At 51.6% G+C, this 110,834-nt stretch overlaps 4 protein-coding genes across 11 annotated transcripts; 2 read left to right on the top strand and 2 right to left on the bottom strand.

The window, feature by feature from the left end:
- The first annotated feature begins 14,709 nt into the window (after nt 1-14,709).
- On the top strand, nt 14,710-20,137 carry LOC122923981. Its single transcript, XM_044274902.1, has 2 exons — nt 14,710-16,667; nt 19,794-20,137. The coding sequence occupies exons 1-2, from the start codon at nt 15,290-15,292 to the stop codon at nt 19,796-19,798; spliced, it is 1,383 nt and encodes a 460-aa protein (XP_044130837.1). The 5' UTR covers nt 14,710-15,289; the 3' UTR covers nt 19,799-20,137.
- A 16,032-nt stretch (nt 20,138-36,169) lies between these two features.
- ARHGEF1 (Rho guanine nucleotide exchange factor 1) lies at nt 36,170-107,253 on the top strand. 7 transcript variants are annotated; one of them, XM_044274892.1, is made up of 33 exons: nt 36,170-36,301; nt 58,857-58,902; nt 60,608-60,679; nt 61,957-62,070; nt 65,080-65,178; nt 67,214-67,256; nt 69,724-69,829; nt 70,436-70,576; nt 75,321-75,350; nt 75,697-75,799; nt 76,125-76,203; nt 79,580-79,615; nt 80,350-80,514; nt 80,648-80,753; nt 81,492-81,503; nt 83,317-83,493; nt 84,337-84,515; nt 85,254-85,397; nt 85,477-85,559; nt 87,079-87,204; nt 87,653-87,767; nt 88,088-88,188; nt 89,105-89,182; nt 90,228-90,303; nt 91,709-91,876; nt 92,545-92,632; nt 93,537-93,644; nt 94,180-94,241; nt 95,023-95,160; nt 97,770-97,964; nt 98,170-98,294; nt 98,566-98,645; nt 104,546-107,253. In XM_044274892.1, the coding sequence occupies exons 2-32, from the start codon at nt 58,885-58,887 to the stop codon at nt 98,638-98,640; spliced, it is 3,162 nt and encodes a 1,053-aa protein (XP_044130827.1). In that variant the 5' UTR covers nt 36,170-36,301; nt 58,857-58,884; the 3' UTR covers nt 98,641-98,645; nt 104,546-107,253. The 7 variants fall into 7 exon arrangements, with proteins under 7 accessions (XP_044130827.1, XP_044130828.1, XP_044130831.1 ...); XM_044274893.1 differs by lacking the exon at nt 81,492-81,503; XM_044274896.1 differs by lacking the exon at nt 79,580-79,615 and having other exon boundaries at nt 36,171-36,301.
- On the bottom strand, nt 100,502-102,824 carry LOC122923980. 2 transcript variants are annotated; one of them, XM_044274901.1, is made up of 2 exons: nt 101,348-102,824; nt 100,502-101,313 (listed from the first exon to the last, which is right to left on the bottom strand). In XM_044274901.1, exons 1-2 carry the CDS (start codon nt 102,001-102,003, stop codon nt 100,914-100,916), a joined length of 1,056 nt encoding a protein of 351 aa, XP_044130836.1. In that variant the 5' UTR covers nt 102,004-102,824; the 3' UTR covers nt 100,502-100,913. The 2 variants fall into 2 exon arrangements, with proteins under 2 accessions (XP_044130836.1, XP_044130835.1); XM_044274900.1 differs by having other exon boundaries at nt 100,502-101,381; nt 101,416-102,824.
- Nucleotides 107,254-109,580: 2,327 nt separating the features above from the next.
- LOC122923978 (ETS domain-containing transcription factor ERF-like) lies at nt 109,581-110,372 on the bottom strand (the record flags this gene model as incomplete). The annotated part of the gene is given in 3 exon segments (XM_044274891.1): nt 109,581-110,152; nt 110,155-110,199; nt 110,202-110,372. Coding segments are annotated over 3 exon segments (542 nt in total), but the record flags the coding sequence as incomplete, so codon positions are not given.
- Between the last annotated feature and the right edge of the window lie 462 nt (nt 110,373-110,834).

Here is a 110,834-nt window from a genome sequence, read left to right as displayed (position 1 = left end):
TACAGATACACAGCCACCACTAGAGGGAGCTCACTACATACAGATTATATAGTCCACCACTAGAGGGAGCTCACTACATACAGAGTATACAGTCACCACTAGATGGAGCCACTATATACGATTATACGTCCACCACTAGAGGGAGCTCACTACATAAAGATTATACACCACTAGAGGGAGCTCACTACATACAGATCTATACAGCCACCACTATGGGAAACTCACTACATACAGATTATACAGCCACTACTAGAGGGAGCTCACGACATACAGATTATACAGCCACCCACTATGATGGAGCTCACTACATACAGATTATACAGCCCCCACTAGAGGGAGCTCACTACTTACAGATTATACAGCCACCACTAGAGGGAGCTCACTACATACAGATTATACAGCCACCACTAGAGGGAGCTCACTACATACAGATTATACAGCCACCACTAGAGGGAGCTCACTACATACAGATTATACAGCCACCACTAGGGGAGCTCACTACATACAGATTATACAGCCACCACTAGAGGGAGCTACTACATACAGATTATACAGCCACCACTAGAGGGAGCTCACTACATACAGATTATACAGCCACCACTAGAGGGAGCTCACTACATACAGATTATACAGCCACCACTAGAGAGCGGAGTCACTACATACAGATTATACAGCCCACTAGAGGGAGCTCACTACATACAGATTATACAGCCACCACTAGAGGAGCTCACTACATACAGATTATACAGCCACCACTAGAGGAGCTCACTACATACAGATTATACAGCCACCACTAGAGGAGCTACTACATAGATTATACAGCCACACTAGAGGGAGCTCACTATATACAGATTATACAGCCACCACTAGAGGAGAGCTACTATATACAGAGATTTTTTTTCTATACATCCACCCACTAGAGGGACTCAGGAGATTACTACATACAGATATATACTGACACCACAGAGGGAGCTAGAAGATACTAATAAAGAAGATACAACACCACTAGAGGGAGCAAAGCAGATTACTTATATAAGATAGAATACAGCCATCCACAGAGGGAGCTCAGACGATTACTATATACAGATAATACCAGCACCACTAGAGGGGAGCTCAGAAGATTTTACTATATACAGATTATACAGCCACCACTAGAGGGAGATCAGGAGATACAAATTACAGAATATACAGACACCACTAAGGGAGCTCAGGAAAATTACGCACAGATATATCAGCCACCACAGAGGGAGCTCGGAGATTACTACATACAGTATATATTCAGCCACCACTAGAGGGAGCTCAGAAGATTACTCAATTACAGATATATACACCGCCACTAGAGGGAGCTCAGGAGATTACTACATACAGATATATACAGCCACCACAAGAGGGAGTCCAGGAGATTGCTACATACAGACATTTAGCCAACACTAGATGGAGCTCAGGAGATTACAACTACATGCAGGTATATACAGCCACTACTAGACGGCACCCAGGAGATTAATATATACAGATATACACATTTAACACTAGAGGGAGCTCACTATGTACATTTTATGCAGCCACCACTAGAGGGAGCTCTCACTGCGTACAGATTATACAGCCACCACTAGAGGGAGCTCACTACATACAGATTATACAACCACCACTAGAGTGAGCTCACTACATACAGATTATACAGCCACCACTAGAGGGAGCTCACTTCATACAGATTATACAGTCACCACTAGAGGGAGCTCACTATATACAGATTATACAGTCACCACTAGAGGGAGCTCACTACATAAAGATTATACAACCACTAGAGGGAGCTCACTACATACAGATTTTATTACAAGACCCGGAGGCTCATATTGCTATTCTCCTTCTTTACTCTGACCAATAGCAGCAAAGAACAAATAAAAATATTGACACATGTCATCAGCCCCTCCCCATAGTCTCTCTATAACAGGCCACACCGCCTGCAAATCCCCCTCTTTCTTTGCTGCTGACCGCAGAGATAAGTATTGAGAATTTTCTGTCATTATGACTCACATGTATTTATAGTGATACTGTTTGGCTTTGGTTTATCTTGTTTTGGTTTTTTCCCCCCTTTTTGGGGCGATTTGGGGCCATTTATTGCTATATTTATTGCTATATTTATTGCTGTATATATATATATATGTGCTTTGGGTTTCTGTTTGTGAACTTGGGTTTTTCCCTTGTTTCCTCCTCGCCTGCGGGCTTTTAGGAGGTTACTCTGCGCTCCCTTTTAGTTGCGCTCCGTTTATACCCCCGCGCTTACTGCGCCCCTCGGTACCCTTCTTCTGCTCCTCCTCCTTTTCTGGCGGGTCTTTTTTCCCGCCGCTTACCTCAGCGCGGCTGCGGCGTCTCCCTCGGCTCTTCCTGGCGGGCGCGCCCGAGATCTCGCGAGATCTCGGGCACTTCCGCTTCCGCTTTGTGACGTCATCGCTATCGGAGCTCCGGCCGCATTGCTGCGTCCTCGGTCTTTCTTGCAGGTTTTTGCCTTAGCGATTTCTATCCCTCTACTGGTCTTGGGGCAAATCCCCTCTGCCAGCCTTTCCCATCTAGTGTCCCCTATCATTAATACTGCAGTTAGCTTATATATTTTTGCCAAGCATTAATAGTGCCATCATGCCTAAGAATGTGCATGCTGCCCAGGGCCCTGCAGAGGAGGATCTTCCTCTAATGAATTAACCCCTTCAGGGGAAGATGGTCATGCCCCGATCCCTGGCGGTCATGATACGGATTTTCAGGCGTCCATATCTAGCGCCATTGCTGCAGCCATGGGATCTATGACTTCAGTCATCTCCCAGACTATTGCCCAGGCCCTTGCAGCCCATCCAGTTACCTCTCAAACCCCGCAGCCCGTCATGGTGTCCCCACCCACCGGGCCAGTGATTTCTGCCTCCAGAAAAAGGAATAGTATGGGTGATGATGTTTCCACCAATGTTGGCGCGCTTGGTCCGCGCAAGAGAGCCCGTACGCGTCGGGCAGAACGCACGCGGAACTGGAAAAGTGCTAGAGCACTGCAGGAAACGGATACCGATTCTGAGATCGGTTCTGAGGAGGAGGCTTTAGATGACGCCTTTGAGGAGGCAGAGGAGGACCCATCAGGGGTCATGGAAGATAACCCCTTACCCGGGTGCAGCTCCAGGTTTTCGGCAGCAGATGTGTCCTTGACAGACCCATCAGGGGAACCGCTCTTTGATCCGGATTCCCTACACCACCCTCGGTCTGCGGAGTGGTTGCCGTTGGAGCACGTCTCCAAATATTTGGAGGCCCGCGTGCGTTGCCCCCTCTCCAAAGAGGCGCGCAACAAGCTTAGGGCAGAATGCCCCAGACCCATAATCCCGAACAGGGTTTGCGAGACTCCAGTGGTAGACCCCAAAATGACCCAATTCCTCGCCAAATCTGGGTGGAATCCGAGAAAGGGTCTGGAGTCAGCCCTGCGTGCGTGTCAGGACAAGCTCCTGGACATATTTGGCCCACTGGCAAAGATTTTCGACTTGGCCGAGGTTGCCAAGGTCGAGGGTAAGCTGGTAGACCCTCTAGAGCTGCGCGAGTGGGTGCAGCGCGCGATTTGCGTAGCAGGAAACGTTAACACGTCCCTGGCTATTGAACGGCGCAAGGCCATACTTTTCAAGGTTGAGCCTAAACTCTCCAACTTGGCGCTTACCGAAGCCGGTAAGGAGGCACAGGGCCTGCTGTTTGGCGAGTCCTTTATTAAAGACTTAGGTCGGTTCGTCGGTGCGTTTACAGCACTCGATAAGGCCCAAACTTCATTGAAGCGGGTGTTTCACGGTAGGGTCTCTACCAGGGCCGGCAGTTTCAGGGGCCGTCTGTCCGGCCGTGCCCATTTTCAGTCCCGTGCTACGGGCAGAGGCTCCTTCTCCCAGAGACCTGCGTTCCAGGAGCAGAGGCGAGAGTCGTCATCCTTTTTCCCTTCCCGGGGAGGATCCTGGAGGCCTAGAGGATACAGAGGAAACCCTGGTTCCAGACGACCTTATGGTAAGACCGATGCCTCATTTCAATTCTTTGCCTGTTTGTGTAGGGGGCAGACTCCGGCTCTTTTCTCGAGCTTGGTCGCGCATCACCTCGGACCGATGGATTCTCTCCACGGTCAGGGGTTTCCACATAGAGCTGACATCTTCTCATCTGTCCATTCCGCCCCCACGCCCGGCAGTGCTGTCGGTAGAGAGCCGCATACTTGTGGACTCAGAGCTATCGGATCTCTCCCGCAAAGGGGCCATAGAGCCGGCTCCGGCATCCACTGGCGCGGTAATCAGCAACATTTTCTTGGTGGCGAAAAAAGGGGGCCAGCTACGGCCCGTCATCAATTTACGCGCTCTCAACGCGTTCGTCAGGTACCGCCATTTCAAGATGGAGGGCATCCATCTCCTTCGGGACCTACTTCAAGTGGGCGATTGGAGGGTCAAGTTGGACCTGAAGGACGCTTATCTTACCGTCCCTGTCGAGGACGCGTCCAGGGACCTTCTATGTTTCCTTTGGAAGGACAGGGTTTGGCGATTTACGTGCCTCCCTTTCGGCCTTTCTTCAGCTCCGTGGTGCTTCACCAAGCTGATGCGCCCTGCTATGGCCTGGCTGCGCAGTCGGGGAGTTCGCCTCATCGTCTATCTGGACGACATCCTGATCATGGCACAGGATCATGCGGTGTTGCTGACTCATCTTCGCTGGACTATGGATCTCCTGTTGGAGCTGGGTTTCCTTCTCAATCAGGAGAAGTCCTGTCTCATCCCGGCTCGCGAGATGGAGTTCCTGGGGTTTCTGGTGGATTCCACGGCGGGGACTCTCAGCCTACCACCGTCCAAGGTTCGGTCCATTCGGAAGGAATTGTGCAGGGCCGAGTCGTCCTCCCAGATCCCGTTGCGTCAACTGGCCAGGATCATAGGGCTTCTAGCGTCATCTATCCAGGCGGTCTTCCCAGCCCCACTACATTACCGGGCCCTCCAGCGTCTGAAGATTTCCCACCTCCGGAAAGGAGCTTCCTATGCGGATTGGATTTCCCTGGACGAGGAAACCAAGGAGGAGTTGTCCTGGTGGATCCACAATTTACAGGCTTGGAACGGCAAAGCCATTTTCGGTCATCGTCCGGACTTCGTGGTGGATTCGGATGCCAGCCTGTCGGGCTGGGGAGCTCACTGCGAGGGGATCTCGACCGGAGGCGGCTGGTCAGCGGACGAAGCAGGATTCCATATCAATGCGCTGGAACTGTTGGCAGGTTCGTTCGCAATCAGGAGTTTCACGAGAGACACGGCCAAGGCCTGCATTCAACTTCGCATGGACAACGTGTCGGCAGTGCGTTACATCAATGGCATGGGCGGTACACGTTCCACCATCCTATCTCGGTTAGCGAAGGATTTCTGGGACTACTGTCTGGACAAGGAGTTGATTGTCTTGGCGGAATATCTTCCGGGCGTCCAGAACATTCGGGCAGATTGGAGTTCTCGATATCTCTCCGACTCCAGCGATTGGCAGTTAGATCCAGCGGTGTTCCGGTCCTTAACGTCTTTTTGGGGGCATTGCTGTATCGACCTGTTTGCCTCCCGCTTGAACACGCAGCTGCCACGTTTCTACAGTTGGCGCCCGGACCCAGAGGCCGAAGCTGTGGACGCGTTCCTGCAGGATTGGTCGCGGGGTCGGCTCTACGCATTCCCCCCCTTCCAACTGATTCCCAGGACCCTGATTCAGGTACGCCGTCATTCAGCGGATCTGGTTCTGCTGGTCCCGTTTTGGACTTCCCAGTCGTGGTTTCCTCACCTTCTGGAGATGATGATAGAGACCCCGTACCTGCTCCCGACTTCTCAGACTCTCCTCCGAGGTCCGAATCACCAGCTGCATCCTCTTCTCCTGGACGGATCTCTGCGCCTGTTGGCGTGTCGAATTTCAGGGGACCCTGGGAGGTCCCGGGAGTTTCGGGAACAGCTAGAGTCCTTTTGGAGAACGCCTGGGCCCCAGGGACCAGAAGATCTTACAGATCTGCCTGGGGATCTTGGGATCGCTGGTGCGTGGCTAGGAACTTGGATCCCGTTTCGGCACCTGTGACGGAGATCTTGCACTTCCTGTCCTCTCTTTTCGACCAGGGCAAGGCCTATCGCACGATCAGCCTTTTCAGGTCGGCCATTTCTGCGTCCCACCAGGGGTTTGATGGTACTCCTGCGGGGCAACATCCTTTGGTATGCCGTCTATTGCGCGGCTCTCGGATGTCTCGGCCTCCTAGGCCCAGATTTTCGGCTACTTGGGACGTGTCTTGTGTCCTTTCCTTTCTATCTTCTTGGCCTCAGAATTCAGACCTGTCCTTGAGGCAACTGTCGGCGAAGCTCGTCACTCTTTTCTGTCTAATTTCCTGCAAGCGGGTGTCCGACGTCCGGGCTTTGGATTATGATGCCCGCTCGTATACTCCGGAGGGGGTCTCCTTTGACATCTCTAGGAGGACCAAGTCTCACATACGCTCAGTCGCTTATCCGGCTTTCCCGGCCTCACCTTCTCTCTGTCCGGTGGAATGCCTCAAGGAGTATGAAGCTCGAACTTCCCTTCATCGTTCACGGGAGTTTCCTCATCTTTTCCTCTCTACCATTCGTCCTTTCGCCCCGGTGTCCACTCCCACGCTGGCTAGGTGGATGAAGTGGATCATGGAATTGGCGGGCGTGGACACTTCCATTTTTTCGGCACATTCCGCTAGGGGGGCATCCGCTACCTCTTTGGCGGTGTCTGGCGCCAGGTTGGAGGACATTTTGAAACTGGCGGACTGGTCCAGAGTGTCCACATTCAGAGAATTTTACTTCCGTCCAGGTCCTCACGTTTTCTCGTCAATCATTGAAAATTTGTCTTAACTTTGAACTCGCAATATGAGCCTCCGGGTCTTGTAATAAAATCAGGTGATTTTCCTATTTCATGACGTAAAGTCATGATTTTATTAAAGACACGGAGGCGAGTATTGCCCACCCTACGTTTTCCCTCCCTATGTGAGTTTAATATTGGAATGATTTTGATTGTATGTCATTTGCATATTGATGTAACTCTATGAGTTTTTTCCTGAGTAGGTTTGTCGCAACCATTTGTTTGTGCGTACCATGCACCAATTTGCTTCTATCATGGTTCTGTTTTCGCCTTTTTTCAGGTTGAGATCGGTCAGTTCCGTGGTGTCCTTTGTTCTACGTCCTGGTTCGGAGGGTCGGCAGTTCGGTTCCAGCCGGTCATGTGACGTGGACTGCTTCAGGAGGTTCTTCGAGGTTGTTCCTGGTGTTCCTGTTCGCTTCCGGATGGATGGCGTTTTTGTTTCCCAGGCTGTTCCGGTTCCTGGTTGGCGGTTCGGTTGGACTGTTCGGTTTACAAAGAAAGAGGAGGATTTGCAGGCGGTGTGGCCTGTTATAGAGAGACTATGGGGAGGGGCTGATGACATGTGTCAATATTTTTATTTGTTCTTTGCTGCTATTGGTCAGAGTAAAGAAGGAGAATAGCAATACTCGCCTCCGTGTCTTTAATAAAATCATGACTTTACGTCATGAAATAGGAAAATCACCTGATTATACAGCCACCACTAGGGGAAGCTCACTACATACAGATTTTATTACAAGACCCGGAGGCGAGTATTGCTATTCTCCTTCTTTACTCTGACCAATAGCAGCAAAGAACAAATAAAAATATTGACACATGTCATCAGCCCCTCCCCATAGTCTCTCTATAACAGGCCACACCGCCTGCAAATCCTCCTCTTTCTTTGCTGCTGACCGCAGAGATAAGTATTGAGAATTTTCTGTCATTATGACTCACATGTATTTATAGTGATACTGTTTGGCTTTGGTTTATCTTGTTTTGGTTTTTTCCCCCCTTTTTGGGGCGATTTGGGGCCATTTATTGCTATATTTATTGCTATATTTATTGCTGTATATATATATATATGTGCTTTGGGTTTCTGTTTGTGAACTTGGGTTTTTCCCTTGTTTCCTCCTCGCCTGCGGGCTTTTAGGAGGTTACTCTGCGCTCCCTTTTAGTTGCGCTCCGTTTATACCCCCGCGCTTACTGCGCCCCTCGGTACCCTTCTTCTGCTCCTCCTCCTTTTCTGGCGGGTCTTTTTTCCCGCCGCTTACCTCAGCGCGGCTGCGGCGTCTCCCTCGGCTCTTCCTGGCGGGCGCGCCCGAGATCTCGCGAGATCTCGGGCACTTCCGCTTCCGCTTTGTGACGTCATCGCTATCGGAGCTCCGGCCGCATTGCTGCGTCCTCGGTCTTTCTTGCAGGTTTTTGCCTTAGCGATTTCTATCCCTCTACTGGTCTTGGGGCAAATCCCCTCTGCCAGCCTTTCCCATCTAGTGTCCCCTATCATTAATATTGCAGTTAGCTTATATATTTTTGCCAAGCATTAATAGTGCCATCATGCCTAAGAATGTGCATGCTGCCCAGGGCCCTGCAGAGGAGGATCTTCCTCTAATGGAATTAACCCCTTCAGGGGAAGATGGTCATGCCCCGATCCCTGGCGGTCATGATACGGATTTTCAGGCGTCCATATCTAGCGCCATTGCTGCAGCCATGGGATCTATGACTTCAGTCATCTCCCAGACTATTGCCCAGGCCCTTGCAGCCCATCCAGTTACCTCTCAAACCCCGCAGCCCGTCATGGTGTCCCCACCCACCGGGCCAGTGATTTCTGCCTCCAGAAAAAGGAATAGTATGGGTGATGATGTTTCCACCAATGTTGGCGCGCTTGGTCCGCGCAAGAGAGCCCGTACGCGTCGGGCAGAACGCACGCGGAACTGGAAAAGTGCTAGAGCACTGCAGGAAACGGATACCGATTCTGAGATCGGTTCTGAGGAGGAGGCTTTAGATGACGCCTTTGAGGAGGCAGAGGAGGACCCATCAGGGGTCATGGAAGATAACCCCTTACCCGGGTGCAGCTCCAGGTTTTCGGCAGCAGATGTGTCCTTGACAGACCCATCAGGGGAACCGCTCTTTGATCCGGATTCCCTACACCACCCTCGGTCTGCGGAGTGGTTGCCGTTGGAGCACGTCTCCAAATATTTGGAGGCCCGCGTGCGTTGCCCCCTCTCCAAAGAGGCGCGCAACAAGCTTAGGGCAGAATGCCCCAGACCCATAATCCCGAACAGGGTTTGCGAGACTCCAGTGGTAGACCCCAAAATGACCCAATTCCTCGCCAAATCTGGGTGGAATCCGAGAAAGGGTCTGGAGTCAGCCCTGCGTGCGTGTCAGGACAAGCTCCTGGACATATTTGGCCCACTGGCAAAGATTTTCGACTTGGCCGAGGTTGCCAAGGTCGAGGGTAAGCTGGTAGACCCTCTAGAGCTGCGCGAGTGGGTGCAGCGCGCGATTTGCGTAGCAGGAAACGTTAACACGTCCCTGGCTATTGAACGGCGCAAGGCCATACTTTTCAAGGTTGAGCCTAAACTCTCCAACTTGGCGCTTACCGAAGCCGGTAAGGAGGCACAGGGCCTGCTGTTTGGCGAGTCCTTTATTAAAGACTTAGGTCGGTTCGTCGGTGCGTTTACAGCACTCGATAAGGCCCAAACTTCATTGAAGCGGGTGTTTCACGGTAGGGTCTCTACCAGGGCCGGCAGTTTCAGGGGCCGTCTGTCCGGCCGTGCCCATTTTCAGTCCCGTGCTACGGGCAGAGGCTCCTTCTCCCAGAGACCTGCGTTCCAGGAGCAGAGGCGAGAGTCGTCATCCTTTTTCCCTTCCCGGGGAGGATCCTGGAGGCCTAGAGGATACAGAGGAAACCCTGGTTCCAGACGACCTTATGGTAAGACCGATGCCTCATTTCAATTCTTTGCCTGTTTGTGTAGGGGGCAGACTCCGGCTCTTTTCTCGAGCTTGGTCGCGCATCACCTCGGACCGATGGATTCTCTCCACGGTCAGGGGTTTCCACATAGAGCTGACATCTTCTCATCTGTCCATTCCGCCCCCACGCCCGGCAGTGCTGTCGGTAGAGAGCCGCATACTTGTGGACTCAGAGCTATCGGATCTCTCCCGCAAAGGGGCCATAGAGCCGGCTCCGGCATCCACTGGCGCGGTGATCAGCAACATTTTCTTGGTGGCGAAAAAAGGGGGCCAGCTACGGCCCGTCATCAATTTACGCGCTCTCAACGCGTTCGTCAGGTACCGCCATTTCAAGATGGAGGGCATCCATCTCCTTCGGGACCTACTTCAAGTGGGCGATTGGATGGTCAAGTTGGACCTGAAGGACGCTTATCTTACCGTCCCTGTCGAGGACGCGTCCAGGGACCTTCTATGTTTCCTTTGGAAGGACAGGGTTTGGCGATTTACGTGCCTCCCTTTCGGCCTTTCTTCAGCTCCGTGGTGCTTCACCAAGCTGATGCGCCCTGCTATGGCCTGGCTGCGCAGTCGGGGAGTTCGCCTCATCGTCTATCTGGACGACATCCTGATCATGGCACAGGATCATGCGGTGTTGCTGACTCATCTTCGCTGGACTATGGATCTCCTGTTGGAGCTGGGTTTCCTTCTCAATCAGGAGAAGTCCTGTCTCATCCCGGCTCGCGAGATGGAGTTCCTGGGGTTTCTGGTGGATTCCACGGCGGGGACTCTCAGCCTACCACCGTCCAAGGTTCGGTCCATTCGGAAGGAATTGTGCAGGGCCGAGTCGTCCTCCCAGATCCCGTTGCGTCAACTGGCCAGGATCATAGGGCTTCTAGCGTCATCTATCCAGGCGGTCTTCCCAGCCCCACTACATTACCGGGCCCTCCAGCGTCTGAAGATTTCCCACCTCCGGAAAGGAGCTTCCTATGCGGATTGGATTTCCCTGGACGAGGAAACCAAGGAGGAGTTGTCCTGGTGGATCCACAATTTACAGGCTTGGAACGGCAAAGCCATTTTCGGTCATCGTCCGGACTTCGTGGTGGATTCGGATGCCAGCCTGTCGGGCTGGGGAGCTCACTGCGAGGGGATCTCGACCGGAGGCGGCTGGTCAGCGGACGAAGCAGGATTCCATATCAATGCGCTGGAACTGTTGGCAGGTTCGTTCGCAATCAGGAGTTTCACGAGAGACACGGCCAAGGCCTGCATTCAACTTCGCATGGACAACGTGTCGGCAGTGCGTTACATCAATGGCATGGGCGGTACACGTTCCACCATCCTATCTCGGTTAGCGAAGGATTTCTGGGACTACTGTCTGGACAAGGAGTTGATTGTCTTGGCGGAATATCTTCCGGGCGTCCAGAACATTCGGGCAGATTGGAGTTCTCGATATCTCTCCGACTCCAGCGATTGGCAGTTAGATCCAGCGGTGTTCCGGTCCTTAACGTCTTTTTGGGGGCATTGCTGTATCGACCTGTTTGCCTCCCGCTTGAACACGCAGCTGCCACGTTTCTACAGTTGGCGCCCGGACCCAGAGGCCGAAGCTGTGGACGCGTTCCTGCAGGATTGGTCGCGGGGTCGGCTCTACGCATTCCCCCCCTTCCAACTGATTCCCAGGACCCTGATTCAGGTACGCCGTCATTCAGCGGATCTGGTTCTGCTGGTCCCGTTTTGGACTTCCCAGTCGTGGTTTCCTCACCTTCTGGAGATGATGATAGAGACCCCGTACCTGCTCCCGACTTCTCAGACTCTCCTCCGAGGTCCGAATCACCAGCTGCATCCTCTTCTCCTGGACGGATCTCTGCGCCTGTTGGCGTGTCGAATTTCAGGGGACCCTGGGAGGTCCCGGGAGTTTCGGGAACAGCTAGAGTCCTTTTGGAGAACGCCTGGGCCCCAGGGACCAGAAGATCTTACAGATCTGCCTGGGGATCTTGGGATCGCTGGTGCGTGGCTAGGAACTTGGATCCCGTTTCGGCACCTGTGACGGAGATCTTGCACTTCCTGTCCTCTCTTTTCGACCAGGGCAAGGCCTATCGCACGATCAGCCTTTTCAGGTCGGCCATTTCTGCGTCCCACCAGGGGTTTGATGGTACTCCTGCGGGGCAACATCCTTTGGTATGCCGTCTATTGCGCGGCTCTCGGATGTCTCGGCCTCCTAGGCCCAGATTTTCGGCTACTTGGGACGTGTCTTGTGTCCTTTCCTTTCTATCTTCTTGGCCTCAGAATTCAGACCTGTCCTTGAGGCAACTGTCGGCGAAGCTCGTCACTCTTTTCTGTCTAATTTCCTGCAAGCGGGTGTCCGACGTCCGGGCTTTGGATTATGATGCCCGCTCGTATACTCCGGAGGGGGTCTCCTTTGACATCTCTAGGAGGACCAAGTCTCACATACGCTCAGTCGCTTATCCGGCTTTCCCGGCCTCACCTTCTCTCTGTCCGGTGGAATGCCTCAAGGAGTATGAAGCTCGAACTTCCCTTCATCGTTCACGGGAGTTTCCTCATCTTTTCCTCTCTACCATTCGTCCTTTCGCCCCGGTGTCCACTCCCACGCTGGCTAGGTGGATGAAGTGGATCATGGAATTGGCGGGCGTGGACACTTCCATTTTTTCGGCACATTCCGCTAGGGGGGCATCCGCTACCTCTTTGGCGGTGTCTGGCGCCAGGTTGGAGGACATTTTGAAACTGGCGGACTGGTCCAGAGTGTCCACATTCAGAGAATTTTACTTCCGTCCAGGTCCTCACGTTTTCTCGTCAATCATTGAAAATTTGTCTTAACTTTGAACTCGCAATATGAGCCTCCGGGTCTTGTAATAAAATCAGGTGATTTTCCTATTTCATGACGTAAAGTCATGATTTTATTAAAGACACGGAGGCGAGTATTGCCCACCCTACGTTTTCCCTCCCTATGTGAGTTTAATATTGGAATGATTTTGATTGTATGTCATTTGCATATTGATGTAACTCTATGAGTTTTTTCCTGAGTAGGTTTGTCGCAACCATTTGTTTGTGCGTACCATGCACCAATTTGCTTCTATCATGGTTCTGTTTTCGCCTTTTTTCAGGTTGAGATCGGTCAGTTCCGTGGTGTCCTTTGTTCTACGTCCTGGTTCGGAGGGTCGGCAGTTCGGTTCCAGCCGGTCATGTGACGTGGACTGCTTCAGGAGGTTCTTCGAGGTTGTTCCTGGTGTTCCTGTTCGCTTCCGGATGGATGGCGTTTTTGTTTCCCAGGCTGTTCCGGTTCCTGGTTGGCGGTTCGGTTGGACTGTTCGGTTTTACAAAGAAAGAGGAGGATTTGCAGGCGGTGTGGCCTGTTATAGAGAGACTATGGGGAGGGGCTGATGACATGTGTCAATATTTTTATTTGTTCTTTGCTGCTATTGGTCAGAGTAAAGAAGGAGAATAGCAATACTCGCCTCCGTGTCTTTAATAAAATCATGACTTTACGTCATGAAATAGGAAAATCACCTGATTATACAGCCACTACTAGAGGGAGCTCACTACATACAGATTATACAGCCACCACTAGAGGGAGCTCACTACTTACAGATTATACAGCCACCACTAGAGGGAGCTCACTACATACAGATTATACAGCCACCACTAGAGGGAGCTCACTACATACAGATTATACAGCCACCACTAGAGGGAGCTCACTACATACAGATTATACAGCCACCACTAGAGGGAGCTGACTGCATACAGATTATACAGCCACCAGTAGAGGGATCTCACTATATACAGATTACACAGTCACCACTAGAGGGAGCTCACTACATAAAGATTATACAACCACTAGAGGGAGCTCACTACATACAGATTATACTGCCACCACTAGAGGGAGCTCACTACATACAGATTATACAGCCACCACTAGAGGGAGCTCACTACATACAGATTATACAGCCACCACTAGAGGGAGCTCACTACATACAGATTATGCAGCCACCACTAGATGGAGCTCACTACATACAGATTATACAGTCACCACTAGAGGGAGCTCACTACATACAGATTATACAGTCACCACTAGAGGGAGCTCACTACATACAGATTATACAGTCACCACTAGAGGGAGCTCACTACATACAGATTATACAGCCACCACTAGAGGGAGCTCACTACATACAGATTATACAGTCACCACTAGAGGGAGCTCACTACATACAGAATATACAGCCACCACTAGAGGGAGCTCACTACATACTGATTATACAGCCACCATTAGAGGGCGCTCACTACATACAGATTATACAGTCACCACTAGATGGAGCTCACTACGTACAGATTATACAGTCACCACTAGAGGGAGCTCACTACATACAGATTATACAGCCACCACTAGAGGGAGCGCACTACATACAGATCATACAGTCACCACTAGAGGGAGCTCACTACATACAGATTATACAGCCACCACTAGAGGGCGCTCACTACATACAGATTATACAGCCACCACTAGGGCGAGCGCACTACATACAGATCATACAGTCACCACTAGAGGGAGCTCACTACATACAGATCATACAGTCACCACTAGAGGGAGCTCACTACATACAGATCATACAGTCACCACTAGAGGGAGCTCACTACATACAGATCATACAGTCACCACTAGAGGGAGCTCACTACATACAGATCATACAGTCACCACTAGAGGGAGCTCACTACATACAGATCATACAGTTACCACTAGAGGAAGCTCACTACATACAGATTTTATTACAAGACCCGGAGGCGAGTATTGCTATTCTCCTTCTTTACTCTGACCAATAGCAGCAAAGAAAAACTTGAACATGTGACCAAACCCCTCCCATAGTCCTAGTATAATAGGTCACTCCTCCATCAGAACCTCCTCTTTCTTTGCTGCTGACCGCAGAGATAAGTACATTCAAGGCATTACTGTGACTATACTGTGTGACTATACTGTGTTTGGGTATATTTATATATACTTATATTGATATAGGCTGTTTGTGGGTTTTTAACCAGCGTTTAGGGGAGCCTGCTGGCTTTATTGTGGTTGATTTTTTCCTCTACAGGTTGCCCATAAGCTCTGGGGGATTTATTCTGCCCCTCCTTAGGGTTTATATGTATTTCCTGGCTCCCCTGTACTCCTGTACCGTGTACTTACTGCTTCTTCCCCCGCCTGTTTCTAGTCTCTAGAGCGGGGGATTTCCATAGCTGCGCTTGGCGCGGCTTCTCCTTTGATCTTTCTCCTGTCGGGGGATTTCCCGCCTCCGGCTCTCTGCTTCTGAGCGCTTCCGGCTATGTGCGCTCAGGACCTCATTCCCAGCGTTTCCTGCTCCCTCACAGGTTGTATCTTCAGCGCTGTGTCCTTTTTCCATCTTGGCTTGGGGCAAATCCTCCTGCCAGTCACCATCTCTCCCTAGGGGCATCCCTCATATATTTATATTCACTTATTAAGAAGTTGGGGCAATACTAAGGCCAGAAGATGCCTAGGTCCCACAATAGTGATCAGGGCTCAGCAGAGGAGGAATTCCCTCTGGCTGACTTAACCCCTTCAGTGCACACGGATCAGGACAGACTGCAGACAGAGCAATCACAGGCTTTTCAGATGTCTGTCTCTAATGCTATTGCAGCAGCTATGGGATCCATGACATCTGTCATATCCCAGTCCATTGCACAGGCCCTAGCTACCCATCCGGCTAATATGCCGCAACCCGCTACGGTTTCTAAACCGGCCGGGCCTGGGCCGCATGCCTCCAGAACAACCTTGACTGGTGATGATGTTGCCACCAATGTTGGCGCGCTTGGTTCGCGCAAGAGAGCCTGTCCGCGTCAGGCAGAACGCACGCGAGAATGGAAATGGGCTACAGCACAACAGGATTGGGCTACCGACTCTGAGGTCGGTTCTGAGGAGGAGGCTATAGATGACGCCTTTGATGAGGCAGAGCAGGATCCCTCCGGGGTCATGGAATCTAACCCCCTACCCGGGTGTAGTACTCACAGATCGTCTGCAGACGCACTACCTACAGATTTGGTGGACCCCTCTGGGGACCTGTTATTTAACCCTGACTCGCTCCATCACCCGCGATCCGCGGAATGGCTACCTTTGGACCATGTGTCCAAATATTTGGAGGCGCGGGTGCGATGCCCTCTATCCAGAGAGGCCCGCAATAAGCTCAGGGCGGAATGCCCCAGACCGATTATCCCCAACAAGGTCTGCGATACCCCGTCTGTGGATCCGAAAATGATCCAATTCCTTTCTAAAGCGGGTTGGAACCCGCGTAAGGGCCTGGAGTCAGCCCTACGCTCCTGCCGGGACAAACTCCTGGACATATTTGGCCCTCTAGCCAAGATTTTTGATCTGGCAGAGTCAGCTAAGGCTGAGGGCGGTCAGGTAGACCCAGTAGAATTGCGCGAGTGGGTGCAGCACGCCATTTGCATTGGGGGTAACGTGAATACGTCCCTATCCATGGAACGGCGTAAGGCCATTCTGTTCAAAATTGAACCGAAACTCTCGAATCTGGCACTGACAGAGACAGGAAAGGAGGCTCAAGGCCTACTATTTGGAGAGTCCTTCATCAAGGACCTAGGCCGCTATGTCGGCGCTTTCACCGCCCTCGATAAAGCCCAGAGCTCAATGAAGAGGGTTTTCCAGGGTAGGGTCTCTACCAGGGCCGGCAGTTTCAGGGGCCGTCTGTCCGGCCGAGCCCAGTACCAGTCCCGTGGTTCGGGTCGAGGCTCCTTCTCACAGAGACCGGCTTTCCAGGAGCACAGGCGGGATCCAGCTCCTTTCTTCCCATCCAGAGGAAATCCTTGGAGATCCAGAGGGTATAGAGGACAACCCGGTTCCAGACGCCCCTATGGTAAGAACGCTGCCCCATTTCAATTCTTCAAATGCTTGTGTAGGGGGCAGACGACGTCTCTTTTCTCATGCCTGGTCCCGCATCACCTCAGACCAATGGGTCCTTTCCACGGTCAGGGGTTTTCACATAGAACTCACGTCTTTCCCTCTGTCCTTTTCTCTCCCACACCCGGTGGTGTTGTCAGCAGAGAACCGCGTTCTGGTGGACTCAGAGTTGTCGGACCTGGTCCGCAAGGGGGCCATAGAGCCAGCCCCGGGACCCCCTTACGGGGTAATCAGCAACATCTTTCTGGTTGCAAAGAAGGGGGGTCGAATGAGACCCGTCATCAATTTACGCGCTCTCAACGCGTTTGTCGTTTACCGCCATTTCAAAATGGAGGGGATCCACTTACTGCGAGATTTACTGCAGATGGGCGATTGGATGGTCAAATTGGACCTAAAAGACGCTTATCTTACGGTCCCGGTAGAGGACGCGTCCAGAGATCTCCTCTGTTTCTCTTAGCAGGACAGCGTTTGGCGTTTTACGTGCCTCCCATTCGGCCTCTCGTCAGCTCCATGGTGTTTCACCAAACTGATGCGCCCAGCTATGGCCTGGCTTCGCGGTCGGGGTGTTCGCCTCATCGTTTATCTGGACGATATCCTGATCATGGCTCAGGACCGGTCGGTGTTACTAGATCACCTTCGCTGGACCATGGACCTGCTCTCAGATCTGGGGTTCCTGCTCAACCGGGAGAAGTCCTGTCTCTCTCCGTCCCGAAGGATGGAGTTCTTCGGGTTCATGGTGGATTCCACAGTGGGGACCCTCAGCTTACCATCGGCCAAGATTCGGTCAATTGGGAAGGAATTGCTCAGAGCCAGGTCGTCTCCCCGAATCCAGCTACGTCAACTGGCGAGGATAATAGGCCTACTTGCCTCCTCTATCCAGGCGGTGTTCCCAGCCCCGCTTCATTACCGGGCCCTCCAACGCCTGAAAATATCTCATTTGCGGACGGGAGCTTCCTATGCGGATTGGATTCCCTTGGACGAGGAAACCAGGGAGGAGCTGTCCTGGTGGATCCTCAACTTGCACACCTGGAACGGCAAGGCGATTTTTGGTCAGCGCCCCGATTTCGTGGTGGACTCGGACGCCAGCCTGTCAGGCTGGGGGGCTCACTGCGAGGGCATCACGACGGGCGGCTGGTCAGACATAGAGACTGGGTTCCACATCAATGCGTTGGAACTGTTGGCGGGCTCTTTCGCTATCAAGAGCTTCACGAGGGACACGGCCAGATCCTGCATTCAATTGCGTATGGACAACGTGTCAGCTGTACGTTACATCAACGGCATGGGTGGAACTCGGTCCACCATTTTGTCACGTTTGGCGAAGGACTTCTGGGATTATTGCCTATCTGAGGAATTGGTGGTTTTGGCGGAATACCTTCCGGGGGTTCTGAACATCCACGCGGACTGGAGTTCTCGTCATCTATCGGATTCCAGCGACTGGCAGTTAGATCCGGCGGTATTCCACTCCTTGACGTCGATTTGGGGTCCTTTCTGCATCGACCTGTTTGCCTCGCGCCTGAACACGCAACTACCACGTTTTTACAGCTGGCCCCCGGATCCGGAAGCCGAGGCCGTGGATGCGTTTCTCCAGGATTGGTCCAGGGGGATCCTCTACGCGTTCCCGCCGTTCCAACGGATTCCACGGGCCTTGATTCAGGTACGCCGGAGTGTCGCGGACCTGACCCTGCTGGTCCCGTTCTGGAGCTCCCAGTCGTGGTTTCCCCACCTGCTGGAGATGATGACAGAGATCCCTCGCCTTCTCCCGACGTCGCTGACTCTCCTCCGCGGCCCTCACCACCAACCGCATCCTCTGCTCCTAGACGGGACTCTGCGCCTGCTGGCGTGTCGGATTTCAGGGGACCCTGGGAGGTCCCGGGAGTTTCAGGTACTACTAAAGTCCTTCTGGAGAACGCATGGGCCCCAGGAACCAGAAGATCTTATAGATCAGCCTGGGGGTCTTGGGCTGACTGGTGCTTGGCTAGGGACTTGGATCCCATTTCGGCACCTGTGACGGAGATTTTACACTTCCTGTCTTCCCTCTTCGACCAGGGCAAGGCGTATCGCACCATCGGCCTGTTCAGATCCGCCATCTCGGCATCGCATCAAGGCTTTGACGGTACTCCTGCGGGTCAACACCCGTTGGTCTGCCGGCTGATGCGCGGCTCGCATATGTCTCGGCCACCAAGACCAAGGTTCACCACCACGTGGGACGTGTCTTGTGTTTTTTCCTTTTTGTCTGCTTGGCCTCAGAATTCTGAACTCTCCATTCGGCAGTTGTCTGCGAAGCTGGTCACGCTTCTCTGCCTGATTTCCTGCAAGCGGGTGTCCGATGTCAGGGCTCTGGACCATGATGCCCGCTCGTATACCCCGGAGGGGGTCACGTTTGACATTTCTAGGGGGACTAAGACCCACATACGCTCGGTCTCCTATCCGGTTTTTCCTGCTTCGCCTTCGCTTTGTCCGGTGGCGTGCCTTAAGGTATATGAAGCTCGCACTTCACCTTATAGATCCAGACAGCTTCCGCAGCTCTTCCTTTCTACGGTTCGGCCTTTTGCTCCGGTGACAACTCCCACGTTGGCAAGGTGGATGAAGTGGATCATGGAGTTGGCTGGCGTGGACGTCTCTCTGTTTTCGGCACATTCCGCCAGAGGGGCATCTGCTACTTCGCTGGCGGTGTCTGGGGCCAGACTTGAGGACATTTTGAAGTTGGCAGATTGGTCCAGTGTCTCCACGTTTAGGGAGTTTTATTTTAGGCCAAGTCCTCATGTGTTTTCTTCCATCATTGATAACGTGTCTGAGACTTTGAACTTGCAATATGAGCCTCCGGGTCTTGTAATAAAATCAGATGATTTTCCTATTTCATGACGTAAAGTCATGATTTTATTAAAGACACGGAGGCGAGTATTGCCCTCCCTATTTTCCCTCCCTATGTAAGTATTTATGTTACGTTTTATTATGGATTGCTTTGTTTTGAGCATTAGGTTTTAACTCTGAGTTTTTCCTGAGTAGGTTTTGCGCAACCATTTAGTTTGGATACTATGTATCAATTCGTCTCCTATCACTCTCTGTTTTTTCCATTTTTTAGGTTGAGACTGACGTGTTGGGCAGTCGTCGTGGTTCTGCATGATGGTTTGGAGGGTCGGCAGTTTTGGTTCCAGCCGATCGTTGTGGTGGAAGAGACGAGAATTACTTATCAAGCTGTCGTTCCGGTTTGGTTCCTGATTCGTTTCCGGATGACTGGCGGTTCCTTCCCAGGAGGTCGGATGTTCGGTTTCCAGTTTTGTTGGGACTGTTTGGACTCTGGTTACAAAGAAAGAGGAGGTTCTGATGGAGGAGTGACCTATTATACTAGGACTATGGGAGGGGTTTGGTCACATGTTCAAGTTTTTCTTTGCTGCTATTGGTCAGAGTAAAGAAGGAGAATAGCAATACTCGCCTCCGTGTCTTTAATAAAATCATGACTTTACGTCATGAAATAGGAAAATCATCTGATTATACAGTCACCACTAGAGGGAGCTCACTACATACAGATCATACAGTCACCACTAGAGGGAGCTCACTACATACAGATCATACAGTCACCGCTAGAGGGAGCTCACTACATACAGATTATACAGCCACCACTAGAGGAAGCTCACTACATACAGATTATACAGTCACCACTAGAGGGAGCTCACTACATACAGATTATACAGTCACCACTAGAGGGAGCTCACTACATACAGGTAATACAGTCACCACTAGAGGGAGCTCACTACATACAGATTATACAGCCACCACTAGAGGAAGCTCACTACATACAGATTATACAGTCACCACTAGAGGGAGCTCACTACATACAGATTATACAGTCACCACTAGAGGGAGCTCACTACATACAGATTATACAGTCACCACTAGAGGGAGCTCACTACATACAGATTATACAGCCACCACTAGAGGGAGCTCACTACATACAGATTATACAGCCACCACTAGAGGGAGCTCACTACATACAGATTATACAGCCACCACTAGAGGGAGCTCACTATATACAGATTATACAGCCACCACTAGAGGGAGCGCACTACATACAGATTATACAGTCACCACTAGAGGGAGCTCACTGCATACAGATTATACAGTCACCACTAGAGGGAGCTCACTACATACAATCTGTACAGCCACCACTAGAGGGAGCTCACTACATACAGATTATACAGTCACCACTAGAGGGAGCTCACTATATACAGATTATACAGCCACCACTAGAGGGAGCGCACTACATACAGATCATACAGTCACCACTAGAGGGAGCTCACTACATACAGATTATACAGCCACCACTAGAGGGAGCTCACTACATACAGATTATACAGTCACCACTAGAGGGAGCTCACTACATACAGATTATACAGCCACCACTAGAGGGAGCTCACTACATACAGATTATACAGCCACCACTAGAGGGAGCTCACTACATACAGATTATACAGTCACCACTAGAGGGAGCGCACTACATACAGATCATACAGTCACCACTAGAGGGAGCTCACTACATACAGATTATACAGCCACCACTAGAGGGAGCTCACTACATACAGATTATACAGCCACCACTAGAGGGAGCTCACTACATACAGATTATACAGTCACCACTAGAGGGAGCTCACTACATACAGATTATACAGTCACCACTAGATGGAGCTCACTACTTAAGATTTAATATCACGTTGAAGTTATACATTTCTGCTGTTTTCGGAGGATTTTTTCCGGTATCTGTACATATGACAGATGAGAAGTTTTTCGTTGCCAGCTATGAATAGTCGTGTCACTTTGTGCTTCTCCCCCAAGAGTTATCCTGGGGGGGGGGGGGGGATGGGGGATATCTGCTGTATTGTCAGTCCCAGTCTCGTTCTCTTTCCCAATTCCCATTTCACCGCTGCAAACTGGGACAAAACCTTTCAGAGCAGAAAACAGAATTTGGTGGACTGTTGCTCTGCTCCCACCTGTCTCCCCTCTGTTATCTTCCTGCACCCCCTCTGCCATCCCCTTGCACTCCAAGTCTGCTTCTCCTCTGCACCCCAGCTTTTCTGCGCCCCTTTCTCTGCCGTCCCCCCTGAGCCCCCCACTCTCAGCGGCCGCTGGTCCTGCCCTCATTTCCTTCTTCTGTTTCCAGGCTCCGGGGGTCCCCAGGGGAATCCACAAATAGCCCCTTTTATCTTCAGAGCCTGTGACTGAACACGAGGAACACCAGAAACCGGCTGAAAGAACCCCCTGTGGTCAAAGTCTGGACTCTGGGGTCCCAGTGCCTCTGCCAGGGCCCCTCTTGCCATATCTAATGCTGGCTTGTGGTGGACAGGCCTTTGGGCCCCTCAGACGCTGTGGCCCTGGTGCTGCTGTCACCTCTGCACCCCTTAAAGGCCCTAACACCCCCTAGAATATAGTCATCTATCAGGGGCCCTAAAACCACCTTGAATATAGTCATCCATCAGGGGCCCTAACACCACCTTGAATATAGTCATCCATCAGGGGCCCTAACACCCCCAGTAAGCAGTCATCCATCAGGGGCCCTAGCAGCCCCAGCACACTCATGTACACAGCACAGGAACAGCGCTGGAGTCCGGAGCGCAGCGCCCTGCATGTGAGGAGGCGGTGGGGGGCGCTGTTGGGTCTAAGCTTCTTATGAGAAGGACCAGTGCAGGGCGCCCCCTACAGGACCAGTGGTAGTAGCTGCCTCTATGGCCCCTTGCCTGTATTGTGCTGCGCTGTGTCTTTGACTCCAGAGTACTGGCGGCCCCGGGTGTGGCCCCTTTTACCGCCCCAGGCTGGGTGCCACCCATCTAGGTGTTTTCAGGAGTTCCATTACTTTTGGCAGCAGGAAAATCCTGCAGACCGTCCAGTGAGAAAACGGACAGAACACCATCAAGTGTGAACAGGGCTGACAACCCCTGTGTGCAATGTGATGGTGGTCACTGGTTGTCACAGCTTTCCAGGGTACAGATATACCCGAACAGAAGGTTTATAAATTTGACAGAAGTGGGTGACTCAGGACAGCCCAGCCCAGAACTGGCACCGTAATCAGAGGGTCAGCAGAACGTCTGTGCCAGGCGACCGTCCGACAAGTCACGTGTCAGGCGCCCCCTCCCCCGCTCTGTGCGAGTTTCCCTGAGTTTTTGGGCCGTGTTCTGAAACATTAATTTTACCCATTTTGGAAGCCGGATCAGAGGAAGGGCGTAACCGGCTCCATCGCTGCTGGGCCCAGCTGGCAGGAGAAGGGCATGTTGACTTCATTCGGACATCATCAGATGTCAGGATCAGGACTCGCCACTGGGTCGCCTTAAAGGGCACCTGCACCAGAAAAGACCACATAACCCAGAGGGGTCACCTGCCGCTCCCAGACCCCCGGATATAATAATAATAATGGACTCCTCATTCTGGACACATATATTCCCCCTCTGGCCCCAGATGGTGACCCCACAACCTCTGTGCCCCCACATTGATCACCTGTAATGGTTCCGCCACAGAAAGCCTGACAGTAACATTTACCGCCGGTCCGGGCAAGGAGTAGGGTTGCCAGCTTTCCCAACAAAAAATACTGACCAAGTTAAGCCACACCCCAAAGTGGGTGTGGCTGTGGGGCGTGGCCTTAACACCGATTGTTAGGTCGCTATCATACTGTGGCTCCCAATAATATTAATGCCCCCATTAGTGCCGCCCAGAATTAATAATGCCCTCAGAATTAATAATGCCCCCATTAGTGCCCCCAGTAATAGTTATGCCCCCATTAGTGCCCCCAGTATTAGTAATGCCCCAATTAGTGTCCCCAGTAAGAGTAATGGGACCCATTAGCGCCCCCCCAGGATTAATACTGTCCACATTAGTGCCCACCAGTAATATTAATGCCCCCATTAGTGCCCCCCAGTAAAAATAATGCCCCCATTAGTGCACCTCAGAATGAATGCCCCCATTAGTTCCCCTAGTAATAGTAATGCCCCCATTAGCGCAGCCCAGAATTAATAATGCCCCCATTAGTGCCCCCAGTAATAGTAATGCCCCCATTAGTGCCCCCCAGGATTAATACTGTCCACATTAGTGCCCCCAGTAATATTAATGCCCCCATTAGTGTCCCCAGTAAGAGTAATGGGCCCATTAGTGCCCCCAGTAAGAGTAATGGGCTCATTAGTGCCCCCAGTAAAAAATAATGCCCCCATTAGTGCCCCCCAGAATCAATGCCCCCCATTAGTGCCCCCAGGAAGAATAATGCCCCCATTAGTGTCCCCCCAGGAAGAATGATGCCCCCATTAGTGTCCCCCCAGGAAGAATAATGCCCCCAATTAGTACCCCCCACAAGAATAATGCCCCTGATTTGTACCCCCAGTTAGAATAATGCCCTCATTACTGCCCCTGTTGAATTAATGCCCCCATTAGTGCCCCCAGTTAGATTAATGCCCCCATTAGTGCCCCCAGCTAGACTAATGCCATTAGTGCCCCTTCTCTGTTTCTGCAACAAAAAAAACTAAAAACACTCACCTCCACAGAAAAAAACTACCTGCATCGGCAGGGCCACTAAAATACCAGCCTTGCCGGTGAGTTACCAGCCGGGTGGCCACCCTAGCAAGGACACTGTACTGGTGCTATCATTTATAGAGAACATGTCCTGCCAACCAATTCTTCTTTAAAGGGTTTGTCTTATCTGGAAAGTTATGGCATTTGCACCAGACTTGGCATATATGTCTTTGAGGTGCTGGTCCTCCAGCTGGGTCCTCCACAGTGAGAGCTGCTCCATCTGGTCACTCTCTTCACTGTGTAATTTAGGGGGCACTAATATGGTATGCCAACTGGTCACTCTGGAGGACCCAACTGGTCCATGTACCTACTGAAGTGAGTGGCACAGTGCAATGCTTCCCTCCTCCTGTGGGGGTGCTGCAAGGAATCAGAGCACTTACTGGGAGGTTCCTGCAGAAATGTGTCTGTTGGGGGTTGTTCTAGCAGCTGCAAACCCCATTCAGAATCAGAAATGTCTGCCTTGTGTTCACCCTGAGCCCTCCTCCTCCTGAAGAAAACCTCTGCCAATGCTCCAGGATGCTCTGTGTACTCTGCTTGCACCGCATACTGTCTCTGTGTCCCTGACGTGCACCAGTCACCCTTCAAACCCATCTATATCAGTGTTCCTCAACTCCAGTCCTCAGCAGTGATGGTCAGTTTGCAGTGTTCACCAGCGAAACACATGCGGGCTGCCATCTTTAGTAAGGTAGACTCACCCGTCCAGCGATGCACAGGTGAGCCCTTACCTGTGCCGGGAGCCGGTCTGACATCAAACGCAGTCACCGGGAGCAGGCAGTTCCGAGAACAGCCGCCGGGGGCCTTCATCGGGCTGTTCTCTGAACTGCCTGCTCCCGGTGACCGCATTTGATTTCAGACCGGCTCCCGACACAGGTAAGGGCTCACCTGTGCATCGCCGGACGGGTGAGTCTATCTTACTAAAGATGGCAGCTAGCGAACACTGCGAACTGACCATCACTGGTCCTCAGGGCCACTGTCACGGCCACGGTTATGGTCGTGACTCCTCAACCGCATGCGGTTGCCTGCGGTTTGGTTTTGGTGCTCAATCACAGGTGAGGGCCGCTGGTGTGTGGCCTCACTTGTGGTTGCCGCGGGCAACTAGTTGTATGGTGTTGGTTTCAGCAGAGCAGCCTGAGCGGTGCTGGGCATCTTGCTGCATGGCATGCGGTTGCACCTAACAACCTTCATGTTGGGTGTTGTGTTTGTTTGTCTGGTGTGCACGAGGTTTATGTAGGTGTGCACTGTGACACTTCCCTTCACTTGTGGCTGCCCGTGGCAACGTTTGGTATTGTGTACATGTGTTGTGTACATGTGGTGGCAGTGTTTCGGCCTTCGGGCTGACTCCCAGGACATGGTTGCCACCCATGTCGTTGCCTGCGGCAACAGCCACAGTGTGATCTTGGTTTGGACACTTCCCCTTTAAGTGGTGTTTTCCCTTCCCTGGTGTTGGAAGGGTTAACTCCCTTTCTGTGTGTGTGAGACACTGGGTGTGTCTGTGTGGGTGTGGCCTCTTAGGCCTATAAAGCCTCAGTGTTTGGCATGTGTCAGTGGGTTGCTTCAGCCATGCTTAGCTGGAGCAGCCTCCTGTGTATATCATCTGCCAGTGGGGGCCACCCTTGTGGTCATAGGTTTATCTGTGAAGTTTATGTCTTGATGTTCAGTTGATGTTTTCCTTTGTCTCTGTTTATTGCAACTACGGATGTCCTGGTTACTTGTGCGGTGTCCTCTAGTTGTTCTGTGGACATTAGTAGTGCATGCATGGGTTCCAGTCAGCGTGGCTGTGACAGGTACGTGTGGAACTAGTAGTTCACCTGTCATATCTGTATGTTGTATGTGTTTCCCCATTCCTTGTAGCTTGGCCAGTGAGACCCCTGTTCCTCCGTATCCAGAAGGAACAGGCCGTCTTACCTTGACTCCTAGTTCAGGGACCGGTCGGAGGGTGAGTTAGGGATCCGAGGTTCCTGAGCATGGGCCCTCCTACCTTCAAGGTCGGCCCATGCAGCTAGGAGTTAGGGTCAGGTTAGGGACGCTTTAGGAGGTGACCTGCTCCCTAATCCTGTCGTCCTGGCCGAGCAGCCTAACATCTTCTGGCATCGCACGGCTGAGGGTTTTCGCCATCCTCAGCCGTGACAGCCACCTGCCGGTCATGATTTGAGAATATCCCACAGAATGAAGACCTGTGCTAAGTTCTGATGCATGGACACTAATTATATCACCTGCACAATACTAAGGAAATCCTGAAAACATGACGGCGGTGGGCCCCGAGGACTGGAGCTGAGGACCACTGGTCTACAGGGTTGTATCATACATGAGGCAAGGGGAGACCTTTCTCTGACAGCAGAGGGCAGCATCCTGTGTGTGTCCTCTAGACTCTTCTGCCTCTTCCAAACAGCTCTGTCCTACTACAGAATCCTCTGTCTCCTCCAGCAGACTTCTCTGTCTCCTCCAGACCCCTCTGTCCTCCAGCAGACTTCTCTGTCTCCTCAATCTCCTCCACGCCCCTCTGTCCCTCTCCAGACCTCTCTGTCTCCTCCAGACTCCTCCTGACCCCTCTGTCCTCCTGCAGACCCCTCTGTCCTCCTGCAGACCTGTCTCCTCTATGCTTCTCTGTCTCCTCCAGACACCTCTGTCTCCTCCAGACCTCTCTATCTCCTCCTGACCCCTCTGTCCTCCTGCAGACCCCTCTGTCCTCCTGCAGACCTGTCTCCTCTATGCTTCTCTGTCTCCTCCAGACACCTCTGTCTCCTCCAGACCTCTCTATCTCCTCCTGACCCCTCTGTCCTCCTGCAGACCCCTCTGTCCTCCTGCAGACCTGTCTCCTCTATGCTTCTCTGTCTCCTCCAGACACCTCTGTCTCCTCCAGACCTCTCTATCTCCTCCAGACTCCTCCTGACCCCTCTGCCCTCCTGCAGACCCCTCTGTCTCTTCCTGACCTTCCTGGCTCCCCTGCCTCTTCCAACCAGCTCTCTATTTGTCTAATGTGTATGGGCCCCAAAACATTACAAGTGCTATAGGCCTGTTATTCTCTTACATGGCAGGAGGCCTTTGACATCCCTGACGCTACAGCAATGATCACAAGTGTCACGGTTGCCCTCACAAAACTACTAACAGCAGTGCTCGCCATAATACCCCAGTAACAGCCACAGGGGCCCTAGGAACAGTCACACTGGGAGCCACAATGCTCCAAAGTGAGTGCCTGCTGCCCCCATAGTGCCCCAGTATCTAAGTGCCCTCCATAGTGCCCCAGTATATCTAAATACCCCCACATAAGGCCCCAGTACATATAAGTGCTCCCACAAAGTGCACTTGTATATATAAGTGCCCCCATAGTGCCCCAGTATATATGTGTTCCTTCATAGTGCCCCAGTATATATGTGTTCCCTCATAGTGCCCCAGTATATATGTGTTCCCTCATAGTGCCCCAGTATATGTGTGTTCCCTCATAGTGCCCCAGTATATATGTGTTCCCTCATAGTGCCCCAGTATATATGTGTTCCCTCATAGTGCCCCAGTATATATGTGTTCCCTCCATAGTGCCCCAGTATCTAAGTGCCCTCCATAGTGCCCCAGTATCTAAGTTCCCTCATAGTGCCCCAGTATATATGTGTTCCCTCATAGTGCCCCAGTATATACATGTGCCCCCATAGTGCCCCAGTATATACAAGTGCCCCCTATAGTGTCCCACTATATACAGTACAGACCAAAAGTTTGGACACACCTTCTCATTCAAAGAGTTTTCTTTATTTTCATGACTATGACAATTGTAGATTCACACTGAAGGCATCAAAACTATGAATTATCACATGTGGAATTATATACATAACAAAAAAGTGTGAAACAACTGAAAATATGTCATATTCTAGGTTCTTCACAGTAGCCACCTTTTGCTTTGATTACTGCTTTGCACACTCTTGGCATTCTCTTGATGAGCTTCAAGAGGTAGTCGCCTGACATGGTCTTCACTTCACAGGTGGGCCCTGTCAGGTTTAATAAGTGGGATTTCTTGCCTTATAAATGGGGTTGGGACCATCAGTTGCGTTGTGGAGAAGTCAGGTGGACACACAGCTGATAGTCCTACTGAATAGACTGTTAGAATTTGTATTATGGCAAGAAAAAAGCAGCTAAGTAAAGGAAAACGAGTGGCCATCATTACTTTAAGAAATGAAGGTCAGTCAGTCCGAAAAACTGGGAAAACTTTGAAAGTGTCCCCAAGTGCAGTCACAAAAACCATCAAGCGCTACAAAGAAACTGGCTCACATGCGGACCGCCCCAGGAAAGGAAGACCAAGAGTCACCTCTGCTGCGGAGGATAAGTTCATCCGAGTCACCGGCCTCAGAAATCGCAGGTTAGCAGCAGCTCAGATTAGAGACCAGGTCAATGCCACCCAGAGTTCTAGCCGCAGACACATCTCTAGAACAACTGTTAAGAGGAGACTGTGTGAATCAGGCCTTCATGGTAGAATATCTGCTAGGAAACCACTGCTAAGGACAGGCAACAAGCAGAAGAGACTTGTTTGGGCTAAAGAACACAAGGAATGGACATTAGACCAGTGGAAATCTGTGCTTTGGTCTGATGAGTCCAAATTTGAGATCTTTAGTTCCAACCACCGTGTCTTTGTGCGACGCAGAAAAGGTGAACGGATGGACTCTACATGCCTGGTTCCCACCGTGAAGCATGGAGGAGGAGGTGTGATGGTGTGGGGGGGCTTTGCTGGTGACACTGTTGGGGATTTAGTCAAAATTGAAGGCATACTGAACCAGCATGGCTACCACAGCATCTTGCAGCGGCATGCTATCCCATCCGGTTTGCGTTTAGTTGGACCATCATTTATTTTTCAACAGGACAATGACCCCAAAGACACCTCCAGGCTGTGTAAGGGCTATTTGACCATGAAGGAGAGTGATGGGGTGCTGCGCCAGATGACCTGGCCTCCACAGTCACCGGACCTGTACCCAATTGAGATGGTTTGGGGTGAGCTGGACCGCAGAGTGAAGGCAAAAGGGCCAACAAGTGCTCAGCATCTCTGGGAACTCCTTCAAGACTGTTGGAAGACCATTTCAGGTGACTACCTCCTGAAGCTCATCAAGAGAATGCCAAGAGTGTGCAAAGCAGTAATCAAAGCAAAAGGTGGCTACTTTGAAGAACCTAGAATATGACAGATTTTCAGTTGTTTCACACTTTTTTGTTATGTATATAATTCCACATGTGATAATTCATAGTTTTGATGCCTTCAGTGTGAATCTACAATTGTCATAGTCATGAAAATAAAGAAAACTCTTTGAATGAGAAGGTGCGTCCAAACTTTTGGTCTGTACTGTATATAGGTGCCCCCTAGTGCTCCAGTATATATAGGTGCCCCCTAGTGCTCCAGTATATATAGGTGCCCCCTAGTGCTCCAGTATATATAGGTGCCCCCATAGTGCTCCAGTATATATAGGTGCCCCCTAGTGCTCCAGTATATATAGGTGACACCCCTAGTGCTCCAGTATATATAGGTGACACCCATAGTGCTAGAGTATATATAGGTGACACCCATAGTGCTAGAGTATATATAGGTGACACCCATAGTGCTAGAGTATATATAGGTGACACCCATAGTGCTAGAGTATATATAGGTGACACCCATAGTGCTAGAGTATATATAGGTGACACCCATAGTGCTAGAGTATATATAGGTGCCCCCATAGTGCTAGAGTATATATAGGTGCCCCCATAGTGCTAGAGTATATATAGGTGACACCCATAGTGCTAGAGTATATATAGGTGACACCCATAGTGCTAGAGTATATATAGGTGACACCCATAGTGCTAGAGTATATATAGGTGACACCCATAGTGCTAGAGTATATATAGGTGACACCCATAGTGCCCCAGTATATATATACGTCTGCCGCAGGACCATAGACTCCCAGCGTTGTGCCTCCAGTGCGGAGCTAGTATTCCCGGCCGTGCCCGTGATTTTTAATTCTAACCACTGAAAGCCCCATTTTTCAGCCCAGCGGTTGTTCTCAGCCAGTAGACAGTTGCAGGGGGTTCGCCCCGATATGTGGACACCCCCATAGACTTTCATCGGTTCTGAAAACGGTCGTGTGAATGTAGCCTAATATGGTTACATTGTATCTCTTCTCATTAAATGTCGACATCACAGGCGCGTCCACCAGCGGCTCAATCTGAGAGTCATCGCATTAAGAACAGAAAGACATGGTGAGCGTGTAAGAGGAGCGCAGCCGAGACGTGCGGCGACCAGGCCGAGGCTCCGCGTCTGGAAAACGGGAAGATTTCATGGAATAAACTGAAACGTCCAAGTGGCTGAACCGCGGCGTCGATCTGCAAGTCGTTAAAGACGGTGGAAGAACTGAAACGTCTGGAACTCATCAAAAACTTATAATACAGGAAAATACAGGATTTACCCTGAAAATAGACACTTTACCATCTATGTGCCCCCAACACAGTATAATGCCCCCATTATGTGCCCCCACACAGTATAATGCCCCCTTATGTGCCCCTCACACAGTATAATGCCCCCTTATGTGCCCCCACACAGTATAATGCCCCCTTATGTGCCCCCACACAGTATAATGCCCCCATTATGTGCCCCTCATACAGTATAATGCCCCCCTTATGTGCCCCCCACATAGTATAATGAACCCTTATGTGCCCCACACACAGTATAATGCCCCCTTATGTGCCCCTACACAGTATAATGCCCCCTTATGTGCCCCCACACAGTATAATGCCCCCTTATGTGCCCTCACACAGTATAATGCCCCCCACACAGTATAATGCGCCCTTATGTGCCCCTACACAGTATAATGCCCCCATTATGTGCCCCTCACACAGTATAATGCCCCCATTATGTGCCCCTCACACAGTATAATGCCCCCTTATGTGCCCCCACACAGTATAATGCCCCCTTATGTGCCCCCACACAGTATAATGCCCCCTTATGTGCCCCCACACAGTATAATGCCCCCCACACAGTATAATGCCCCCTTATGTGCCCCCTACACAGTATAATGCCCCCCACACAGTATAATGCCCCCTTATGTGCCCCCTACACAGTATAATGCCCCCTTATGTGCCCCTCACACAGTTTAATGCCCCCTTATGTGCCCCTCACACAGTATAATGCCCCCTTATGTGCCCCACACAGAATAATGCCCCCTTATGTGCCCCCCACACAGTATAATGCCCCCTTATGTGCCCCTCACACAGTATAATGCCCCCTTATGTGCCCCCACACAGTATAATGTCTCTTATGTGCCCCCACACAGTATAATGACCCCTTATGCGCCCCCACACAGTATAATGTCTCTTATGTGCCCCCACACAGTATAATGCCCCCTTATGTGCCCCCACACAGTATAATGCCCCCTTATGTGCCCCCACACAGTATAATGCCCCATATGTGCCCCTCACACAGTATAATGCCCCCTTATGTGCCCCCACACAGTATAATGCCCCCTTATGTGCCCCCACACAGTATAATGCCCCCTTATGTGCCCCCACACAGTATAATGCCCCCTTATGTGTCCCCGCACAGTATAATGCCCCTTTATGTGCCCCCACACAGTATAATGCCCCCTTATGTGCCCCCACACAGTATAATGCCCCTTATGTGCCCCTCACACAGTATAATGCCCCCTTATGTGCCCCTCACACAGTATAAAGCCCCCTTATGTGCCCTCACACAGTATAATGCCCCCTTATGTGCCCCACACAGTATAATGCCCCCTTATGTGCCCCCACACAGTATAATGCCCCCTTATGTGCCCCCGCACAGTATAATGCCCCCTTATGTGCCCCCACACAGTATAATGCCCCTTATGTGCCCCTCACACAGTATAATACCCCCTTATGTGCCCCCTACACAGTATAATGCCCCATTATGTGCCCCTCACACAGTTTAATGCCCCCTTATGTGCCCCCACACAGTATAATGCCCCCTTATGTGCCCCACACAGTATAATGCCCTCTTATGTGCCCCCTACACAGTATAATGCCCTCTTATGTGCCCCCACACAGTATAATACCCCCTTATGTGCCCCCACACAGTATAATGCCCCCTTATGTGCCCCCACACAGTATAATGCCCCTTATGCGCCCCCACACAGTATAATGCCACCTTATGCGCCCCCACACAGTATAATGTCTCTTATGTGCCCCCACACAGTATAATGCCCCTTATGTGCCCCCACACAGTATAATGCCCCCTTATGTGCCCCCACACAGTATAATGACCCTTTATGCGCCCCCACACAGTATAATGCCCCTTATGTGCCCCCACACAGTATAATGACCCTTTATGCGCCCCCACACAGTATAATGCCCCTTATGTGCCCCCACACAGTATAATGACCCTTTATGTGCCCCCACACAGTATAATGACCCCTTATGTGCCCCCACACAGTATAATGCCCCCTTATGTGCCTCACACAGTATAAAGCCCCCTTATGTGCCCCACACACAGTATAATGCCCCCTTATGTGCCCCCACACAGTATAATGCCCCCTTATGCGCCCCCACACAGTATAATGCCTCTTATGTGCCCCCACACAGTATAATGCCCCCTTATGTGCCCCCACACAGTATAATGCCCCTTATGTGCCCCCACACACAGTATAATGCCCCCTTATGTGCCCCACACACAGTATAATGCCCCTTATGTGCCCCCACACAGTATAATGCCCCTTATGTGCCCCTCACACAGTATAATGCCCCCTTATGTGCCTCACACAGTATAAAGCCCCTTATGCGCCCCCACACAGTATAATGCCCCCTTATGTGCCCCTCACACAGTAAAAAGCCCCCTTATGTGCCCCTCACACAGTATAATGCCCCCTTATGTGCCCCACACAGTATAATGCCCCCTTATGTGCCCCCACACAGTATAATGCCCCCTTATGTGCCCCCGCACAGTATAATGCCCCATTATGTGCCCCCACACAGTATAATGCCCCTTATGTGCCCCTCACACAGTATAATACCCCCTTATGTGCCCCTCACACAGTATAATGCCCCCTTATGTGCCCCTCACACAGTATAATGCCCCTTATGTGCCCCTCACACAGTATAATACCCCCTTATGTGCCCCTCACACAGTATAATGCCCCCTTATGTGCCCCTCACACAGTTTAATGCCCCCTTATGTGCCCCCACACAGTATAATGCCCCCTTATGTGCCCCACACAGTATAATGCCCTCTTATGTGCCCCCTACACAGTATAATACCCCTTATGCGCCCCCACACAGTATAATGCCCCCTTATGTGCCCCCACACAGTATAATGCCCCCTTATGCGCCCCCACACAGTATAATGCCCCTTATATGCCCCCACACAGTATAATGTCTCTTATGTGCCCCCACACAGTATAATGCCCCCTTATGTGCCCCCACACAGTATAATGCCCCTTATGTGCCCCCACACAGTATAATGACCCTTTATGCGCCCCCACACAGTATAATGTCTCTTATGTGCCCCCACACAGTATAATGCCCCCTTATGTGCCCCCACACAGTATAATGCCCCCTTATGTGCCTCACACAGTATAAAGCCCCCTTATGTGCCCCACACACAGTATAATGCCCCCTTATGTGCCCCCACACAGTATAATGCCCCCTTATGTGCCCCACACACAGTATAATGCCCCCTTATGTGCCCCCACACACAGTATAATGCCCCCGTATGCGCCCCCACGCAGTATAATGCCTCTCATGTGCCCCCACACAGTATAATGCCCCTTATGTGCCCCCACACACAGTATAATGCCCCCTTATGTGCCCCACACACAGTATAATGCCCCCTTATGCGCCCCCACATAGTATAATGCCCCCTTATGTGACCCCACACAGTATAATGCCCCTTATGTGCCCCTCACACAGTATAATGCCCCCTTATGTGCCTCACACAGTATAAAGCCCCTTATGCGCCCCCACACAGTATAATGCCCCCTTATGTGCCCCTCCCACAGTATAATGCCCCCTTATGTGCCCCCACACAGTATAATGCCCCCTTATGTGCCCCCGCACAGTATAATGCCCTATTATGTGCCCCCACACAGTATAATGCCCCTTATGTGCCCCTCACACAGTATAATACCCCCTTATGTGCCCCTCACACAGTATAATGCCCCCTTATGTGCCCCTCACACAGTTTAATGCCCCCTTATGTGCCCCCACACAGTATAATGCCCCCTTATGTGCCCCACACAGTATAATGCCCTCTTATGTGCCCCCTACACAGTATAATGCCCCTTATGCGCCCCCACACAGTATAATGCCCCCTTATGTGACCCCACACAGTATAATGCCCCTTATGTGCCCCTCACACAGTATAATGCCCCCTTATGTGCCTCACACAGTATAAAGCCCCTTATGCGCCCCCACACAGTATAATGCCCCCTTATGTGCCCCTCCCACAGTATAATGCCCCCTTATGTGCCCCTCACACAGTATAATGTCTCTTATGTGCCCCTCACACAGTATAATACCCCCTTATGTGCCCCCGCACAGTATAATGTCTCTTATGTGCCCCTCACACAGTATAATACCCCCTTATGTGCCCCCGCACAGTATAATGCCCCCTTATGTGCCCCTATAGTGTCATTATATGAATACTCACCTACCCCATGTTCCCACTATGAGTGAGGCGATTGTGCCGTGGTCTGGCCGGTCGGTGTGATGATGTCACTTTATTGGACACATTTACTAACGCACTTGTGACTATTTTAATAGTAAAATAGTTTCAAATCCTCTTTTTAACTGACCGTGTGACAATATTTAGTCGATCGGCCGGTTTTACACCTTGTCCTCCAGATGGGACGGGGGCGTATTGGGCCCCCCATCCCATGAGCCTAATTTATGATGACACACGCAAAGGTGAATCTAAGACTGGCATAGAAAGCCGGTCCTAGTAAGTGTCCCCGCCAGATATCGCCCAAGGCACGGACACTGGTCGCCTTATTGCTAAAGCAGCGGCCACATCAGGAGAGGATAATAAAGGGGAAGAGCGGGGAATAAGGACGGGCTCTACGGCTCCTCTTCTCCTGGGTTTGGCGTCATGGCGTCCCCTGAGCTCGCATGCACACAGCAGCGTCATTTTCACTGAAATCCTCATACGTTACTTGCAAATTTGACGCATTGGGGAAATCAGCATAGAAAATCCGCTCAAAGAACTGACACCGATTTCAGAATCCGCACCGCAGGTCATTTACGACTGCTTTGTGTAAATGAGATTTGAACATTCCCTCTCGGTTTCTGGTACAGTATTATGCGGTGGAGTTCTGCATCACGCAGCGTGTATATACCGCAAGATAAAAAGTGGAAAAATCACGCGGCGAACATTTACCGCAAATAAGGCGGTTTCTACACGTACACGTTTATAACCTAAAATCAGGCGGCCAAGCACCGCGCTGTAAAACCGCACTGTGCGCTATGGGCCCCCACCAGACCGCCCTTCACACGCAGGTTTTGGTTTTTAATACAGTTTTTGAAACTAGAAGACACAACCTTGTGCCGCCGGTTACGCCGAATCTCCCGTCCACCAGACGCAGAACGGCCTCCATCCAAGTAATGTCTGGTTGGCACCAGGGGCACATTCTTTGCCAGCCTCCCCTTTGCTGACACAGATTTCAGTGGAATGCAATGGCTGCAGCAGTGTTTGGCTCATCCACTTGCACTCCTGTGACATGAGCAGCGCCTGCACCTGAACCTGGGCCCATAGGTGCACAGAACAGGAAACAATTGATACATTGTATCTGAGAAATCATAACATCAAATGTTTCATTTCCTGGTTAGTTCTCCAGCAGAGGAAATGCAGCCCCAGACAGCAGTGGTGCAGCAGAGCTGCCCCCTCCCAGTCTGTGCAGAGGCTGCCCCTCCCTGGTGTCCTCCCCTCCCCCTGTCCTCCTTCCTGCCTCCCCCCCCCCCTCTCTGCAGTCTACTTTCATGACAACTGGAGCTCTGTGCTGGGGCTTTCTCACCCAGGCAGACACCCCCCAGACCCAGTCCCCTCATGGGCAGAAGATCAGTGTGAGCTGCAGGGAGGAGGTAAGAAGGCAGCTGCCAGGGGCATCTCCTCCAGCTGGGGCAGCTCACCTTTTTGCTGTGTTTGGAGCACTTATTGTGTGAGGAGGGGGCTACCAGAGGGGCCTGAACTGTGGAGGCCTGCGAGCTGGTCTTACTGGTCTGTGCTGGAAGTGCTGGCTGCGGACCTGCGCTGGGGGATCATTAGGGACACTGTAACTTGGCTGTGACTGCTGCCCCCATAGCCGGGGGTGTTAGGTGGTCCTTTACTCATTGTCTTCTTACTTTTCGACCATTCTTGCCTATTCTGTCACTGCCATATTGTCACTGCGCCTCACTTCCTTTGGTAGATCATCACATATTTCCCTCGCCGCCTGCTTTTATCACCTTCCAGCAGACCCCGTGCGCCCCTCTTTTCTGTGCTCGCCCTGAGAAGCGGAACTTGTTGCCATACTTTGTAACTTTCTTAACAGTCAGAAGTAACAATGTATCTAGAAGTGTCACTGTGTGTGTGTGTGTATATCTATCCAGTGTCGGGCTGGGGTACCTAGGGACCACCAGTAACATTTATTTTGGGGGCCCACCGTACGGATACATTCAAATATAATAATCTAACAAGTTTTTATATGGACATCGGCTGGTGGAGGAGCTGTACATGTAGTGCAGGAAGTCTACTGTGTTATGTGCCGCTTGTGCAGGGGGTGGGAGACTAGGGGCCCACCCAGCTCAGGGGCCCACCTGTACCCCTGTGGGCCAGTCCGAGCCTGTATATATATATATATATGGCCCAATGGATGAGCTGAAACGTTGCGACCACATGGGTGAATAAAGTATTTTTCTTTCCATGCATTTTTTATGAGCGTGCTGCCATTTTTATTCTTATAAGTGTGTGTGTGTGTGTGTGTGTGTGTGTGTGTATATATATATTAGTATCTAGATGTTACTGTGTGTGTGTGATAGATAGATATATAGATAGATATATATATATATATATATATATATATATATATATATATATATATATATATATATATATATATATATATATATCTCTATCTATATCTATATCCATAAAAAGATTCAGGCAGCACTCCCTTTAGTGCAGAAATAAATGCAGGTGCCCGCGGTGGTCCCTCGATATGGGACAAATTCAGTAGAGAAGGAAAGTCCGCAGCACTCCTTTAAGTAAAAAAGTGAATTTTATTCACACATGTCAGACAACGTTTCGGTCCTCTCACAGGACCATTTTGACTTGAAAATGGTCCTGTGAGAGGACCGAAACGTTGTCTGACATGTGTGAATAAAATTCACTTTTTTACTTAAAGGAGTGCTGCGGACTTTCCTTATATATATATATCTCTCCATCCAGACGTGTCATGTATATATGTATCAGTGTCTATACAGAATGTATCTGGCGGATATTTGGCGACAATCTTGCAGTCCATCCCGTGTCCATAGTCAGTATGGCGGTCTATTCGTGTGGCCCCTCATCCTTGGTCGTGTGGCGGTGAGTTGCAGCCACGAGTGATTGTGACGTTTGGTAAATATTCCACCAGTGAGTGATTTCTGTCAGATGTGTTGAGGAGCCGCCGATCACTAGTGCCGGCCCTGGTTGGGCAGTGCGTCCACCGTTAGACCTAGGCCTCTGTACCATGGTCGTACTGTCACTCTTTTCAGGTTGTATCCATCAGTGGTGCCGGATTTGCATTGACTTCTTGTGGTCACCTGCAACAATCTCACCTGTGCAGAATCCCACAGGTCAGTTGTTCCAGTTTCCGGCCACAGTTACAATAAAATGATCGGCGCCGGTCACATGATGGCCGAACGATTTCAATCCTCCTTTACAATTGCACAGATTATTCTTATTTATTGTATTTGCTGCATTTTCTAGTGTTGGCGGCTGAGACCCCCGCAGCGTGCCTTGGGCTTTTCTCTCTGATTTCTATGGAGAATTTACAACTTGCCCCAAATGCCCTCCCTGATGATGACATCGCTATGGATGAGATATCGCCTCTGGCCCTTTCATGAAGACAAGACAAGATGCCGGACACCGGTAGTCACGGCGCAGGAACGGTGCCTGATATAAGAGATAAGGGTATTATACCATGCCAAATTCTCAGCCTAACCCCTTCTCTCCGGCCTTGGGGTAAATGCAGACTTGAAAAACATTACATGCAGCCCTACAGAACATTCAGGGTCACATATGTACCTCTTCCATCCAGTGACGTCTCCTCTGATGTAGACCTTCTCTTTATCTTCTCCGTTCAGTCCAGACCACCATGATGATTTCTTTCACCTATCTCTCCTCTCTGCAGAGTTTGACAAAACCACGCAGATTGGCACACGGTGCCCTAAAAAAAACAGTGTCCCTGACACTAATAGTGCAAACATAATGTCCCCCCAAAAGAAATTGTGCTAAGCGGATACTGTGCCAGGGCCCCCACAGTAATGGTAAAAATCCCAGCTATAGAAATAATTATCTGCCAGAGTGCACTTAGCAGTGCCCCCAATACTAATAATGCCCCCATTCTGCCCGTACTAGTAATCATGTTCACCCTAGTCCCCCAGTAGTAATAATTCTTATGTGTGCAGTGCAAAACGACCCCCTTATAATGGGTGCCAGTGGGGAAACGACCCCCTTATAATGGGTGCCAGTGGGGAAACGACCCCCTTATAATGGGTGCCAGTGGGGAAACGACCCCCTTATAATGGGTGCCAGTGGGGAAACGACCCCCTTATAATGGGTGCCAGTGCAAAAAAGACCCCATCTTAGTGTCCCCAGTAGAGCCAGTGTCACCATAGTGCTCCCCAAAATGTGTGCCAGTACAAAATGCCCCTATTTAGTGCTGCTAGTAGAAACCATGCCCCCAAGTGCTCCTCACGCCCCCCCCCCCCTCCCCCATAATGGCTCAACAGCATGGTGCCAAATAAAAAGTAATAAACTCAAGTACTTCCCCCCATGCGCAGTCTCTGTGATGCACCGCAGGCCTCTTTGCGTCTGTTTCCTGGGCTGCATACTGCCCGTCTTGGGCGGCACGATGATGATTACCCCATCGCGCCACCTGTGCCAGCCTCTGATGGGCTTCAGGCCCCCGTGCCCCGCCACAGCATTTAACTGAGGACGGCAATACCGTGATGGAAGCACTCCTTTTCCACAGCCCTGCCGCTGTCCCCACGTTCCTGCCGCCATCCCCACTTGTATCCGAGTTGCGCTGCCTGAAGCAATCGCCTCTCCTAATTGGTGGTGCGCCCCTGGCTTAGTGGTCCGGTCGCAGTTGTGAACACAGCAACCCGTAGACTTACACAACTGGCGCAGTATTTATAGGAGTAAGGGCCTGTCCGTTGACAGACGACCAGTGAGGCTGTATCCGGGGGGCACACATAGACGGCGCACAGGTCACGCACTTTTAGGCCGGGGCTATACGGCCATCTTGGGTGTGACAGCTGTTAAGAGACTAAGGCCTAGTTCACACGAACGTATGGCTTTTATTGTTTTTTGCAGTCCGTTTTTCACGGATCCGTTGTGTTTCCGTTTCCTTTTTGTTTTTCCGTATGCCATGTACAGTATACAGTAATCAATAAAGAAATACTGGGCGCTCTCGCTATATGGAAAACCGTATGTTTTTAGTTAATAACATATATTAGTAAAATACCATAAAATCAATATATATATATATAGCATAAATGGCCGAACTTCAATATTAAAAAGGGATAATTCTAATACTAAATAAATACAAGAATATTAAAATACTACAAATCACATAATACATCTCAGGAATAAGCCTGTTGTACCGTCAGTCCACGTATCTATTATTCTTTGAATATCCTTAGTGGATCCTACGTTTCCTAGGATGCAGGAATAGACAGTCTCAAGCAATACTGATTAGTGTGAGCGTTTGAGCGGCGTCCCGCTGAGTTCTTGAATGATAGAGCTTTTCTTCAGCTGCTATTCCGGTTCAGTGTTTTATTGCCGCAAATAGAAGTAAATGACTCTGCCGATCCCTTCAGTCGCTCTGGACACCGCTCCGCTGTAGATGAGAGCCGGTATCCTGCGAGCCTCTATGTTCCGTCTCCCACGCCCGTACAGCTCTGCACCTGTATAATCTTTGTTGCGATCGGCGTGTCGGGTCTTTAATATTCGGGAAAAGTCGGCATCAGAGTCTTCCAATAGATGGGCTAGCAGTCCATACGGGGGTCTTGAGCCAAGCCAGACGCGTTTCGGGGCTTACTATCGCCCCTTCCTCAGTGGTGTGTAAGTAAGCCCCGAAACGCAGGACGCCGCTGAAACGCTCACATTAATCAGTATTGCTTGAGACTGTCTATTCCTGCATCCTAGGAAACGTAGGATCCACTAAGGATATTCAAAGAATAATAGATACGTGGACTGACGGTACAACAGGCTTATTCCGGAGAGATATTATGTGATTTTTAGTATTTTAATATTCTTGTATTTATTTAGTATTAGAATTATCCCTTTAATATTGAAGTTCGGCCATTTATGCTATATATATTGATTTTATGGTATTTTACTAATATATGTTATTAACTAATAAAACATACGGTTTTCCATATAGCGAGAGCGCCCAGTATTTCCTTATTGATTGTATACTGCCCAGAGGAAGGGCGAATCCTCTTTACTGAGAGTACCTCTTCCAGGTTTCATCACTCCTGTGCGTCATAAACTAATTTACAGTAATTACATAGAAACAATTGGGCTGGCCATAACATTTTCAATAGATGGTTCAGAAAAAACTAAACGGAAGATATACGGATGCATTTCTGTATGTGTTCCGGTTTTTTTTTGCGGACCCATTGACTTGAATGGAGCCACAACCCGTGATTTACGGGCAAATATAGGACAAGCCCTATCTTTCAACGGAACGGAAATACGGAAACGGAATGCATACGGAACACATTAGTTTTTTTTTTGTGGAACCATTGAAATGAATGGTTCCGTTTACCGACCGTATACGGAACACAAAAAAACGGCCCGTACACTCGCAAAAAAAAACGTTCGTGTGAACTAGGCCTAAGGATCGCAGGACAGCCATAAAAATAAATGGGGTCAGAGAGCAACTCGCAAGTGACCGCAACCCCAGAGAGAGCATCTCGCAAGTGACCGCAACCCCAGAGAGAGCATCTCGCAAGTGACCGCAACCCCAGAGAGAGCATCTCGCAAGTGACCGCAACCCCAGAGAGAGCAACTCGCAAGTGACCGCAACCCCAGAGAGAGCAACTCGCAAGTGACCGCAACCCCAGAGAGAGAGCAACTCGCAAGTGACCGCAACCCCAGAGAGAGAGAGCAACTCGCAAGTGACCGCAACCCCAGAATCACAAAAAACAACAACCACCCTGCTGGACTTTTTGCGATTCCGCGGCTGCGGTCACTTACGAGTCAGTCTTTGACGCCATTCAGTTCTATGGCTGGCCTGCGATGACCTCTGCCATGTCCATGGTTGCCGTGCGGCGCGGGCCTGGCTGTCTCAGACGGTCTTGGCTGTCGCACTCGCTCTCCTCCGGCTTTTCTGGGTTCTGTGCAGTCTACAGGCATGTTCACATGGTGCAGTTTTGATGAGGATTTTGGCACTTTTTCTGCTCCAGAATTCATGTGAAAAAGCTACAAAATGAATCTGCGCGTGTTCACTCTGCAGCCGCGCGCGATTGCCGCCACTAAATGCACAGTCTCTCTGCGTCACCCGCAGAGGACCTCTCCACTGTCACCAAAATACATTGGGTGCAAGGCTGGAGTTCCCCTTTATAAAGGTAACATGACCTCTGCTGAATCCAGCTGGGCCTTCCGGAGGCTCCCTGGGAGTCAGGGCATGCTGGGAGTTGTAGTTTCCCAGTCGCTGGGGAGTGCCGTCTCTCCACTCCCCTCGGAGCCCCTGGATGTAGACCGTCTAGAAGTGGAGAATATTCCCGGCACTTTTTTTCTTTCCTCTTCGTCCCATTTAGAATTTGTCAGATTTTCCATATACAAAGCTGTCGGCGCGAGGAGCCTTGTACGTGGAGACGCTTACAGGGGCTCCCTGCAGCCCGGATGTGGCCGTCATGGGCAGGTCTGGTAGCAGAATAAGGTCCTTGTCTTGTGTGCCATCCGAGGCCTGACAACTACACCCCATAAAAGTCAGTGACAACTGCAGACCATAGACCTATCCGGGGGTTCACATGACTGGTTTGAAATGCGTTAATGAGGTCGTCTGTCATGGAGGGGAGTAATGCACATTATGGGGGCACCACCCCCTGAGCAACACTGCACCCCCTGCAGGAACCGCGTGCCACAAGGAGCTTCCCGGGGGTTAGGATGCGCGGACACGAGGCGCACACAGACGGACGTAGTTTCTTGCAGTTTTGCAGTGCGGTTTTTCACGTGATTTTTTTTTTAACGTGCCGGCGGCCAACACCCTATGGGAAAACCACAGCGATTCACGGTAAATGCGCATACGGTTTTTGGTGCATTATAGAAAATCTGCAGAGTCTTCCAAGACCAGCAAAGTGGATGGGTTTTACGAGCTCTCCTCCACCTGCTGCGGAGACGGTCAGCAGTGAGTTGCTTCACCTTTACTTCCGCAGAAGAGCGCCCTGCGACCACTACGTGGTGACCCGGCCTGAGAGAGGAAGGACTCGCCTGTTGGGTTAGGGGCCCGGCTCTACAGCGCTGCGCCTGCCCCATGCCTCCGAACTCTTCTGCAGTACATTAGTCGTGGGTTTGAGCCGCTCCACGGTAAAGGGCGAAATCGGCCGCGTATATCGGCAGCTGTGGATGCTCCGCGGGTCCGTTTACGCCATGGATTTTTTCGCACCGCGCAGATGTCCCCTCATCAGTTTTGCTGGTCCTGTAAAATGCTGCAGATCCACAGTGTACATATACCTGCAGTGGTCCTGTAATGGAAGATGTCATAGAGCCCCCGGGATTCCAGCGCTCGGTTCTGGCTGCTCATGGTCGCACTGTGCTATTTTAAGTTGAACACTTGACTCTGTCACCTCCTCTGTGTCTTTGAGGTCACAGAACCCGTCTGACATTAGTTTACTTTTCTGTGGCGTCCGATGGGCCCCCCCCCCTCCGGTCCCCTGCGTCGTCCAGGCCCCCCCCCCTCCGGTCCCCTGCGGCGTCCGAGGGCCCTCCGGTCCCCTGCGGCGTCCGAGGGCCCTCAGGTCCCCTGCGGCGTCCGAGGGCCCTCCGGTCCCCTGCGGCGTCCGAGGGCCCTCCCCCCTCCGGTCCCCTGCGGTGTCCGAGGGCCCTCCCCCCTCCGATCCCCTGCGGCGTCCGAGGGCCCTCCCCCCTGCGGCGTCCGAGGGCCCTCCCCCCCCCTCCGGTCCCCTGCGGCGTCCGAGGGCCCTCCCCCCTCCGGTCCCCTGCGGCGTCCGAGGGCCCTCCCCCCTCCGGTCCCCTGCGGCGTCCGAGGGCCCTCCCCCCTCCGGTCCCCTGCGGCGTCCGAGGGCCCCCCCCCCCTCCGGTCCCCTGCGGCGTCCGAGGGCCCCCCCCCCTCCGGTCCCCTGCGGCGTCCGAGCCCCCCCCCCCCTCCGGTCCCCTGCGGCGTCCGAGGCCCCCCCCCCCCCTCCGGTCCCCTGCGGCGTCCGAGGCCCCCCCCCCCTCCGGTCCCCTGCGGCGTCCGAGGCCCCCCCCCCCCTCCGGTCCCCTGCGGCGTCCGAGGCCCCCCCCCCCCCCTCCGGTCCCCTGCGGCGTCCGAGGCCCCCCCCCTCCGGTCCCCTGCGGCGTCCGAGGCCCCCCCCCCCCCTCCGGTCCCCTGCGGCGTCCGAGGCCCCCCCCCCCCCTCCGGTCCCCTGCGGCGTCCGAGGCCCCCCCCCCCCTCCGGTCCCCTGCGGCGTCTGAGGGCCCCCCCCCCCCCCTCCGGTCCCCTGCGATCTCCATACTGATTCATTGTAACAAACAGAGACTTATGGGGTGTCTATAGGATACAATTGTAGCAAGTCCTCAGCTGGGAGTCAGACAGGGCCCTTTATGTGTTAACCAGAATGTTTCCAGTCGTTGCCAGCAAGCAGAGATATGAGGAGACGAAAGTCTGTAAAGCTGTCCGTTGTTCTGACCGGTCGCGTATTCTCAGAAACTGTGGGGGGTCCCTGAACCGCACTGCACAATGGACAGCGACTTGTACTGCCCAGCAGGGGTCAGGATACCCCATTCTTCCGATAGGAGGGGGTTGGGATACCCCTTTAGTGAATCCCTGCGGAGTGGTGTAGACGATTGTTCTCTGGCCTTGGCCGCCTCCTGACATTGTGGCTGTCCCCGCTTCCTGCTATTCTCTGCGTTCCTCCGGCCTCACTTGTAAATAAAGGCTCGGTAGCGGAGTTATTACGGAGGCGGTCTCCGATATAGACATGGATAACGAGCTTCCAACAGCCGAGAGATGAGGCAATTACCCGAGTAGCAATTCCCTAATATTCCGGGATTGCTCCATTTTCTTTGCTGGGGGACATTTCCGTATGAGGCGTCGTGGAGACGCAGGAATCGGGTCACCCCCGAACCCCGTAGCACGTAGGAGGAATTGCTATTCAATCAGGAGGGTGATGGCCATGGGCGGGGGGCCCTGTCTGTCCCTGGTGGGCACCCCTGCCTGCCACATGGGGACCCTGTAACCAGCATACACAAAGCAGAACATCTGACATCAGCCAGCTGCAGAGGTCAACCCTTTGGGCTCTGCTACATCTGTCATATTATGTCCGTATGAACAGACACAACCCCCCCTGGGGCGCCCCGAACGCCAACTTATAAGGCAGTGGCCAAAAAAGTGCCGCCATCCACGTGCTGCCGCCTGTGGTCTCGCTTTGCTGCTGCTGTAAAATCCTTGTGCTGGTATAGAGGGCACTTACAGGGGTTCACATACTTATTCCTTGCCTGCATACCGCTCGGTCACTGCGCCGCTGTCTCCGGGAGGGGCGGCAGATAAGGGCTTTCACTTTCTGGCGGTGGCCTGTCACTGTAGATAGGGCTCCATGTCAAGCACATGTTCTAGCCGCGTGGCGGTATTATTCTGCCTTGTGATAGACCATTGAACTCCAGTGACGGCTGAGTACCCGTCCTTCATGAGGATGTTGGCGTGTAGCACGTGTCACATCCATGTGAGTAATATGAGGCTGGAGGTCGCAGCGCCGTAAGGGGGTCGTGTCGCGGGCAGAGTCGCCATGTAGCCCCGACCTAGATCTGCAGGTGTGACTTCAGCCTTAGGACGTTTCCAGGTCCCTGCCGGACATGATGGTCGTCACCAAGCGTTCCTAGAGCGGTGGCGCTGTGGAGCAGTCGCCGCTCCGTTATGACGGTGAAGGAGTGCAGTATATGGCGGTATAATGGCTCTGAGGCTGAGGGTGAATTCGCATGCGTCCGTCCAGGCACCTGACTTTCGGATCGGCCCTTCACTTTGGGGCGTCATGTCCTATGAGGGGCTGCCCTGTTCCGTGTCCTCGGCTGGTGATGATGTGATGGCGGCCCCGAACACTGGGCGTCTGTGGGGCCCAGCAGAATGGAGGTTTTGTCAGCTGGGTGTTCCCCTTTCCAGCGGCCGCGGCTCGGCCATCTTAAATTACCCTTTTCCCTTTCCTCCCGAGTCACTGAGAGGTTTTTGTGCTCGGACAGACGGGGCATTCATGGTGAGGGTCCGGCCAGGAGGGGCCCGGAATAACAGAGGTGAGTCAGTGTGCCCGCGTCTGCCTGTCACTGCTGCCACATACGTGTGCCCAGGAGTATAATACACACGGAACATCCCCCCCATATACAAAACTACACGTGTACAAAGAGCTGAATGCAAAAGTATTCACACCCCACAGGACCCAGCACACGTGACTTTAATCTGCTTGCTGTCGGTGAATGAGAACACCCTTGAGAGGCAGCAGACCTGGGTACAGCCAGTCCTGCTCAATGCTCTGCTGCTTGGACACAATGTATCAGTCTGCTGTCTCATTCACTGACAGCAGGCAGAGATCTTAAATTGTTATTGAAACATAAAGTCTATTGGAAGTTGTAGAACTTTTCATTTATAAAATAATTTTTACAGAAATCCAGAAAATCCTCTTAAAGGGGACGTGTTGTCGGAAAAAGAAAAAAAAATTAATTAAAATCAGTTGGCCGTTTTCTATGTCCTTCTCTCTGTATAAAAAAAATCCGGAATTCCTGCAGTTTTCGTCCTGAGCCTCCCGCAGGCTGACGCGTCCTGTAAGTCATCTCATCATCATCGCAGGCAGCACAGCACCTATGTGGATAATGAGAGGTCCACCATTCACGGAGCATGGTGATGGTGACAGCTCGCCTGCTCCTCCTCCCTGCAGCACGTTGTCCTCCAAAATAGAGATATATAGTTAGTCTGAGCTTACCTCCCCCCCTCCCTGCAGAATGGCCTGCACAGAGCACGCTCACTATTCTGTACCATAGACATTTATAGGTAATGGTCAGCACTTACCTCCCCCCCCTCCCTGCAGAATGGCCTGCACAGAGCACGCTCACTATTCTGTACCATAGACATTTATAGGTAATGGTCAGCACTTGCCTCCCCCCCTCCCTGCAGAATGGCCTGCACAGAGCACGCTCACTATTCTGTACCATAGACATTTATAGGTAATGGTCAGCACTTACCTCCCCCTCTCCCTGCAGAATGGCCTGCACAGAGCACGCTCACTATTCTGTACCATAGACATTTATAGGTAATGGTCAGCACTTGCCTCCCCCCTCCCTGCAGAATGACCTGCACAGAGCACGCTCACTATTCTGTACCATAGACATTTATAGGTAATGGTCAGCACTTGCCTCCCCCCCTCCCTGCAGAATGGCCTGCACAGAGCACGCTCACTATTCTGTACCATAGACATTTATAGGTAATGGTCAGCACTTACCTCCCCCCCTCCCTGCAGAATGGCCTGCACAGAGCACGCTCACTATTCTGTACCATAGACATTTATAGGTAATGGTCAGCACTTACCTCCCCCCTCCCTGCAGAATGGCCTGCACAGAGCACGCTCACTATTCTGTACCATAGAAATTTATAGGTAATGGTCAGCACTTACCTCCCCCCCCCCTCCCTGCAGAATGGCCTGCACAGAGCACGCTCACTATTCTGTACCATAGACATTTATAGGTAATGGTCAGCACTTACCTCCCCCCTCCCTGCAGAATGGCCTGCACAGAGCACGCTCACTATTCTGTACCATAGAAATTTATAGGTAATGGTCAGCACTTGCCTCCCCCCCTCCCTGCAGAATGGCCTGCACAGAGCACGCTCGCTATTCTGTACCATAGACCTTTATAGGTAATGGTCAGCACTTACCTCCCCCCCCCCTCCCTGCAGAATGGCCTGCACAGAGCACACTCACTATTCTGTACCATAGACATTTATAGGTAATGGTCAGCACTTACCCCCCCCCCCTCCCTGCAGAATGGCCTGCACAGAGCACGCTCACTATTCTGTACCATAGACATTTATAGGTAATGGTCAGCACTTACCTCCCCCCCTCCCTGCAGAATGGCCTGCACAGAGCACGCTCACTATTCTGTACCATAGACATTTATAGGTAATGGTCAGCACTTACCTCCCCCCCTCCCTGCAGAATGGCCTGCACAGAGCACGCTCACTATTCTGTACCATAGACATTTATAGGTAATGGTCAGCACTTACCTCCCCCCTCCCTGCAGAATGGCCTGCACAGAGCACGCTCACTATTCTGTACCATAGAAATTTATAGGTAATGGTCAGCACTTACCTCCCCCCCCCCCTCCCTGCAGAATGGCCTGCACAGAGCACGCTCACTATTCTGTACCATAGACATTTATAGGTAATGGTCAGCACTTACCTCCCCCCTCCCTGCAGAATGGCCTGCACAGAGCACGCTCACTATTCTGTACCATAGACATTTATAGGTAATGGTCAGCACTTGCCTCCCCCCCTCCCTGCAGAATGGCCTGCACAGAGCACGCTCACTATTCTGTACCATAGACATTTATAGGTAATGGTCAGCACTTACCTCCCCCCTCCCTGCAGAATGACCTGCACAGAGCACGCTCACTATTCTGTACCATAGACATTTATAGGTAATGGTCAGCACTTGCCTCCCCCCCCTCCCTGCAGAATGGCCTGCACAGAGCACGCTCACTATTCTGTACCATAGACATTTATAGGTAATGGTCAGCACTTACCTCCCCCCTCCCTGCAGAATGACCTGCACAGAGCACGCTCACTATTCTGTACCATAGACATTTATAGGTAATGGTCAGCACTTACCTCCCCCCCCCCCCTCCCTGCAGAATAGCCTGCACAGAGCACGCTCACTATTCTGTACCATAGACATTTATAGGTAATGGTCGGCACTTACCTCCCCCCCCCCCCCTGCAGAATAGCCTGCACAGAGCACGCTCACTATTCTGTACCATAGACATTTATAGGTAATGTTCGGCACTTATCTCCTCCCCCTTCCTGCACAATGACCTCTTCAGAGGTCACAGAGCATGCTCACTACACACTACAATAGAACTTTATAGTTAAAGGTCTGAGTTCGCCGCTAGGGCTGAAACAATTACTCGATTGAATCGAGTAATTCGACACCAGAAAAGCCTCGATGCAAATTTTTTGCATCGAAGATTAGTTTGTGTCACGTGACCACGGAGCGGGAGTGAAGCACTTGCTATTACTCCCGCTCTGTGGTCTCCCGCTGGCCCGCAATACTCACCTTTCCAGCAGGGGCCTCCGGACACTTCACAGCACATCCGTGGTCCCGCGCTGCACTGACCTCCTGACGTACGCACACCCTGACCCGCCGTGACGTCAGACGCAGAGCAGCGCGGAACAATGGAGTGTCGGCGGCGCCCCTGCTGGAAAAGTAAGTTGGTGCGACTAAGGCCAGGCAACCAATGATGCTGTGCACTCCTGGTGTCAGGAGGAGCAGGGGGGAGAGCTGCTGGCACAAGGTGTGGGGGGGGGGGAGAGCTGCTGGCACAAGGTGTGGGGGGGGGGAGAGCTGCTGGCACAAGGTGTGGGGGGGGAGAGCTGCTGGCACAAGGTGTGGGGGGGGGAGCTGCTGGCACAAGGTGTGGGGGGGGGAGAGCTGCTGGCACAAGGTGTGGGGGGGGAGAGCTGCTGGCACAAGGTGTGGGGGGGGGAGAGCTGCTGGCACAAGGTGTGGGGGGGGGAGAGCTGCTGGCACAAGGTGTGGGGGGGGGGAGCTGCTGGCACAAGGTGTGGGGGGGGGGAGCTGCTGGCACAAGGTGGGGGGGGGGGAGCTGCTGGCACAAGGTGTGGGGGGGGGGAGCTGCTGGCACAAGGTGTGGGGGGGGGGAGCTGCTGGCACAAGGTGTGGGGGGGGGGGAGCTGCTGGCACAAGGTGTGGGGGGGGGGAGCTGCTGGCACAAGGTGTGGGGGGGCAGAGCTGCTGGCACAAGGTGTGGGGGGGCAGAGCTGCTGGCACAAGGTGTGGGGGGGCAGAGCTGCTGGCACAAGGTGTGGGGGGGCAGAGCTGCTGGCACAAGGTGTGGGGGGGCAGAGCTGCTGGCACAAGGTGTGGGGGGGGAGAGCTGCTGGCACAAGGGGGGGAGGGCTGCTGGCACAAGGTGGTGAACTGAAGCACTTGGGCTGATCACATAGGGGGAACGAAGGGTGTTGGGGACTGATGAGTTTTATAAAGGAAAACAGTCTATTTATTAATTTTTTCTTATAGGAGTATTCGATTAATCGTAAACAATAATCGATAGAATACTCTATTTCTAAAATAATTGTTTACTGCAGCCCTATTCGCCGCCTCCTCTCCCCTGCATGATGACCTATGCACGGGTCACAGAGCATGCCCACAACGCCCCCACTCTGTGTCCTCTCCAGACTGCAGGACCCTATGGCCCATGTGGCTGCAGTAAAGCATACATCGGAGTGCTGCCCCCGTAATCGGATCTGGAGGAGGCTGCTGTTGGTGGCTGCAGTAAAGCATACATCGGAGTGCCGCCCCCGTAATCGGATCTGGAGGAGGCTGCTGTTGGTGGCTGCAGTAAAGCATACATCGCGTGCCGCCCCCGTAATCGGATCTGGAGGAGGCTGCTGTTGGTGGCTGCAGTAAAGCATACATCGCGTGCCGCCCCCGTAATCGGATCTGGAGGAGGCTGCTGTTTGTGGCTGCAGTAAAGCATACATCGGAGTGCTGCCCCCGTAATCGGATCTGGAGGAGGCTGCTGTTGGTGGCTGCAGTAAAGCATACATCGCGTGCCGCCCCCGTAATCGGATCTGGAGGAGGCTGCTGTTGGTGGCTGCAGTAAAGCATACATCGCGTGCCGCCCCCGTAATCGGATCTGGAGGAGGCTGCTGTTGGTGGCTGCAGTAAAGCATACATCGCGTGCCGCCCCCGTAATCGGATCTGGAGGAGGCTGCTGTTGGTGGCTGCCAGTGGTTCGGAGATCTGTGAGGTTGGGGTCCGGAGGGGATGATGAGACTCCCGGTCACTGATCCCCATTGAAGTCCATTACAGTGGAAATGGCTGGTGAGAGAAAACAATGGATTCTTCAGCGCGGCCGCTGTGGTGTAGTGTTGGTTTATGTAGTTGTCGTGTATAATTTGTGTCTTGCAGTTGTCAGCGCAGTGAAATCATTAATGTTGTGTATGCTTTGGCGGCCAGACATCTGAGTCACTGCTCCGACCGCGGCCCGGACGATTCCTCAATGTCTGCGGGGTTCCCCTGTCACCTATTGGCTGTGAACCGTCCTGTGATGTCACCCGGCATCCTCCGACCCTGGAAGCTCTCAAGCTTTATCTTTATCAGCTAGAGATGTGCAGGAGGTTGTGATGTCACCACGAGACGCTCTGCGCTCTAATCCGAGACTGAGAGATGATCAGAACCACCTGTGATAGTGGCCGCCCTGCTACCCACCTCTCTCCTGCACTCTAGGCCCTCCTTCTCGCCCCTGAGCCCCTCCGCCTCTCTCTCCCTCGACCCCCCCCCCCCCTCTTCCGCCTCTCTCTCCCTCGACCCCCCCCCCCCTCTTCCGCCTCTCTCTCCCTCGACCCTCTCTCTCCCTCGACCCCCCCCTCTTCCGCCTCTCTCTCCCTCGACCCCCCCCTCCGCTTCCGCCTCTCTCGCCCTCGACCTCCGCTTCCGCCTCTCTCTCCCTCGAGACCCCCCCTCCGCCTCTCTCTCCCTCGAGACCCCCCCTCCGCCTCTCTCTCCCTCGAGACCCCCCCTCCGCCTCTCTCGCCCCCTGATGTAGTCGGCCATTTTGCATGTCCCGGCGAGTTTTATAGAGGGCCCTTTAATGTGCAGTAAAGATGTGAAAAGCGTTTTCCGATATCGTGCTCCTAAATTGAGATATGGCCTCTTGAATTTACAGGCCTGAAGCCTGAGGCTGCACTGCTACTAACATGTCCTCTTCTGTCAGGTGCAGTGTCTCATGGAGACCGTGTGTGAATCCAGACATGTAGCTGATTCAAGCCGAGGGGGCCATAGATATCGTGTTGGATTACTGGGGTCCGTATGAGGTCTCCATGACGACACAGTACCTGACGGGAGCCATTGTCATTGAAACCTCTCAGTAGTGCAGCCTGGCAGAAGTGCGGTTCTGTCATTCTGTTCATGCACAAGGAGGCGCAGGATGAGCAAAGATTCCCCCAGATAGGTCGGTGTCTGAAATCCTGATTTACATGGAGGTGGAATTTCTGCTTGGCCTGCACTTATCGCCTGTTGTGGTGTCTTCCTGGGGGCCCCGGGCCCCCTCCTGCTGTTAACGCGGCTTTGTTTGTGCATGTGAAGCATGTGACTATCTCTGAATGTTTTCCAGCCGGGGGAGGGGGGATCAGGGTGGAGAGTCTGGCGGGGGCTGGGCACATACCTGCAGGGGTGGCGGGGACGTGTCTGTGCACGCAGGGGGCTTCGATAAGGCCTGTAAACTGTGCAGAGCCCCGAGGCGCGAATACGAAGGACCCCCGGCTGCTGTTCTGCAGGACTCAGCTATAGTTGGATACTAAAGAGCGCTTCCCCTTTAAATGTAAAACAAAAACAAAAAAAAATTGAAATTCCTCGTGGCCGAGTGTCCGTAAGCTGCGTGACAACCACTAGTGCATGTGCAACGGGTGACCACGGCCCAGGGCCCTCTGTCGCTTCCCAGGTTTAGGCCTCTTGCACACGACCGTATGGCTTTTTCAGTATTTTGCGGTCCGCAAACAATAATACGGATGACGTCTGTGTGCATTCAGTTTTTTGTGGAACTGAACATCTGGCTCCTGATAGAACAGTCCTATCCTTGTCCATTATGCGGACAATAATAGGACATGTTCTATCTTTGAACTGAAATATGGAAACGGAAGGCATACGGAGTGCCTTCCGTTTTTTTTTTTTTGTTTTTTTTTTGCGGATCCATTGAAATGAATGATTCTCTATACGGAATGCAAAAAACAGAAAAAAAAAACCTTCATGTGCAAGAGGCCTTAGTAGGAAATGCTGAGTAGTATGTTGTGGCCTAAACGTCTCTTTATGTGTGTCACGGTGCTCCTACCTGAATACGGCTGGACCCCAGGCTTTGACTCCAAAGCACTAAATAGGGGGAATAATTGAGGGATAAAATAATATTTGGAGTCCAGACCTTGAGATGAAGTTCAATGGCAGCTTTACTTTGCATAAACGTTCTCCAAAACGGTTTACAGGCTTTGTCTTGGTTCCAGCAGGCTTTAGCATGAAACTGGCAGGCAAACTCCACTCTGCTATATCTGTTTCTCTCTGACTCTGCTGTACTGACAGGCTGGCTGTATAACTCAGCTTCTTCTGGATGCTGCACCTTCTCTCTGTAGTCTGACTCTAGGTTATGCCAGGGAACTTTCCTCATGGCTCCTGAGGCTTCAAGCTTTGGCCTCCATGGCCAGCAGAGCTTAGGGTGCTCTGGCTGGCATGGGCACATCCAGCAGAGATGTGACCCTGCACACCCTTTCCCTAGCTGGGGGTAAACTAGACTGACTATAACTTCTGTCCCACCCTCAATTTTATCTAACTGTAGCTCTGCCATATTTGCTGCCACCTGCTGGTGAGCCAGGCATATTACATACATAACATTAGAAATGCACAGTGTATAGGACCTGGAATAAATGCATAAGATGACATGAGGTTAGACCAATAAAGACAGTAGCAGGGTGCAGAAGTGGTAACACCACTCTGGGGTGTTACATTCCCCCTTACTTAAAACCAAGCCGTCCTCTGCTTGTGCTTAGGTTGTGCTCTAAGGGTACCCAAGGAAGGTTAAAGTTCTGCATAAGACTATAGACTATTGCATACATAGAAACAGCTACCGCCCTCGGTATAACCAGTGAACCAAAAAAGAAAATGCACTAAGCGCTCAAATACTCCACACAGGACTAGGCCAGAGTCGTATATGGAGTGTGGGGGTGTCATATATTGTAATCCCTCCACGATACTATGAGATGCCCGCAAATAGAAGGGTGGCTTCATCCTGTAATCCCTTCCTAGCACCAAGGCCTTGTAATGCTTTACACTTCGTCACCTTGATGACTGAACAGGTAACTAAACATTTGCATCCATAATGCTGCGCACTAAGCCTTAGAACACACCAAAGTAGGAGGGGGGCTGGTTCTTTCCCAGAACTCCCACGAGGGCTAATCCCTCTACACACACATTAGCAGCGGGGTTACCCTTGACGTTGTTAGACCTGATTTGTGACTCTACATTGACGTCCTCAGAGGCAGTCCATATGAGCTAGAAAGGTCCATTTGTAGTGCATAGGATCACATTGCGGCACCCGTAACAGAGTCCAGACAATGGGCTAAATACTTGAATGTTGCTGAAACGGTAAAGAATTAGTGCCAAAATAGTGCAAATATATAATGCAATCAAATTCACATTAGAGTCTTTTCCTTAAAGGGGTTGTCCAGGTTCAGAGCTGAACCTGGACATCCCTCCATTTCCCCCCCGGCAGCCCCCCCTCACATGAGCATCGGAGCAGTTCATGCTCCGATGCTCTCCTTTGCCCTGCGCTAAATTGCACAGGGCAAAGGCATTTTTCTGAGTTCCGGTGACGTACCGGGCTCTCTATGGGGCTGACAGGAACCCCGGTGACGTCAACGGCACTGATGGGCGGGATTTGGCTCTGCCCTAGCTAGTAAAACGGCTAGGGCAGAGCTAAAGCCCGCCCCTCAGAGCCGGTGACGTCACCGAACACACTGCCGGGCGGAAGTTACCGCCCGGCAGTGTGTTATTGAAAACACAAGAGCCCGTGCCCTGCGCGATCTAGCGCAGGGCACTGGAGCGCATCGGAGCATGAGATGCTCCGATGCTAGGCTCAGGGGGGCTGCCGGGGTGAAAATAAGGGTATGTCCGGGTTCAGCCCTTTAAGTGCTTGGCTTGTCAAGTGCACCAAACTATCCACATGAGGTATGCATAGAATAGCAGCAATTTGATGAGAACCCTTTTTGCAAAGGGGGCTCCCACTTAACCTGAGAAGGGGGAAAAAAGGGGATTGGCACTGTTAGGCGCAACTTGGGATGTGAAGTTACTGAAGATGGGCGGAGTTCTAATGAAGCATGTCCATCCAGATGAGGGCCAAACAAGGGCAACAAAAACTGAAAATAGGCCAACTAGCTTTCACTCGTCAGAAGTAGTCCATGTTGTGGCTCCTGTAGTCCAATGGACGGTTGTTCTTACGGCACAAGGTCTCTTACAGGAGGGGATGGAAATATTTCTCCTGGGTCCCATAGTTGAGGTCGTAAAAGTCCTTCTAGCGGCTAGCTCTGGGGCTCTCTGCAGCTGTGACTCCAGCAGAAGCTTCATCTGTGATCTCCTGGTGGCCTTCTGTGGCAGAACTTGGAATTGAAGGATCGCCGTCTTCTGGAGGATCCTCTGTAAGCCTTGGCCTTTTCTTGGAAGGTCACCAGACAGCAATAAAGGATAGACCCTTGGTCTTTCATAGCGAGGAGCTCCGCATTCGGTGGAGGTTCCGGAGTCCATGGAGCAGTATCGGTGGACTCCTCACCGGTGGATAGGTCACTTTCAGTGCTTGGAGGATCTGGTAGTGTCATACCAGGTGTGCTGTCTTCAGCAGGCGGCTAAGAGGAAGTCTTGGAGGACTCGTGCAATTCCCTTTCTCTGCGCTCTTTCTTCTTTCTGATAGGTCTCCTTCTCCGCTAAGCGTCCTCCATCTTTTTCCTTTTTTCCTCTTTCTTTATCAGGTCCTGTAATGCACTCCTCCTGCGGGCCTTCTATCGGGCAAGGTCATTCTGCCATGTGTCATCCTCCTCTTTGAGCAGATCATTGGCATACTGGGGATGTTCTTGGTGGGCTTCTCCTGAATTACGTGGCCGAGGTGCCCCAAAATGGTATGGCATAGTAAGAGGCATGATGCTCGTGGCTGCAGCTGCTGGATCACTGCGGTGCGAGTGGGTGGTATCTTCGCTGTCAGACATGGCTTATGATACCCTGTACCAGACTAGAGGGGTCGGTGTAACCTGAAATGCGATTTAAGTGCGCGTTGCTATGGGCGACGGCAGCAGAATTGGTGCGTGGCTGCTTTAAGAGTCGCTGCAACTGCTCAATTTTGCGGAGGACGATGCTCTGGCAGCCAGATAATGGCTCCAACAGTCTTTAGCCGGGTTATTTTCCCCAGCAGTACTCACTCAGACCTCTGGACGTTGCTTCTCAGGAACTGTATTTTCCCTTTTCCAAGATGGCTGCCTCTTCCACTTCCTGTAGGGGTGCAGTCAATTTCTTTGTCCTCCTGGGAACTTGTACGGAACACTTTAGTTCCTTCTGCTGCAAGAATGGTTCCTCTGTGGAGGCGGGCTGTTTGGATCACTGCCCTCTGCTGGGTGAAGGTCTTCCTCGCGACACACCATGGGGGGGGGGTGGAAGGTTCCATTCTATCTAACTGTATCCCAGTTTTGCTGCCACCTGCTGGTGAATTACATATGAACAGTTACATAACATTATAGGACCAATAAAGACAGTAGCAGGGTGCGGAAGTGGTAACACGCTGTAACCATAACTGTAGTAACTGGAGGGCGCCTCAGGTCTGTGCATTACACATGTAATACCTAATTTCTCCTGTGGAGGCGCTGCAGGGAAATGAAACACCTCCTGCCTCCCAAACATGCCAGCTGTGCGTTATGACTGATGATCCACATCTATATAAGTAGCCATGGCGACCAGAGTGAAAGCCTCCATTCTTTACACTGCAGGCGCCGCTTGCTTCAGACTGTAGCTCATCTTTGTAAGCGGTCCTGCAGTTATTTCATTGAACGTTTCTCCTTTGGATGTCTCACCAGCGGAAAGTTCTCGCTCATCTGTCATGTGACTGCACCCACTGCGCGTTTATTTTGGGCGCAGGTTTTACGAGGTTTTTCCTTCAATGTGTAAATCAGTTTCATTAAGTTTTCCCTTCGCCGGGGAGGAGTTGGGAGTTTTAGAGCCAGGACTATGAGATCTTCCTATGAGCAGTGCCAGCGAGCGTGGGCATGACAGAGGGCACTGAGCTGCTGTGTGCCAGAAGAGGCACACGAAGGGTTAGAGTGGGCATGACAGAGGGCACTGAGCTGCTGTGTGCCAGAAGAGGCACACGAAGGGTTAGCGGGGGCATGACTGAGGGCACTGAGCAGCTGTGTGTCACAGAGACTAAGCACATTAAGGGTTAACGTGGGCATGACAGAGGGCACTGAGCTGCTGTGTGTCACAGACGAGGCACATGAAGGGTTAGCGGGGGCATGACAGAGGGTACTGAGCTGCCATGTGTCAGAAGCGAGGCACTTGAAGGGTTAACATGGGCATGACAGAGGGCACTGAGCTGCTGTGTGTCACAGAGGTGAGGCACTTGAAGGGTTAACATGGGCATGACAGAGGGCACTGAGCTGCTGTGTGTCAGAGGCAAGGCACATGAAGGGTTAAGGTGGGCATGACAGGGCACGGAGCTGCTGTGTCACAGACGAGGCACTCAAAGGGTTAATGTGGCATGACAGAGGGCACTGAGCTGGCAGGTGTCACAGGGATTATTCTGCACATTCCTGCCGTCCCCTCCGCTGGGCAGCAGCTGGCATTCTGAGGGAGGAGGTGACGGCAGTGGCGGTCCTGTGCCACCATTGCTGGGCGCCCGTGGGAGGTGGAGAGGTCTGGCATACCTGGGATTCCTCCCTCTCCTCCTCCTGTCAGGCCGCCACCTGCTTCACATTCTGCACCCGTCAGCTATCACCCCCCTCATCCGCCCGTCCTGTACACGGCGCGGGGTTAACACGCCATGCCATCATGTTACCCACCAGCAAAAAGGCGGCGCTCATCCTATCGTGCACATGTGTAACGGCTTCTGCAAAAATGTTGGCGCCCTTTGTGTCGTTTGTTGCAGGTTTAGACTACATTCACACGAACGGATTCTGTTTCCGTGTCTGTTCTGTTTTTTTTTCGGATAGGATTCGGACCCATTAATTTCAATGGGTCCGCAAAAAATGCAGACAGCACGCCGTGTGCTCTCCGCATCCGTTGCCCCGCAAAAAAGATAGAACATGTCCTATGCTTGTCCGCTTTGCATTGTTACAATGGATCCGCCAATAAATGAATGCCATACGGATGTCATCCGTTTTTTTGCAGACTACAGAACACATACGGTCGTGTGAACGTTGCCTTATGTGGATTTTGTGTCTGTTTTAGTAAAAGCCTGTATTCCTCACGATCAATGGCAGAGCATCTTTTCTGAGAACTTAGTGTTCCTCTGCTACTCCTCCTGGAAATGTGTGAATACATTAGCACCCACCCTTGTTAAGTGGGCTGTTCTGACAGCACGGATTGGACAGTGTCAAACTGTGCAGGGACACGCCCCCAGCTTGGAACGCTCAGTGGTTGATTCACTTTTCCAGGAGGAATAACAGAGGAATGGCAGAACTCAAGAGTTTTAAGAAAATATCTTGCTAAGTTGTTATTTCATGTGGAATACATGGGTGTATGTATACAGACTTTTGCAAAACTTTCAGCGCCCTTTGTGCAGGCTCTGTTGGACCGGACCACTCTCCTGACTTGTCTGTTTTAGGAATTCACAATCCTAGGCATGCCTCCCTAGACATGTGGTGCGCCATTACTTTGTTATTCCTCTTGGAAATGTATGAAGACATTGATGATTAGCTGCTGTCCATACAGTCTGGCAGCACTGGTTGGGCACCATCAGACGGTGCAGGGGCACGCCCCTGGCTGTTACCCCCGGTTAATTTAATCCTATATTTCCTGGAGGAATAAAAGAGGAACAGCACAACCGACAGTTCCGGAATTGTTACCAGCATGTACAGGTCAGGAGAGTAGACGCATCCTTCACAAGGTGCACACACTTCTGTACGTGGCAGTAGGTGGTATTGCAGCATTAACTCTGCTACATCTGTATGTGTGTGCATATAAATATGTAGTAGAGCTGTGTGTGCACAGCGTTGTGTCCTGATCGCCTGTGCTCTCTGGGACTACAGTTTAGCAGAGCTGAATTTGCCATTTACCTCCTTAGGACTGCACGGTTTGTTGACAATTTGGCCATTATAACGAGCTCGGCTCTGCTACATCACGTGCTCCTGGGTGTGTTCCAGGTGGGGGTTGGATAGTTGCTGTCCGGGCAGACGTTCACTGACTCTTCCTTTCGTCTCTGCAGGTCCTCGCCCGTCTAGAAGACCATCAAGATGGATCAAGAAGACGGGGTGAGTGCCGCCAGCGTGGTCTCTGCGCACCCGCCGCGCCATATCGTGTCGGTAGAAGGGGAGGGGCTTTCAGGTTACCCCCAGTAAGCCTGATGTAGTGCGGTGCGAGTCCTGAGCTGCTCTAGGACTGCGAATAAGGCCTGACTGGCTGTCATTGGCGCCCATAGTAACGGCGGCGGTAAAGCAGGTGCCACAGGCGCCTCGCTGCCGTTTCTCACTGTACCGCCCAATCAAATTAACGGTTACCGTAATACAGTGCCCGCCGCGCAGGATTGCCGTAATGCAGTGCCCGCCGCGCAGGATTGCCGTAATGCAGTGCCCGCCGCGCAGGATTGCCGTAATGCAGTGCCCGCCGCGCAGGATTGCCGTAATGCAGTGCCCGCCGCGCAGGATTGCCGTAATGCAGTGCCCGCCGCGCAGGATTGCCGTAATGCAGTGCCCGCCGCGCAGGATTGCCGTAATGCAGTGCCTGCCACGCAGGGCTACTCAAGATGTGCCGCCGATAATCGGGCATCTTTTATCCTGATTATCGGGAACGAGCTTCCTGTGAACGCGCCGTCTCGTAGGGACATTAGTCCTGCGCGGCCGTTTTTACTCTGACAGGAAGTTCCATGAATGTGGCTGTCACTTCCTGTGCTGGTCGCTGCAGATTATCGCTCCAGTATCGGCAGGAAAACCAGTGCCCCCCCACCCCCGAGCTCGGCAGAGAGGATCAGATAGAGGGGTGGTTGTCGTGGGCTGCAGGTCACCAGGGGCCTCTAGAGCGTCGTCCATGGTTCGCAGGTCGTTATCCTGAAGGGTCGGAGCGCCGCGTCCTGCTTCTCGCGTTGTGTCTGTGGTTACCGGACGCCTCTGAGGTCAGATAAGTTCTCCCGCGGTATAACGGGCAGTTTCCTGACACTTCATCTGCTTCCTGCAGGCGGGTGACACCAGCGTCCTGCAGACGTAGAACGTGCCAAGGATGGGGCAGAATAGGGGCAAACGGGGCAGGACGAGGGGCATGAAGCAGCGGGTCAGGAGGTCTCCGAACAGCAGCCGCGAGCGGTCGGGTGGGGCACCATTAGTCTGATGGGTGGAAAACGTTGTATTTATTGAACTGGTCACTGATGGGGTTCACTCTGCTGAAGAGGGCACTGATGGGGTTCACTCTGCTGAAGAGGGCACTGATGGGGTTCACTCTGCTGAAGAGGGCACTGATGGGGTTCACTCTGCTGAAGAGGGCACTGATGGGGTTCACTCTGCTGAAGAGGGCACTGATGGGGTTCACTCTGCTGAAGAGGGCACTGATGGGGTTCCCTCTGCTGAAGAGGGCACTGATGGGGTTCCCTCTGCTGAAGAGGGCACTGATGGGGTTCCCTCTGCTGAAGAGGGCACTGATGGGGTTCCCTCTGCTGAAGAGGGCACTGATGGGGTTCCCTCTGCTGAAGAGGGCACTGATGGGGTTCCCTCTGCTGAAGAGGGCACTGATGGGGTTCCCTCTGCTGAAGAGGGCACTGATGGGGTTCCCTCTGCTGAAGAGGGCACTGATGGGGTTCCCTCTGCTGAAGAGGGCACTGATGGGGTTCCCTCTGCTGAAGAGGGCACTGATGGGGTTCCCTCTGCTGAAGAGGGCACTGATGGGGTTCCCTCTGCTGAAGAGGGCACTGATGTGGCAGGCGCCATGGTTTGTGCTTCTCCTTAGTCCACGGTCTCCGTTTCTCCTCAGGGATTCCACTCCATGGGCGCCGTGTCAATCATTGGAGCCGAGGACGAGGACTTCGAGAACGACATCGAGCCGGTAAGTGGCTGGGAACTCTATGTCCTTAACCCTTTGTGCTCCCTTCTTTATCTAAATCCTGTGACACTATGGGCGCTGGTTGTGGGTTCACTGACTACACTTCACCATAGTCCTGCTGACTGTCTCCATTCTTCCCTCTCACCCTCCTGACTGTCTCCATTCTGCCCCTCACCCTTCTGACTGTCTCTATTCTTCCCTCTCGCCCTCCTGACTGTCTCTATTCTTCCCTCTCACCCTCCTGACTGTCTCCATTCTTCCCTCTCACCCTCCAGACTGTCTCCATTCTTCCCTCTCACCCTCCAGACTGTCTCCATTCTTCCCTCTCACCCTCCAGACTGTCTCCATTCTTCCCTCTCACCCTCCTGACTGTCTCTATTCTTCCCTCTCACCCTCCTGACTGTCTCTATTCTTCCCTCTCGCCCTCCTGACTGTCTCTATTCTTCCCTCTCGCCCTCCTGACTGTCTCTATTCTTCCCTCTCGCCCTCCTGACTGTCTCTATTCTTCCCTCTCGCCCTCCTGACTGTCTCTATTCTTCCCTCTCGCCCTCCTGACTGTCTCTATTCTTCCCTCTCGCCCTCCTGACTGTCTCTATTCTTCCCTCTCGCCCTCCTGACTGTCTCTATTCTTCCCTCTCGCCCTCCTGACTGTCTCTATTCTTCCCTCTCGCCCTCCTGACTGTCTCTATTCTTCCCTCTCGCCCTCCTGACTGTCTCTATTCTTCCCTCTCGCCCTCCTGACTGTCTCTATTCTTCCCTCTCGCCCTCCTGACTGTCTCTATTCTTCCCTCTCGCCCTCCTGACTGTCTCTATTCTTCCCTCTCGCCCTCCTGACTGTCTCTATTCTTCCCTCTCGCCCTCCTGACTGTCTCTATTCTTCCCTCTCGCCCTCCTGACTGTCTCTATTCTTCCCTCTCGCCCTCCTGACTGTCTCTATTCTTCCCTCTCGCCCTCCTGACTGTCTCTATTCTTCCCTCTCGCCCTCCTGACTGTCTCTATTCTTCCCTCTCGCCCTCCTGACTGTCTCTATTCTTCCCTCTCGCCCTCCTGACTGTCTCTATTCTTCCCTCTCGCCCTCCTGACTGTCTCTATTCTTCCCTCTCGCCCTCCTGACTGTCTCTATTCTTCCCTCTCGCCCTCCTGACTGTCTCTATTCTTCCCTCTCGCCCTCCTGACTGTCTCTATTCTTCCCTCTCGCCCTCCTGACTGTCTCCATTCTTTACCGCTCCCTCTTTTCCTCTGGTCCGCCCCGTTGACTCTTCCCCGGTTTGTCTCCTCAGAATGTGGACGACCAGCAGAGTTACTTCCAGAGTATTGAGCTGGTGAAGGACCACCCGGCTTACATCATGGTCTTCCTGCACCATGTCGTCCTCCAGTTTGACCCGAGCCCCCTGGTAAGTGGCCGTCCGACCTCTGACCCGGATCCGGCCTCGCGCTGTCCGGATTGTACTTCCGTAGTTTTATTCCCGCTGAGGCGTAAGAGGTTTCCAGGATTCGGTCCCTGATATATAAATCTAATGACCACATATCGGAGAGACCTACCTGACCGCGGGACGGGAGCGGCTCAGTCTGCAGATTCATGAGGCCCTCCTGCAGAGTTACCAACAGTCCTTCATTTTCAGTGACAGTCCTGGTAAATTCGGACTGGTCAGGTTTCTTGCATTGCAGGGGCGGGGCTAATCTTAGCGGCTTTTACAATTTGGTTTTAGGTGTCCCGGGGCGGGGCTAATGTAAGCGGCTTTCACAATTGGGTTTTAGGTGTCCCAGGGGCGGGGCTAATGTAAGCGGCTTTCACAATTGGGTTTTAGGTGTCCCAGGGGCGGGGCTAATGTAAGCGGCTTTAACAATTGGGTTTTAGGTGTCCCAGGGGCGGGGCTTATGTAAGCGGCTTTTACAATTGGGTTTTAGGTGTCCCAGGGGCGGGGCTTATGTAAGCGGCTTTCACAATTGGGTTTTAGGTGTCCCACGGGCGGGGCTTATGCAAGCGATTTTCACAATTGGGTTTTAGGTGTCCCAGGGGCGGGGCTTATGTAAGCAGTGGATGAATTTACCATTGGTAAGTATGATATTGTAGGTGGGCATTTTTCAGGACCCATATCCCATGTGCCGACAGCCTCCCTGAAATCGCCCAGCCCCTGGTGTGATGTTGTGGGTAATGTGCTTCTTCTCTTTCTCTCCTCCATGCTGCTCAGATGCTCGCCCCGGTTATTACAGGTGTGTGATGCCTCCTTCACGTGCGCCGCATCCCCCCCCCAGTCTATAAATGTCTCCTCCTCAGTGTCGTTTATGGGGCTCCTGTTACTGAATTTATACTGTTTATGCGTTTCTCTGCACGGCCATTAATTACATGGATCCGGCAGCGGGAATGTCGCTCGCTTTGGATCCTTTTATAAACTCTATGGTGGACCAGGACGGAGCCAACCAATCGCATCACTTGCTTCATTTTTAGACTTGCTATGGAGAAGTGAAAGCTGAGCTCTGATTGGTTGCTATGGACCTCACTTTTTGGCCTATGAGGGGAGATTTATAGAACTGTTGATATGGGAACCTGTTGCCCATAGCAACCAATCAGAGCACTGCTTTCATCTCCTACTGTGTGTATGAAAAATGAAATCTCTTCTGTGATTGGTTGCTATGGGAAAAGTCAGATTATCAGAAATCGTAACCATTGGGTGTGTATTGACCACCATAGACCTGGAGCTATTGGCGCACAGCCCACCGCATTGCCCATAGTCTCAGTAATTTACGGCGCTATTAGCGCACAGCCCACCGCACTGCCCATAGTCTCAGTAATTTACGGCGCTATTAGCGCACAGTCCACCGCACTGCCCATAGTCTCAGTAATTTACGGCGCTCTTAGCGCACAGTCCACCGCACCGCCCATGGTCTCAGTAATTTACGGCGCTATTAGCGCACAGTCCACCGCACTGCCCATAGTCTCAGTAATTTACAGCGCTATTGGCGCACAGTCTACCGCACTGCCCATAGTCTCAGTAATTTACGGCACTATTGGCGCACAGTCTACCGCACTGCCCATAGTCTCAGTAATTTACGGCACTATTGGCGCACAGTCCACCGCACTGCCCATATTTTCAGTAATTTACAGCACTATTGGCGCACAGTCCACCGCACTGCCCATAGTCTCAGTAATTTACGGCGCTCTTAGCGCACAGTCCACCGCCCATAGTCTCAGTAATTTACGGCGCTATTAGCGCACAGTCTACCGCACTGCCCATAGTCTCAGTAATTTACAGCGCTATTGGCGCACAGTCCACCGCACTGCCCATAGTCCCAGTAATTTACGGCGCTATTAGCGCACAGCCCACCGCACTGCCCATAGTCTCAGTAATTTACGGCGCTATTGGCGCACAGTCCACCGCACTGCCCATAGTCTCAGTAGCTTACAGCGCTATTGGCGCACAGTCCACCGCACTGCCCATAGTCTCAGTAATTTACAGCGCTATTGGCGCACAGTCCACCGCACTGCCCATAGTCTCAGTAATTTACGGTGCTATTAGCGCACAGTCCACCGCACTGCCCATAGTCTCAGTAATTTACGGCGCTATTGGCGCACAGTCCACCGCACTGCCCATAGTCTCAGTAATTTACGGCACTATTGGCGCACAGTCCACCGCACTGCCCATAGTCTCAGTAATTTACGGCTCTATTGGCGCACAGTCCACCGCACTGCCCATAGTCTCAGTAATTTACGGCGCTAGTGGCGCACAGTCCACCGCACTGCCCATGGTCTCAGTAATTTACGGCGCTCAGTCTACCTCACTTAGGGTGGCGATTGGCTTCCCTCCTTAAAGCCGGACCTCACCGACCCACGCCCCCCCAAAACTGTTAAACTACGCCCCCACTGCCGACAAAAGGAGGGGGGCATGAATACGGGAAGGTGAGCTGGGAGCAGCCCGGACGCTTCTCTAACTCTCCGTCAGCCACAGTCATGTCCGCGGGCTCTAGTCTCGGTCAGTAGTAGCTGCAGCTCACCCTTATAGAGCACAATGCTGCTGCCTGAGCGTGAGCTACTGAGAAAGGAGGACATCCCTGCGTCCGTCCAGGGCCTGCGCAGGACATGGAGGCAGAAAACCGGACATCTGGCCACCCTAACCCTACTACCCGTAGTCTCGCAGATTTATGGCGCAAAGTCTACCGCACTACCCATAGTCTTGGTGATTTATAGCGCTTTCAGTTGCAATACCAGAGTGAGCCATGAAGAAAAGTGGCGCTGTTTCTTAAGAGATGTTTTCTAATGTCATATGAACCCTGTGCGTGCACACGTGGTGGAAGCGCTCACTGGCAGCCGGCCAGCAAGTGGCAGCAGATTCCTGCTTGGTGGCTGGATGGCAGTCTCTCTGGTGCACTGCCCCCTGACCTCTGTTCCTCTCCTCTCTCTGCAGCTCTGCTTCTTACATGTGGAAATTTTAAGGAGCCTTTCAGCCAAGGAGGGAAAGAAATCCTTTACAGATTTCTACAACACGTTCCTGATGAAGGGAGCGGTGAGTATTCGCCAGCAGAGGAGCCTTCTGACATCTGTATGGGGGGGAGCTGCCGGCAGCTTATGATCCATGGGGTCAAACCTCTAGGAAAGGGTCGCAGCACTACATACAGATATATCCAGCCACCACTAGAGGGAGCTCAGGAGATTACTGCATACAGATATATACAGCCACCACTAGAGGGAGCTCAGGAGATTACTACATACAGATATATACAGCCACCACTAGAGGGAGCTCAGGAGATTACTACATACAGATATATCCAGCCACCACTAGAGGGAGCTCAGGAGATTACTACATACAGATATATACAGCCATCACTAGAGGGAGCTCAGGAGATTACTACATACAGATATATACAGTCACCACTAGAGGGAGCTCAGGAGATTACTACACACAGATATATGCAGCCACCACTAGAGGGAGATCAGGAGATTACTGCATGCAGATATATACAGCCACCACTAGAGGGAGCTCAGGAGATTACTACATACAGATATATGCAGCCACCACTAGAGGGAGCTCAGGAGATTACTACATACAGGTATATACAGCCACCACTAGAGGGAGCTCAGGAGATTACTACATACAGATATATACAGCCACCACTAGAGGGAGCTCAGGAGATTACTACATACAGACATATACAGCCACCACTAGAGGGAGCTCAGGAGATTACTACATACAGATATATACAGCCACCACTAGAGGGAGCTCAGGAGATTACTACCTACAGATATATACAGCCACCACTAGAGGGAGCTCAGGAGATTACTACATACAGATATATACAGCCACCACTAGAGGGAGCTCAGGAGCTTACTGCATACAGATATATACAGCCACTACTAGAGGGAGCTCAGGAGATTACTACATACAGATATATACAGCCACCACTAGAGGGAGCTCAGGAGATTACTACATACAGATATATACAGCCACCACTAGAGGGAGCTCAGGAGATTACTACATACAGATATATACAGCCACCACTAGAGGGAGCTCAGGAGATTACTACATACAGATATATACAGCCACCACTAGAGGGAGCTCAGGAGATTACTGCATACAGATATATACAGCCACCACTAGAGGGAGCTCAGGAGATTAATACATACAGATATATACAGCCACCACTAGAGGGAGCTCAGGAGATTACTACATACAGATATATACAGCCACCACTAGAGGGAGCTCAGGAGATTACTACATACAGATATATACAGCCACCACTAGAGGGAGCTCAGGAGATTACTACATACAGATATATACAGCCACCACTAGAGAGAGCTCAGGAGATTACTACATACAGATATATACAGCCACCACTAGAGGGAGCTCAGGAGATTAATACATACAGATATATACAGCCACCACTAGAGGGAGCTCAGGAGATTACTACATACAGATATATACAGCCACCACTAGAGGGAGCTCAGGAGATTACTACATACAGATATATACAGCCACCACTAGAGAGAGCTCAGGAGATCACTACATACAGATATATACAGTCACCACTAGAGGGAGCTCAGGAGATTACTACATACAGATATATACAGCCACCACTAGAGGGAGCTCAGGAGATTACTACATACAGATATATACAGCCACCACTAGAGGGAGCTCAGGAGATTACTACATACAGATATATACAGCCACCACTAGAGGGAGCTCAGGAGATTACTACATACAGATATATAGAACTTGCGCTATGATATCCTACAAAGTCTTATTTCTAAATTGGCGCAGAGCCTCTTTAGGTGACATTAAACCGCCTGGTGTTGGGATGCGGAGAGTCACTCCTGGCAGCTCTGCCTCCGCTGTGTAGGGGTGACGGGCCCATTAGTCGTGTGATTCTTGGAGCACCTCTCCGTCGGCTGCTGATAATGATTGCAGCTCTTGTACAAACATCAGCCCCGGGGCAGATCTCTGCGTTGTTCACCCGTGACTCAGGCATTCCTCAGCGTCTGCAGCTCCTGGTGTTGACTCCTCCGCCGCCGCCGCTCTCATCGCTTCTCTTTCTTCCCTACAGATTTTGCGGGTCCCAATTCCGAGTAGCGTGTCCTTTGACCTGGGTGAGTACTTATTTGGGGGGGGGGGGGAGGGACCCTCCAGAGATTGCAGAGGATTTTAAAGGCATAAAGTTCTTGCCCCCTTAAATAATGCTAATATCATGACCCTGCTCAGCGGCGCCCTCTGGATGTCTGATGAGTCAGGTCTCTGGACCCGTCGGCCATATTGTTTGTCACACAGGGTGGTATCCTGCAGGAGAATACAGGTCTTGGCACTAGGAGGGCAGCAGGCACTCTAAGACTAGCCCTGTCTATCCAGAAGAAGGGGGAGGGGCTGAAGTGGGTGTGACAAACGGATGCTCCGAGGACTCCGGCCAGCCTCTCGGTGCTCAAGTTATGTAATTTGCATTTTTTTTTTCTCAGTAATTGGGCCACAAAGAGTCATAATAAGGGTATCGTTCTTATCCGCTATTATGGTTTAATGGGGTTGATCCTGCTGACCTGGATGCATGTATACAGAAGGTGGAGAACATGATGAGCCCTTCCGATAAACTACACCCACTTGTAGAAGTCAGGAATAGAATGAGATGCAGAATATACTGACACACAGATCATTATGTGGCTATACACCCCATGGGTGCCGGACTGTAGGGCAGAGGTCACAGTGTTATGTGACGAGGGCACTGACCTCTCACCTTTCCCTTCAAAGAACACCACTAGCCCCGGCCATTAATGGAGGCTGAGAGGACACTGAAGAATCCTGAAGCAAGTGCTCATTTCACCTGCAGCGCCCCTACAGGGAAAATGAAGTATTACACAGTTCCCATTGAAATCAATGTACTATCCTCTAACGCGGGTCCTCCCGAGCGACACCAGACCAGGATCCTGAACCTAGGACCCCTCCACTATTCACTTAGCTTGTCCTAATTAAATAAGACCCCAGTGTCAGTTTTGGGTGGAGTTGCCCTTTAAGGCTGATGTTCTGGTCGGTGGGTTTGGGGCGATGCTGTTTGATGCTGCAGCCGCCTTTGTGCGGTGAGGACGCTCTAGTCTGAGGCACAATCGCTGACCAACGCCGCGCACGCCTTTCCTGTCTCCTCCCTCCATAGAGCTGGCAGTATATTCTGTGCACAGATTGCGCCATCTCCTGGTCACATGTGGTAATGCGGAACATTCAGCAAGTTACCCCTATTCTAATGGGAACAGCAGAAGTTTATTTCCTGCTACTTCCAGAAAACTTAACCCTTTCAGTCCTCACTTATATTCCTCCAAACGCAAAAACACAAATGCACCCAGCACTCTGCACTCTGGACCCAGCGCTCTGGACCCAGCACTCTGGACCCAGCACTCTGGACCCAGCACTCTGGACCCAGCACTCTGGACCCAGCACTCTGGACCCAGCACTCTGGACCCAGCACTCTGCACCCAGCACTCTGCACCCAGCACTCTGCACCCAGCACTCTGCACCCAGCACTCTGCACCCAGCACTCTGCACCCAGCACTCTGCCCTGCTTTTATGCTGGATGTTGAATGAGGCATTAGTGTACATTTTGGCCAAAGCGTAATAAGCCACTCACCACGTCAAGGTCGCCTCCATGAGTCGTCCCTAACACTAGTTTCTACCTGTTATGGGCCACGACAGCCACACAAAGTCCAGGGAGCGCAGGTACAGCATGCACGCCAAGCACACTCTGCTTTTAACACCGTCCGGTGCCATTACAGCTTTCATCGGATCCAGGGATGCAAGTGCCAACATGCATGCTGAGCCCACTATATACTTCTCCAGGAGCCAAATGCAGAGTGCGATTGCATTTGTGTTTTTGCGTTTGTATCTGTATTTCGCCATAGCAATGTGCACCTGCATAGGGTTGTGCGGGCTGAACCCCCCACATTTTTTCTTTGTAGTATATATTGGAGGCGTGGCGATCTCCATGCAGTCATGCACACCTGACCAGTTAGTCTGCCCTGGAGGCTGGTTTTAAAGTCAGTATAAAACTGAGTCTGCTTATATAGCACCTACCAGTAGCCATTTGGCACTTGCATCCCTGGATCCGATGAAAGCTGTAATGGCACCGGACGGGGTTAAAAGCAGAGTGTGCTTGGCGTGCATGCTGTACCTGCGCTCCCTGGACTTTGTGTGGCTGTCATGGCCTATAACAGGTAGGAACTAGTGTTAGGGACCACTCATGGAGGCGACCTTGACGTGGTGAGTGGCTTATTACACTTTGGCCAAAATGTACACCAATGCCTCATTCAACATCCAGCATGGAGGCAGGGCAGAGTGCTGGTTGCAGAGTGCGATTGCATTTGTGTTTTTGCGTTTGTATCTGTATTTCGCCATAGCAATGTGCACCTGCACAGGGTTGTGCGGGCTGAATCCCCCACATTTTTTTTCCACCTATATTCCTCCCCCTCCTTTCCTAGCCATGAGGGACAGCCATGGTTGCATTACAGGGGTCTGCAGACGGTTCTCCCAGAGCCTGATGATTTCCCTTAGTGATGAGTAAGATGTGATTGTTCCCCATCACAGATCGCACGAGGTTGGACCTCATCCAGGACGACACGCTGAAGAAATACATAACCGAGATCCAGAGTTATCAGATCCCAGAGATCTGCCGGCAGCTGGAAGATTTCAGGTAAGTGTCACTACTGAGCGTCCGTGATCCCACCCGCATGGTTCATCAAGGGAGTCGGGGAACACCTGGCCCCTCTGCCTCCCCCTCTACTGACCCCTCCGCTGACCCGTCTGCCTCCCCCTCTACCGACCCCTCCGCTGACCCGTCTGCCTCCCCCCCCCCTCCTTCTGACCCGTCTGCCCCCCCCCCCTCCTTCTGACCCGTCTGCCTCCCTCCCCCTCTTTCTGACCCGTCTGCCTCCCCCCCCCCCTCTTTCTGACCCGTCTGCCTCCCCCCCCCCCCTCCTTCTGACCCGTCTGCCTCCTCCCCCCCCCCTCCTTCTGACCCGTCTGCCTCCTCCCCCCCCCCTCCTTCTGACCCGTCTGCCTCCTCCCCCCCCCCCTCCTTCTGACCCGTCTGCCTCCTCCCCCCCCCCCTCCTTCTGACCCGTCTGCCTCCCCCCCTCCCCCCCTTCTGACCCGTCTGCCTCCCCCCCCTCCCCCCTTCTGACCCGTCTGCCTCCCCCTCCCCCCCTTCTGACCCGTCTGCCTCCCTCCCCCTCGGACCTTCTGTCCCTGTACACCCTGTGCTGTAGTTGCTGACACTTCCTCTGCATTCTTTATGTAGGACCAAACGGGTACTCGGCATGACCCCCGGAGAGCTGGAGCTGAGGGAGCTGGAGTCGTATAGGACCAATGACCGATACATCTTACAGTCCAAAGAGAAGCAGCTGGCGGAGCGTCTGCTGGGGAAGCTGGATGACATGCAGTGAGTACCCCCAAAATACATGGGGCGCAGCCAGACCCTACGGAAAAGACCACATGACGGACGCTCCAGTGAGCGCTCAGTATTATTACTCAGTGTTGAGCTACATGGAATAACGCGCCACTGCCAAATGTGCCTCTTGTCAGCGCGCCCTCATGCCTGTCCCTCTACCACGCCGCTTGCTGCAGCGCCTGTCCCTCTACCACGCCGCTTGCTGCAGCGCCTGTCCCTCTACCACGCCGCTTGCTGCAGCGCCTGTCCCTCTACCACGCCGCTTGCTGCAGCGCCTGTCCCTCTACCACGCCGCTTGCTGCAGCGTTTGCCACTTCCCCGTGACCCTTTTTGCAGTGTTTGCAGTCTCTCATGCCGCTTGCTGTGATGCCCCCCTACTGCTTGATGCCATGTTTGTCATGTTCCTGGCTGCCCTGCAGGCTGGGTTCTTCTGTTGCTTGTGACGCTGCCCACCATACATCCATGATGCCGCACTGGCCGTTGTGCCCCATGTTCCTTGCTCCAGTGTCTATTGTGCCCTCATGCCACCCTCTACCAGGGCATGCCCCTGTACCCCTCCTGTTTTCCCTGCTCTGTGACTATCTGCACTATGGTTTGTGCTTCATTAGTTGCAGTCCACGCTATGGTGGCCATGCCTTTTCCTGTGCCGAATACAGGCAGAGCATGCTGGGAGTTGTAGTTTGACTGGAAAGCACTGTCCATCCGTACCTGCGCACAGTCCACTCTGCTATCCCGCTCTCAGCCCCTGGTGTTAGGGGCGACGTCCCACAGCCCAGATGGGCTTCTATATATAACTCTGCTCCAGGCTGGGAAAGCCGGGACCCGTCATTAACCCGGGCCCCTCTGGGAACCGTCTCTGCATCAGTCTTAACCCCTTCACTGCCTGCGGCGTCACCCCGACCTTACAGAAGGCACAAACCCCAGAGCTTCGGACAAGCAGAGGGTTAATGGGCAGGAAGTGGTCTTGGGAAGTATCTGCCGTCTGCGTTCTCTAACACAGAACATCTGTGCCCGGTCTTTCCGTGGGTTGCATCATCCGCTGCGTGGCGGGTATATAAGGCAGCGCTCTCCCTATTGACTCCATTCACTGACTCTGGACTGGAGACCCTTGTAGAAGCGGCTCATACCATGATCAGCAGCACCGCCTGTGCCCACCTCACGCTCCCTAAATATGATATTCTGTGGGTGAGTTCCTTGGGCAGGGGATGGGCACAAAGAGCTGTTCTTTTAATGGTCGCTGCCCACCAGACCCGCAGGGCTTGTATACTTGTGGGGGCTGTCGCCTCGTATTCCTGCACAGGACCCTTCTGCAACTTTCTCATTTACTTTGCATTTTAGTTCATCATCATTTTCAAGACCTGTGCTTGCTGTCAGTCAGCAAGGTTTTGTTTACATCCAGAGGCTGAAAACCCAGGCGGAGTCGAGACCATCTTCTGTCAGCGGAGCTCCAGGCTGATACGTTTTACCTGCACTGATACATTGTAACAGACTTTCAGGGCAGGAGAGAGATCTGCACTGATGATTGTTTACACTGGATGCAGTTGTAACAGATCCTCCGCTGTGAGGTATATGTTGTTTTCCACCTCTGCATATAAACAAGGCGGTGTCCATTCACTGACAGAAATCATCAATGTTCAAAACGTGCCGGACCCCGGACACCAGTCTGCATTCAGATGTAGCAGCTTCAAGTATTGACGTGGCCAGAGACCCCCCGCGCAGGAACAGTATGTGGGCCGCTGACTATAGAGCCCCCCGGGGTCAGGTGTAGACAGCAGAGGACCCTGCGCAGGAACAGTATATGGGCCGCTGACTATAGAGTCCCCCGGGGTCAGGTGTAGACAGCAGAGGACCCTGCGCAGGAACAGTATATGGGCCGCTGACTATAGAGCCCCCCGGGGGTCAGGTGTAGACAGCAGAGGACCCTGCGCAGGAACAGTATATGGGCCGCTGACTATAGAGCCCCCCGGGGTCAGGTGTAGACAGCAGAGGGCCCTGCGCAGGAACAGTATATGGGCCGCTCACTATAGAGCCCCCCGGGGTCAGGTGTAGACAGCAGAGGACCCTGCGCAGGAACAGTATATGGGCCGCTGACTATAGAGCCCCCCGGGGTCAGGTGTAGACAGCAGAGGACCCTGCGCAGGAACAGTATATGGGCCGCTGACTATAGAGCCCCCCGGGGGTCAGGTGTAGACAGCAGAGGACCCTGCGCAGGAACAGTATATGGGCCGCTGACTATAGAGCCCCCCGGGGTCAGGTGTAGACAGCAGAGGACCCTGCGCAGGAACAGTATATGGGCCGCTGACTATAGAGCCCCCCGGGGGTCAGGTGTAGACAGCAGAGGACCCTGCGCAGGAACAGTATATGGGCCGCTGACTATAGAGCCCCCCGGGGTCAGGTGTAGACAGCAGAGGACCCTGCGCAGGAACAGTATGGGCCGCTCTCCAGTAATTCCCTCTCTAGTGTTCCCAGCCCGTCTGGAGGATCACAGTACATCAGTAATTATAGTTATGGGTATACTAAGCGATGTTACCCCATATTCTGTACATGTGGCAGCCCCTGGGAGCGGTATTCCAATTCCATATAATTTGTTTTCTAAATGCAATTATCCTGTATTATACTCCAGAGCTGCACTCACTATTCTGCTGGTGCAGTCACTGTGTACATGCATTACTTATCCTGTACTGATCCTGAGTTACATCCTGTATTATACTCCAGAGCTGCACTCACTATTCTGCTGGTGCAGTCACTGTGTACATACATTACTTATCCTGTACTGATCCTGAGTTACATCCTGTATTATACTCCAGAGCTGCACTCTGTATGTGGATGTAACTCAGGACCAGTACAGGGTAAGTAATGTATGTACACAGTGACTGCACCAGCAGAATAGTGCGTGCAGCTCTGGAGTATAATACAGGATGTAACTCAGGATCAGTACAGGATAAGTAATGTATGTACACAGTGACTGCACCAGCAGAATAGTGAGTGCAGCTCTGGAGTGTAATACAGGAGGTAACTCAGGATCAGTACAGGATAAGTAATGTATGTACACAGTGACTGCACCAGCAGAATAGTGAGTGCAGCTCTGGAGTATAATACAGGATGTAACTCAGGATCAGTACAGGATAAGTAATGTATGTACACAGTGACTGCACCAGCAGAATAGTGAGTGCAGCTCTGGAGTATAATACAGGATGTAACTCAGGATCAGTACAGGATAAGTAATGTATGTACACAATGACTGCACCAGCAGAATAGTGAGTGCAGCTCTGGAGTATAATACAGGATGTAACTCAGGATCAGTACAGGATAAGTAATGTATGTACACAGTGACTGCACCAGCAGAATAGTGAGTGCAGCTCTGGAGTATAATACAGGATGTAACTCAGGATCAGTACAGGATAAGTAATGTATGTACACAGTGACTGCACCAGCAGAATAGTGAGCGCAGCTCTGGAGTATAATACAGGATATAACTCAGGACCAGTACAGGATAAGTAATGTATGTACACAGTGACTGCACCAGCAGAATAGTGAGTGCAGCTCTGGAGTATAATACAGGATGTAACTCAGGATCAGTACAGGATAAGTAATGTATGTACACAGTGACTGCACCAGCAGAATAGTGAGTGCAGCTCTGGAGTATAATACAGGATGTAACTCAGGATCAGTACAGGATAAGTAATGTATGTGCCCAGTGACTGCACCAGCAGAATAGTGAGTGCAGCTCCGGAGTATAATACAGCAGGTAACTCAGGATCAGTACAGGATAAGTAATGTGTGTACACAGTGACTGCACCAGCAGAATAGTGAGTGCAGCTCTGCAGTATAATACAGGATGTAACTCAGGATCAGTACAGGATAAGTAATGTATGTACACAGTGACTGCACCAGCAGAATAGTGAGTGCAGCTCTGGAGTATAATACAGGATGTAACTCAGGATCAGTACAGGATAAGTAATGTATGTACACAGTGACTGCACCAGCAGAATAGTGAGTGCAGCTCTGGAGTATAATACAGGATGTAACTCAGGATCAGTACAGGATAAGTAACGTATGTACACAGTGACTGCACCAGCAGAATAGTGAGTGCAGCTCTGGAGTAGATCATCAGGATTAGTACAGGAGAAGTAGCTCAGTGAATCTTGAGCAGCTTTGGAGACTATGATGATATTTTATTCTACATATTTGGGATAAAATCCTGCTTTAATAGATCTTTATTAAAAAGTTTTGAAGTATTCCCTGGTTCACTTTCCATGTACCTGCAGACCGTCGCTCTCTGCTCCCCAGTGTCTGCAGCCCTTGTCTCTGAACTCCTGGCCGCTCATTAACCCTTGCAGCTGTGAGTGTTTCGGAGCCGCAGGGAAGGTGGAGATGAAGCTCGAGCGACTCCATCAGCCGTGAAGCTGCAGAGGAAAAGTTGTCGAAAAACTTTATTAAATAGATTTTTAGCCCAAAATGTGTAGAAGGCGATAATAATCCGTGACGTTGCCCCAGAGGCGTCCGCCGCCCTCAGTCGTCTGTGGTTGAGCCGCGGCGCTTGGGTAACACAAAATCCATTAACCATTAAAGCACTGAATGATAAAAGTTTACGTTCTATTTTTGTATTTTGCGTTGCCGTCCAATAATCCAGTGTGTGCGCCCGGCGCGTTTTATGTAGCGCTGCGTACAGCCGGCCACTAGAGGGCGGTACTGACTCATGGTGGTCGCTGACGGGTTCTTCTTCTTTTTACAGCCCAAACATCTCGCCGGACGAGGAGAAAAGGTAATGTTGTGCTCCTGACCGTCTGTGGGTACTATGAACGCCGTGCAGCCCCCGGGGGAATCCTAGGAGAAACCTCGGCTCATTCCTTATAATACAGCGCCACTGTTGACCACAGGCCGTGCTTGGTATTGCAGTCGCATTCGCTGCTATACCAGACAGGAGCCGGCCTTTACCCCTGCAGCGCCCCTCCTGGAGAAGCGCGGTATTACATGCCGCTCCAGTTCTGCGCTTTGCTGGCGGCTGTGATTGGAGGAGAAGATGACGCGCGGTGACGGGGTTAGGTTCGGGCATGCCGCCTGTGGTTTTTCTTTGAGGTCATCGGGCCTTGTGATTCTTGTCGCCGCAGTTCTGCCATCGTCCTCGCCATCGCCGCCTACATGAAGCACATCGGGGTGAAGACCAAGGTGGCGGATAGCAAGAAGTCCAAACGCGGCTTCTTCAGGAACATGGTGAGTGACCCGCTATAGTCGGCCACGTATTACAGCCGTTTTATCATTTTTCGACTGAATTTCTTACTATGTTTTAAGATCTCTGCTTGCTGTCAGTGAATGGGAACAATTTTTTATTATATTTTTTTACCTCCAGACCATGTTGAACTAAACCAGGTGCAGGATTCGTTACAGTGTGTCAGCCGCTCTCTCATATAACGAGTCCGTCTCCTGCCAGTCAGCACAGCGTCATTCCCTGACATCTGCACGGATGTAGCAGAGCTGACTTTGTCTTCCAGTCCTTTGGTTGGTCACCGTCTTTCCCGCTGTCTCGTCCTCTTTCTAGGTGTCTGCGAAGAAGCCAGACGAGAACTTGAAACCTAAGAAGCCCTTCAGCATCTGGAACCGCAATGAGACCCCGCACTGTGAGTAGAGGGCGATGTGTGGCGACTCTGGTGGCTTACACATGAAGCGGGCGTGTTACATGTTACATGACGCACGTGCACAGATATATAACAGGGGGGTCTGCGATCTCATGACTTTTATATTGCGCAGGCCGGTTTCTCTCCGTAATCAGCTGCAGTACCAGTCATGGCCACAGAGTGGAGCTGTTCCTGGAGATTGCGTTTTTCTAATCTATAACCGCCCCCTTAAAAGGCTGGTTTGGACAATCCCGTCTCGCATGACGAGACCCCCTCCCCCTATATCCATGCTCCAATGCTGAGAGACCCGGGGCACATCCCAAATATGTATAAATACATAAGACGCCCCTTATTATACTCCTGCAGTCACAGGTGTGAAACAGTCAGCAAGCTTGTGGACAGGCTGCCCTCCTCCTGCAGCTTTCCTTACATGAGAGGATTGGACGTTGCATTGTGTAAGGAGGACACTTCCCAAAATGCACGTCACCCGTCTGCCCTGACGAGGGGAGCGCCTCAAGCCTTAAAGGGAAGCCACATTGGGATTGTCCAAGATGCCCTTTAAATAAGGTGTTCTGGCTGTTCTGTGCTGGGCCTGCATGCCGATCCCGGGTTATCCCCTCCCCCGCTTCCCTGCCGCTCCTCTGTGCTGCCTCCATCCCCCCCTGTACTGATCCTGAGTTACATCCTGTATTATACCCCAGAGCTGCACTCACTATTCTGCTGGTGTAGTGACTGTGTACATACATTACTTATCCTGTACTGATCCTGAGTTACATCCTGTATTATACTCCAGAGCTGCACTCACTATTCTGCTGGTGCAGTCACTGTGTACATACATTACTTATCCTGTACTGATCCTGAGTTACATCCTGTATTATACTCCAGAGCTGCACTCACTATTCTGCTGGTGCAGTCACTGTGTACATACATTACTTATCCTGTACTGATCCTGAGTTACATCCTGTATTATACTCCAGAGCTGCACTCACTATTCTGCTGGTGCAGTCACTGTGTACATACATTACTTATCCTGTACTGATCCTGAGTTACATCCTGTATTATACTCCAGAGCTGCACTCACTATTCTGCTGGTGCAGTCACTGTGTACATACATTACTTATCCTGTACTGATCCTGAGTTACATCCTGTATTATACTCCAGAGCTGCACTCACTATTCTGCTGGTGCAGTCACTGTGTACATACATTACTTATCCTGTACTGATCCTGAGTTACATCCTGTGTTATACTCCAGAGCTGCACTCACTATTCTGCTGGTGCAGTCACTGTGTACATACATTACTTATCCTGTACTGATCCTGAGTTACATCCTGTATTATACTCCAGAGCTGCACTCACTATTCTGCAGGTGCACTCACTGTGTACATACATTACCTATTACATTACTGGAGTATATTACAGGATGTAACTCAGGATCAGTACAGGATAAGTAATGTATGTACACAGTGACTGCACCAGCAGAATAGTGAGTGCAGCTCTGGAGTATAATACAGGATGTAACTCAGGATCAGTACAGGATAAGTAATGTATGTACACAGTGACTGCACCAGCAGAATAGTGAGTGCAGCTCTGGAGTATAATACAGGATGTAACTCAGGATCAGTACAGGATAAGTAATGTATGTACACAGTGACTGCACCAGCAGAATAGTGAGTGCAGCTCTAGAGTATAATACAGGATGTAACTCAGGATCAGTACAGGATAAGTAATGTATGTACACAGTGACTGCACCAGCAGAATAGTGAGTGCAGCTCTGGAGTATAATACAGGATGTAACTCAGGATCAGTACAGGATAAGTAATGTCTGTACACAGTGACTGCACCAGCAGAATAGTGAGTGCAGCTCTGGAGTATAATACAGGATGTAACTCAGGATCAGTACAGGATAAGTAATGTATGTACACAGTGACTGCACCAGCAGAATAGTGAGTGCAGCTCTGGAGTATAATACAGGATGTAACTCAGGATCAGTACAGGATAAGTAATGTATGTACACAGTGACCAGACCAGCAGTATAGTGAGTGCAGCTCTGGAGTATAATACAGGATGTAACTCAGGATCAGTACAGGATAAGTAATGTCTGTACACAGTGACTGCACCAGCAGAATAGCGAGTGCAGCTCTGGAGTATAATACAGGATGTAACTCAGGATCAGTACAGGATAAGTAATGTATGTACACAGTGACTGCACCAGCAGAATAGTGAGTGCAGCTCTGGAGCATAATACAGGATGTAATTCAGGGTCAGTACAGGATAAGTAATGTATGTACACAGTGACTGCACCAGCAGTCAGGTGAGTGCAGCTCTGGAGTATAATACAGGATTAGTACATAAGTAACTCAGTGACTCCTGGGCACCTTTTGAGACTATAATGTTATTATTTAATTCTACATATTTGGGATAAAATCATGTTTTAATAGGTGTCCAGGAGGGGCGCTGCAGGGGTAAAGTGCGGCTTCTGTCTGATATTGCAGCTCAACCCCATTTCAGTGAATGTGACTGCAATACCAAGCACGGCCTGTTTTAACGGCTATCCCCTCCCCCGCTTCCCTGCGGCTCCTCTGTGCTGCTTCCATCCCCCTCGCTCTCCTCTCTAGGATTCTGTGGCGCTCGTGCATGGTGGCGTTCATGATCAGAAAATCACCAGTAACATTATGTTTTCAGTTGCTATCTGGTTCTGGTAAAGCTGGGTGACACCCAACATGGCCGCTGGTGCAGTCACCTGGTGACATGAGTAATATTGAGGTGATGTATACCTCTGACAACCCTGCTGGGGCAGCCGCAGTGGTTGTCACCCAGTTAGACTGAACACAGGAGATGACGCTCAGGGTGGGGTTCACTGGTGATTTTTTTGGTCTTCATGGTGGACGCGTCCTCCCTCCGGACATGTCTGATTTACAAGATACTCGTATTCCCCATAAAATAACAGGAGCCTCATCGCTTACAATTCTGCATTTTCAAATTCCTCTGTTACTCTTCCTGGAAATGTGTTTAATAAATTGATCACTGGGTGTGTCCCTACACAGTCAGCACCGATTGCCGAAGGTGTAAGCGCACCCTATTGACAGTGGTAACACCCACTTGCCAAGTTACACATCTGTTTCTAGGAGGAACAACAGAGGAATGACAGACTGCGGCGTTCCGGTGTTGTTTTACTGCAGCAGACATGTCAGGAGAGGTGACGGCTTCTCTGTCTGGGGTGCACAGTGAAGGAGGCAGGGTGCTCCTCGGCTGTGCACACCGACGGCTCCACCGCATTGCTGTTGGCGCGGGGTGGTGGGTGGTGCTCTCTCATCCCGGCTCATCTTCATGGCTTGTTTTTTGTTTTTCTCCTCTCTGCTCCTCCTGTGTTTTTCACAGATGTTGAGACCAGACCGACAAAGGTTGAGGCTGAAGGTACCATTCCTCCTGCTCCTTCTTTTCCTCATCTTCATTCTCCTCTCCCACCTCCTGCTCCTCATCTTCATCATCCTCCTCCACCTCCTGCTCCTCATCTTCATCATCCTCCTCCTCTCACCATGTTTCTAGCTTCACTCAACCAGACGCATGATGGAATGTACCAAACTTCACCACAGGGGGAAGGGGTGGGGGGAGTTGTTTTGCAGCATGGGGGCCACTTCTGACTAATGCACTTAACCTGTTGATGACTGGACGAGTTTTGAATACCGCTCTATGTGTAAAGCCTCAGTCCTAGAAACCAGCAGATTGTCCCGGTCAAACCAAGTACACCAAGAGCTTAAAACCGTGGTTGTATTTCGGGGGGCAAATAGACCGGTGTTCGATTGTGCAGTGTGTTGACTTCACGTCTTGCAGAGCACGCCCCTCATGAGTCCATCAGAGCACGCCCCGACAGTCTGGAAACCTTTACCCCGCTCTTGAGGAAATTTAGCTCCCTTTGGCAAGAGCAATGTGGGATGCATGACTTCTGTCCAACTAGATCATGAATACTGGTTGATGGGACTGTGGCTTTCAAGAGTCCCCCACCCCCGGAGCGGGCAGAGACCCCCTTTATTATCTTACCTACTAACAATATTTGATTTCTCTTTGGTCACGAGGACGGGGGATAATGTTTGGATTTTTTTTAGTGTACGAGTATATTTTGTCTGACGCCCCTTGTTCTGCTCCCTCAGCTGATAAGCCGGCCATTCCCGAGAGGAAGCTCAGTCATGGGCAGAGGAACTTTGACCGAAGCGACAGCAACACAGTGAAGCCCAAGACCACCATCGACAGTCCTGACCCGGGAGTCTCTGTGACTATACACCCACCACCCAGCGAGCCCAGCGACAGTGACACAGGTCAGTCACATCAGGCTGCAGGACTCTTGCCCTACCTGCTGACGCTCTCCTGGGTGGATCTCGCAGTGTATGGTTGGGGTTGTCCCTCTACTTACAATATTGCACATATCTTGCGTGTTTCTTCCCCTTCCAGTGTCTGATGGGACATCTTCTCTTGATTTCACTGACGTGTCCAAAGGTTCTCCGACCACAGAGTTCTACCCGACAGAACAACAGGAAGACTTTGCCGAAAACGACAGGTAAGATGCCGCAGGTAGTCCAATGCCTAAAGAGATTATTCCAGCGTAGCCGCAACCCCATGTCTCCCAGTTCCTGCTGCCTTGTTATGTACGCATTCCCTGCCTCCTGATGGTTTCCTCAACTTTGCATTTACTATCCAAGTCAATGGATGGATGATTCTGCTTTTACCTCGTCTGTCTGCTTTGGAAGAAATGTCACCTCTCACGGGCTTTGTGTACGTGGGCTCCATGAAGTTTACTCCACCCGAACATCGTGGACGGCTCAGGCAGCTCCAGATCTTCCACTTGTCCATGAAAGGAGTCTGTGCTGGGAGCTTCGGCTCCGGCAATTCGTTACATGAAGAAAGCCGAAAATCCAGCTACCACCGCGCTGCAACTCAGCCACCTGTGGTCCGAGTCCTCCAGCCGCTGGATGCTGTTCAGTTAATGCGTCCGTCCTGTTTGCTCTGCAGTCCACGTGACGCGTCCGTCCTGTTTGCTCTGCAGTCCACGTGACGCGTCCACAGTCCACGCCTTCCCCCTTTGCCTGGTCTCGGACCAGACTTGTCATCTGTATTGGGCGTAGATCTGTCTAGTCTGCTGTGTCCGTCATGCTTCAGGTCCTGTGTTGTCGCGGCTCAGGTCACGTGAAGGCCGTGGTCCTGTTCATGGATGTGGCGCCCTCGTCTGCTGAGCTTCCAGTGCATGTCGTAGGGCGTTTGCATGGAATGATTTAACCCTTACCTGCTCTGTTCACAGACGGAAGAAAAGGTCAGTGCATGTTTGTGAGCTGGTACCCAGGAGATTTGCTAGCGGCTTGTTATAGAGCCTGGCTAAGTATTACACCCTGCGCCCACTTTCCCCCTCTCCTCCCTTTGTTGATCTGCAGACCCCGCTGCCTTTACTGCTGCCCCCGAACAGCTGCCCAGGCCTGTGAGGACAAAATAGGTCCTACGTTATTTACCAACCCGTCTTGTCACAAGGAACTTCTTCAGGGTTCATTAAAAGGTTTTCCACAATCGCCTATAAATGTTTGATCTCTGGGACCCCCACCGATCACTAGAGCGGGGGTCCGGCCCCCCTCATCACTGTACGACCATAATCAGGAGAAGTTTGAATGCAGTGGTGGTCGAGCGTGCACGCTATGGGACTGGCAGAGATAGTTGGGCGCTGTGGTTTAGTTAGGAAGAACGGGGGCTTGGGACCACTGTTCTCATGTTCATGGGGGCCCCAGTGACTGACAATTATCACCTCTTTTCTAGATCGCTTATGGAACACCCCTTTAAGAGCTCTAGTCTGTTCAGACTGCTAGGTCAGTGAGGGATGGTGAATCTTGAAGGAAACCCATGATCATAGCAGGCATAGCAGCCACCAAAAGTTAACGCCCCATCGCCCTGCAGGCGTTCATCAGACTAAGGGCTCGGGCAGACGCTCCCGTTTTTTAGGTGCGTATCTGATCCACTTTTTTGCAGATCAGATGCGACCGTTCATTTCAGTGGGGCCACATGGGGCACCTGTGTGCCCTCCATATCCATAAGTCCGTTCCGCAGGCCCACAAAAAAATAGAACATGTCCTATTCTTGTTTATTTTGAGGACAAGCATTGGACATTTCTGCAGGAGAAGTAAAAATATGGAGGCATGCTCTTGGCTGGTTTCCGTGTTTTGCAGATCCACGATTTGCAGACCGCAAAAATGGATATGGTCGTGTGCAGGAGCCCTCAACTGCAGGAACATAAATGGAGAGCAATCAGAGGTCAGAGCAACCTGGCAGAGGACCAGAAAATCCTCTGGAGGTCCCAGGTTCTGATACCACAATGTCCGCAGATAGTACCAATGGACACCCCCTTCTGAAGCAGCGGAGTGCCTTAGGCTAGCCGTACACCTCAGCCTGGGGTGTCGGAGGAAAGAAGGGTTGGGCATATTGGATTTCAGCAGGCGACCGTATGTAATGGGACGAAGAGCTGTCAGCCAAATGGGTCTTCAGTCACTGGCTGTCGGGGGTCTGGTCGGATTTAGAGCTCAATCCTTGTCTTTCATGGGCAGAAGCTATTCTAGTCAACTTGTGCTGCTCTGAATGTCATAGGCCGTTTTGTGGTGGGATGATGGACAACATATAAGACAGGTTCAGCCTAAAATCAGGGGATATCCTATTGGGGTCAATACCAGTCTATTTGCTTTTACATGGTCTTTAGGTTATGCATGAGATGACCGTATCTAAGGCGCTTTCTCCAGTGCACTGTGGACATTTAGACTGATGGTCTATGGATGCTGCCAAACCCTCGCTTCTGTTTCTTCACCCCTTGCCCTGGTCTGCTCTTCCCCCTCATACTCTGCACACTTGTTATGTGGCGTCACCCCCTCACAACCCAACTCCCTTCCCCAGCCTCAGACTGCTTGACCTCCCCCTTGCTCCCGTTCTTCTTCTTCTTCTTCCATTTCTTTGCTCCCCTCATGTCCTTCGTTCATCTCCTGACCAAATCTGTCTGCTCCTCCATTGCATGTCTGCTGCCACCACACCCCATCTGCTCCTCATTGCTCGGTGATGTGCGGGATCCCACCGATTCTTTGGCTTCCATCGGACAGGCATTCTAGTAAGCTGGGGCGCTCAGAGAGCTTACGAGTGTACGAGCGCAAGCGTTCACAGCGAGGTTCAGCCAAAGGAAAGCAGACGCGCTCTCGCAGCGATGTGGATCTGGAGGCTGCCGCCCGAGCCAACGACATGCAGGCCTCGTCAAGCAAGTCAAAATCTGGCAGCCTCACGTACGTTGGGAGTATTATCTCGTTCCGGATAATCTTTTTTTTAAATTGTGTTTTGACATTTTGTATTTACTGCAATGTAATTTTCTCTCTTTCAAAAAGTTGCATGACAAGACTTTACGTGATGATGGATGGCAGCTCAGGGGTTCTGCCCGTTCCTCCGTCCTTTGGCATCAGGTGCCACCATACAGTCGAGACCCAATCTGTTTAGAGTGTTGTCATGCAAACTAAATGCACCGCGCCTCTTCCATTCCCTGTTGCCCTCCTCCAGATTTTCCTCGGCTGAAGAGCCTCCAGTGCTCTGGTCATCACCATGATGACGTCTTAGTTCTTTTGGCTTTGGTGGATGACGTGTTCTCTTGGATGGAGTCTCAGGTTTCCTAGTTATATCTGTCGCTTGGTGGCACCCAATATGGTAGCTGTTGTCAGGCTTAGTGAGTCTTTCTAGCTATGCAGACATTCGAGGGTGAAGGGCGTTCTGTAATACTACATGATCAACTGCTATGTTATAGTTGGCGGCCACTGAGGTACTTGCGGTACTTGAAATGGTGGCCATATTGGTTGTCACCCAACTTCCCAAAAACCAAGATACTAAGAAATAAGTGGAATGGAAGAGGACGGCTTCAGGGCTGAGTGAGATTTCTGTCCAATTTTTTGAAGAATGTGGAGGTACATAAAAACTATATAGTCAGTCTACAGACAGTGGCCATGCTGTGCCTCACAGTTTGTGTAGAGCACCTCCAAACTGAACCGGTTCTTTGAATGTCTACGTCCACGTGGGGTCGTAGTTCCTCAAGTTATGTCAGCTCTGACTAAGCCTATGGTTTGTGGCCTCTTTTCTTATAGCCCGGAGCCTGGAGGGAGCGTAGAAGGTCAGCAGTCCTTTCTGCTTCCCCAGTCTGAGGAGACTGAGCCGCGCGTTTTGGAGGCCGAGAACGACCCCCCAAATTGGAGAGATCTCGTCCCCCCTGAAACACTCCTCAGGCTGAAGAAAAGTGAAATCAAGCGGCAAGAGGTCATCAATGGTATGAATGGCTCTGGGTCTAGTGACACATAGAGAAACCCATGGGGTCACCCCGGGCCCAGCTAGGTCTGTGTCCAAGGCCCTTCATATTTGTAATAAATACTTGAACACAGTTTTTGGTTTCTCTGGGCATCACGTGGCATTAAAGGTTCTTCTAAGATCAGTGTGAGTAGGCCCTTAATGTGTGTTCACTGGGAGTCCTAACTCAGGGGCCCTTACTGATCAGCATAATGAAGGGGCTCCAGCTGTAGTACAGATTCCCGTGTCCAATATCGAGCTGCAGTATCAGACACGGCCACTAGTGTACTGATCTCACGATACTTAAATAAAGGGGTCATAACTCCCCAATAAGTCCCAATCATTCTGCCATTCCTCTGATCACACATTGATGGTCCATAATGTGAAATCCAGAAAACCCCTTTAAAAAAGACAAACCTGGGCCTTGACCACCAAGGGCATATTATTGATTTCATAGAGGGATGGGGGTTCCTCCCTGTTTGACATGGATGGACACCATGGACCACCAGGTTTCCCCTGCAGCGCAGCTCCCCCAACTCGGATGAGACAACCCCCTTAATAACTTGTCTTCAGTCTGGATGTAACTAGGTGGATCCCATTTCTTCAGGAGGTCAGGGTGGATTCCTTTGGGTTGTCCTTGTAGGCATTCTAATGGAGAACTGTTGAGTGTTGAAGGGACAAAGTATACTGGCAACTAATTGTAACCAATCCTCTGCCCTAGAACTGCTGTTCACTGAGCACGCTCACGTGCGGATGCTCCGCGTGTTACATGACATCTTCTACATTCCCATGAAGAACGTCTGGGTCCCCACCGTGGAGGTGGAGAACATATTTCCAAGTCTTGATGACCTGATTGAGGCGCATGGTGAGTTAGTTCTGGTCAGGAGAGGTCTCATCGGGCTCCTCGCCACTCCCGTCTTATGACTTCTTCTCTCACTTTGCAGCTTTGCTGTTGGACAACTTGAAGAAGCTGCGCCAGGAAAATAACTCCATCATCCAGGAGATCGGGAGCACGCTGCTGCATCGGGTGAGTGGGGTCTTCCAGAAGCAGATCAGGGCGAGGATCTGGAAATACCTCATATCTGTCCAGTCTAGAGACAGCGCCACTCTACTATGTGGGCCTTGTCTGTTACTGCAGTTACTTATCCATTCTAGAGAATCCAGCTGAGCTGCAATACCAGAGACCGCCAATGGGAAAACCTGAGTGCAGCTCTGGAGTATAATACAGGATGTAACTCAGGATCAGTACAGAATAAGTAATGTATGTACACAGTGACTGCACCAGCAGAATAGTGAGTGCAGCTCTGGAGTATAATACAGGATGTAACTCAGGATCAGTACAGGATAAGTAATGTATGTACACAGTGACTGCACCAGCAGAATAGTGAGTGCAGCTCTGGAGTATAATACAGGATGTAACTTAGGATCAGTACAGGATAAGTAATGTATGTACACAGTGACTGCACCAGCAGAATAGTGAGTGCAGCTCTGGAGTATAATACAGGATGTTACTCAGGATCAGTACAGGATAAGTAATGTATGTACACAGTGACTGCACCAGCAGAATAGTGAGTGCAGCTCTGGAGTATAATACAGGATGTAACTTAGGATCAGTACAGGATAAGTAATGTATGTACACAGTGACTGCACCAGCAGAATAGTGAGTGCCGCTCTGGAGTATAATACAGGATGTAACTCAGGGTCAGTACAGGATAAGTAATGTATGTACACAGTGACTGCACCAGCAGAATAGTGAGTGCAGCTCTGGAGTATAATACAGGATGTAACTCAGGATCAGTACAGGATAAGTAATGTATGTACACAGTGACTGCACCAGCAGAATAGTGAGTGCAGCTCTGGAGTATAATACAGGATGTTACTCAGGATCAGTACAGGATAAGTAATGTATGTACACAGTGACTGCACCAGCAGAATAGTGAGTGCAGCTCTGGAGTATAATACAGGATGTAACTCAGGATCAGTACAGGATAAGTAATGTATGTACACAGTGACTGCACCAGCAGAATAGTGAGTGCAGCTCTGGAGTATAATACAGGATGTTACTCAGGATCAGTACAGGATAAGTAATGTATGTACACAGTGACTCCACCAGCAGAATAGTGAGTGCAGCTCTGGAGTATAATACAGGATGTAACTCAGGATCAGTACAGGATAAGTAATGTATGTACACAGTGACTGCACCAGCAGAATAGTGAGTGCAGCTCTGGAGTATCCAGTTATTTATTACTACGTAGATTATATTCATAGTGATATGGTGTCGTACACTTTGGTATAGACTGTAGTAATAATGAGGAGGTTTTGCTTCTGGATTCTTGTTGCTTCCACCTTGTGTTGGTGACTTCTCTGCTTTCAGTAATTTCCCTCTGGGGAGCGTCCTCTCGGGCGTTCGTTGACGCAGTCATTAATGTCTGGGGAGGATTTCCAGGCAACCCTGTTCTTCCGGCCTCCTGCTCGGCAGTATATGAAGGGAAGCAGGCGGTGGGTGCTGGGCCTCGAGCACTGACGCCTCTCACTGTCTCCTCTAGTTTGATGGTACTGAAGGACTCTGGTTTCAGAAGATCTCCTCAAGGTTTTGCAGTCGCCAACCATTCGCTCTGGAACAACTAAAGCAGAAGCAGAAGAAAGATCCTCGATTCACACAGTTCATTCAGGTAACTAGTGGTTCTCCATCAGCCCCTTGGGATAGCGATATCCCACCAACGCCCTGTCAGTGGGGGTCCAACCATTGAGACCCTCCAATGTGCTGTGCTCGCATGCTTAGCTCGTTATAATTGACGGCCCACCATGTGTCCACCGGCACCAGCGGAGCTTCCAGGGGACCTCCCTGGTGGAGAGTTGTATTCTGATCCCCCCCCCCCGTCTTCTGTCCTGATCTTATGTGAATTCAGGACTAGACTGGACCAGAAGCAGCGCCGCTCTGTGGCTTGTGTCTGCTATTGCAGCTCACTTTCATTGCCATGACTTTCGGCTGACCTGCAATACCAGACACCGCCCACAGAAAGAGTGGCGCTGGTTTTTGTGGACGAAGGGTTTTTCCGACATTTTAGAAGTTTTTGTTTCTTCTGACTAAACCTTGCCATCTCTACCCCCCCATCCCAGGAAGCCGAGAGCAACCCACAATGTCGGCGTCTACAGCTGAAGGACATTATTCCATTTGAGATGCAGAGACTGACCAAATACCCGCTCCTGCTGCAGAACATCGCTAACCTGACCGGTGAGGATGCCTGGGGCGCCATGGGGCATCACTGTCTGACGATTATAATAGTCTGACATTTATGGTGTAAAATAATACTGATCCCCCGGCACCTGCGTCCTGGCGGCGGCGCATTGGAAAGTGCGCAGCGGAGGATCGGCACTGCATTGTTTTATACTGTGCGGAACCTTTTTAAAATAAACGTACAGATGTGTAGCCTCTGATTGGCCGCGTCTGTATCGCCGCCGTTGCTTAGCGTTGTGTGGGTAGATCTGCGGAGCTTCTGCTGATGGCGATTTCTTGCATTTCTCCTCCACTGACCTGATGTCGTCTAATAACAGAGGAAGAAGAGGAGAAGCAGAAGGTACAGAAAGCGGCTGAATGTTGCCGGCAAATCCTGAACCACGTCAACACCGAAGTGAGAGAGATGGAGAACAAAATGGTAAGAGGACCAGAGGTGGCGGTCGTCTACTTTACAAGCCTTCAGTCTCACCAGGTCCTGTGGATGACGGTATATATCGGCCACGGTCGCAGAGGACGGTATATATTGGCCACAGTCGCAGAGGACGGTATATATTGGCCGCAGTCGCAGAGGACGGTATATATTGGCCGCAGTCGCAGAGGACGGTATATATTGGCCGCAGTCGCAGAGGACGGTATATATTGGCCGCAGTCGCAGAGGACGGTATATATTGGCCGCAGTCGCAGAGGACGGTATATATCGGCCGCAGTCGCAGAGGACGGTATATATCGGCCACAGTCGCAGAGGACGGTATATATATCGGCCGCAGTCGCAGAGGACGGTATATATATCGGCCGCAGTCGCAGAGGACGGTATATATATCGGCCGCGGTCGCAGAGGGCGGTATATATATCGGTCGCAGAGGGCGGTATATATATCGGTCGCAGAGGGCGGTATATATATCGGCCGCGGTCGCAGAGGGCGGTATATATATCGGCCGCGGTCGCAGAGGGCGGTATATATATCGGCCGCGGTCGCAGAGGGCGGTATATATATCGGCCGCGGTCGCAGAGGGCGGTATATATATCGGCCGCGGTCGCAGAGGGCGGTATATATATCGGCCGCGGTCGCAGAGGGCGGTATATATATCGGCCGCGGTCGCAGAGGGCGGTATATATATCGGCCGCGGTCGCAGAGGGCGGTATATATATCGGCCGCGGTCGCAGAGGGCGGTATATATATCGGCCGCGGTCGCAGAGGGCGGTATATATATCGGCCGCGGTCGCAGAGGGCGGTATATATATCGGCCGCGGTCGCAGAGGGCGGTATATATATCGGCCATATTTGGTCACATGTCTGCGGAGGCGTTTTAATTCGCTGTTTTCCATCTTTGCAGAAACTGATTGATTACCAAAGACGCCTCGATATGTCAAACCTGAAGCAGAGCAACGACCCGCTGTTCAGCGAGTTCAAGGTAACGTCTCATTGAATTCCTGGGGTTCCCAGGGGAGTCTGGGGACCCATCTCCATCTCCTCTCCCCTTCCCGCCCTGCGCTGTATTGTATTGTATGGTGCTGGCGGCTGGGCCATACATTCACAGCGCAGGGATGCTTCATCAGCAGTAATATACAGCCTGCCGGGCCGGGATTCGAGCTGGCTCTGTTCCTGACCATTTAACCCTTTCAGATGCTGCAGTGAATAGCAGTCTTAGCAGTTACAGGGGGGCTCCCCCGCTCCCCCTGTCGCCTCATCTGCTCCCCATCTCAAGGTAGCAACACGTTTCAGCAACCAGCAGCCTAACGAAGCCCAAGAGAGCTGCCATATTTGAGCTCCTGTTAGGCCCTGCCAGAGGCAGAATAAACTGTAGTAGCACCATCTGATTGTGTGGCCAACTCCTCATTCATTAAAGTTTAAAAAATAAAAAAAAAATAAAAAATAAACCAAACCCCTTTTCCTGTAAAAAATTCCTCTTCACGGCCATATTCTAAAGTACCATGACTCTGTGTCCCTGGACCTTTAAAAATACATTTGATATGTCATGATGACAGAGGTTTTGATCGGCGGAGTTCCAGGCGCTGAGACCAGCTCATAGACCTTCTATTGAACCCGTCCTCACTTATACCATGCTTTTTAAACCCCCCCCCCCCCATCCCAAATAGTATAAATTAAAGTCATATATTAAAATGCTGCCATTAAAATACAAGTCTTCGTGCAGAAAAACAGCCCTCGTCCTCCATGTTATGGGTCTTGCTGGAGTTCAATACAATGGAATATTGCTAACCGCCCAAAATTGCATTGGTGGGTGGTCATCTTAAACGAGGTGGTCGTAGTGCATAACGTAAGGTGGGGATGAAAATCTGTCACAGGAAATCTGCCCTGCATAAGATGGTGGTCTTCTGGGGAGGTTTTGCTGCATCTGAGGGGTGGATGGAAGGTCCCTCTCTCTCTAAGTTTTTTCCTTCTTGTATCTGTCGTCATCCCAGTTTATCTGTAAGGAATTTCGATTTTATGTTTTCCAGAACATCGACATCACAAAGAAGAACCTGATCTATGAAGGAACGCTGACGTGGAGAGTCAGTAAAGACAAATCTGTCGGTAAGCGTCGTGCATTTCCTTTGGGCTCTGATTTCCTTTTCTCCTCAGACGTTCTTGTCCTTCTCTTGGACGACATCTATTGGGCTCTTATTTCTCCCTTTTCTTTCTCTTCTCAGATGTTCATGTCCTTCTCCTGGATGACATCTATTGGGCTCTTATTTTTTCCTTTTCTTTCTCTTCTCCTCAGACGTTCTTGTCCTTCACTTTAGTGACATCTATCGGGCTCTTATTTCTCCCTTTTTCTTTCTCTTCTCCTCAGACGTTCTTGTCCTTCACTTTAGTGACATCTATTGGGCTCTTATTTCTCCCTTTTCTTTCTCTTCTCCTCAGACGTTCATGTCCTTCTCTTGGACGACATCTATCGGGCTCTTATTTTTCCCTTTTTCTTTCTCTTCTCCTCAGACGTTCATGTCCTTCTCTTTAGTGACATTTATCGGGCTCTTATTTCTCCCTTTTTCTTTCTCTTCTCCTCGGACGTTCTTGTCCTTCTCTTTAGTGACATTTATCGGGCTCTTATTTCTCCCTTTTTCTTTCTCTTCTCCTCAGATGTTCTCGTCCTTCTCCTGGATGACATCTATCGGGCTCTTATTTCTCCCTTTTCTTTCTCTTCTCCTCAGACGTTCATGTCCTTCTCTTTAGTGACATTTATCGGGCTCTTATTTCTCCCTTTTTCTTTCTCTTCTCCTCGGACGTTCTTGTCCTTCTCTTTAGTGACATTTATCGGGCTCTTATTTCTCCCTTTTTCTTTCTCTTCTCCTCAGATGTTCTCGTCCTTCTCCTGGATGACATCTATCGGGCTCTTATTTCTCCCTTTTCTTTCTCTTCTCCTCAGACGTTCATGTCCTTCTCTTTAGTGACATTTATCGGGCTCTTATTTCTCCCTTTTTCTTTCTCTTCTCCTCGGACGTTCTTGTCCTTCTCTTTAGTGACATTTATCGGGCTCTTATTTCTCCCTTTTTCTTTCTCTTCTCCTCGGACGTTCTTGTCCTTCTCTTTAGTGACATCTATCGGGCTCTTATTTCTCCCTTTTCTTTCTCTTCTCCTCAGACGTTCATGTCCTTCTCTTTAGTGACATTTATCGGGCTCTTATTTCTCCCTTTTTCTTTCTCTTCTCCTCGGACGTTCTTGTCCTTCTCTTTAGTGACATTTATCGGGCTCTTATTTCTCCCTTTTCTTTCTCTTCTCCTCGGACATTCTTGTCCTTCTCCTGGATGACATCTATCGGGCTCTTATTTTTCCCTTTTTCTTTCTCTTCTCCTCGGACGTTCTTGTCCTTCTCTTTAGTGACATCTATCGGGCTCTTATTTCTCCCTTTTTCTTTCTCTTCTCCTCGGACGTTCTTGTCCTTCTCTTTAGTGACATCTATCGGGCTCTTATTTCTCCCTTTTCTTTCTCTTCTCCTCAGACGTTCATGTCCTTCTCTTGGACGACATCTTGATGCTGCTTCAAAAACAAGATGAGCGCTTAGTGTTGAAGTGCCAAAGTCGGACGATCACCCCAGCCCCGGATGGAAAACTCATGCTGAGTCCAATCATCAAGCTGAACACAGCGATGGCCCGTGAGGTGGCTACTGGTCAGTACCCCGACGTTACCTGCCAGGGGAGTATCCGCCCCATGAGTCACTTTCTAGAAACTGTAAAGTAAAGGCTGGGAAATCATCAACTCTCATTGCTCTACAGCAGCCGTCTCTCATATATTCTAGTGTCTTTACCAATATTGCTGTAATCCAGTCATCTGACCCCGTCTGCAGCAGTGCCTCCCAATCTCGGCCAGGTGCTGGAGTGGGAAAGCCAACGTCGGAATTCTGCTGCAGATTTATAGTTTGAATTTGCAGATCCGATCGCGGATTAACCCTATTCAATGGGGCTGATTTGTGTCCTCCACATATGAAGCAGGAAGAGTCGGCGGAGGAAAATCCACCATCTGAACATATCCTAACAACCTGTGCTAGAAGTCTATATTTTTTAATTTTTTGCATTTCTGTTGATGGTCCTGCAAAAAAAAAATGTATAACCTATAAGTTAAGACCACCACAATGCTGAGATCCTTAGTGCCAAACATGGCCTGGTCTTCAAGGGGGTAATTGATTCCATGAAAATAAACTGATCATAGGGTGACAAAAGTGATGAGCAGCAGGGCAGGAAGTGTTTAGCACCCCCACAGGGGAAGCTAAGCATTACACGGTGGCCACTGAAATCGCTGTCCTGGATTTGTCCTGATGTAACAGATCTTCTCTTGCAGATAACAAAGCCTTCTTTGTCCTATTCAAGTGGGAGGACAGAGCGCAGATCTACGAGCTGGTGGCGCCGACCACGTCTGAGAAGAAAGCGTAAGTGCAAAGGGAACAGCTGGCACATACATGAGCGGGCAGCCGGGTGTCGGGGACACCCGGGAGCGGGCAGCCGGGTGTCGGGGACACCCGGGAGCGGGGACACCCGGGAGCGGGCAGCCGGGTGTCGGGAACATCCCCACAGAGAAAGCAAAGTCAATATATCACAGTCCCTGTCTTCCTTAATGGGATTCTCTGGGAGTTGCATATTGATGACCTTTCCTCAGGGAGTCCAGGATAGTTCATCAATGAGATCGACAGGGGTCCGGCTCCCAGGAGCCCCACTGATCAGCTGTAGAACGAGTTTGCGATGCTCCCCGAGTGCTTGGGCATCTTCCTCTTGACATGTGACGTCACGTTCATTGGTCACATGGCCTACAGGAGCTCAGTCCCATTTACCTGAATGGACCTGGGCCTCAATACCAAGCACAGCCGCTGTACGATGGACGAGGCTGTGCTGCCAGGAGGCTGCAGTGTTCATGGGAGAGCCACCGCCTCTTCAAACAACTGATCGTGGGGATGTTGGGAGTCAGACCCCCGCCAATCCCTCCTGAGGATAGGTCATCAAAAACTAAAACCTAGAGAATCCCTTTGATGTTGTATACATGGTGCCCAAAGAGCACCTTGTATGTAGTTCAGGAAGCAGCCATGACACTTCCTGCCCCCGATCATGTGATCTCTAGGTAACCCATGGGTATCTGCAGGAGCTGGTGGATCTTAGTAGACCCAGATCAGCTATGTAGTGAGGCTCACCTCAAACCACATGTACTAAATAAAATTGTAAAGGTGTCTGCTCATGAAGGGGGAATGGTGCAGTCTTGAACTAGTTAATCATTCCAGTTTCCAGTGTAAATGACAGTTTCCTCTCTTTCTGATCTCGCTCCTTTCTTTTGTCGTCTTACAGATGGTTTTCCTTAATCAGTCAAAATACCGGTCGCCTGGAATCGTCGGCTTCCTCCAAACCAAGACCGTCATACAACAACCCAGCCATGCTTTCCCAGAGCCCGACCTAGTGAGTAGATGGCGCCGGTACAAACACTGTCCGCGGAGCGCTGTCCACCTGCATTCACCGTGCGGCTGCCCTTTTATGTAGCATGCTGTATATTGGATAGAGCCCTATGCAGTACCGTCTGTTGGCGTCCCACAAATGGCGTCATATAGTGCATAAATAACTAGACCATATGGGGCCTAATTACACAGGTCGTGCAGGACGGCGGCCAGAACCATGTGGAGTCTTCTAAATAACAATGTACCGCACTGGGAAGTAGTGCTGCCACATAATACTGCCATATGGTGCTGATCTAGTTCCAGCATACACTGGGCATGCCACATCTCCATACATAGTGATCACTGCTGCACGATTAGGAAGTGCAGGGGGTCATTGGGTGGCTGACGTGGCCTGTGTGAGCACCCACACCCCTATCTTCTCTCACCCGTTAGTGTTCTGGTGTCTGGGGTACGTGACCATTAACTGGAGTCACATCTTTCACTTTTGGGCTCATTTTTACTATTCCCACTTTTTTTATATATATTTTTTTTTGCTATAGTGACCAGTTGCTGGGAGGTTCAGAAAACGGAGGCTCCATGAAAGAGTCTGCAACGAAGGACGGTAAGTGCTCCTGACCCGGACAAGATGAGCACCTACAGCCCGACCTCTGGGACAAGGGGGAGATGTACTATACGGCCGCACTTATTATCGGACCCAATAGCCAAGGGGCGTGTCTTGGAGGAAAAGAGGCGGGGTTTATGAGAAAGGGCTGTCTTAAAGGGGTTTTTCTGGGATTTTGATACTGATGGCGTATCCTGAGGACAGGTCGTCGTGCTGGGGGTCTGACACCCAGGACCACCGTCGATCGGATGCTTGAGAAGGCACCTGCGCTCCTCTATCGTGCTGAGCCCCATAGAAGTGAATAGGGCCGAGCGCGATACCAAGCACGGCCACTATACAATGTGCGGCGCTGTGCATGGGAAGCACGGAGAAGGCCGCGACACTCACAGGAGCGCCGGTGCCTTCTCGAAGAGCTGATCGGCGGGGCTCCCGGGTGTCGGACCCCCCACTGATCAGATACTGATGACCTAACCTTCAGGATAGATCATCAGTAGAAAAATTCTGAAAAAAAAACTTAAAATTGCGTTAATGCATCAGAATTGTGACAAGTCATAGAAACATGGCTGAAGATGTCATCCAGTGAGAGGCGCTGTGACCCCGCTGCCCGTGTAACGGAGCGCGGCCTAGATGTTAGGCGGGATCACTCATCTCCCCAGGGTCCCTGCACTTGACCTGGGCCCCTTAACCCAGGGGCCCCCCTGCAGCTGCCTTCCTTCATGCTGTAAATGTTTCCTGACACCATCTCCAGCCTCCGCTCCTCAGTCTCCGCTTCTGTCAACAGAAAAGGAAGAATCTCTCGACGACGTGGGGCTCGGGAGCGAGGATAATCCTGGGGACCAATCAGCAGAACATCTCGCCTACAAGCTGAACCCGTACACGAGCGGAGGGGGAAATGTCGCCAGTGACGCGCTAGAAGAAGGTGAGGAGAGCAAGTAACGGTGATGTCTGTACACTGTGACTGCACCAGCAGAATAGTGAGCGCAGCTCTGGGGTATAATACAGGATGTAACTCAGGATCAGTACAGGATAAGTAATGTATGTACACAGTGACTGCACCAGCAGAATAGTGAGCGCAGCTCTGGAGTATAATACAGGATGTAACTCAGGATCAGTACAGGATAAGTAATGTATGTACACAGTGACTGCACCAGCAGAATAGTGAGTGCAGCTCTGGAGTATAATACAGGATGTAACTCAGGATCAGTACAGGATAAGTAATGTATGTACACAGTGACTGCACCAGCAGAATAGTGAGTGCAGCTCTGGAGTATAATACAGGATGTAACTCAGGATCAGTACAGGATAAGTAATGTATGTACACAGTGACTGCACCAGCAGAATAGTGAGTGCAGCTCTGGAGTATAATACAGGATGTAACTCAGGATCAGTACAGGATAAGTAATGTATGTACACAGTGACTGCACCAGCAGAATAGTGAGTGCAGCTCTGGAGTATAATACAGGATGTAACTCAGGATCAGTACAGGATAAGTAATGTATGTACACAGTGACTGCACCAGCAGAATAGTGAGTGCAGCTCTGGAGTATAATACAGGATGTAACTCAGGATCAGTACAGGATAAGTAATGTATGTACACAGTGACTGCACCAGCAGAATAGTGAGTGCAGCTCTGGAGTATAATACAGGATGTTACTCAGGATTAGTACAGAATAAGTAATGTATGTACACAGTGACTGCACCAGCAGAATAGTGAGCGCAGCTCTGGAGTATAATACAGGAGGTAACTCAGGATCAGTACAGGATAAGTAATGTATGTACACAGTGACTCTACGAGCAGAATAGTGAGTGCAGCTCTGGAGTATAATACAGGATGTAACTCAGGATCAGTACAGGATAAGTAATGTATGTACACAGTGACTGCACCAGCAGAATAGTGAGTGCAGCTCTGGAGTATAATACATGATGTTACTCAGGATTAGTACAGGATAAGTAATGTATGTACACAGTGACTGCACCAGCAGAATAGTGAGTGCTGCTCTGGAATATAATACAGGATGTAACTGAGGATCAGTACAGGATAAGTAATGTATGTACACAGTGACTGCACCAGCAGAATAGTGAGTGCTGCTCTGGAGTATAATACAGGATGTAACTCAGGATCAGTACAGGATAAGTAATGTATGTACACAGTGACTGCACCAGCAGAATAGTGAGTGCAGCTCTGGAGTATAATACAGGATGTTACTCAGGGTCAGTACAGGATAAGTAATGTATGTACACAGGGACTCCACCAGCAGAATAGTGAGTGCAGCTCTGGAGTATAATACAGGATGTAACTCAGGATCAGTACAGGATAAGTAATGTATGCACACAGTGACTGCACCAGCAGAATAGTGAGTGCAGCTCTGGGGTATAATACAGGATGTAACTCAGGATCAGTACAGGATAAGTAATGTATGTACACAGTGACTGCACCAGCAGAATAGTGAGTGCAGCTCTGGAGTATAATACAGGATGTTACTCAGGATCAGTACAGGATAAGTAATGTATGTACACAGTGACTGCACCAGCAGAATAGTGAGTGCAGCTCTGGAGTATAATACAGGATGTAACTCAGGATCAGTACAGGATAAGTAATGTATGTACACAGTGACTGCACCAGCAGAATAGTGAGTGCAGCTCTGGAATATAATACAGGATGTAACTCAGGATCAGTACAAGATAAGTAATGTATGTGCACAGTGACTGCACCAGCAGAATAGTGAGTGCAGCTCTGGAGTATAATACAGGATGTAACTCGGGATCAGTGCAGGATAAGTAATGTATGTACACAGTGACTGCACCAGCAGAATAGTGAGTGCAGCTCTGGAGTATAATACAGGATGTAACTCGGGATCAGTACAGGATAAGTAATGTATGTACACAGTGACTGCACCAGCAGAATAGTGAGTGCAGCTCTGGAGTATAATACAGGATGTAACTCAGGATCAGTACAGGATAAGTAATGTATGTACACAGTGACTCCACCAGCAGAATAGTGAGTGCAGCTCTGGAGTATAATACAGGATGTAACTCAGGATCAGTACAGGATAAGTAATGTATGTACACAGTGACTGCACCAGCAGAATAGTGAGTGCAGCTCTGGAGTATAATACAGGATGTAACTCAGGATCAGTACAGAATAAGTAATGTATGTACACAGTGACTGCACCAGCAGAATGGTGAGTGCAGCTCTGGAGTATAATACAGGATGTGACTCAGGATCAGTACAGGATAAGTAATGTATGTACACAGTGACTGTACCAGCAGAATAGTGAGTGCAGCTCTGGAGTATAATACAGGATGTAACTCAGGATCAGTACAGGATAAGTAATGTATGTACACAGTGACTGCACCAGCAGAATGGTGAGTGCAGCTCTGGAGTATAATACAGGATGTAACTCCGGATCAGTACAGGATAAGTAATGTATGTACACAGTGACTGCACCAGCAGAATAGTGAGTGCTGCTCTGGAGTATAATACAGAGTGGCTTGGCTTGTGATATACTTCCTCTTCTCTTTCGTCAGTCTCTGTCTTGAAGAGGTTACTTGTGCGTAATATCCGGCTAAGTCTGGACGTGGAGTCTCTTGCAAACCTTGACAGCTGGTCTGAAAACTCCCAGGATGAGTCTGGAGGTCCCCAACCTGCCCCAGAAGAGAAGAACACAAATGGTCAGGAAGAAGATGCTGCGGCGGAGTCTGACAGGGAGGCCAAAGAGCAGGGTAAAAATGGGGAGTCTGTATGTTGAGTCCAGGGAGGGCGACGTGGCCGAGGTGTCGCCCGTCTACATTGCAGTCACTTTGCCCTCGGTTCACATCTGGCTTCTGGGGTCAAAGTGCTTTGTAACCGGTTTAACCCTTTGTGTTGAACTGTATTGGTCATGTGTGTGGCCCCGGTCTTATTCTGTCTACTGCCGGCTTCTTACAGGGTGTGATTTAGGGCCACGAGACATCGGAGAGTCTCTGTGTGCCCCAATCGTCTTGTCCCAGGAGCAGTCGGAGGAGGTTCGGAGGCGCATCCTTCTACTGGAGCAGAGAGTGCAGCAGCTGAAGGTAAGTGGCGGCCGCTCGGACGCTCGCCTATTATTGGGATTCTGTGGTGTCTCCAGGCCTTCATTCTGACCCGTTCTACAGATGCTGTGTGAACAGGGCCATATCCGATATTCCGCCTCCTGACAGATCCCTTTAATACTCTGTTTTATCGTATGTAATGACTACAGGTTCTGTCCCCGGTGGTGTGACCGCGCTGCGCTGGCCCTTTAACTAGGCCGTCGTCTGGACCCCTGTGCCTGAGCTCCTCACGTCTTTTTCCTTTGCTCCTTAGGTTATAGAGGAGGATTATATCCACCTGCAGAGGACAGTTGCCAAATTTACTGTATCCCAAGGAAGCTTCACATGAGACAGGTAAGCGCCCCATTACGGAGTTCTGGTTGTTTGGGGGGGGTCCTCCGCTCAGGACCCCCATTTATAAGCCAGAGCAGAGAGCAGACACGAGGGGCGCCTCTCCCGCCATTCATTTCAGACAAGTCATTGATCTGAATGGACGCTGTGTAATGCCTCACATCGTCTGTGGGGGCGCTGCAGGGAAATTGAGCGCTGGCCACCAGTTTTCCTACCAGATTTAATGAGATCGCTGGGGGTCCCACAAGCTGATTATTGGAGACCCTGCTAATGAATAATTTCTGGAAGACCCCTTGAAGAACATTTAAATTGCTGCAAACGCAATTCCTAAATATTCAGTGACTACTGAAATCTCCTCCTATAGTATCAGGTGTTGGGGCAGGGGATGCAGGGTCAGACTACACAGGGGCCCAGGATGGAGTGTGAGTGCAGCGTCATACTACACAGGGGCCCGGAAGAGAGTGCAGGGTCAGACTACACAGGGGCCCAGGATGGAGTGTGAGTGCAGCGTCATACTACACAGGGGCCCGGAAGAGAGTGCAGGGTCATACTACACAGGGGCCCGGAAGAGAGTGCAGTCTACACCGGGGCCCAGGATGGAGTGCAGCGTCATACTACACAGGGGCCCAGAAGGGAGTACAGTCTACACCGCGGCCCAGGATGGAGTGCAGCGTCATACTACACAGGGGCCTAGAAGGGAGTGCAGACTACACCGGGGCCAGGAAGGGAGTGTGAGTACAGGGTAATGCTACACAGGGGCACAGGGAGTGAGAGTGCAGGGTAATGCTACACAGGGGCACAGGGAGTGAGGGTGCAGGGTAATGCTACACAGGGGCACAGGGAGTGAGAGTGCAGGGTAATGCTACACAGGGGCACAGGGAGTGAGGGTGCAGGGTAATGCTACACAGGGGCACAGGGAGTGAGGGTGCAGGGTAATGCTACACAGGGGCACAGGGAGTGAGGGTGCAGGGTAATGCTACACAGGGGCACAGGGAGTGTGAGTGCAGGGTAATGCTACACAGGGGCACAGGGAGTGTGAGTGCAGGGTAATGCTACACAGGGGCACAGGGAGTGAGGGTGCAGGGTAATGCTACACAGGGGCACAGGGAGTGTGAGTGCAGGGTAATGCTACACAGGGGCACAGGGAGTGAGGGTGCAGGGTCATACTTCACAGGGGCACAAGGAGTGTGAGTGCAGGGTAATGCTACACAGGGGCACAGGGAGTGTGAGTGTAGGGTCATACTACACAGGGGCACAGGGAGTGTGAGTGCAGGGTCAGACTACACGGGCACAGGGAGTGTGAGTGCAGGGTCATACTTCACAGGGGCACAAGGAGTGTGAGTGCAGGGTCAGACTACACGGGCACAGGGAGTGAGGGTGCAGGGTCATACTACACAGGGGCACAGGGAGTGTGAGTGCAGGGTAATACTACACAGGGGCACAGGGAGTGAGTGCAGGGTCATACTACACAGAGGCACAGGGAGTGTGAGTGCAGGGTCAGACTACACAGGGGCACAGGGAGTGAGAGTGCAGGGTAATGCTACACAGGGGCACAGGGAGTGTGAGTGCAGGGTCATACTACACAGGGGCACAGGGAGTGTGAGTGCAGGGTCATACTACACAGGGGCACAGGGAGTGTGAGTGCAGGGTCATACTACACAGAGGCACAGGGAGTGAGAGTGCAGGGTCATGCTACACAGGGGCACAGGGAGTGAGAGTGCAGGGTCATGCTACACAGGGGCACAGGGAGTGAGAGTGCAGGGTAATGCTACACAGGTGCACAGGGAGTGTGCGTGCAGGGTCATACTACACAGGGGCACAGGGAGTGTGAGTGCAGGGTCAGACTACACAGGGAGTGTGAGTGCAGGGTCATACTACACAGGGGCACAGGGAGTGTGAGTGCAGGGTCATACTACACAGAGGCACAGGGAGTGAGAGTGCAGGGTCATGCTACACAGGGGCACAGGGAGTGAGAGTGCAGGGTCATGCTACACAGGGGCACAGGGAGTGAGAGTGCAGGGTAATGCTACACAGGTGCACAGGGAGTGTGAGTGCAGGGTCATACTACACAGGGGCACAGGGAGTGTGAGTGCAGGGTCAGACTACACAGGGAGTGTGAGTGCAGGGTCATACTACACAGGGGCACAGGGAGTGTGAGTGCAGGGTAATGCTACACAGAGGCACAGGGAGTGAGAGTGCAGGGTAATGCTACACAGGGGCACAGGGAGTGTGAGTGCAGGGTCAGACTACACAGGGAGTGTGAGTGCAGGGTCATACTACACAGAGGCACAGGGAGTGTGAGTGCAGGGTCATACTACACAGAGGCCACTTTTTAGACAGGTTTGTGTTGCAGACACGTGTGGTGAACACTAACCAGCAAAGGCCAAACCTCTCAGTCCCATGTACACAGAAACGGGTGCGGGCGCATATTCTAGAAGAAAATGACGGAACTGCACAACGTGGCCCAAGAGGGACAACTAGTGGTGAGAACATGGAAAGCCGGGGAACAGTAAAGAAGATCACCCGAGGTGCAAGCAAGAGGTCTCCAAACATATCAAAAAGTGTCATCAGCATTGTATGGGTGCATGCTGGGTAAAAATACCTGCCCTCCACCCACTCCTGACCTGTACCCCACCTCCTCCTGGTCTCCACCCTTCTTGGCCTCCAACCCCTCCTGGCCTCCACCCGCTCCTGAGCTGCACCACCTCCTGGCCTCCACCCGCTCCTGAGCTGCACCACCTCCTGGCCTCCACCCGCTCCTGAGCTGCACCACCTCCTGGCCTCCACCCGCTCCTGAGCTGCACCACCTCCTGGCCTCCACCCGCTCCTGAGCTGCACCACCTCCTGGCCTCCACCCGCTCCTGAGCTGCACCACCTCCTGGCCTCCACCCGCTCCTGAGCTGCACCACCTCCTGGCCTCCACCCGCTCCTGAGCTGCACCACCTCCTGGCCTCCACCCGCTCCTGAGCTGCACCACCTCCTGGCCTCCACCCGCTCCTGAGTTGCACCACCTCCTGGCCTCCACCCGCTCCTGAGTTGCACCACCTCCTGGCCTCCACCCGCTCCTGAGCTGCACCACCTCCTGGCCTCCACCCGCTCCTGAGCTGCACCACCTCCTGGCCTCCACCCGCTCCTGAGCTGCACCACCTCCTGGCCTCCACCCGCTCCTGAGCTGCACCACCTCCTGGCCTCCACCCGCTCCTGAGCTGCACCACCTCCTGGCCTCCACCCGCTCCTGAGCTGCACCACCTCCTGGCCTCCACCCCTCTTGACTCCTGGATGAAGCTCTTGAGTCTTGACAAAACTCGTCCTTTGTTTTTGCACCTCGAGTGATCCTCTTTACTGGTGGCCGTCCTTCCATTTTCTCACCACTAGATGTCCCTCTTGTGCCGCATTGTGTGGTTCTGTTTTATTCTTGATTATGCGGCCGCACGTGTTCTCTTATAGTATTTGACACTCTTTGTATGTAGTCTGTAACCATGGAGACACTTGGCCCTGCATGGGAGCTGCATACATAACACTGTATTCGAGTTTTAATCTGAAATATAAGAAGTCATTTTATTCCTAATTCCATGTTGGTGTCCTGAAGGTTTTCCCGCCCCTTTCCAGATGTTGTGTTAGGACACATGTCATAGACGGGGCCTGCGTTATATGAGCTCTGACCCCAGCAACCACTGCAGGGAAAAAGGGTTCTGAGCTGAAAGGGGATTTGTGGTGAGACAATCCCTTATAAGATGCACTTGTGCAATATATGGGGTCGGCTCTCTGCACCCCGCGGCTCTGCTCTCTGCATCCCCGGGGGTCGGCTCTCTACGCCTGTTATTTGGCTCTCTGCGCCGCTTCCCGGGGGTCGGCTCTCTGCGCCTGTTTGGCTCTTTGCGCCGCTCCCCGGGGGTCAGCTCTCTGCGCCTGTTTGGCTCTCTGCGCCGCTCCCCGGGGTTCGGCTCTCTGCGCCTGTTGTTTGGCTCTCTGCGCCGCTCCCCGGGGTTCGGCTCTCTGCGCCTGTTGTTTGGCTCTCTGCGCCGCTTCCCGGGGGTCGGCTCTCTGCGCCTGTTGTTTGGCTCTCTGCGCCGCTTCCCGGGGGTCGGCTCTCTGCGCCTGTTTGGCTCTGTGCGCCGCTCCCCGGGGGTCGGCTCTGTGCGCCGCTCCCCGGGGGTCGGCTCTGTGCGCCGCTCCCCGGGGGTCGGCTCTGTGCGCCGCTCCCCGGGGGTCGGCTCTGTGCGCCGCTCCCCGGGGGTCGGCTCTCTGCACTCCACGCCTCTGCTCTCTGCATCCCCGGGGGGTCGGCTCTCTGCGCTTGTTATTTGGCTCTCTGCGGCGCAGAGAGCCAAACAGGCGCAGAAAGCAGACCCCCGGGGAGCGGCGCAAAGAGCTGACCCCTGGGGAGCGGCGGAGAGAGCCAAACAACAGATGCAGAGAGCCGACCCCCAGGGAGCAGCACACAGAGCCGACCCTCGGGGAGCGGCGCAGAGAGCCAAACAACAGGCGCAGAGAGCCGACCCCCCGGGGATGCAGAGAGCAAAGGCGTGGAGCGCAGAGAGCCGATCCCCGGGGAGCGGCGCAGAGAGCCGACCCCCGGGGGTCTGCTTTCTGCGCCTGTTTGGCTCTGTGTGCCGCTCCCCGAGGGTCAGCTCTGTGTGCCGCTCCCCGGGGGTCGGCTCTGTGTGCCGCTCCCCGGGCGTAGGCTCTGGGTGCCGCTCACCGGGGGTCGGCTCTGTGTGCCGCTCCCCGGGGGTCGGCTCTGTGTGCCGCTCCCCGGGGGTCGGCTCTGTGTGCCGCTCCCCGGGGGTCGGCTCTGTGTGCCGCTCCCCGGGGGTCGGCTCTCTGCGCCGCTCCCCGGGGGTCGGCTCTCTGCATCCCCGGGGGTAAGCTTTCTGCGCCTGTTGTTTGGCTCTCTGCGCCGCTCCCCGAGGGTCTGCTCTGTGTGCCGCTCCCTGGGGGTCGGCTCTCTGCGCCTGTTGTTTGGCCCTCTGCGCCGCTCCCCGAGGGTCTGCTCTGTGTGCCGCTCCCTGGGGGTCGGCTCTCTGCGCCTGTTGTTTGGCTCTCTCCGCCGCTCCCTGGGGGTCGGCTCTCTGCGCCTGTTGTTTGGCCCTCTGCGCCGCTCCCCGAGGGTCTGCTCTGTGTGCCGCTCCCCGGGGGTCGGCTCTCTGCGCCTGTTGTTTGGCTCTCTCCGCCGCTCCCTGGGGGTCGGCTCTCTGCGCCTGTTGTTTGGCCCTCTGCGCCGCTCCCCGAGGGTCTGCTCTGTGTGCCGCTCCCTGGGGGTCGGCTCTCTGCGCCTGTTGTTTGGCTCTCTCCGCCGCTCCCCGGGGGTCGGCTCTCTGCATCCCCGGGGGTCGGCTCTCTGCTCTCTGCATCCCCGGGGGTCGGCTCTCTGCTCTCTGCATCCCCGGGGGTCGGCTCTCTGCTCTCTGCATCCCCGGGGGTCGGCTCTCTGCTCTCTGCATCCCCGGGGTCGGCTCTCTGCTCTCTGCTTCCCCGGGGGTCGGCTCTCTGCTCTCTGCATCCCCGGGGGTCGGCTCTCTGCTCTCTGCATCCCCGGCTCTCTGCTCTCTGCATCCCCGGCTCTCTGCTCTCTGCATCCCCGGGGGTCGGCTCTCTGCATCCCCGGGGGTCGGCTCTCTGCATCCCCGGGGGTCGGCTCTCTGCATCCCCGGGGGTCGGCTCTCTGCATCCCCGGGGGTCGGCTCTCTGCATCCCCGGGGGTCGGCTCTCTGCATCCCCGGGGGTCGGCTCTCTGCATCCCCGGGGTCGGCTCTCTGCATCCCCGGGGGTCGGCTCTCTGCATCCCCGGGGGTCGGCTCTCTGCATCCCCGGGGGTCGGCTCTCTGCATCCCCGGGGGTCGGCTTTCTGCGCTGCGTCCCGGGGGTTGGCTCTCACGTATTTTGTTATTTTTTTCCCTCAGGTCCTGTTTTCCATGGTTAACTGAGCTGCATGCCCTGCCAAGAATGACGGTGACACAACCTCTGAGGTGCCAGGAACAGGACGATTGCCAGGGTGGGAGTTATGGGACTAAATGGACTGCCAGTCATAGGATGTGGGTGGGTGGGAGCCCTGCTGAAATTGAGGGGACCTGGTTTTATCCCTCTTGGACGACACAAGTGCCTTATAGCTTTTATACTTTTCTGTTTTTTCAGGGATGGGGGGGGGTGAAGTGCGTATTCAGTCTGCTTTTTTTAAATATATATTTCAGATAGAAATTCTTATCATAGCTGTACAGTAACGTCATCCCGTCTGCTTATTAGAGAGACTGGGGTTTTTTTTTTGCTCTTTTTTTTTTTTTTTCCACATTAATAAAGTTTATATAAAATAATAATAAAAAGCACAAAAAAAAGTGAACCCTTCAGCTCCATAAGGAGGTTGGGGTTCCCCTGTAACGTGGATGCCTGGATAGGAATGGAGAACAAAGTGTGGAGGGGTTTAGGGTTCAAGGGCGATGATATGACACTGTGGTACTATTGAGATACGGGCAGGTTAGATACAGTTAGATACAGCTGTGGGCTCCGACATGTGGGTCTCCAGCTGGGAGTTGTAGTTTTGCAATAGCTGAAGAGCCACAGGGTGGAGATGGGTCATTGTTGGGCAGGATCAGGAGGTCTCACTGGATAATCGCCTCCATTAGACCCGGTCTACGCAGCATTCCCATGCCTTGCGGTTGTTCAGAAGTCTCTGTAGTCGTAGTCGGCCCTTTATGCTTCCTGTAGAGATTTTTCTCAGCTGTTACGGGTCAGAGGAATAAGGGTCTATGAACTGGGGAAAGGATGAAGTATTTAAAGGGGTTAAACTGAAAAAGGATCTGCATTTTATTGCGGGAACAGCGCCTCTTGTGTCCATGGGCTGTATAGGGTATTGCGGCCTTCAAGTGAAAGGGACTGAGCTGCAGTACCAGACATAGCCTATAGGACAAGGGAGGCGCCCTTTCTGGAATACAATGCAGATCCCTTTTTTTTTTTTGTCATGACGCTGATGGCGTTAAAGGTGTGAAATGTACGTGTTCTAAACAGACGGTCTACATACGTGTTCTTTTGATGGTTGTAGTATTAAATATAGAAAAGTTCCCATTGTAATCCAGGCACCCAGTTACTGATGACTTGCAACTTCTGCTACAGACCTATCACTGCTCACATTGGAGGAGGTGACTTAAGGAAGTTCTCCAGCTAAATATAATTCATAGAAATCTGATTACTAAGGCCCATCGATATGGAGACCGTCATGGTGTGACTGCTGCCAGGCTCCTCCTCCTATACTGATTACTAAGGCCCATCGATATGGAGACCGTCATGGTGTGACCGCCGCCAGGCTCCTCCTCCTATACTGATTACTAAGGCCCATCGATGTGGAGACCATCGTGGTGTGACCGCTGCCAGATGGCTCCTCCTATACTGATTACTAAGGCCCATCGATATGGAGACCGTCATGGTGTGACTGCTGCCAGGCTCCTCCTCCTATACTGATTACTAAGGCCCATCGATATGGAGACCGTCATAGTGTGACTGCTGCCAGATGGCTCCTCCTATACTGATTACTAAGGCCCATCGATATGGAGACCATCGTGGTGTGACCGCCACCAGATGGCTCCTCCTATACTGATTACTAAGGCCCATCGATATGGAGACTGTTGTGGTGTGACCGCTGCCAGGCGGCTCCTCCTATACTGATTACGAAGGCCCATCGATATGGAGACCATCGTGGTGTGACCGCTGCCAGGCGGCTCCTCCTATACTGATTACTAAGGCCCATCGATATGGAGACCATCGTGGTGTGACTGCTGCCAGGCTCCTCCACCTATACTGATTACTAAGGCCCATCGATATGGAGACCATCGTGGTGTGACTGCTGCCAGATGGCTCCTACTCTGCTGCCACCACTGGCACAGTCCAGCTTTGAGTTGAACATCGGAGTCATTTAGACCAGGCTGGTTGCTATGGATAAATAGCCTAGCAACCACAGTTCCTGTAATTGTATTGTCGGGCACATCCCTAGCATCTCAGGTGGATTCAGAAGATGTAAGGAGGCCTGCACGTGTTCACACCAGACCTTTTCTACTTCATGGTGACCTTTGGTTGTGAGATGTTCACCAAAAGGGTCTGTCACACCACCGTAATGTTTCTGTATGGGGGGGAGGTCATGTGCTACGGGCACAAGAACATACTGGAAATCATTGCAGGGGAGATGGTGCATTAAGCCTCAGCGACATTAGGAACCATATATTTAGGCCTTGAACCTTCTGGCCGCCCCCCCAGCTGTGCCGGGTTATACCCGGAGTACCCCCACCATAGCTGGCGAGCTGCGGAATGTCGACCTCTGCTCTAGAGGAACTGCACACAGGTGTTACGGGCGGGTGTTATATATATATATATATGTTCTGGGGTTCAGCCCGCTGTGGCCGATCTTCCGTTTGGGTATTTAAGCCTCATTCCTCGATATATTTATATATTTGTGAAGCTTTGGGGATTTTGGGTTTATATTGGTAGGTTTGTGAATTTCGAGAGGGACAGTCTCCCTCCCCCATAAAATGCTTGCTTCATCTCTATGCCAAAGAAAATGTTTTTGCAAAAAGTTGTAATTTACAAAAATGTCACCAAAAAAATAAAATGTATTTTTTTTGTGTCAGTTTGGCGTGTGCGGCGATTGTTCCATTCAGCAGCGGACGGACAACTGGTTTGTTTCTGATTTTCTTTATTGCTTCGCTTTGGGATTTCTCCGGCTCATTCATTTTACTCACAGATACAAAAAAAAAAAAGTCTGCAATTTTTTTTTTTTTACGTCCCTCGTCTCCCCCTCCATAATGTTACCACATACATCAGGACAGAACACTGGATGGGGGTGGGAATACACACATCATAAACTGGACATGGTACACATGTGAGACTGGGGATACTGGTGGTGCACCCGACAGAAAATAACCTACGTTCTGGGGCCAAAAGTGCCCTGTAGGGACCCCAACCTCTCCAGCACCAGTTGTATAGAGGTTCCCCATAGCAACCAATCAGATTCCAGCTTTCATCTTCAAAATGACCTCTTCAAAATGAGAGCTGGGATCTGATTGGTTGCTTTGGGCAACTGCCTTCCCCTCGCCGTTCTACCCAGGACTCCACTGAAATCGGTAGTGTTCGGAGTGTGGGCCCCTTCCTCCGGGGCCCCTGCAGATATTTTTTGAGGCATATCTATATGATCTAACAGGGAATTTCATTTTCTGGATCCCCCCTTTAGTAAATGGCAGAAACTTATAGAAAAACTAGCGGCTCATAGCAACCGTTGCAACGTGACTTAACAACGGTGTGGTTGCCCCTAGCAACCAATCACTTTACTGCCGCCCATATTCTAAACTGGATGCAAAATGTGGGGAATTCATTGGTTGCTATGGGTCAAGTAGCTGTCTGTTGCATAGCAACCAGTCATACATGAACCTGTTGCTATGGATCCCGATGCGCCCCAGGACCTTAGACCGTACATGTTCACGTTACACAACAAAACCATTTCGGAGACTTGTCTGCAGCTCGTTGGTGACCACCAATAAGTGGCGTAGCAACATATGTCGCCATGTGCCCTCCCCAAAAAGCTGGACTAGACGAAATATGGACACGTTGCCCATAGCAACCAATCCGATGTCTTATATTGTAACCTAAACGGTGGAATCTGATTGGCTGGTGAGAGGTAGAGCTTCTTCTCGGGTCAACAAAACGTCCAACTGTTGCCCTTGGAAACAGCAGCTTAGCTCCACCCCCTAAGAGCGACCACAATGCACTGCTCTCTGGTAACCAGAAGAATTGGGATTGCAGCTCTGGAAGTGACCGGAGACTGAAGATATCATGTCATTCAATATACATGCAAGAAAAAAGTCTAAGTATTTGCATCGTTGCTAAAGGCATATTAAAGGGGGTCTCCGGAACCAACACGATGACCCATCGCTGAGACGTGACCAAGGGTGTTTTTAAAAGGTGCCACCGGTCGGAGGGCGTTTTAAAAGGTAAAGTTTATTTTTTAAATTAAAACTCTAAAGCACTGCTGCGCGCCCGGACATTTCACATCCCCCCCCCCCCTTCCCCCCCCCAACCGAAGCAGAACCATGAAAGCGACCGGGACTGATACAAATATTCTGCTCTTCCATTTCGGGTTTTTATTTCCATTTTCCAGACCTCTGCTTGCTGTCCCTGAATGGAAGCCACGAATATCACAACACAGTCCTGTGGGAACTAGAGGGGCGCGTTTATGGCGTTTCATATTCCAGTCTAAAAAGAAGAAATCTAATCTGAGAGAATTGGGTCAAATGGATTTAAAGGCGCCCATCCCGTAATAACTCTGCTGCGTCCCCAGGAACTAATTTATACCCTTAATGCCGGCACACCGACCTCAGGAAAACTGCTCGCTTCCCCTCCATGATCTCACTATCGCCAGGGATGACCCAAGACGCCCCGAGGCTCCTGTGTTCCCATCCCTCGTCCGGACGGGCATCATTCTGCCAAATATTATATTGCAAGCTGTTCTCATAATTTGATGTTATTCCGGAGATCCCCTTTAACAGAGATTTCATTTTAGCCGTCAATTACAAGCAATGGCCACTGGGCGGCGCTGCTCCCCTGTGTACAATCTGCTGCCTGAACTTGTGTAACCTGCTTCGGGGTGAGATTTATTTTCAGGTCATTGCTGAGAAGAGGAAACGTGTTATCAGAACCCGGGGTTCACCTGCGCCCCAGGTCTACAGAACCCAAAGAACTTCATAGAAAAATAGACACTTGGACCCTTCTCCTAAACCCAACAGGGGGAAGCTGTTCTGCAGCACCCTGGCACGAAAGAAGGACTGCTTCATCCCGGAGTGATGACCTTCCGCGGTGGTGTGACGATCTGCACCGGTGACCTGGGGCCAGGATATGGATGCATGTGCACACCTGCTGTCGGATGGCGGCTTTTTTCTTGGTCGATGGTGGGATGGAAAGGATCTGTGAGGTCAGAGGACAGTGGCCTCCAACCGGTGTTACAAAACTACAACTCCCAGCATGCCCTGACAGCCAAATGAATGAACTAAGGTCTTGCTACCACTGTATAACGCTTACATTTTCTGCTGTTTCGGGAGGAAGGGCTTGGCGCAGCACGCGGTTTACCCCCATATATCCGTATAGTTATATATATTTATATATATATTTAGTGTACATTTAGATATAGTTTCTGTATAATGACCGGCGGGTCTAGCTGAGCGGAGCCGCCGGCTTTTCTTGGGAAATCTTGGTGGTTGCTCCTTTGGGTCGCTCATCCTCTGTCTTGCCCCTTCTAACCGAGGTTCCCGGGCACGGCGGGCTGTACCCGCACCCCTCTGCCTCTGAACTGCAGTCGCTCACGTCTGTAATTTCCAGGTCCGAGTCAGATTCTGGTTCTGGTTTCCCTTCGGCCTGCTCGGCTCTGTCTCTTCTCACCGCCCCGGTGCCGCCCAGTTCTCCGCTTCCTCTCAGGGGCAGCAGCGGGTGAGAATTCAGGCTGGCACACAGCCTTTGTGGTATACTGGGTATGAGGTTGCTGACCTGTCCATGGAGTCCCCCGGAAGCAGGGAGACAGGAGGGGGAGCTGGGAGAGGGAGCTGGGGTAAAACTGGGGCGGGTACAGGGAGGGGGGCAACTTGGAGCCAGTTAAAGGGAAAGTGCCAGAAAGGTATGGGTTAAAGCCCCAGGTGTAGTCAGGAAATGGGCTGTTTCGGTTGTAGGGGGGCAACATGGCTGGAGGCTTGTTGTACGCAGAACCTGTAAGAAAGTGGAGAAAGAAGTCAGATAGACGGTAACCAATAACACCACAATTCTCCGTACAGATCCCAGTGACCCCTAAAGATCCTTAAAGGGGTGTGCCATGACAAGCACATACCCCCTGTGTCTGATCGGGGGGGATTCAAGAACGAAGGCTGCTGGAGGAAGCCGAGTACAACTGCTCACTGATCTCCCTGAATGGAGCAGTGTGCTTTCTATTCACATGACCGGCAGGGGCCCCAGCAATTGGCCCCGGCAGATCAGACCTGCCATTCACCTTGCAGGATAAAAACCAGTCATTTCATGGCACGTTCGGGTCATTACGGATGCAGAAATACTCATTCTGTACTTTTTATTTTTTTTACACCATGATTCAGTTTTTTTGTGTTTTTTTTTTTCTTTTAATATTTTAAGCATGTTTTTTACAGCTCTTAGTCTCGCTAGAGGACGACCGACGCTCTC

The sequence above is a fragment of the Bufo gargarizans genome, unplaced genomic scaffold (genome assembly GCF_014858855.1).
Source record: "Bufo gargarizans isolate SCDJY-AF-19 unplaced genomic scaffold, ASM1485885v1 original_scaffold_2115_pilon, whole genome shotgun sequence".
NCBI classification, from domain to species: domain Eukaryota; kingdom Metazoa; phylum Chordata; class Amphibia; order Anura; family Bufonidae; genus Bufo; species Bufo gargarizans.
This window is presented reverse-complemented; position numbering and strand designations above follow the sequence as displayed.

Excerpts from the sequence above, each read along its gene's own strand:
- LOC122923981 (XM_044274902.1), top strand. The coding sequence starts at position 15,290 with ATGCCTAGGTCCCACAATAGTGATCAGGGCTCAGCAGAGGAGGAATTC.
- ARHGEF1 (XM_044274892.1), top strand. Across the intron at positions 88,189-89,104 it reads GAGAGATGGAGAACAAAATG|AAACTGATTGATTACCAAAG; the intron begins GTAAGAGGACCA and ends CCATCTTTGCAG. Across the intron at positions 91,877-92,544 it reads GGCCCGTGAGGTGGCTACTG|ATAACAAAGCCTTCTTTGTC; the intron begins GTCAGTACCCCG and ends CTTCTCTTGCAG.
- LOC122923980 (XM_044274901.1), bottom strand. The coding sequence starts at position 102,003 with ATGGAAGGACGGCCACCAGTAAAGAGGATCACTCGAGGTGCAAAAACA. Across the intron at positions 101,314-101,347 it reads GAGCGGGTGGAGGCCAGGAG|GGGTTGGAGGCCAAGAAGGG; the intron begins GTGGTGCAGCTC and ends GGAGGCCAGGAG.